At 42.1% G+C, this 144179-nt stretch overlaps 2 protein-coding genes across 3 annotated transcripts in view; one reads left to right on the top strand and one right to left on the bottom strand.

Annotated features, from left to right (window-relative positions):
- The window catches only part of PCNX2 (pecanex 2), a 233437-nt gene extending 183328 nt beyond the window's left edge, over positions 1-50109 (bottom strand). Inside the window, exons 1-9 of the mRNA XM_032490546.1 lie at positions 49955-50109; positions 39424-39629; positions 38510-38630; positions 37828-37864; positions 32453-33733; positions 20747-20894; positions 20464-20609; positions 18008-18101; positions 4061-4196 (exon numbers count right to left, since the gene is read on the bottom strand). Of these exons, the coding sequence (XP_032346437.1) occupies positions 4061-4196; positions 18008-18101; positions 20464-20609; positions 20747-20894; positions 32453-33733; positions 37828-37864; positions 38510-38630; positions 39424-39629; positions 49955-50107 (2322 nt within the window). The 5' untranslated portion in view covers positions 50108-50109. The remainder of the gene's footprint in view (positions 1-4060; positions 4197-18007; positions 18102-20463; positions 20610-20746; positions 20895-32452; positions 33734-37827; positions 37865-38509; positions 38631-39423; positions 39630-49954) is intronic.
- A 17182-nt stretch (positions 50110-67291) lies between these two features.
- Positions 67292-127435, top strand: MAP3K21 (mitogen-activated protein kinase kinase kinase 21). 2 transcript variants are annotated; one of them, XM_032491810.1, is made up of 10 exons: positions 67292-68740; positions 85209-85389; positions 92497-92645; positions 93465-93640; positions 105820-106060; positions 112613-112735; positions 120432-120582; positions 120953-121050; positions 122522-123307; positions 124551-127435. In XM_032491810.1, the coding sequence occupies exons 1-10, from the start codon at positions 67915-67917 to the stop codon at positions 125030-125032; spliced, it is 3213 nt and encodes a 1070-aa protein (XP_032347701.1). In that variant the 5' UTR covers positions 67292-67914; the 3' UTR covers positions 125033-127435. The 2 variants fall into 2 exon arrangements, with proteins under 2 accessions (XP_032347701.1, XP_032347702.1); XM_032491811.1 differs by lacking the exon at positions 112613-112735.
- The last annotated feature ends 16744 nt before the right edge of the window (positions 127436-144179 follow it).

Genomic DNA, 144179 nt, shown 5'->3' with positions numbered 1-144179 from the left:
CAAACAATTTCAGAGTCAGTTTTATAACTTTGAGCATGAACCCTACCTAACAAAAGGGAGAACACAAATGAAGGTCTGTTATGTGGAGACGAGTGAGCGACCGGCTCTACAGGACGTTCCCAAAGTCAGAGAGGACTAGGGCAGATTTAATTGCATTTGGTGGGGGGGGGTCTTGAAAAATTCCTGGAGGGGGAAGGGGAGAGAAAAGGGATGGTAGAAGGAGGGGGCAGGATACACAGTAGTCCTGGGTAGCCCCATGTGCTCCTCCTCAAAAGACTGTCATCATCTCCACTGCTCACCCTTGACCTATTTACACATCCCCTGTGGATTCCCATGCACAGAACAGTGACCCGTGAGATGGGTGAGGGGTCTACCAGATCACACGTGCAGCACTCCTGCGACCATGAAGAACAGAGGGAGATAAGGGGTCCCTGCTTATTTTTGCTGGACTAAGAAACAGCCCTTCCCTCGTGTTCTCCCTGACCTTCTGCCTCCTCGCTCCAGGCAGTGCCCACACTTGCTTCTCTCTCACCCGCAGGCCTCGCCCCGGCTCTTCCTCTGCCAACTTCAATGCACCCTCCATGTTTTAGCTGAGATCCCACCTCACGGGGGAAGTCTCCCAGATGCCCTGTATCCTGGCCTGGGGCTTCTTCCACAGCCACGGCGCCTGAGCCTGTCGCGATCACATCTCCACCCCAGACAGCTGACCTGGTTGACCAGATGTCAAACTGCTTGAAGGCAGAGGCTGGTGATTTCTACTGTGGTTTACCCTGCCCCCAGCACAGGGCTGAGGTACAGTAAGTCTTCACTAAGTACATGCAGGACAATGAGCAGAAAACCAATCTAATTTTTATCTCATAGCCAAAACCTAATTGAAATTCCTGGTGGTATCAATTAAATTTGGAAAACTAAATAATAGAACTAAAGAGTTGTTTTCTATATGAGATCTTTGCAAACATTTACTGAGGGGCCAAAGAGGAGCCTGGAGGGAAATCTTCATTTTCCACCTCTATACTACAGAGAGTAAAACTTAAACATTTAAAAAAATTTATCTAAAATTAAACAAGATTACACTGTATAGCACAGGGAAATATACACAAAATGTTGTGATAACTCACAGAGAAAAAAATGTGACAATGAGTGTGTATATGTCCATGAATGACTGAAAAATTGTGCTGAACAATGGAATTTGACACAACATTGTAAAATGATTATAAATCAATAAAAAATGTCAAAAAAAATTTATCTAAAATTAAGAAAGTTAAGAAAGTTGAAGTTCAAGGAGGGGAGGGTAGAGCTCAGTGGTAGAGCACACGTTTAGCTTGCATGAGGTCCTGGGTTCAATCCTCTGTCTCCCCATTAAATTAATTAATTAATTAATTAATTAATTAATTAATTAATTAATTAAAATTAATAAATAAATTTAATTAAATAAATCAATTTCATTAAATTGAATAAATTAATTAAATTAAATAAATCAATAAATCTAATTACCACCCAAACAAACAAAACACTGCAAAGGATAAGAACTGTCTTATCCCCTTCTGTATCTATTTCTTAGCCTAACGAATGGTCTACAAGTAATAAGAGCCTCATCAAATGTTTTCTGAACTGAATAAAATACATATTAAAAAGAAAATTTGAAGTTTATCAGTGAATTTAGTTAAGCAGCAGTGAGACACTACATGCAAATTTAGTTTTTTATACACTTCATTTACATTATGATGCCACTTAGAGAATTTCAAGTGTAAAATGAAGAATAGCGTGGCTCTGGTTTATCCATGCCACAGTTACCTACTCCCGAGTTTCTGCTGTACCTGGGACGTTTTTGAGATATTAAGGCAACGGATTTGCATCTCTGACAATCCAAAATTCCTAGTTTCCCTACAATTCTGCCGCTCGTGGAGTCAATAGCATTTGCATCTTCCCAAACTATCTGAATATTTTCACATAAACTGTCCCTCCTTGCAGGGACCTCTAGTAATGACATTCTGGCCGTAGGTAGAGGATGCATCCCCAGGCCTGTCTCAGGAAAATGCAAGTTTCTCAGAGAAAACCCACATTCCGCAGGGCCCCACCCCCCTGCACTAAGGCTTGTGGCAGGAGCTAGTGCGGGCAGTGGAGGTGGGGCTGGGTACAGGACACAAAGTGTAGGGGACGGAGCTGAGCCCACGGGAGCACATGAGGATACAGAAAAGGCTGGTGAGCACAAAGACTCATGGAGAGGAGAAGGCCACAGAATGCAGGGGCCTCAGAGCTGGGGGCTGATGGAAGGGTCAGAGACCCCAGTAGTGTACCCTAACTGGGCAGGGGTGGGACAGGAGGGAAGGGGACAGGGCACAAGCATTTTAGAATGACACAGCAATTGAGGACAGGACAAAATTGGTTAGAACCAAGATGGTGGAAGAGTTGACTTCCAGTAAACCTTGAGCCTCACTATACGTTCACTGTAACACATTAGCTGCTAAATGTCATACCCACAGGCACCATGACAGTTCCCAGGCTGACCATGAAAGGACAAAAAGTAAGCGGCGGAGGGGGGAGGAATTCCAGGAAATACCTGCCCCTTCTCCAAAATAGTTGGAATGATCCTCCCATTTGTTAGCCTGTGAAATTACCCAGCCCATAAAAACTGTGCCATACCCTGAGGCCACCTCTCTTGCCTGCTGAGGCAGCCCTCACTGTGTCAACGGAGTGGGTATCTCCCTAAATAAATCTCCTTCCATTTTACTATGGCTTATTCTTGAATTCTTTCCTGCCTGAGACAAGAACCTAATCTCTGGTAACGGGCAGGGAACCCCCAGTGGGATCTAAGCCAGGTTTGGCCACCAGGGGCGCCCTCCCACCTCCGCTGGCCTCCCAGGGTGTTGGGAAGCTTCCTTCCGCATCCGGATGCCCTGGAAGGGAGGGAAGGGAGGAAACAGCCCTGAAGACTGACTCCTTGAATTAAGTGAATGCTTTTTCCCACCAAAACTCTTTCATGCCTGGGAGGGCTGGTTACCCTTCACTGGCTTTTTCAAGTCCTCCCTACCCAGTGCCCCACTCCCATCCAGTCAGCAGGAATACTGTCCAGGACAGCATATGGTCAGTTAGAAGGGACTATGACATTTTTTTTCACACAGCTGAACAATAGTGTATAAATTACTGTGGCATCTTTTGGAAAAACTTGGTTAAGCAAGCATGAAAACAAATATAAAACCATAAACATATTTTTTGTTGGCAATATTCTCCAGAAGAAATCAAAACATTGTCAGGAGGAAGGTAAGTGCAGCAATAGAGAAACATCACACTAACTGGCCAGTGTTGCATCTGTAGAACTCTTCCTTCCATCTGTACCTACTGAAATCTACTTTTCTTCAAGGTCCAGCCCAAGTGTCCCTTCTTGTAAGGAGCCTTCTCCATCCTCATTCTCCAAAATGCCCTGACGGAATCTGTACCTCTAAGTTCAGGACCAGGTGTATGTCTTTCCTCCCATGTTATCTTTTTTTTTAATTCTTTGCTCTGCCTCCCACAGTCTCATTAAAGGCCTCCCACAGCCTCATTAAAGGTGCACTGAATAAATGAATAAACACCAATGTTATCTGTCAGTAAACGAACAGAAGGCTTCATCTTTCAAGTCCCTTGATGGTCGTGTCATTTGCTCCAAAAATAAAGTCTCGCTTCCCAGCCAAGATTCTCTTTCAAAATCTCTGAAGCTCAATATATAAGGTGATAACAAATTAATAAAAGTCTAGATATTTTCCAAACCACAGGGGAAAAAGCCATCCTAACCAAGTGAGCATCCTGGCCACCAAAGAGCAATGTAAATAAACTTCTAACGCATTTGGAAGAGCAATTAAGACAGTAATAATCCTGTTAGCATCAGCAGAAGGGTACCTGTTACCTAAATGGTTTCTTTACACGTTCGTTCAGTAGACCACCATGCAGTGATATAGCCCCAACCCAGTGACGTAAAATTCAGCATAAGGCCGGACTAGTTCTGTTGGGTAAATCCAACCTGGAAGTAGGTTTCAAGATCCCTGCTTCTGGAGCATTTACAAGCAGTGATGCTGGAACATACCCGTGGGGTTTCTGGCTGGGTCCTCCGAGCCACCATCAGTAACAGCTGCTGTTGAAGGGCACTGACCGCGGGGTCCCCGGAAGAAGGGTCTTGACTCTCGGACGTGGTGGTACTGGAGGAGCTGATCTGTATGTCCCTGAGGATGGGCCAAACAAACGCTCTGGTTACCTGGAAGTGCAGGACGTCATCTATTAACTGTACACAAACACAGGGGCTCCAGGGATCATCCAGGAAGGCCACGGATAAGCCTTTACAACCTTACACAAGCCGTTCCAAGTCGAAAATTGCGTGTGCAATGCTACCTGCAGGCAGAAGGACGGTCGTCTTGCACACACACATTTGAATCACTCAGGCTGTCCAGAGCTGCAGGGTGCCACGGGATAGGGAGGTAAACGCCTCGTGAACGCCAGAGGCGACGACCTTATTTTTCTTTTCTTTTCTATTCGGGTTGGGGGGGCAGTAACTAGGTTTATTTATTTATTTATTTATTTATTTATTTATTTATTTATTTATTTATTTTTAAATAAAGTTGCTGGGGATTGAACCCAGGACCTCATGCATGCTAAGCACCCGCTCTACCACTGAGCTATCCCCTCCCCTCTGACCTTATTTTTCTATATATTTAATGGTGGTAGCAACCGTCTCTAGCTTCATATTTGGTAAATACAATAAATAGCAAGCTGGACCACTCCCAAGACGCCAATCAGGAAGACACAGTGATGGCCTAACACCTCTGCTACCTCTGGCAACCCCCAACACCAGCCCGCATCACCCCTTCGCCCACACCCCGTCGCCACCCAGAGCAAAGCAAGTGCTCGTCACAGAAAAGAAATGCCCCAGGTAATTGTAAAAGAGGACATTACTGAGCCAGCTGTGATCTGCATCTAAATCGCTTTGTTGTCTTCCATCCCATCGGACAGACAGGACTTAATTAATGGAACTCTTTAAGCAATATCAGATCCTGGCATTCTTCCTTTGGCTCAGAAAGCAAAAACTAGGACACTTCTCTCTGCCTGCATTTCTGGCAGGGTACCGATAACTCTGAGGAGACAGTACGGGCCGCCTCCACCACAGTCATTTCTAACAGAATTCCTGCTGACGTAACTCCAGTTTTATTCAATCATCTAACACCCTGGGTTCAGAAGAGACTAGGTCCCTCCCTAGCCCCCAGGGGTAAATCCTGGTCACCCCACACCCATCCAGGTAAGTCCAGCCACACCGCCCAGTGCCTGGCTTTAGGATGGGAACATAACCCCAGAAGAGGCCAGTGTCAAGCAAAGGGGAGTAGAAGAGGCTCAGGGGCAACTTCTTCTACTTCTTAAAAGGTAACAAAAGTAAGAGACCGTCTTTCTCCTGACCTTTTGATGCTATGTGAATAAGAAACTCACAACCACACAGTCATCATGAAGGCCAAGTGTGAGGACAGCAAAGCTAAGAGATAGAAACTAGTTCCCTTTTTTAATTAACTTATTTCATTGCTAGGGCTTTTTGGGGAGGGTTAATTAGGTTTATTTATTTATTGTAGTGGAGGAGGGACTGGGGATTGAACCGAGGACCTCATGCATGCTAAGCACACGCACCCACAAAAGAAAGAAACTAGTTTCTTTTTTAAATTGTATTATTTTTTCCGTTTTCTTTTCATTTTTCAGTTTTATTAGGTAGAATTGTTACAATTTGACTGCACATGTACAATATATTGTATGTAAATATATAGACACAATATACTGCATATTTAAAAAAAATTTACATATATGTACTGTTCATTGAGAAACTAGTTTCTTGACAGCCAGTCAGCCCTGCACCGGTCACCCCTTTGGACTTCCTGTTTCTAACACATCCTGTAATACATCCAGTAACTGTTTAATCCATTTTCAGTTTGGGTCTTCAGGTTCTTGGGACCCAAACCACCTCAAGAATGCAGATGCTGCCCTAACTAAGGCCATCATCGCCTTTTGATTTCTGACCTCACATTTCAGTATAAAGTCTCTGGCAAGTTCTTGGATCTTTCTCTTCCCTAACTCCCTACTACCATATTCATGAACATGCAAATACTTACTTTACAGGAACAGGGCTGAAAACATGACAGCTATTCACATGGGTGCATGCACACATGCAAGAATTTCTCGACATTTTTGAGACATCATTTAGGACCATTTGATGACACATTCAGTAAAGGCCTTCATGTCAAGAACCATTTAGGAAACATCACACGTTAACATCAGGGTTTAAGAAATGAGTCAGGCGGGATGAGTACAGGGAACCTGAAAACTTAAAAATCCTGTCCTTCCATTATCTGGATGAATGTTCTGTAAACTGCTTTTGCTTCCCGTCTATATTAGTGGTGTAATGTCTAGGGGGGAAAACGTTACATTCATACAGACAATGTTCACTCAAACATATCAGCAACTTCTGAGGACCGAAATTGTCATTTCAGAGCTAAATATAATAGGATCAAAAACATCTTGTTAATGCAAAGTCAGAGAAACCTAAAACTCAGCAAATGTGAGAACTTCGCTAAAACCAAAAGATTACTCTGACTTTCCTGTAGGTGATGTAGGTGGTGACTATAAAGGTGGCGGGGGATGGAAAAGTGCTCTTCTATGACAAAATCTAGAAAGAGTATAGCGCCCTCTACTGCCAACTGAAATAAACGAAGCCGGCACAACCGTGTGAGCTGTAACAGCTACTTCAGAGCAACCCTCCTCCTTCCTGCCAGGAAACACGGTGCAAAAGGAAGTGTCAATACACTGCAGCTGAATTTTTTGCCTATTACTTAGCATGCTTCTGACTGCAAAATAAAAATGATAATAAAGAACATTATTACAAGGACCTACTGTAGCGCAAGGGAACTATATTCAATTCCTCGCAATAACATATAATGGAAGAACTTGAAAAGAAAAAATATACATGTGTGTATATGTATAACTGAATCACTTTGCTGTACACCTGAAACTAACATTGAAATCAACTACACATCAATAAAAATAAAATTGAAAGTAAAACAAGAACATTTTCTCATGCAAGCCCTTTAAAAATCCTATGTAAAAATCAAGGGTTTGGTTTTCTTTTCAAAATCGTTTGGATGACTTCTAGAGTTAAACAGAAACAGGCTTGAATTGCTACACTTCTACGTAGCATCTGTGACTATCAACATGCTGTTTTCCTGTGTCAAATCCTCACCTGTAAAACCGGGATGATGTCTCCTTCATAGGGACTCCTGTAATAATGAACTCAGACTGGGCACAGTGCCTCCTATATATTAGACACTTAATAACCAGACACAACCTTCCTATTTCCTTCTATTGACAGAGGATCTGACTTTGCTTATTTTCATATTAAATAGCAATGCAGCCCCTATGCTTTTCCCACAAACAACATGTTAATTCTAGTGGTCTCTACCAGCGGGAATGGGGGAAGAATGTCTTGGCTTCAACTCACACCTAATCCTCTTTTTCTTATTTTTTTCTTTCTTTCAGAAAAACAGATGTAAGCAACATGCCAAGTTCCCTCTTAATTAACCGCTTTTACAAGAGTTGAGTATTCTAGACGAGGCATGATGATATTGAGAAAGACCCTTTCCTGAGCTTTCTGACTGGTACGTCTTCATCAGAAAACCTTCCTTGTCACGTGTATCTGGGGTTCCTGTCTGGCAGGGGGGAGATATGAAACGCTGCTCCCGGTGTTGCTCCAAGGGAAAAGATTTACCCTCTTAGCCTGGCACAGTTTTCTGCGGTCCTGATGCTGAAGTGAGACCCACGGGCACCAGCTTGTCCACTCAAGAACCGATGATGTCACAAAAGTCACTCAGTGGCCAGGACCCTCCTTACTAATCTCTGAAGAATTCCTGCCCACCTTCCTTTACTTATATCTCTCTTTTCTTTTAAATTTATTTTTTTTTTGTTTTTCTTTGAGGGGGTGGTGGTAATTAGGTTTACCTATTTATTTTTAGAGGAGGGACTGGGGATTGAACCCAGGACCTCGTGCGTGCTAAGCACGCTCTCTAACACTGAGCAATACTCTCTCTCCTTGCATCTCTTTTCAGACTCTCGGCTGCTTGTTCTTGCATTCTGGACTGTGGGCTGCATAATGGGCTGGAAAGTCTCTATTTTACTAACCTAAGGCCAGAGGCTCCCTCCCCCTCGCCCACCCCCACCCCCGTATTACTGAGTATCATGTGAAAGTGCTAAGTTCCAGGAGATACTTCCTTCTGTAAAACAGCAATGGAAATGGAAATATTCTAAACCCGCAGTAATTACCCTCGGAACTGTAACAGAGCGAGACTTGCACATCTGGCCTTGATTTTCCTTCTCTCTGGCTCAGCAGGGTAAACTAGTTTGGTTCAGAACCATACCATAGCTAGACTTATTTAAACTAGATTGAGCTCAGAGCAAGTGCAGAAATAGTGATTCATGGTGGAAACCACCCGAAGAGCAGCCACTAGGAAGGAAATAAAGACAGACCAGCGGATAGAATCTTTCCCGGCGCCAGGATGGTGCACCTCCACGTGGACAGAGTTGGGGCTCAAAGTCACACGGACACTATTGCACAGTATTGTGCGCCCCAGGTTTCCTGTCATCCAAGCTTCTACAAGTAACAAATAATAGAAACATGTGGGCTTCTACATTTTCCGACTGATGTGGAAAGAGATTCCTGAAATTCCTGAAATTCTTCATCTTCCCCAGATTTCAAAACGTATAGCCACCAGCCTGAAGGAGATGGCCTCTCTTTTTCTGCCTCCCTTTCCTTGTCTTCCAAGCTTCCTCTGAGGTCTCGGGAACCCACCACCCAGAGGGGCAGCCTAGAAATGAAAGTCACAGAGACATCTTTAGTAAGTGGGATGGTCAAATTAAGCAGCACTGCTTTGGAAACTATAACCTGGTATTTAAAATTTTAACAGGGGTTCTTGTCTTAAAGTCTGCAAACAACTCTTCTTTGATATGACAGTAAAATTCGTCTGTGCATTGGGGGAAAAGGGAACAGCAGAGTGGAACAGGGCCTCCAGCACAGGGTCTGACTGCCACCGTGTGGCCGGCGGGTCTGTGACCACAGGAACAGAATCTCACTCCAGAGAAGGTGCCTCAGAGAACAGAAGTCTTTCTAGAGTCAACCTCCTAAACCTTCCATCCTTACGACTCTGTGTCTAGATGAAAATTTCATCTCTCTCATGTGTCTAAGAAAACAAAATAAGGACTACAGTGAAAGGGTCAGAGGGTAACAACTAAAAACATAAAAGAGAGGAGGAATGTGGAAAAGCAGGAACTCTTCAGAGGCAAAACCCTGGATGATCATCTGCTTTTCCCAGATCTCTTCCACCAAGCACCCCCAAGATTTTCCATTTAAAGCAGTAACCCATAACTCTGTCGTTCAAGTCAACAGAATGATGCCACTATGCACATATTCTCGAATATTTATCCTTGAAGTTGACATTTGCAACTTGTGCTTGAATGAGACACAGGACTGAACATGTCTGATGTGGGGAGAATTCACAACATTTTACTCTACATTTTGAATGCCTTATTGACTAATGTCAGCGCCCCACATTCTGACTCAGGTATTCCAAACTAACATAAAGCCAAGAATCTACAAGAGGTGATTATTTTTTACAACCTTATTGCCTGCCTGCCATCTTTGGGATCCAGGTACGGACTTAAGCACTGTGACTTTAAAGGCTTTCCTGGGAGTTGATCTCAGTAAGTAAGGGAGGCTTTATTGAGACAAGGGTCAGACAGGCTAATCGTAACAATGTCAACAAAAGAGTAAGAATTCTGAGAAGGCAATAAAGATTAAGTACAGGGCTTCAGTCTACCTTCGGAGTGTAGCACATAATGGGTTTAGAAGTTTAGGACTTCTAAATAAGCCTAATTTACAACCAGAACAACAGCTGTTTTGATACATACTTCATTGATTCGTAAACAAACAAAAGCCAAAAAATAAGTGAATCCAGATGCATAAATAGATGATTACCCACGTAATCTATTCTACTTGTTAAATAAAAACAAGATGAGGTACCAAAATCCCCAATAAAAATCCTGTAAACTAATTTGCTCCAGAATGAGCCTTCCATTCAGTGGACTACCAAGCCAGCTTCAGGAGTAATGCAGACTCAGAATGAACGTAAATACTACGTCCTTCCATGGGGTCTCACTGGGGAGCAGACGATATGCATTTTGTATGCATTTTCATGCTCGCTTGCTTGTGACACTAGAAAAGGCGGATTCATACTGAAGCAGAAGAAAGCTCTGCTATGTTACTTGGAAGAATTTATAGACAAAAGAAATGTAAATCTTGGTTGAACAAAGAACAGAAACTATCAAGCTTTAATTACAAGCTCTCCAGGGGTAAAAACAAAAGTCCACTCTGTAGTGAACCCTTTGGACTCAAAACACACTTCCACTTGTAGGCAGGGTCACCCCCCACTTCCTAGGCAGACAGTCTACTTGAACTTTGATTTTCCAGGTAGATGAGCTCAGATTGGGCTCTGAGCTACTGAATCAATCCTGTGTCCTAGGACATGAATTTATCCTCTGAAACAGTTTTTAAGTAGCCATTCTAAATTCTGAATTCAAGCCACAGTTCCCTTATTCTAGTTTCTGGGGAAAGCAGAACTGCATGAGATAATGTTACCAAAGATACCCGCTTTATGGCAAGTTATCGCACACCCGAAAAAAGCTGCTTGTCTGTCTTTGGCGGTTAATGAGAAATGTGTTGGTTCCCACAATGACCAGTGGGGTCAAGGAGGGAAACTTGTTTCCTCTCCTGGTTTCCTCCAGGAATCCCCAAAGAGACATGGAAGTTACACTGCAAACAGTTCCCTATTCATACTTGGGAGTCAGGGACATAAAGCTGTCACAGGGCCACCAGGCTTACCAATGGCAAAGAGGAACGGCCTTCTTGCCAATAATGAGAATTGGTGGTTTAATGGCTTAGTTGGAGGCAATCCCAGCCATGGAAGTCGCCTTCCAGGGAAAAAGCTGCTGCTTTTCCAATATCTTGCATGGCTGAAGGGCTTAGAAACAGCCCCAACTAGGAACGCTTCCAAGTTCAGAATCAAAGTTTATGTTTATTACAGTGGAACTCTAAAGTTAATGGCATTAAAAGCCACGGATATAACAGTAAAGTACTTTCTCTACAACCGGTTGACAGGGAGAATACGGAGTACTTAACCACCTTAAAAGCTCATAAAGTGGCCCATAAAAGTGCCAGAGGAAAAGCTTCCCCTGGCCTGAAGTCTGGCTCTTTTGCTGTATAAAGTCGTAGTGAATTTCGCCACTGTCCTACTGCTTGGAGACAGTAATGACCACTGACATTTTCTCGGTGTCTTCTGTAACAGGTACTGTCCTAAGCTCCGTATATACTATTAAATTTAGTTTTTAAAGCTGTCCCTTAAACTCATCACTGATATTACTTCCATTCATGGATTAGGAAACAGACGCTTCAGACAGTTAAGTAAGTTGCTCCCTATCGACCCAAAAGTCACGCTCAGCGCAGGCACTGGCATCGGGACAGTCCAAGACGAAAGTGCAAGTTCAGGCCGTGAGACGTGACCCCTCTGAGGTCAGGGAAGGGTGGAGCTCAAGGTGGTGAGTTTCCATCACAGTCCCCTTTCACAGGGACAGAGAGAATCATTTCCTCATGGCTGAGTGGAACAGAGGACTGGGAGGTCTTATTTGAGACTCAATTTCGATTTCTACAGAAAGTGGTTCAAGACAGGCATTTTGCAGGGTGTTTCCCCCTCCCCCCCCATTTTCCCCACTTAGAAAGGAGAGAAGAGGACGTTCTGTAGTCCAATATGTCGACCAGGCCAACTGCTTCTGACTCTTCCTCCCCCAGCAATCCCAAGGGGAGGGAGCCATCTGAGGATGCTTTGATAATCTCACTTTCGCTGGGTTATTTCTCTCTGCAGAGAGGTCTGGTTACTCCCGCTGCCATTAGAACAAAGCGTGAATTCCTCATCCAGGCTCCACCAGCACCATCCGCCTCCTCCCCTCCTGTTCGGCCTCCCACCTGCTGTCCCTAAGTGCCCAGCTGGCATTTGCTGTCCAGACCCCCGGCTGGGCAATCCTTGTCATCTCCAATGATTCATGTGATCCAATTCACTATTTACTGCCCACCTATCTGCCTACAGACAGTGAAGTGAGGGCTATCTGTACAGGGTTATCTTTATCACCTCTGTATAGGGTGCCTTTGCACCCCAGCCGTGGCCACTTTTCTTTAGACAAGAACAGTCTAGAAGAAGAGCTGGGAGTCTTCCGCACCAGGGAGAATGAACACAGAGGGATGGGTTCATTGTCACGGTAGGGCTGATGAGGGAAAGACGGATAAAAGGATCAGATGGTAATCTGCGCTTTGAAGGTAAGAACTCCAGAAAGAAGAAGTGGAGAAGGGTGTTCTAGGCAAAGAAGAGTCGATGCCTGGAAGAGGAAGGGCTGGCGGTGGGCTACACGGGCCTCAGGGAGAGGAGGGGAGAGGCCTGGGGCTGTGAAGCGGGCCTGGAGGAGCGGGCTGCCTGTGCGCCTGCTTAGGGAGCAGGGGCCATGGAAGGGCGCACTGAGAGCGCACGTGTTAGTGGGGGGCTGCTCCACGTGGGTGTCGAGCACTGGGTGAAGGCCCAGACTTCAGAGCAGAGTCGGCCACAGCCAACCACACACCTGTCATCCGTGGTCTGTGGTGTTTCAAAAAAAAAATTTAAATAGACAACATTAAACAAAATAAATTTTTACAAGGAAACAGGTATTTCTCTGTAGAAAAAAAAACTGGGAAATCTGGTCACCTAGGCTTCCTGAGCTGGTATAAGCACACTGAAGATCAAGGGTGGAGAGGGTGTGAAGAAAAGGGAAACTTCTACACTGCTGCTGGGAATGCAGTTTGGTACAGCCACTATGGAGAACAGTATGGAGGTTTCTGAAAGAACTAAAAATAGAGCTACCATATGATCCTGCAATCCCACTCCTGGGCAGATATCTGGATAAAAATATAATTCAGAAAGACACATGCACCCCAATGTCCACAGCAGCACTATTTACAATAGCCAAGACATGGAAGCAACCCAAATGTCCATTGTCAGATGACTGGATAAAGAAGCTGTGGCATATTTATACAATGGAATACTACTCAGCCATAAAAAAGAATGAAATAATGCCATTTGCAGCAACATGGATGGACCTAGAGATTATCATTAGTTTATTATTGTTGTTGTTATTATTATTATTAGTGAAAAGGTAAGTCAGACAGAGAACGACAAATATCATATGATATCACTTATATTTGGAATCTAAAAAATGATACAAATTAACTTATTTACAAAGCAAGAACAGACTCACAGAGATAGAAAACAAACTTATGGTTACCAAAGGGAAAAGGGGTGGGAGAGATACATTAGGAGTTTGGGATTAACACATATACACTACTGTGCCTAAAATAGATAAACAACAAGGACCTACTATATAGCACAGGGAACTATATTTAATACCTTATAATAACATACCATGGAAAAGAATCTGAAAAAGACTGTGTGTGTATATATATATATACATATATATATAAAAAAACTGAATCGCTTTGCTATACACTAGAAACTGACACAACATTATAAATCAACTATAATTTAAAAAAAAATACAAAGAGAAAAAAACAAGAAGCAGCCGCCTTCTGGGGGCAGGACAAATGCCTTCCAAAGGACTCAGCACCCAGCACTCCTGCCATTCAGCCATGGGCCTGCTTCACCTACTTATACAGCTTGCCTGGGCACCAAGGCATTGAGGCTGTGGCCCCTGCTGTGGGGAAGATGTGCAGAGGGTGAGATTTAAGTGTCCACTGGCCGCCCCCTAGCTACTGACATTGGGCATCCAGTCTTTGTTTCCTTTTTTGTAAAATGAAGCTAATATCACCTACCTCCATTATGTTGTGCACATGAAAAAAGATAATTTCACATTTAGCATGGTGCTTAGTGCATAATGCATCTTTCATTAGTGATGGCTGCTGACATCAGAATCATTATAAGAAAATGTTCCCTTGCAGGGCCAGAGAAGGCCATAAATGTTGCTCCTCAGAGAAAGACAAGGCACAGCTGAACACAGGTGTAAGATGTGAGTGACTTGGCCCACCCAAGTCACACAGTCCTGAGCTGCTGTCAACGCCCTTGATCAGCTGTGTTCTGCTCTGATGGCGTTCTTTACCTGTAGCACCAACACAGGAGTGCTGGTCTCCTACACACACACACACACACACACACACACACACACACACACACACAGGTATGCTAATGCAGGGATGAGCATATTTCAATTAAGCCAGCTTGCTTGCTTTCAACCTATTTTACCACAGTTTTTCTTTCATTCAGCTAATTCAAACAATACCCAAACCATCATGTGCTTCCATGGAAGCTAAGGCTTATTACAAATCCAAAGGAAGTAGCCTCCCACGAATGGGTGGCACAGCTTTCAACGTCTCTGAGTCTGGGGAGGAGTGTGAGACTGTGGGACTATCCACCCTCAGCCTGTCAGACAGCAGTTTAGATCCAGAAGCTCATCCAACTCTACGCAGGACTGAGCCATTTTCCTGAGCATGAATTAAACAGATGGCAGCCCCAGATCTGCTTTTCCAGAACAGCAGGGGAACAGCTTCAATGCTGTGATTTTGCTAAGTGAAGTGAGTGAAGTTTTGTGCTCCTGTACCAGACAGGAAGCACTGTCCATCCCCTCTGTCCACGGTCCTGAATGACCACAACATCTATAACAAAGTTCCCTCTACAGGACTAACTTATTTGATAGAGCAGACAGTGTTGAGGACAGTTATATTCTCCAATAATAGCCTATACAAATGTGTACATTATTTTATTTTTCTAAGCCCAAGAAAGAGAAGCTATGCGTTCTTTCCTAGAACTCTTAGGACCAACGCCTTGTCAAATTCCCTTGGGGAAAGAGTAGGTTGTCAAAGACTTAGCTCTTAGCATGTGGACCAAGACCCTGTCCATCAGAATGTTCACGTACAAGAAACCTATGTGACTCAGGCTCAGACTCACAGACATAGGAAACAAACTTATGGTTACCAGGGAGGACAGGGGTAGGGTGGAGGGATAAATTGGAAGTTTGGGATTATTAGATACACACTAATATATGTAAAATAGATAAATAACAAGGTCCTACTGGACAGCACAGGGAACTATATTCAAAATCTTGTAATAGCCTATAATGAAAAAGAATATGAAATATATATATGGATAACTGAATCACTATGCTGTACACCAGAAACTAACACAACATTGTAAACCAACTATACTTCAATTAATAAATAAATAATTTTTTTAAAAGACAATTAAAAAAAAAACCAAGAAATGTAAGAGACAACTAGGGACATTGCTCAAAGTTTCTCTTTAAAAGAAAGTTGCTTTTATAAAAAGTGATCATTATTCTCTTTAAAGAAGCATAGTAATTAATCGAATTGCCATTTTGCTGGAAAGAGAGTCCTCTGGGGTCATCTGTTGAGTTCTGCTGCCGAGCATCCATCCATCCTACTCCAGATGCCCCTCTGAAGAGCCACCCCACTACTTCCTCAGCAGGAACCTGCAATGCCAGGTCAGCGGATGCACGCAGACCCAAGCCAAGTACTGCCTTGGTGACTGGGCTCAGGGCTCGTGGCCCCAGTCAGAACAAAGAAGTCCCACAATGAGACTTACACTGGGGCTCATGGGAAAGGAGCATGTGCTCCCCGCTGGACTTGAAGAGGGAAGACATGGAGTGGGGCTACTACCGGCATCTTCTGACGGTCAGGATGTGTTTGAGGGTGGAAGACAGCCGAATGAGAGACTGACGGAGAAAGAGAAGCGACACCCGTGAAGACACCTCCATCACACGGCCCCAAATTCCCATTTTGATGAAGCCCATTTGACTTGGATTTCTCTCGTGTGTAACAGAAAAGGTCTAAAGGTTCCCTGGACATGAAAAGGCAGATCTAGGAAGGGGCTGACATCTTGACACTCTCCACTAAGTCACATGGCTTCACAGGAAAGCTCAGCACAAAGACATTCTGCACCATCCCTCCAACACCAGCAGGGCCCAAACCTCCCCTCGCCCGAAGCTCTTTTGCCAAGAGTGAATGAATGCGCTGCGGCAGATCTAAGCCGAAGCAGGCCTCAGAGTGGAGGGCAGGTTAAACAGGAAAGAGCTCTCACAGGGAAAGCAAATGCAGAGGAAATGAAAAAAAGCCAGAGTTGGGGGAAATTTAATGAAGAGAGAGAAATTAGGGGAGAGGGTGAGGGCATGGGTGTCTCTCGGGGAGGCCTGGTCTGAGGAGGAGGGGCTTATTGAAAACCCCATCCGCACCCGCTTCAATTCTTACCTGCACACTGTGTATTTTTAGTTTTCTCAGGCTCTGGCTCTGTGGCCTTATTCTAACTGGCATTACAGGCAAAAGCAGTTAAAGTATTTCCCTAGGGGGAAAGTGAAGTACATTTATCCAGGAAAATCAAAATGAAAAAGTCTTGTAAATTTATTCTGGGATAAAAGAAGAGGCTTCTATTTGTTCCAAATTTCGTTTAAAAATGCCACTGCTTTCAAGGGAGGATTGTAGACTAGCAGGACAGCTTTGAAGCCGTGTTCTCCAGTCATTCAGCATTTTGTCTGGAGGAAGCCGCCACCTTAGACGACTCAATTCATCACATCCCTGTAACCAAACTTCCTGGAGGCTGGAGCGGACATGTGGATGCCAGGCGTCCCTTGCCTCTGAGGTCTCCACGTGCATGAGGGCTTTGCACGTGTTTTGGCTGGAAAAGGAGGATTTTGTTCTGTCTGTTTTGATGGGAACGCGGGTACCAGTGGAGACAGAGAAGGAGTGCAGGGCACGCAGGGGAGGGAGAGACCATGCCTGTTTCCCCACAGGACTGACTGTGGCCACAAGCAGGATGCTTCAGGGTCGGGGCCCAGGTGGAGCTGAGCGGCCAGGAGAGCTGTCACCTACAGCACCTATCGGATCTCCCATGACGGCTGCCACCAGCATTCCTGAGCAGGTGAGAAGCAGCAAAGGTGATAGGAGGATGTGCTAAAAGGCTGGCACACAGCAGAATCCCACCTGGAGGCCAGCTTGCAGGGACAAGGACAGACTTTCACACTGGAGGCTCCCCCTTCAATTTCCCTGGTAGGCAAACTTTGACCTTAGGAAGGAACACTGAACCACAGAGTCTGGAATTAGAGTTCCAACAACTCCTTTTATATTCTTCAGACGTGAAGCCTAAGGCATTTCCGTTACACCACGAAAGTCTTCCCAAAAGCCACAAATATGCACACAAACAAAGAAATGTACATGAAAAATTTACTTCCTCACTCAGAGCAAGCAACTGAGACATATCCAGATGGGTTATCCTCAAAGAATCTCGGAGTCCAGGATAAAGGATGAATTCAGTCTGCCACTGATAAGACACAGTTTGCCCAGTGAGCACCACCATTAATCCAAGGATGCTCTGGATACACAAGTTAATTCAATATCAACTTAATTAACGTCATTAAGAAAGTTACTCGATGCACTCTGAAGGAGAATAGAAAAGATGTTCAGATCATCCATCTACAAAAGAGCCTGCCTCATTAGTGCAGATGAGAACTGATTATATCTCTAGTCCGCTCCTTGGAACAAATTTAATACATTCTTGAGCTGCACCACTGCCTCTCCCAAAGGGAGCATAATTGTTTATATGGAGTCCCGTCTATTTATACCTACATGTTCTATTCTATAGAATATTCTTGGAAGTGGCTTCTATGAAAACAGTTCCGTTTATTTTTTGATTATTCCACCATATCAGAGTTTCTTTTTCTTTCACACAAACCCCACATGCTTTGACACTTACAGACGGATCAGCACATTCATTCAACACCAGCATCCTCACCTCATTTAGTCAGAGTAAGTTGCATGCCCCGAAGCAAAGCAACACCCCTAAACCTGAAAACAAGCCCCACTCACCGAGCGTGAGAGAAGCCGTCATAATTTGATGAGTGATGCTGGAAAGGACCTTCTTTCTGATTGCCAGACTTTAAGTAACAGGATTTAATTTCCCCTGCAAAATTTCAGCAAAGAATATTACACAATTGTTTGTATATGATCATGTCAGCTTGTACTTTTTTTCAGTTAGAGGGAACTCATTTTAGACTATTTTAATACCAACTGTTGGTAATCGAGGTCCATTCTTTGTTCTTCTCCATAGAATGTGTAACCTGAGATAATGTTGATGTATGTCTCTGATAATACGCCTAGACAAGTTTGACTCAGTTCCTTATTACTTAATTGCTCTTGACTGATTAATTTGCACCATTGCTAATTCACTTCTAAATAATCTTTTTAATGCATTGTTTGTATGATCTCTTCATGTGTCACCTGAAACTAACACTGTAAATCAATTACACTTCAATAAAAAAAAAAAATGTTTTTAAACTCTTCATGTGTTAGAATGATCTGTGAATGCCGTAACAGGGTGGGTTTTTTGTTTTTTATTTTTTTGGTTTTTTTGGTATCCTGTGCAAAAAGAGGCTTATTAAGTGTGTGATTTTGACCAGGTGGGACCACCCCTACCTTTGAGTTTGCAGATGAACAGCGGCATAGCGGCTGACTGGTGTGTCAGCCCAGTAATGAGAAAAAGGAAGAGACAGAATTAATCTGCGGAGTTAAATTAGCCTGCTAATGTGGTTCAAGGTATTGAGGTGTGAAAATCAGTTCACTTTGTAAATGTGAATGGTCTCTCCCTAGAAGAGGTTTTAGGAGTACCTTCTTCAGGTGACATGGGAGCGTAATTAACCTTGTCTGTTACCAACAGCGGCAACGCAGTCTGCAGTGCTGGACATCAACTTGAAGGCTGTCCCACCAAGAGAGACATTCACAATGACAACCACAGCCTGTCTGGAGGCTTCCATAGAAGTACTAATGCTCTTCTTTGTAGTGTAAAAGTCACCATGTATTTCCACAGATGCCAAAGCACTTCAAACTATAAACTACTGGTCTATAGACAGCGTAACCTGTAATTTGTTGTCCAAACCAGGATCCTTTTGAGAGTAAAATAACAAGCATTTATTGATCTATAAGGGACTTAACCCAAGACTCATCCTAGAAAAACTAGGACCTATGCCGCTTATCCACAGAAACTTGAACTTGGCACTTAGTGATTCTTTTCTTTTCTTTCTCTTTCTCTTTCTTTCTTTTCTTTCTCTCTTTCTTTCTTTTACTTTAACTATTTTTTATAATGATAGCATTATAAATTTATAATAATAGCATTAAAATTTTTTAAAAAATTTATAATAATAGCATTAAAATATATCAAGGTCATATTTTCAGCATATATTCAATAAATATTTACTAGGTGCTAGACATTGCCTTCCTGAAGTTTACAATTGTGAGGGGGAAAACGTCAGTAATCAAATTATTATATCATTAAACAATTAGAAGCTGTAATAGTCTCAGAGAAGGAAAAGGATAGGCCATTAAGAGAGTAAAAAAGCAGAGGAACCTGACTAAGCCTGGGGAGTCCAGGAAGAGTTTTCCTGAAGAACTTTCTTTAGAATTGAGATCTGAAGGATAAATAGCATAATGTGGGCATAGGGACATGACATGTGCAAAGGCCCTGAGGAAGGAGGGCGCACACTGTGTTCTAAGAACTTACCTGTGAGAAATGAGGGGTGGGAAGGGATAAATTGGGAGTTTGAGATTTGCAGATACTAATACATATAAAATAGATAAACAAGTTCATACTGTATAGCACAGGGAACTATATTCAATATCTTGTAGCAACCTATGGTGAAAAAGAATGTGAAAGCGAATATATGTATGTTTATGTATGACTGAAGCATTGGGCTGTACACCAGAAACTGACACAACATTGTAAACTGACTACACTTCAATAAAAATATATATACCAAAAAAGAATTAAGTCTTCTTGTTTCAAAGTCCAGTGCAGGTATCCCCTGCTTTTCAAAAGTTCACTTTACAACACTTCAATTTTAAAAACCTTTGTTTGCTAACCAAAAGAAATCCCAAAATGATTTTTGCTTCTACAAAATCAGGCTAGAAGTGAAAACAGCATTCAGTGTCTGTTTTGCAGGGTGCTGTTACAGAGCCAGTGCACACCCCACGCAGTGAGAGCGGTACCCCTAAGCTCCCTCCCCGGGAACTACACCCAGCATCATGGCATCAAGTCGCTACAGCTTTGAACTGTCCAGGAGCATCTGTGTCTTACACTGGTTTATTTTGTGCATCCTTAGGTAACTGCTTCTTTGCTTTACATCATTCTAGTTTAGGGAAGGTTTCATAGGACCGCTCTCCTTTCGGATAGCAGGGAAAACTGTCCTCAGGTTAAGAGACCACGTGGGACTTTGCGAAAGCTGCCAGCCTCACCCTGTCTTCCTCGTGAGTACAGAGCTCTAAAGACTTACCATGTTCATCAATGAAGACATGCATAGCATCCACAGACATCTCATCTTGCACCGACGTTTCAGGCCCACTGATGACTTGCAACACAGAACTATCTTGTTGGGAAGTTACCCTGTAGATTATCTGTCTTTGTCTGTTGCCCTGGAAACTTAACATATACACACGTTTCAAAAGCAATCCGGAACACCTCCTTATCCTTAACAAAGCATTAAAAGAAGCAGCCAGTCAATGAGGCTGTTTCACTCTCCGCACCAACGTGAAACTAAGTAAGTACGTTATCCTTACAGGGTCGGGATCTTGGTGGGCTCAGTGAGCCCGGGGCTGGTACTGGTGTGGTCTTGACTTTGTATGTCTGATTTTCCTTGCTTAGCACTGTGTCCACTGGGCTTTTCACTTTCCAAGATTTCCTCCTTTTTCTCCTGGGAACGGTCATCTGAAAAACATGGTTTTATGTGTTAACATAATATAAAACAAGAGATCAGTGAGAAAATACTTGAAAATAAGGTACCAAAACTGAAGCAAGACTAGAGAGAAAATCTAAACTGCTCCTGTGAATTCAGAATATAGTAAATAAATTTTCATTTTACTAATTAGACTTTTGAAAGTACATATATATCGGAGACATGTTATTTAAGACATTCACAAAGACCACCTACTAATACGGACTGAAGGACTTCCTTGAAATAACTCCAGTGACCACCGGCTTACCCAGCTGAAAATAACCCATGTAGATGACTTAGGCCTGAAAGGTTCATAACTCATAAGTGGACAGCATCTAATGAAAAAAATTTACATAAATACCCTGGCTATTTTGCAGTCGGGTTCCATTTACCATTTTAAAACTTTATAAATCTTTCCTTCTCCATCTCAGAATCTAAATTCTCAAGCTAACGGTAGAATCAGTCTCTTCATGAAGCAGCTGCTCATTCAATCTGGCTGAATGGGAACAACCAAATGCTTGGTCCCATGGAGGACTCAGTGAGATCCTACCCCTGCTCGTTACGCTAAGAATATTTAAAGGTAAGCAAGCATTCCAAGATCGATAGGTACATATTGAGGTTTTGAATTTTTAGAATCTTCTCTAAGTAATGGACAAAAACAAGGGTCTTAGTTTACACCATTATGCAAAGTGGAATCTGCCCTGGGAGGTCAGCCTTCCTTGCCTGAGGACAAACCCCAGCAGCCACTTTTAAGGTCACTGTGTCCACTGTATTCCCACGACCAATGATACCCAGAGCTGTCTTCTTCTGCGTCAATTTTTGTCTGAACGCAGCTGAATAGTTTGAACCTACAGGCTCTTTCAAGACATGCCGTTCAGAAAGACCAGCAAGGTCGGCCTCAGCCTCCAAAAAGTGAGATCATACTAGCCTCCCTGCTTTATAAATCACATCATTACGTATAAAACAAAGTTTTTCATCCTTAGACTCCGAGTAATCAGAGAAACATTGCTGGCTTCTCTGGGACTCCTGAAGGTAAATATTCCCAGTGCATCTGTGAAACAGAATTTCTTTGGTACAAAAATGTTTGCATGTCATTTGACAGCTTGTCAAGATAGAAATTTTCACAGTTTTCAAGAAACACACTGGTGAAAAAGTGCTATTATAACAAATAGCTTTAGCCAGTAATCACATTGCATAAAAATTTCAGGAAGGTACGTTTAGACAGCTCAACCTCCTCAAACTACACATATATGGACTCATTTGTTCCCATCTCTTAATATCTTAGTCTTTTCTTCTCTTAAATGGGCACATTACTTATGTGAACCTACAGGTTATTTTTTTCTTTTTCCCTTTAAAAATACATATTTAAATGAAAAAGATTATGAAAAGGAATATATACATGTATATGTATGACTGAACTATTATGCTGCACTCCAGAAATTGATACAACATTGTAAACTGACTATACTTCAATTTAAAAAAAGAGAAAAAAATACACATTTATAGGAATTTTTTGTTTCTAAAAATAGTACACATTAATGGCATATAATTTAAAACTAGAGAAAAGGAAGAGAATTTAAGTTACTCTTAACCCCACCATGCTGATACCAGAGCCAATTTGATACATAATACACCAGTAATTTTTTCTAGGCATCATTTTTTTTCAAAAATTAAGTCATAATACAGACGTAGCTTTGTAACTGCTATATTTATCTTAAAGTATTATAAATATTTAATGACATTAGATATTCTTCTACATCATCCAAAAATGGAAGTTAGATAATATTACATTAATATATTATAATTTATTAAACTAGACCCCTATTGTTACACATTTAGGTTGCTTCAATTTTTTTATACTACACACAATTCTTCAATAATCATCTCCACATGCATTCATGATTATTTTCTTAGAAAGTCCAGAAGAAACTGAACATACAAATGGACCATGGCCAGACAATATATCTAAAAATTAAACTCTGACCCACAATCTACAGCACCAGCCCAGAAAACCAAGCCATTATCTACAACAACCAGTCCAGGAACCCAATATACTACGTACAAATGAGAGTTGCAGGAAGTCTGGCCATTATTTCTAGCAAATGGTTCAGGAAGCCAAACAATAACCCCTGTAGCAATCATCCCCAAATGGCCAGGACTTGATTAATAACTGACAGTCTCCCTAATTTTTGTCCTTACTTCCAACTAGAGAAATCCAACCAACCAGAGAAAGCCAAATATGCTCCCCTAACCAATCTAACCAATCACGTGGGATGCTCTAACTAGCAGCCTCCAGCAGCCTCTAATCACACCTGAAGGCTTCCTTTTTTCCATTACAAAGCTTTCCCTGGAGTCTCTGTCAAAATGCAGATGATGGTGGCCAACTCCCTTGTTCTAGCCAACTTTGAATTACTTACTTCTTCTCATTTGAGTGGTCTCTGTTTATTTCCCAAATTAAATATGAAGCTGATCGAAACAAACCAAAAACATGATTTTAAAGGCTGTGGGTAAGTGTGTGGTTTTCCAAAGCCTTGAACTTTAGAATATTCCAAGTCCTAAACATCATCCTTTATGGAGATGACCTGGGTTGCAAATAAGAGTAGCACAGAGAAAACTGGAAGTTTCATATCCTTTTACAATCATGTCCAAGCTCTAATCCTGTTTCACTCTCAAGCAATAAGAGGATTAGGGGACATTCCCTAGGCTGTTAACATTATCAAACACTCCCATGTTGTTTTATAAGTGTACTCCCAAACTGGTTTTTTAGATTACAATAAGTAATAAATTATTATTTAGTGCCAGAGGAACAAAGGGATAATAGCCATCTCAAAGATATAAGACATCATTGAAAAACCGTCTAATTTGCCACCTTTGACACTGACTACCTTCCCAGAATTAAAGGACATATTGTCCTTCTCTTTTATCCTTCCATTAAAAACGTCTGGGGAGAAGAGACCAAAATGGAGGGGTAGAAGGATGTGGAGCTCACCTCCCCCTTGAACACATCAAAAACACATCTCCATGTGGAAGGCTTCCCACTGAAAACAAACTGGAGACTGGCAGACTGACTCCTGCACAACCAAGGCTGGAAGAAAGACCCACACAGAGTTGGGTAGGAAGGGAAGAGGAGAGATCAGGCTAGGACCTGTGCCCCTGGGAGGGGACACAAAGAGGGTGGGACTGCACAGACTGGGAGACCCTCCCTGGGGAGTGAGTGGTTCTAACTGCATATTGGGTGCCTGAGCCCTGGGGTCCGACACCAGGAAGACAAGTCTGCTTAGCTGCTTAGAATAGCAGTGGGACTGAGAGTGGGGCTGTAAGAAGCCTAGATTCCACTCATGAAGAGTGCACAAATGCTCGCTTACTCCTGAAACAAGGTGGAGGCAGCAGATCGGAACTGCCCGGGACTCTGGAGGTTTGCCCTGGCCACCACAGCACGTGCCCTAGCACATGCCGAGCACATGTTCCAAGTCCTCTTGCTCCGGTGCAGCTCCACACTAGGGCAAGGACTGCCATCGCCGGGGAGAGTACTCAGGTGTGAGGGATGAAAATGGGTTAGACCTGGGACGGCATCTGGAAGGCGATGAGGGTGGCCGTTGCTGGCTCTCAAGGAGGCAAGTCAGGAGCTGTCTCAAGCTCTGACTGGCATGTTGGGATCACTCCAGGGCGTGCGCCACCCACATTAAAGCGCCCACTCTAGCCCTTCCCCGCTTGCTCCAGCACTACTCCCCTCCAGGGCAAGGTGCTGATGCTAGGAGCGAAGAGAGTGCACACTTAAAAGAAATGAAACCAGCTTGTTTGTACCCAACCCGCAAGGCTTCTGCTCCAGCCATTTGGGACCCTACCCTGCCTCTAAAAGGGAAGTGTCAGTCACCATGCACAAGAGAAGCCCTGGCTGCCACCTGGCTCTGGCTCTAGACGCTCCATCTCCAGTCCCACCTGCCACCATGGTGACAGTTGCCAGAACACCCTGTGGAAAGTCATGACTCATGCTCACGTCAGATCCAGCTCTCCCACCAGAGCCACTGGGCACACACAGATTGCACAGGGATGCTCTCACACCTGGAAGGACACGTGTTCAGGACTGGGATAGGTAACTGTTTCACCTGATGTCGTAGAGACAGAGAAAGTTCAACAAAATGAGAAGACAGAGAAATTTGTCTCAAATGAAAAAGAAGAAAAAGAAGAAAAAACTCCTGAACAAACTAGTGAAACAGAGATAAATAATTTACCAGATTAGAGTTTCAGAGCATTAGTAATAAGAATGCTAACAGAACTAGGGAAAAGAATGGAGAAAGCAGTGATAATTTTAATGAAGAACTAGAAAATATAAATAAGAACCATCATAGCTAAAGAATACAAAAACTGAAATGAAAAACACACCATAAGGAATTAACAGCAGAGTAGATGATACAGATAAACGTGTAAGTGATCTAGAAGATAGAATAATGGATAGACATCACCCAATCAGAAAAACAAAAAGAAAAGAAAATTTTTAAAAGACAAGAAATGTTTAAGGGACCTCTGGGACAATATCAAGCAAACTAACATTCACATTTTAGGGTTCCTAGAAGGAGAAGAGACAGAGAACAGAGAAAAAGAGTCTAAAATGTATTTGATGAATGTATAGCTGAAAACTTCCCAAACCTGAAGAAGGAAACAGATATCCAGGCCTGGGAAGCAGAGCGTCCCAAACAAGATGAACCCAAACAGACATACAGCAAGACATGTCATAATTAAAATGGAAAAGTTAAAGATAGAGAATTCTAAAGGCAGCAAGAGCAAAACAAAGACTCGCATACAAGGAGACCCCCGTAAGGCTATCAGCTGATTTTTCTGCAGACACTTTGCAGGCCAGAAGGGAGTCACATGATGTATATAAAGTGCTAAAAGGGAAAAAGCTAAAACCTACGAGACTCTATGCAGCAAGTTTGTCATTCAGAATTGAAGGAGAGAGAACCTCTCAGGCAAGCAAAATAAGAAAGAGTTCAACAATACTAAACCTACCCTAAAGGAAATGCTTAAGGGTCTTCTTTTAGTAGAAAAGAAAAGGCTACAAGATGAAGAAAGCATTTATAGGAAAGGAAAAGCCTCATTTATAAAGGGAAATATATAGTAAAGACTGTGGATAAACCACTTAAATAAATTAGTACAAAGATTAAAAGACAAAAACTGTAAAATCAACTGTAACTACAATAAATAGTTAAGGGATAAACATGAAGATGTAAAATATCACATCAAAAACACAAAACATCAGGGATGGGAGTAAAAAATGTAGAACTTTTAGAATGTGTTTGAACTTAAATGACTATCAGTTTAAAACAAGCAGATATAGTTATAGGTCAACCACAAATCAAAAACCTACAATAGATACACAAAAACTAGAAGGGAACACTAGCATACCACTAAAGCAGATAACCAAACCACAGAGGAGGAGACTAAAGGACAAAGGAAAGAACAGAGAAGAACTACAAAAACAACTGGAAAACAAGTAAGAAAATGGCAAAAAGTACACATCTATCAATAATCACTTTAAATGTCAATGGACTAAATGCTCAAATCAAAGATATAGGATGGCTGATTGTACGAAAAAAAGACAAGACCCAACTACATGCTGCTTACAAAAGACTCACTTCAGAGGTAAAGACACACATAGACTGAAAGAGAAGGGATGGAAAAAGATAGCCCATGCAAATGGAAATGATGAGAAAGCTGGAGTGGCCATACTCATATCAGACAAGATAGACTTTAAAACAAAGTCTGTGACAAAAAACAAAGAAGGGCATTATATAATGATAAGAAGATTAATTTTAATAAAAGAGGATATAATATTTGTTAACATATATGCACCTACTACAGGAGCACATAAATGTGTAAAGAAATATTAACAGATATAAGAGATAAATATTAACAGTAAATAAATATTAACAGATATAAAGGGAGAAATTGACAACAATACAATAATAGTAAGGGATTTTAACAGTCCACTTAAATCAATGGACAGTCAATCATCCAGACAGAAAATCAATAAGGAAACAGTGGTCTTAAATGACACATAAGACCAGTCGGGTATCTGTAAGATATCTATATCTATCTATAGGATATTACATCCCAAAACAGGAGAATACACATTTTTTTCAAGTGCACATGGAATGTTCTCCAGGATAGATCACAGGCTAGGCCACAAAACAAGACTCAACAAACTTAAGAGAACAGAAGTTATATCAAACATTCATTCCAACCACAACAGTGTGAAACCAGAAATCAATTACAAAAAGAAAAAATGAAAAAAAAAAAAAAAAAAACGCTAGGAGACTAAGCAACATGCTATGAATAAAATAAAGAAATCAAAGAGGAAATCAGAAAATACTTTGTGACAAATGAAAATTTAAAACCTTGCCAAAATCTATCAGATGCAGCAACAGCAGTTCTAAGAAAGAAGTTTATGACTGAAAGCTTTTCCTCTAAAATCAGGAACAGGACAAGGATGCCCACTCTTGCCACTTCTATTTAACATAGTCCTGGAGGTCCTAGCCACAGCAATCCTACACAAAAAAAGAAGTAAAAGACATGCAAATCAGAAGTTAAAAAGGAAAACTGTCATTATTTGCAGATTACAAGAAACAATATATAAAAGCCCTGAAGTCGCGACCAAAAAACTATTTGAACTAATAGATGAATTCAGAAAAATTGCAGGATACAAGATTACTATCAGAAATCTTTTGCTTTTCTATACACTAATAATGATTTGTCGGAAAGAGAAAGCAAGAATCACATCAAAAAGAATAAAAATGCCTGGAAATAAACTTAAACAAGGAGGTGAAAGAGCTAAAAATGTATAAACTAAAAATCTATAAAACTAAAAAAAAAAAAAAAAGATACAGGCAACTGAAGACGATACAAAGAAATGGAAGGATAACCCACACTCAAGTGCTGGATGTCCATACTACCCAAAACAATCTACAGATTTAATACAATCGCTATCAAAACATCCATAACATTTTTCACAGAACTAGAACAGATAATCCTAAAACTTGTATGGAACCACAGGGGACCCTGAGTAGCCAAAGCAATCTTGAGAAAAAAGAGCTAAGCTGGAAGTATCACACTCCCTGACTTCAGACTGAATATACTACAAAGCTACAGTGATCAGAACAGCATGGTACTGGCACAAAAACAGACAGACGGATCAATGGAACAGAATAGAGAGCCCAAAAATAAACCAACGCACTTACGGTCAATTATGACAAAAGAGGCAAGAATATACAATGGGGAAAAGACAGTCTTTTCAACAAGTAGTGCTGGGGAAATTGGACAACTACATGCAAAAGAATGAGATTAGAACATTTCCTCACACCATGTATAAAAATAAACTCCAAATGGATTAAAGACCTAAGTATAAGATCAGAAACAAAAAAACTCCTAGAAGAAAACACAGGCAGAACACTCTGACAGAAACTGTAGCATTATTGTTTGGACCTGCTTCCTGAGGCAAAGGGAACAAAAGCAAAAATAAACAAATGGGACTTATTTAAACTTAAAAACTTTTGTCCAGCAAAGGAAACCATCGTCAAAACAAAATGACAATCTAATCAATAGGAGAAAATATTTGCAAATGATATGATTGATAAGGGGTTAATATCCAAAATACATAAACAACTTATACAAACCAATATCAAAAAAAAAAAAAAACAGCCTGATTAAAAAATGGGCAGAAGACCTGAATAGACATTTTTCCAAAGAAGACATACAGATAGCTAACAGGCACAGGAAAGATGCTCAACATGGCTAATTATCAGGCAACTGCAAATCGAAACCACAATGTCACCTCGCACCTCAGAATGGCTATCATTAAAAAATCTACAAATAACAAAAGCTGGTGAGAGTGTAGAGAAAAGAGAACCCTCCTACACTGCTGGTGGGAATGTAAACTGGTGCAGCCACTATGGAAAACAGTATGAAGGTTCCTCAAAGAACTAAAAATAGAACTACCATATGATCCAGCAATTCTACTCCTGGGCATACATCTGAAGAAAACAAAAACACGAATTGGAAAAGATACATGCACCCCAATATTCATAGCAGCATTATCTGCAATAGCCAAGATAATGGAAGCAACCTAAGTGTCCATCAGGAGAAGACTGGATAAAGAAGATGTGGTATATATATATATTTACAATGGAATACGACTATTTAGTCATAAAAAGAATGAAATTTTGCCATTTGCAGCAACATGGATGGACTTGGAGCTATTATGCTTAGCGAAATAAGTCAGACAGAGAAAGACAAATACCGTATGTTATCACTTATATATGGAATCAAAAAAAATTAAACTAGTGAATATAACAAAACAGAAACAGACTCACAGATAGAGAGAACACATTAGTGTTAGGTTACCACTGGGAAGGGGAGGGACAAGAAAGGAGTAGGGGATTAAGAGGTACAAATTACTATGCTTAAAATAAATAAGCTACAAGGATATATTGTACAGCACAGGGAACCTACCCGATATTTTATAATAACTATAAATGGAGTATAATCTTTAAAAATTATGCATCACTCTGTTGTACACCTGAAACTAATATAATATTGCCAATCAACTAAACTTCAATAAAAATAGGGGGGGAGGCGGGTAAATCATAGGACAATAAGAAGAGCAGATGTTTGATAATTTAAAAAAAAATGTAAACAAAGGGGGGAGGATATAGCTCAGTGGTAGAGTGCGTGCTTAGCACGCATGCGGTCCTGCGTTCACTCTCTAGTCCCTCCAGTAAATAAATAAATAAATAAACCTAACTACCTCCCCCACCATCAAAAATAAATAAATTTAAACAGAAAACTTCTGTCCTTTCCTGGAATAGGCATATAATCCACTCCACCTCCTCTCTCCCTGCTGTACCTGCAGGCTCTCGACAACCACGCCTGTTCCTTTCTGTACCAAACCTCATAGCATCTCCACTTCTTTGCACGCCCCCTAGGTTTCTGATCTAACGCTGTTCTGATTGAACGTGGCTGGCTGCAAAATTTAAGAGCAGAAACTTAAGTAGACAGACCAAATAAACCTCACATATAGCCTGAGGGGGAAATCAGAGTAGAAGTCTGAGATGGATCAAGTAGCAAGACTTTGCACATATTTTCCTAATTGACTCCTCAGAGCAAATCTGTAACATATTATTGTTCTTGCTTTATTGAAGAAACTGTGACCCAGATGGATTTGGTGAGTTGCCCAAGCTCACCCAGCTGGCACTGCAAATCCAAAACTTGGCCCTGGGCTACCAGGTTCTAAAGCCCAGCACTCAGTCCACCATGCATACAGCTTCGCGGGAAGACACACATTGTCTGGATCAGTGCTGTCCAATACAGTCGCCAGGAGCCATATGTGGCTATTAAAATCGAGTAAAATTCAATAAAATAAAAAATTCCATTTCTCAGTTGCACAATCCCATTTTAAGTATTTAATAGCTACACGTGGCTAGTGGCTACTGTACTGGCAGCAGCTATGGGATAATTCCATCGCTGCAGAAAGTTCTATTAGACAGTGCTGGTCTAGATGCATGAATCTTTATATTAATTAGGTGGTGAACATCCAAATCTTAAATCAGAAAGAAGTGTATCTCCTAAGTGAGTGAGGTAAGCCAGAAAGAGAAAGAAAAATATCATGTGATATCACTTATATGTGGAATCTAAAAACATAACATAAATGAACTTATTTACAAAACAGGAACAGAATCACAGATGTAGAAAACAAACTTATGGTTACCAGGGGGAAAGGGGTGAGAAGGGATAAATTAGGAGTTATGGATTTGCAGATACAAACTATTATATATAAAACAGATAAACAAGGTCCTACTGTATAGCACAAGGAACTATATTCAATACTTGTAATAGCCTATAATGAAAAGGAATATATATATAATTGAATCACTATGTTGCACACTAGAAATTAACACAGCATTGTAAACCAACTATAAAAAAAAAAAAAGAAAGATGTGTATCTTGAAGCAACCAATGCCTTCTTGTACTGCATGTGTTTGTTAAAAAGTTTAATTGAATCTCTCCTGTTCTTGTTACTCTATATGCAAAATCTTGGAGATCAAGACACAATAAAATGAAGAATACATTCACTTGATATAATTTAAATATTCAAACGGAATGAATTTTTAGGCAAGAGTGGACCAGTCAGCCACCAGGGCAATCCTTCTGGCAGAGCATCAGGAAAACAAAAAAAATTTTAAAAAGAGCAAATTGCTGAGCTGCCAGTGTGGAGCCAAAGGGGCCCCTGACTGTCCAGGGGAGCAGAGAACAGCCTAGCACCAAAAATGCTACAACCCACAGCAAAGAAAACGAACCGCGTGCCATGTGAACCACAACTTCCTGCAAGCAATCCCACCACATAGACACTGTCTCATCAGGGATCTACGCAGAAATCATGTCCACAAAAACCACAGAACTGTGGACACAAAGTTAAAAGACCTTGTGAAAACTCTAGTCCCGGAACATCCTTTGCCAGTGAGGAGGCTGAGCCCAGAGATATTAAGCAACCTGAAACCAAACGAATATTATATTCATACAGGAAATAGAGTTTATTATTCATAAGCATTGACTCTGGTGCAAGACTGCCCAGGATCAAAGCTCCATTCTGGTACTTCCTAGACTAGACTAACCTGGGAAAGTTAGTGAAAACCATCTGCAGAAAGGAAAGTTAAGAGGACCCAAAACATAGGAGGATAAATGAGTGACTATGAGAGTAACTATATAATTTATTGTTCCAACTGGGAACACTTTTGAGAGTGAAAGGTGGTGCTATGAACAATTATGTTGGTGGAGGGGAAGGTAGAGCTCAGTGGCAGAGTGTGTGCTTAGCATGCACAAGGTCCTGGGTTCAATCCCCAGTGCCTACATTAAAAATAAATAGATACAGAAATAAACCTAATTATGCACCCCCCAAAAAATTTAGGAAAACAATTATGTTGGCAAAACAAGTGTTAATGAGGACCTTCTCAGACAAACCACCATAGATGTTCACTCCTGTTAATATTTGTAAAGTGCTTAGGACAGTGCCTGGCATAAATTAAGAGCTGTGTATTTGTTATAATTATGTTTATAGCTTGAGATAATTCGGAAATCATGCTTACAGGATTTTGTAATGGATTTCGTAACGGAATTCAACAGAAAAGTGGATTCATTTCACAGAAATTTGTTTTACGGGCAGTTTTCCCAGAATGCATCTATTCTAGAAAGGAAGCAGCATCTATTGAAGGTGGTAAAATACACTTGCTTATTTCCTTAGAAATACATATTCCTGCTTTCTAGGGAAGCCAAATCTTCATGACTATGCCTTAAATCTCCTGGTGGAGGAAGCCAGTTGCAATCGATACTCATATACAGCTTAGCATCAGCACGCTCAACCAATGTCAGGGACAACACCAAGCGGCAAACAATTACCCAACAGTTGTCCCACTGTTTGCAAAATCAAATCCCAGAAGGCAGATAACAAAGCAACGCATCGCCATCTTTGTACCATCAGGACAGAAGTGCTGTGGAATCGTACCTCCGAGAAGCCCGCTGTCTTTGGTCTGCTCTGCTGGCTCACTCCCTTGGTTGGATGCCACCCCTTTGGAAGTATTAATTGATTCTAACAGGGAGACAAATTCCAGGAAGTTGGATTCATTTGGCATTTGTCCTTCCTTGGCCTCTAGGTCAGATTTGGAAGTTGGTATAGTTTTCTCTTTATCAGTAATGATGTCTGCGGAACTTTTGCTCAAGACATCTGTTCCACTGTCTACACTGAGGACCCGGGCGTGTCTCTTTTCATGGCCGGTTCTACAAGATGATGGGTCGAGGGTGGCCTGGCCTTCCACCGCCCCCGGAGAGTCCGAGACCACATTAGTTGTGGGTGGAGGGGTTGTCGCACTGTGGTCTCTTGGCGAAGGACTGCAGTCCTTGGTGGCATTGCCCCCCTCCCCAGATTCATAGCCAGAACACTGATTGGAGGGGGGTTCTGCCATCAGTCTCTCTGGAGTCCTGTCCCCGCCAGTGCCTTCAGGACACACAATGCCTCCTCCTCCATCCTCAGACAGCTCCAGAGTGATGACAGGAATTCTCATCTGCTCCACGTTTGGAGGACCGGCCACCCCTGGGGTAGCTGGCTGTGCATCGGACTCTAAACCAGTTCCCTCGGTGCCAATCACCTTCAGGTGGAGCGAGCTCTCCAAATCTGTCATGGAGTTCTGGGTACTGCTCATGGTGATGACAATCTTAATGGGTTCGTGCAGACTCAGCGGGTCTCCAGGCTGAGAAGTGTCTATCAGAGTGACGGCGACCTCACTATCTGAGTGGTCCACGTCCTGGCTCACGGGCCGGTCTACCTGCTGGGAAGCGGCCGCAGCATCCCGCACAGGTTTGGCGATAACGGTGTCACACCGGGGGCAGCTGCTGCTCAGGCTGTCCTGAGACGCCTGGCTCTGCATATGCTCCCGTATGGAGCCCCGGGTGTGATGTCCAGGATCTGGCATCAGGACTGAATTCTCACTCCCCCAAGGCTGGAAAGAAACATCGGTCTCCAGTAAGTCGTACTGAGACAGAGACAGGTGTGGTGACTTCCTCAAGGCTTCTTTATCCACTAAGCCACCCTCGGATCTGTGGTGGAAAGGGGGCCGTCCCTTCCCTTGATCACCGATGCACCGTTCTGCCATGACTGGCATCACTGGCCTTGCCGGTGTGGTCGTGGTTTCTTGCGCATTGGCTTTAGAAACAGGTAAGCTTTCCGTTCTGATGCCAGGTGAGGTAGATGGCACTGGTGCTCCGGGCTGATCCTCCGACAGAATGACACCTGAAACAGACACAAGGGCAACTTGATGAGCATCCCAAATGGAGGAAGAATGTCCCAGAGCAAGGCCTAAGGACAACAAAACGAAACAATAACACCCAGGGGGCAGGGTACAGCTCAGTGGTAGAACACATGCTAAGCATGCACAAGGTCCTGGGTTCAATTCCCAGTCTCTCCATTAAATAAATAAATAAACCTAATTACCCACCCCTGGCCCAGAGAAAAAAATTAATAAAATGTTTCTCTCTTTCCTTCTTTTTCTTTAAAGTAAATAAATAAATAAAAATAAACACCAGCCACAAATGTCATTAAATGCTCATCTTTGAAATAAGTAGGGGAGGCTTTTGGGGAAGGACCGCTGCCCTAGGTCTGTGGAGCAGCATTCGCTCGGGATTCCAAATAACTCGACCTGGGGACAGAAGAGGCACCTCCCCTAACTCTGCAGTTAACACTTAATGCTTTGGGGCCCTTTACTTGGCAGGGAGGGTTGGTCAGGTGAGAAATACACTATTCTGGGGAAGGTAAGACTCGACTGTTTACAAATGTTAAGTTCGGGCACAACGTTTAACCCTGCAACGGCACCTTAAAAATCAGCAGAGTAACAGAATGTTGTTGGTCGGGTGACCTTTGACGTTTATAAGGAATTCCAGAAGACGCTTGAGTGTGGGCAGGTCTGTTAAGACAGCAGTCTCTTGGCCTGGGAGGTTCAGAGATCCTTCCAGGTTTCCTATGAGTTGGAAACGTGTCATAGTAACAATTAATGTATTAGTTGGCCTTTTTTTTATCATCTCAGGTAAAGTGGATTTTCTATCAATGAATGGAAAGTAGATGCCCATGAGAACCTAGATGTCTTATTGAAGAGATCCATGTCAGTTTCTAATGTATTCATAAATTATAATAAAGATGACTACATACGTCAAAAAAAAAAAAAAGTAAGCTAGGAGGAAGAAGATTCTAGGTGGGAGAGTTATGCCCAGAATTTGTACTAGAGTCAAAGAGGGCCTTTTGACTACAGCAGGGTAGAGCAGGGTCTCAGTTCCTTCTACCAAGGTGCCCTGAAGACAGAGGAGAGCGAGGAGATAAATACTCCTTCCTCCCTGCTCCAAACCGCTGCTTCCTGACCCGGAGGGTCATAGGCTGAGTCCACCTACGGCAGCTTCATTACCTTGGCTAAGTAATGTAATCCTTCCACACCAAGATTTCCCAGATGTGACACTATTGACATTTTGGACCAGATAATTCTCTGCCATGGGGGCTGTCGTGTGCATTGCAGGATGTTTCACAGCATCCCTGGCCTCCACTCACTCGGGTGATGCTGGTGGCAACTCTACCCTCAGTCAGGACAATGAAAAATGCCTCCAGACACTGTCAGACATCCCCTAGGGAACAGATTCCCTCAGTTGAGAACCACTGTTCTTGGCCTCAATTTCGTTATCTGCAAAATGGGGATAATTATGCCAACCTCTTAAGGCTGCCATGAGGACCCAAAAGGTTGGACTCAGAAAGCACCAGCCCAAAGACGGGCAATGGGCTTGTTGGTGCCTTGACCCGTGGACAGTAATAACCCCATGCTTCTGATGTGATTCATCTATTTTCAGAACATTTTAAATTTCATCTGCAAAGCAGTGTTTACTGATGGTGGTGACTACGAGTGAGCTCTGTCCTTCTCTCAACTTCCTTAGGACCCGAGCATCCCCTAAGCCTCTTAAGCTTGAAACCTTGGCGTCTTCATGTGGGTTTTCTTTCTCCACTAGCCTTGTGGTCATTCAAACAATAAATGCCTCCAGTTCTTCCTTCTCTTCTATCAGGAAGTGTCTTCTCTGGGGGCATGAGGGGTGCAGTGTCTGAGGGTCTACAAGGTCCCAAGAGAAACAGGATAAGCAACATCTCATTTACTCTAATATTGGCAGAAAGAAAATAAATAATACAACTTGAGGTAATATAAAATGTCACAATTATTAAAATGAATGGGAATATTATGAAAAAGAATGAAAAAAAATAAGACATAACATGCATTTTTCAAATTAACTCTTGCCGTAGGTGGACCCAGCCTATGACCTGCAGGTGTCAGGAAGTGACGGTTTGGAGTAGGTACAGGAAGGAGTATTTACTTGCCCTCCTCTGTCTTCAGAAGCACTCTGGTAGAAAGAATCGAGGGACCCTGCTCTACCCTGCTGTAGTCAAAAGACCCTGTTTGACCCTAACCCTGACCCTGACCCTAAAGAGACATGGACAGTAATAAGTGTTATCAAAGACATGGGGAAACTGTGACCCATATACAGATGGTAGGAATTTAAAGGGATACACCTGCTTTCTAAAACAGTCTGGCCATTCCTCAAATGGTTAAACACAGAGTTACTAAATGACCTGGCAATTCCACTCCTGGAAGTACATTCAAGAAAATGAAAACACATGTCCACACAAAAATCTGCACATGAATGTTCACTGCAGCATCAGTCATAATAGCCCAAAAGTTCCAACAACACAAATGATCATCGACTGATACCTGAATAAATAAAATGTGGTATATCCATTTAATGAAATATTATTTGGCAATAAAAGAAATAAAGTACTGATACAAGCTACAACATAGATGAACCTTGAAAACATTAGGCTAGTCACAAAAGACCACATGTGATATGATTCCAGTTATATGAAATGTCCAGAATAGGCAAATCTATAGAGACAGAAAGAGCATTAGTGGTTGCCTAGGGCTGGGAGAGATGGGAGGTTGAGTGGTGATGGCTAAGTGGTGTGGGCTTGCCTTTCAAGGTGATGAAAGTATTTTAAAATTGATTGTGATAATGTATACACAACTCTGTGACTATACTAAAAGCCACTGACAGTAAGTGAATTGCATGGCATCTGAATGATGTCTCAATAGAGTGGTTAAAAAGTAAAGCCACTGTGCCTTTTAACAATAAGAACTAGATGCTAGGGTAGTATGTTATGAGACTGGTCCAAGAAAAAAAATTGCTCTAGTGCAGTGTTGCTGAAAAAACATTGCATAAGTCACCTAGACATTTTTCATTTCATTATGACTCAGAGTGAAATGATCTATGCAAAACCTCTACTGCAATCCCCAACACAAGGAAGGAAGGAATGGTTTTAATTGGAATGATGAAATTAAAGGCCAGAACAGACATTGAAAGGAGGTAAATAATGTGAGGGTGTTGATAGCAACAGGACACCTGCTCTGGAAGAATATACAGTTTAATACAAGGAAAACTGTGTGTGTCAAAATGGACAAAATAATGTGTGAAATCCTGTGCGTAACTAAAATATTTGAAATCTAACTAATGTACATTTCATTTCAGTAGCAACATAGAAAAAACAATGTGGATGATCTTTTATGTTATTATATTGATAATAATGATATTATATTAATATAGTATACTAATGGAATTTAGCTGAGTGATGAAAAAAGAAACTTCATTGTAGGTTTTCAGGACCATGGTGCTAATTGCAGCTGCTTTCCAGAAAATAAAATTTTACGCTAGCCTCAAAATTTAAAGAGAGCATAAATTTCTCTTTGTAGTAGTACCGCCAAAAAATAGAATTGCAGAGACAGGAAGGGGTTTATTCAGGCTTCCTAAGTCTTCTGAAGGCAATGAAAAGACAGGAAAATGAAATCTTAGTGAAAAAGTAGAACAGAAGTTTGGGAGGATTTAAAAGAAAAATCCTAGAAACAAAACTTGTAACTTGAGAGACATGCAGACATACAGAATGCACTGTAATTCCCTCGGCTATTTTTCCATGTAAGTACTACAATAAAAAGTCTGTGTGCTATAATTAATTTATTCTATTTTACATCTGCTGTTATAAGCTTGAAATGAGGCACAGGCTAGAGAAAGAACAATGAAATCCAGTCAATACAATATCACAGTCGGAATGCAGGCATGATAAACAAATTTCAAGCAGAAATAAATAAAACGAAGAGCTAAAGAAATGAAGGTAAATATAACTATGCAGTCTTCGGTCTGGTTCCAATTTGGAATGAATTCCCTGGCATTCCACTGTATAAAATCATTTTTCATGTCACCAAGGATAATGCTGTGATAAAATATTAAAGAATAAGAAAAGAACAGGCACTCTACCTTTGAGATCTTCCACTGTTTCCTGTGCCGGGAGCCCCTAAATAAATGAAAGAACAGAAATCAATATGACTCAGCTCCCTGCCCATTTCCAGGCAGTCAGCAGACACCGAGCAGCAGTCACTGTTTTTCTAAATAGCACATAGAGAAGAGACAATATGGTGTCCACGAAAAAAAAGGGAGAGCAAAAATGAATGCAAAAAAATACATATATATACACGTGTAGATGTGCAACCAAGACCACCATGCTGTGATAAAAGAGAGTTTGGTAATTAAGAAACTAACAAGGAGAAATAAAATGCTACAGTGAATTCAGCCCGAGAGAGTGAATCCAGAAAAAAGGCGATGTACCGACTTTCCAAGAGATAAGTGTGATTTAAGGTGGAGGGGTGGAGTTGACTCCAGGGGAAGACACTGCAAATCTGATGATTCAGATGAGTGACAGACAGGAGAAGGGAGAAGGGAGGGAAAGTGGGGAGCCTCAGCAGGGATTGGGTGTGTATTGAGCACGTGATTGTGTTTCTCTTATGGTCCGTATGCTCCTCCCTGGTCATTTCTACACAAGGGCCAGTATTTACAGCCAGTGTATGTAAACTGAAGTCAATGAATGCCTTGCTCACCTCTCTTCTAGGTATCGACACTACAGCAACATGGAGAGAGTGAAACAGAAAAACAGACCACTGACCAGGAGCCCAGAAGAGTGATGAGAGTTTATGCTCTGTCCTCTGGAGCTGCAGCGGAGGGGAGGCGTGGCAAGGGTTCGACTGGCCTCTTCCTTTTTGCCATGGTTTATCTGCCCATTATTGCTAATTCCACATGAGAAACACAGAAGTGATATTATCAAACAGAACATGGCTCTTTGGACATTAGTCCCAAATAATTTTTCCCTTGATTCTACTTGGTCAAATTCATTGTCTACAAATTTTATTTTTAAGACCTAATAAACATTACTTTAAAACAAGACATGCTCTCTTAAGGAATTATCAGAAATAAGAGCACGAATAGTGACAGATGTTCACACGAGAATTACTTTCGACATTTTAGTTCTATGTAATGTATTACTTTTATATTAACAAACACAAATGCTCTTTTTGAAAATACTCTGGCATATGCACTAAGCATTTAAATGGCAAGATAACCACAGGGAACCATATTCAATATCTTGTAATAACCTTTAATGAAAATGAATATATATATTCACTCATATATATATGCATGACTGGGACACTGTGCTGTACACCAGAAATTGACACATTGTAACTGACTGTGTTTCAATTTAAAAAAAGGTAAAGTTAAAATTTTAAATTCAAAAAACAAATTTTAAATAAATGGCAAGTAAAAATACTGAAGTAAAATATTTTGCTAGGCTAAGCCTAAAGCAAATGAATTTCAGAGTATAAGGTCATATTAAATAGTCAGTTAAATCTTAATCAACATCAATTTTATGCCTAAGTGTACACTTAAATATAAGAAAAATGTATATATTTGTGTCTAGCTATACTGGTATATTTTCATAAACAACCAAAAAATGAGAAAATTATTTTTAATAAAAATTAAAACATTTGAATTATGAACTGATGCATTAATTCGAAACATTACCTTGGATTTTTGTGATTAGTTATGTGGTTACTGTTGGCCTCTTTGTCTTTATCTGGCTTTTCTTTCTTTCTGGAGGGCGTTTGCTGAATCAGTTCTCCTTTATCAAACATGAGGTGTAGGCGATAACTGACCAATTTGATTACTGTGAAGAATATAGTCACCAAACTGCAGTAAAAAAATACAGTGATGGCATTTGGAGGAAAAGCCTAAAGAAGAGAAAAGAAAGGGAAAAAATCAGGCCACAAGGTAGAGAAGTACAGTCATCCTCTGTAGTTATTTGTGTGAAGAAATTTATAGGTTTTCAGGTCCTGGATAATAGTCTATTACATATTTTATGAATTTCCTTTATTTAAAACATTAAGCAAATTTAATATTTTCTCAGAAAATCCAGAACTTCTGGCTATATGTTGAGAACAGAATGAGCTCAGCTGTGGTTGGGATGCTGGAAATATGGATTAAGAACTCCCAGAGCCAGACGTGTGAGCATGCACACTAACATATATGAAACTGCCTGATGGAACATGGGAGGGAGCCCTCAAGGCAGTACCCCTTAGAAGTCAGCCAGCCTTGCAAGTACATCATGTTTAAAAATGATGAGGTAGGTAGGACTGAAACATTGTAACGTACACCAGAAACTGACACAACATTGTAAACTGACTATACTTTAATTTACAAAAATATGATGAGGTGGGTGGAATCTAGACATTTGACTCATCCTCAAAAGACAGCCCTACCTGCACTTCTGCCTTGCAAAGTAAAATGAACAAAAAGGAGAATACAATGCTTTCTCTCAGGCCTGCTATTTAGCTTTCTTTGAGTCTATTGTCTGTTTCTTATTACTTCTGTTCTAATTTCTTTGCACTCCTAGGCCTCTTGCTTTGTGTGCAATTTTCATGAGGCAAATGCTAGACAGAAAAGTGGCACGCAAATGTTGGCTCATCCAGATTGTGCTACAGGGAATGATGAGATAGGGAAATAGCCAAAGGCTACAGAGGTAGATTTGAGGCAGGGGCATTAAAATGAAAATCTTCATGGGTCCAAATGCTTTGAAAACTACTTTAGAAAGCTGATACCTGTAACTGTCTCATTCTCTCTTCTCTTCTCATAAAGATTGAGTGCAGAGTTTAGTCAATGAATGCTTAAGATAGTCAAGAAATCTGGATTCATGTTGTCTTTTTAATTTCAGATGGCTACAGTAAGAGTTAACATTTTAGTTACATCTTTAATGTATACAGAGATCCATAGGATCAATCAATCAGTGAGCTCATTAAAGGCAAAGTGATGTCAACCTCAACACAATAAGTTCAACCATAAATCTGTACTGATATCGAGTCTGAATATCATTGAATATTGCCAGAAACAATCCCTCCAGTGTGACAACCAAAACTGTCTCCAGACATTGTCAGATGTCCCTGAAGGAGGTGCAGACTTGATCTCCCATTGAAAACCACTGCCTAGCCCCTAAATGTATATGTGGTTACTTTGCACCAAACACAGGGATTAAAAAAACATAGTCCTTACACACAGAGTTCAAAATTGATAGATGAGTAATAGCTAGAAGATAGAGTAGCAAGTGCCAGAATTCTGGTAAGCTGAGGTATGCCTAACCAAGGGATGGGGGTATGGGGCCAAAGAAATGATTCCAGGGAAAGCAGACATCTGTGAAAACTAAGAAGGGTGCTAAGAAAAGCCAGAAGGAAGGCAGAGCTTATGAAAAGTGCAAACATTTCAGAGTATTTCACATGGGGCATTCCAAGTATGGTAATACATCAAAAGTTCCAGACACCATATGCTTCAGAATTTGATGTTCACCATGAAGAAAGAGTGCAGAATGCTATTTAAGCATGGAATGAAAATATTGGGATATGCATTTTATAAGATCATCAGTGTAGATGGGAGGCTGGACACAGGATGAGCTGGTCATGAGGAGACCAGAAGGGGGCCAACTGACTTCATGGAAGAGTTTAATGAAATCAGCTACGTGGACGCCCAGTGTGCAGCATAAATGATAATTTCTCCATAAAATCACTGTAAAGCCTGTAAATTGTAATATAAATGTAGATATAAATTATTGCCTCTGCTCTTCTAAATCAGTAGTAGAAACTCCACAGCCATTGCTAAAAGAGACTTCTGAGACCATCAGGACCAATGGCAGGATTGTTGGAATAAATAAATGATCTTACAAGGCGACTACCTGGAAAGACCACCACATGGTAAGTTGCTATTTTTTTATTTTAAAAAGTTATTATTTACAGAAAACAGTATGGCAGTTCCTCAAGAAATTAAAAATAGAATAACCATACGATCCAACAATTCCACTTCAACCCAGAAGAACTGAGAGCATGGTCTTGAAGAGAGATTTGTACATCCACCTTCACAACATTATTATTATTCACAATTGCCAAGAGGTGGAAGCAACCCAAGTGTCTCTCGATGGATGGTGGATAAACAAAATGTGAACACAACACACGCAATGAACTATTTTCCAACCTTAAAAAGGAATGGAATTTTGACACACTCTACAGTCCTGATGAGTCCTGAGGACATTATGCTAAGTAAAATCAGCCAGTCACCAGAAGACTAAACAGTGATTGCACTTCCATGAAGTACCTAGAGTAGCGAAATTCACAGAAAGGGGAAGGAAAATGGAGATTACCAGAAATTCAGGGGAGGGAAAATAGGGAGCTGTTGCTTAATGACTACGGACTTTCAGTTTTGAAAGATGGAAACATTCTGGAAACAGGCTGTACACAATGTGACCATACTTAACTCCACTGAACTGTAGACTTTTAAGTTATGTGCATTTTACTACAAATTTCAAAAGTGATTATTATTTTAGATTTATCTTGAGATGACATATGGCATTTTCCAACTGAGAAATAGGAACAAACTAATCACACTGGACCCTCCTGTCTGGAAATGCAGGTTAAGCAGGACCAGTTCATCAAGAGCCTACTGTTTCTCCTAGACCATCCCTCAAGATCAAGTTGAATCCCCTCCACTAGTGTCTGCTGCCCAGAGTAAGCTACTAGTAAAAGCCCCACGTAATCAGCTGTACCTTAGAGACAGTCAAGCTCCCTACTCAGAGGGCCTTTCACAAGGATTTATTGGACAGACTCTGTGCTTGGCACTGGGGAGGGAGCTGCGAACAAAATAGGTGAATGTCTGTCTTCAAGGAGCTTCCATTATGGTGCAGACTAATTATACCTAATTTCAAAATTAATCAACTTCTCTCCAACAAGGGAACGTAACCTACCTACACTTAAAAAGAATGAAATGATACTCCTTGCAGCGACATGGATGGACCTGGAGATGGTCATACTAAGTCACTCAGACAGAGAAAGACAAATCTTATCAAAAGATGAGGAAGACCAATGGGAAATAAGTATTCGTTCTCTTGATTTTCTTCTGAGACGGTAAAGATTTGGAGATAGGAACTAAAATATACACAAAATCCAATATAGAAAATTCCTAAGGTCCTTCACAGTCCAAAGACTTCTATATTTATTTTCTATATTTAAGATCTACCACAACAAACAAAAACAAAGCGTAAATACAGGACAGAAATAGACTCATAGACAGAGAATACAGACTTGTGGTTGCCAGGGGGGCGGAGGGTGGGAAGGGATAGACTGGGATTTCAGAATTGTAGAATGGATAAACAAGATTATACTGTATAGCACAGGGAAATATACACGAAATGCTATGGTAGCTCACAGAGAAAAAAAATGTGACAATGAGTGTGTATATGTCCATGTATGACTGAAAAATTGTGCTGAACACTGGAATTTGACACAACATTGTAAAATGATTATAAATCAATTAAAAATGTTTTAAAAAAATCTACCAATATCAATAAATGAGATAAAGTCATTTTTGTTTGAGCCAGTGGTCTTTTCTTTTTAAGTCCAAGTTCTCCACCATAGGGAAAAGGTTGTGATTATTATCTAAATACTTCAAAGAAAAAGAGAATTGCCACAGGAGTAATAACACAAAGGTTATCTTGGAAACAACAGCAAAATTCAAACTTTATGGCAATCCAATACCAAGAGTGACACCTTGGTTTTCAAACTCCATTTTTAATGATCTGGACCCAGGCCACAACGTTGTGGTGAGTATATTGAAATGGGCCTGACCACAGACTGTTAAATGCACTACTAAAATTGTGAATTCTCTTCTTGAGTTAGATTTCATTAACGGAAAGAGTGATTTGATTTTCCACCATGTATGAAGCACCACACCAGGGACCAAGGTGGGGATTCAAATCGTATCCTCACCCGCAGGATTCCTCCAAACTAGAGGCAAGGATAGCCTCCCCACCTTGACTCCGAACATCTTCAGATTTTGGACTGTACTCTTTCCCACTCCCTGTGTGAAAGAACGGTCTTTACCACTTGTCTTCATTTCTTCACCTCCCATTGCCTCTTAAACCCACAGCAATCTGGCGACTACTCCCCAACTCCACGGAAAACGTTCTTGTCAATGTCTCTAAATACAAAAATTCAACACAGTTTTCTCTTTTCTCAGCAGCACTCCACAACAGTCCCTCACTTCTTGAAACATTGTCTTCTTTTTGCTTCTGAGAGGCCACGGTCTTCTAGCTGTTCTCTGCCTGACGTCTGAGTCTGCATCTCCTGGGACCTCAGTGCTTAGCCCTCTTCTCTCTCACTACATCTTCCTGCTCAGTCCCTTGGAAGTACATATAACCTGTATATTTATGACTTTCTGATCTATATCTCTAGCTTAGACGCCCATGTTGTGAAATTCCCTGGATTAGAGGTGGTATGGCAGAGTGGGTACCAACTCCAGCTGCTTGTGCTCTGCTTCTGGTTCAGTCACAACTTGCCAAGTATCCTTAAGCATCTTAACCACCCTCTCCATGTCAGTTTCACCAACTGTAAAATGGGAACAATGACAGTGCCTGTCTGGGCTGTTGTGAGGATGAGATGGATTCAGTCCATGCAAAATGCTTGCAACAGTGCCTGCCTCATAGGAGCTCAGTGAGTGTTGGCTGTTTTTATTATCTATTCTAATAATGATAATGTTAACGGGGGAAAAATCCAAAAAATCTGAATAGCATTAAGAAATAATCTATCTTTTTTCTTCCATAGTATGTAGGAAAGAGTTTTAGAGGGGATGAAATGGGGATAAGGCTGGGGAACGTGTAAAAGTAATCATCTGAGAGACCAAATGGATAAAATCGGAAAACAATAATCACCCTGATAAGGATCAACTTCCAGACAAAAGAAATCACACCAAGGGTATTAGGATATTAGACATTACAACTGGGAAAAATAACAGAGTACCTTAGGAGAGCAGGATTACCGTGTGGAACTAGACATTCTGAAATCTGAATCAAATCTGTGCTTTGTTACTTAAAGCAACTATAGGACTTGTATTACCTGTGACCTGAAGTCATGGGGCTTGTGCAATTTTTATCTAAGAATAGAGAAAAAAAAACTCCTCTATGGAGAGAATCCAAATATAACTAGTCACTAACTGAGAGAAATTAAGAGAAGTAGAGGTGGGGTGGGAGACAGAAATCTAACTACCAGAAAATCAGTCATGAGCTTGAAACACTAGAAGAGAAAGAAAAGGGGGAAACAGGGCTTTTTTTGGAGAGGGCTGTGGAGGCCGACATCCCAGAATACGGCAGGTGCTGCTTCTTTTGCCACAGACACAAAAACACAACCAGCTGATACACGCCCGTGTGTCTAAATGGCAGAAGATGACGGAAAGCAGGAGGAATTTTGCAGAAGGGTGGAAATGTCACTCAAGAAAGATGGTACTAACTTACAAAGACTGAAGATGACTCCCTAGGGATAGGGGACAGCTCCATAAAATTGCTTGCACCAGGAAAGCAAAGTCCCCATGGAGCAGAGCCCTTTGGACATACAGTCCAAACAGCCACCTGGAGCAGCAAAAATTTTAAACCAACTGCATGGGATGGCATTCAGCCCAAGCCTAGAAGGGTTGGGTCATCCCCAAGCTGCAGCCCCTGCACCCGAAGCCCACTCTGCTTCAGGCAGGTGAGGTCAGGAGGAAGGAATTTCAGACATCCAAATGGATTATGGGAAAGTGCAAAGCATCATGCATCTCAGCTGAGAATAAATAAGGTACCCACAGGCACAAGGACTGGATAACCAGCTTCTGGGAATCAAAGGAGACAAAGTACGGAGCATGTGATTCAGCAGCAGGAAAAGCCTTTCTTCTGAAGAAGCTGAATATGAATGCCATGACTGACCAGTGAGAGGTATCCTTTATGGCAACAGGAACGTGCCAAGCAGTCCAACAAAGTAACAACACCAAGTGCACCCGGCCAGGCCCGCTGTGTCAGGTTGTAGGGGTTGCATCCTGCACAGTGGCCTCTAGCTGCCAGGGTCTGATGGTGGCTGAATCCAGCCCGCAGGTCCTGAGCCAGGAAAGGGTGCCTTTTTGGACAGATAACCTTCTTGTAATTCATACAAGAGCCTCTTCTATGTTAGAAGTGGTGGTGTAAAAAGGGGTGGCCAGAGAAACACAAAACCTAAAGAAAAATAGTTATGTCCCCAAATGGGGAGTGGCCACAAACCATGACAGAAGAGTCACGAACTCCATGTGACTCGGTGTGACAGGGAGTCCAGGCAGAGCGCCCACGGTATGTCTAGTGCTGCCCTGGCCTGTGCCAGGTAATCCCGTTTTATTATAAGTATACCCATTAGTAATGAAGTGGTTCCTATCAAAAAAAAAGTCCCCAAGGCTAAGTTAAAAAGCAGAACCAGAAACAGAGCTAGTCTGGCTAAAATAAAAGAAAACCCAAGGAAACAGAAAGCTACGGCCATAAAATAAAAGACAGATATTCTGTGTGGAAGTCAGCTGTAACGTTGCCCTGCATGGGGTCTTGAAGAACGGGAAGGTTCCACGCCAGATCTTTTCTGCTACTCAACTTTTCTTCTCAGGTCAGCCTTACCACCACCAGGATAATCAGAACACCACTTCACGAGGGTCCACTGTTTCAGGGAGCTCCAATGCTCATGTGCATAGCAGGTCAGGGGGCACAGGGGGCACAGGCCAAGGATTTGGACAGAACAGGACCTCAGCTTAAAATTCTGAATTTTACTACGTATTATCTAGATGGCTTTCGGCAAGCGCCCTCTGGATCTCAGTTGCCAAATCGATAAAAACCAAACCCGCTATCCCCATTTTACAGATGAGAAAGCTGAGGCCTGGAGAAAGGCAGTGACTTGCACAAGATCACACAGTGGATAAGCATCAGGGCAGGGACGTCTTTCGACACTGGTGCTGTCGGAACTTATTCAGGGTGAGACTCAGGCCCAGGGTGCTCTTGTTCTAAGCTATACATAGATCTCTGTTGGTTCTCTCAGAACAAGCACAAGAACACGAGTGAGAAAGGAAAGATTAGATATCTCTGATGCTCTGATGACAACTGCACCTTCCAGTTTGTCCAAAACAAAATTAGGCTGACAATAAATCAAAGTATTGACAATCTTTTCAGATTGTCTAAATTGACCTAATGCTTTTAGTTACATACTTCTGAGCATTTCTTGAAAATATAGAATTTATAAATGCTAATAAGTAACCTATTTTCTGCATTATCAACTAGACCTAAGTAACCTCTGGGGCTTAGAGATAAGTTTGCCTCAATAATTAATAATAAATTTTAAGTTACATATTCAAAACCCCTGTTAAATTAAATGGTGGATTCTCCCTACAGTGGAACTGTCTTGATTAAACATGTTCCATCCAATTGTGCAAAAACCAGAAAAGTTCAAGGCCACTTAAATTACAGAACTTCAAATAAGCCCCTGCTATCAGCAAGCATCCAGGAATCTTTTCTGGACTAAGTTCTCATAAGTGGAACAAACTGAGAAAGATGTTAACAATCACAGGCAGCTCTGAAGCGCAGAAAAATATACTTAGGAATCAAAAGGGAGAGAAGAGAACCCTCCATTGGGGAAGGAGGTCTTTTATGTCTAAGGTCACTTTCAGAAACTAGAAGACCAGAGCAAGAGAAGGATTACTTGCATTTTTTTCAATAAGACAGGCTAGGTATTAAAAAGCAGCACAATAACAAAAATTCACTCACATAAAATCATTCTGTGATAGTTAAAAGCACACTGGCATAAAGGCATGAAAATTTCAGTATAACTGGTTTGATCCAAAGAATCCAACATGAGTAAAATTATTTAAGGTATCAGTTTTTTGCTTTCTAAACTCTTAAGATTTAGCCAAAAATTATTTTTAAATAGCATTAAAGAGGAACTTAACTAAGGACAATTTCTTATTTACAAATATAAGTAGAAATCAAGTTACTCAATGAAGCATAATTAGATGGAAATTAAGGACCCTGATCATATGCATACACCAAATCTTGAAAGGAGTTACGTAAAAATGAGCTCATATTCATTAAAAAAAATCTGCAGGATTATACATTAAACATTAATGTGGTTGTTGTTGAGAAGTGGGATAATAGAAGCAATATATATTGCTTTCATTATCAGGAAATGCTCTAAATGTATTGTTAGGCAGACAATCTAATGCTGGTTGGAAGAGAAAGAGATGCATGTTGATTTTATTTCCACCAGTTTATTACACATGAGATCATTGCTCACCAAATGCAAGGCACTCTGCTAGGTACAACGAGGAAAACCAAGATGAATTGACAAAATCAAAATCCATGCCCTCACAAAGCTCACGACCCAGGAGTAGAGGTAAAATACATGTTCCAACAACTAAGTACGGAGTTCAAAACATGCCACAGCACACACAGTAAATACAGAATGGTATTTGGGCAAAGGAGAAGAGAAATTAATTCCAGATAAGTGAAATCAAGGAAGCCTAGGCAGTGATGCTCATTCCATCGGCCTCTGAAGGATAGAGAGATTTTGGCAAGTGAATAATGAAAAACGGGGGAAAAAGGTTAGTTCATATTGAGCAGTCACCATGTGCCAGGTACTGAGAAGGACTTTGATTCATTCAATCCTCATATGTACCCTTTTAGTCCGGCTTTACAAACCAGGGAGCTCAAGCTGGCTCAAGCTCACACAACCACTAAGCAGAAGACCCAGAACTGAACCCAAGCTTGCCATCCTCATCACTGCTCGGTGCTGCCCTTCTAGGCAAAGGGAAAACATTGGGACCTACCTACCGGCTAAGGAAATACGATGAAAAAGGTCAAAGAAGAGGAAATTTACGCTTACTGAAGGGTCACCATGGATCAGCTGCTGTATTAAGTGTTTTTATATGAAATATATTATTCCCATGAACTGGTCATTATCACATCTATTTTAAGGATGAGAAAACTAAGACCTAGATGGGTCAAATATCAGGTCAGACCTAACAGCTAATAAGTAGCAAGATGGAAATTTACATCAGGTCTGAGTTCAATCCCAGGTCAAGCCAGAAAGATGGATAGCTTTATGTGCTCATTTAAGCCCCCAAAACAACACTGTGCCTCTGGTCATAGTACTTTTCTCATTTTACAGATAAGAAGTAAAAAAAAACAGATTAGGTAAGTAACTTCCCCAAGGTCACAGAACTGCTAAGAGGTGAATCCCAAATTTAACACAGGCAGCCTAACTTCAGAGCCAGATTTCTGACCCTCCAGATAAACTACCTGAATGAGAGTAAACAGGACCCAAATCATGCACAATCTCTAACGTCACACTCAGACTCCGTCAGCCATGCAAACTCATTGAAGATTTTTGCTTTGGAAAACATAATCAAACTACGTGTTAGGAATAAACTCCTTCAATAGACATATCAAAATTAGGTTCATGGCACATCATGTTTTAGTAAGACTCAGAGCATCCTACTTGTGTAACTTTTCAAATAAGGTTAAACATTGTTTCAATTAGGTATATTTACCTAAGAAGGCCAAATATGTAGTTATTCAGCAAGCACTCAATTGTGGTAACCTTACTAAACTGTCAAGCCCCAACTAGATGCTGTGTAATACTTCACTTCTCTTAAACAACATCAGATTTACCCATTATTATATTTTTCTGCAGATCTCGACACAGTGGTGTGGAAATTGCGAACTGTGTAACTGATCATTGAAACCGCCTTCCCACAGTAAAACAAGAAGGGAGGAAAGGGGGTAAAAAGATCAATAACTGAAATAGGTTTGCTTTTAACATTTCATGTTTGCCTTTTGGCTATCATGCACAGTATCTCAGACCAAACATTATCCCAAGCTACCCAGCCAAGGAGCCTAGGGCTGCTTACATACAAAATAGGTTGAACATTCCACAGCGAGGAGCAGAGTCTGACTCATCCTGACAGGCAGCATCAATTCTTAATGAGTCCCCGAGCCCCCAAAGTCCTTTCCACTTCTTTTCCTGCCAGTGAGCCCCTCCCTGGTCCTCCTTCCTCTGTTACTGCCTCTGTCCCAAATTCCTGAAGCCTTTCCCCATCCCATCTCTTAGTGGGGATCATAGTCAGTCTTTTCCAACATGAGGCACACTCGGAGGGAGGGTTTTTCTGGTTGCTCCATCCCCACCTTTCCCAGGACTTGGAGCTCCCCACTCACCAGATGCATGGCCAGGGGCAGCAGCAGCAGGAACAGCCACAGGTAGAGGTGGAAGCTATTGGTGAACGTGCTCTGCTCGGGGTCGTGGTACCAGCCCCCCGTGAGCGCGGCCCACACGCCCTGCCGGAGCAGCTGCAGCACCTGGGACACCATGCCTGCGCCCCGGGGCCGGCGCGCGCCGCCGGGACGCCCTCAGCTTTAACACGCGGGCCCCCGGGGGGCCCCGCCGCCGCCGCCGCCGCCGCCACCGCCCCCTCCCGCGCCTTCCGCCCCTCGACCGAAGCTCGGGCTGCCTTTCTGCCCGGACCCGCGAACCGCGGCGCCGGAGCCGGCTGCTGCCGCCGGGCAGGGGGGCGCCATGTCCGAGGGAGGAAAGATTTTCCCATGGTGCTCAGAGGTGGCTGCTCAGTTGATGCTCCAGAGGCTCCGCCCAGCGCCCGCCCAGAGGCCCTGCATAACAGGCCTTCCTGGCCGGCAGGGGCGGGAGGAGGGGGTGAGGAAATGTTCGGAGTCCCTCCAGCCTTTCCTCTTTTGCCTCTGCCCGCTCCCCCTCCTTTTCGCCCCATCCTCCTATTTTGGGAGCGTGAAAGGCTTAAAAATCAAAGATGTTCTCAAGCAGAAGAGACAAACCAGGACATATTCCTTCGCCTTTTCCTTTTTTGCAGCCAGCACAAAAACACTTCTGTAACTCAGGATCCTGTCACATGTCGCTCGTGTAACTTCTTCCCCTGAGCCCTGGCTGCGCGGCTTCCTAATCCTTAGCTAACCGCTGACCCCGGACGTTCCGCTGCACCTTTAACCCTGACCTTTTTTTTTTTTTTTTTTCCTCTCTCTCTCTGTCTTTGACCTTTTCTCCTCCTTCCTGCTGTTGTTCAACTCGGCAGATAAAGAAGATCACCACCTCCCTGGAATAATTTCAGAAGCCTTAGGCTACTTGTCTTGTTCTGTATTTCCTAGAACATAAACCCAGCCATCAATCGGCAGTACTGTTTGAGATAGGAAGACCTATAAACTTCTTCAGACCTCATCTTGGCCAGTGGACATCCATCCTTTAAGCATGGATGTGACATGAACAGTGGTGCAGGGGGGATGCTGAATACCCGAACCAACAGGAATGGACATGACGTGGAAGGACTAAATATGACTCAGGACTTAGAGACCGATTCAATACAGAGGTAAAAGAATACGGTAAATTTCCGTTTGGGGTTGGGGTGATGAGGCGTACAAGTAATCAAGGTATGGAATGCAGGTGGTTTCACAGGAAAAAATGACTACAGTGAATCTGGGAACTTTGGCAGGTGGGGGCAGAGTGAGTGTGATCCTGCTTAGTTAGCACAGGGCTCTCATACAGAGACATGGACTTGGGGGAAATCAGAATACAGTCCCATGAAAGGGAATGACAATCTCCTGGAGAAGAATGCAGAGTAAGGAGACACGAGGACTGGGAGTCCCAAGGAGTAAAGGCACAGGCAGGAAAGAAGGAGGAAGAAGGTGGGAGACCAAGGCGAGCCTGTTACCACCCACTGACAAACACGGGGAAAGAGCAATTCAGAAAGGAAATGATCAGTGGTACCCAGTGCCATGGAGAAGAGGTCAAATACAAAGACTGATGTGGTCCTTAAGAGTAGTAACCTGTGGATGGCGGACGATTTAGGTCAATGGTAGAGCACATGCTTAGCATGCACGAGGTCCTGGGTTCAATCCCCAGTACCTCCATTAAATAAACAAGCAAACAAATATAATTCCTCCCCCCCCCAAAAAAAAACCCAGTAACCTACGCCACTGGAGCTTCAGGGATTACCAATGGTGAACTGGGCAGATTTCTAATTGCATTACATTAAAATAGAGTGAATGTGTGATGAAGTAGATTCAGCCAAAGTAAGCTACTCCCTAGAGGCCAGGAAGGTAGGTGTGATCTAAATGCAGGTATGGGGTCAATTAAGTTTACTTCTGACTGATTGGCTTTTAATATGGGGAAACATTAAGCATATGCCTTCTCTGCTCTGCTCTTCCTGGGAGGATGTTAGTCTATTGTCTGGGCTTTAACTTTTAGGTATATGTTGATGACTCTGAAATCTCTATATCCAGCCGTGACTTCTGCTCTGAACTTCAAATTTATATCAACTTGGGTCCCCTCACTTCCAGGCCCTCAACATGTTCAAACAGGTACTCATTGGTTTCTCCCTTGTCATTATTGCTCCTGGGGGTCCTTCTGCATTTCTGGATCTCAGTCAATAAAATTGCAATCCATATGCTCATGTTAGAACCCAGGAGTTATCCTAGAATCCTCCCCTCTCTCATCCTCCTTCCTCTTATTACTAAATCTACCTAATCATCAAGTCCTGTCAATTTTATCTCCAAATGATTATTAACTAGATATGCTTTGCTCAATCCCTATTACCACTGCTTCAGGTCAAGTCCTTAGTATGTCTCCCTTGAACTCTCAAGCAGTGGCTTCCTAATGGGTTTTCATACCTCCAACTTAAGCCCCACATCAATTAACATTCATCCAGAGAAAAGGAGCAACTCTGGCTTTCAAACAGAGATCATTTCAGGCGGGAAATGGAAAGGCTGAGAAAGTACACAGTGGATGGTGAACAACCCAGAGACTAGCAAGAGCAGAAGCAGGACTCCTAGAACCAGAGGAATAATGAGAGGGGTTAGTACTGTCAGAACTAAGAAGCCAAGGATTGGCAGCAGGAGACAGCCAAACCAGGGCAGCCTGGAGAGAGCAGGAGCCTGCAGGACCTGCAGTTGCCAAAGGAGATCCCGCAGAAAGGTGATGCAGGGAGGCTGACACACGTGTGAATACCCTGACTTCTTCTCTTCCCCAGCTTCTAATGTCCCCCTTATCCCTTCCATTGGCCACGCCTGCGGGGAAGCCATGGTGCACGGAAGCCTGGGAAGTGCAGTTACCTGTAATACAGATCAGAGCAGGTGAAGGGCAAGCCAAAGTGATCTATATAAAAGGTACATCCGACTTGGATACTCTTCCTTAAAATTTTTTCTATCACACTCAGAAAAAGCAAACAACAACAACAAAAAAAGGTTGAGTGCCCTCCAAGCCTTGCCCTCACCTCATCGCTCCAGCCTCATCTCCAGAAATCCAGAGTGCTTACATTTCTTTGCACAGCAGGCATTGCTTCATGACTTTCTGCCTTTGGTGATGCTGTTCTTCCACAAGTCAATAAATGTCGACATGTGTACACACACACACACACACGCACGCACACACGTACATACACACACCGGTGGGATTTGGATTTGGACTATAATTGAATCTACTAGTCAGTTTTGAGAGAGTTGACATCTTTTCAATATTGAGCCTTTCCCTTAGTGAGCAAGAATGTATGCTTCCATTTATTAAGCTTTCTCAATAACATTTTATAGTTTTCCTTGGAGAGGCAGTAATTAGGTCTGTTTGTTTGTTTGTTTAATGGAGGGACTGGGGATTGAACCCAGGACCTCACACATGCTAAGCATGCGCTCTACCACTGAGCTACACCCACCCTCCTTATAGTTTTCTATGTTGAATTCTTGCACATTATTAACTGGCACCCAGTGTGGGCCATGAATTGACTAGGGATGAGAGAAGCAATGTAAAACTGGAAACCTTATGGAACTAGAAATAAGTAGGATTGAAATATTGAAATAATATGGGGACTGGAGGAGCAGCTCTTCGTGACCAGATGCATATCCAGGCTTCATTTGGTAGGGATTGCTTGCTAAGTAAAGACTGCGTGTCCAGCTTCCCCCAATGTGGGCAAGATGGCTGGAGAGAGGGCAGTGACTCAGCCATGTTTGAGTCACCATGACATAAGCAGTAAGATGGCCTTGCAGAGCAATAAAATTCCTAATATGCTTGGCTTCCCAAGGCCTCTTTCACTCCATCCCCCTGTCAACTACAACTCGAAATGGACACAAACATCCTTAAGATTATTCCAGCAGAGGATGAAGATATGGTTAAGCCAAAGAGCAGAATGAATTCTCATGAATGAACAGAAGTAGTTAGAGCCCTGAACAAGGAATGGCTGATTAAGTATGCATGCCAGCCTCTGCCTTGGTGTGGCCTGCCTGCTGAGACCAGTGAACAGGTCATCTTGCTGCTCAGGGATCCTGTGGCTCAAGAGAGAGCCTTCATCTGCTAATCTGTTTTTGGCCCATGGTCCCCAGTAAGTAGCTGGACTGCAGACCCATTCTTGCTTACTGATTATTCTGGACAAAATATTCTTTGGACCCCTAGGGGGCTCTGAGTGTCAGCAAGTGGAAGAAGTTGTACCTGCTAGAGAAATGAAATAGCAATTGATTCAGTTTCACAGAGGTGATGCTAGTCACTGCTCCTTATTAATTTAGAGAACTTCATTTATAAATATGAGCAAAAACTAAGAAGTAAAAATTATTAAAATAATTAAAGGTTCAAAAGCTAACCACTCCAAGAAAATGGCCACCACTACAATAGAACACATGGAGAAAACAAGAGAGGTCCTTACAAATTATAATTAATATCCCTCATGATATTTGAGAAAATATTGCATTGATTATAAAATTAGTCATCATGAAAGAGGAATTGGAAATTAGAAGAGAATTTTGGATGTTAACAGACCTTGTGGTGATCCTATAAAAACATTTCAGAAAATAGAGAAGGAAGAATAGTTGTCAATTCATTCTATGAGGCAAATATTTCCCTGATCCCAAAACAGATGAAGACATGAGAAGCAAAGAAAACAGCTGACCACTCATTACTCCTCTATAACAAAAGCAAAAATCCCCAACGAAATATTGGTAATCTGAACCCAACAATATATTAAAAAGATTATATACCATGATCAAGTAGGATTTATCCCAGGAATTCAAGGTTGGCTTAACATTCAAAAATCAATTCCATATTTGAGGATGGCCCTAACCTGTGAGTTGCAGGGCACCACAAATATCTGCTACACTGTTGGATACCCATTCTCAGAGATAAAGTAAAATATGATTTATCAAAATGAGTGAATATGCTAAGGGAGAGAAAGTCCTGGGACACAGGGAACAAGCCATTGAAAAAGGAAATAAAGGGGAGAGGGTATAGCTCAGTGGTAGAGTGTGTGCTTAGCATGCATGGGGTCCTGGGTTCAAGCCCCAGTAACTCCATTAAAAACAAAAACAAAATAAAAACAAACAAAAAAAACCCCAAACAACCTAAAAAAGAAATAGAAAATAAAAAAGAATTCCCTGTATAACAGCTCATAAAATGGCAGGCCTGGAGAATAACCAACCCAGGTGAAACATGAAGACAGATTTTGAATGAATTATTATCTTTAATAATTTTAGGCCTATTTGAATATTTCTTTTGACTTTATGGTAATTTGTATCTTTTTAAGAATGTGTCCATCTCATCTAAATTTTCTTTTATCAACAAAAAGTTGTTCATACTATCAGACCAACACAATTTGTCAATTTATGTTCTTATCTTTATTTATCTTATCTCTTCTATTACATTTGAGCTTAATTTGTTATTTTTCTAATGTCTTGAAGTGGACATTTGCCTCACTCTTTTTTTGCCTCCTTCCCTGATAAGTTAAACCTGTAAGTTTTCCCCTAAGAATGTCATTGGTTGCACCCTACAAATATTGATATATTTTTATTATTGTTCCATTTAAAATATTTGCTAATTTCCATTGGGATTCCTTTAACCCATGGGTTACTTAGAAATTTATTGCTTCCAACCATATACAGATACATATGAGCCTTTTATAATAATCCATGATTTCTCATTTAACCCAGAGAACACGATCTGAATGATTTCAATCATTTGTTGACTTGATTTATAACAAAGAATATGGGCACTTTTGTAAATATTTGGATGTGCTTAAAAAGAATGTTTTTTATATGCACTTTTAAGATGCAGTGTCTATCAAAGTCCATTGATTAAGTCTGATTAAGTCACCATTGATTAAGTCACCAATTATTATTAACATTATTGAAAAAAAGCAAAGAATAAAAAAAGCGGGGTGGTCTTTACAAATTTGTGACACTAGGTGGCACCAGAACACTGCTTCAACTGCAGTAAAATATAGTCCATTGCTGGTATTACAAAGCAAGAAAAATAAATAAATAAACTTGCAATTATTTTAAACTTTAAGAAATTAACTTACTTGAAACTTTGAACTTTTAATTACTTCAATTTTTTGGTTTTGCTCATATTTTTATAAATAAATATTGTTATTTGACAATATAAAGGAACGAAGCACTGATTCATACTTGTAGCATGGATGCACCTTGAAAACATTATACTAAATGAAAGAAGCCAGTCACAAAAGATGTATGATTCCATTTATGTGAAATGTCCAGAATAGGCAAAGTTCTACAGAACAGAATGTAAATAATATCAACTCCCTAAAGGAAGAAATGTTATAGCTAACCAAAATTAGCAAAACAAAATGGAGAGAAGGTAAGAAGTCAAAAGATATTTCTGACTCATCTGGTAACAGATGTATAAATATATTTAGATATAAAAATGAATCCAAAGAAAAATTAACTAATCAGGTCAAATTGGATGGTAATGAGGAAGAAGAAAAGAAAAAGAAATTGTAAAACTGTATACTTCAACTAAAAGAAACAAACAAAACAAAACAAAAAAAACAAAAAAATCATAGTGGGAAGGGAGAGTGGGTGAGGTTACAGCTAATACAATTTAGCTCTGTGCTGAAAATTGTAAAACCTGGGTGCTAAGCATGTGGAGGTTCAATATAACAGCCTATCTTCTTTTGTTAGAAATTTTCTATAATAAAAAATAAAAATAAAAGGTTTTTTTTTATTTTAAAGAATTGAAAATAAACTATTCCCAATTCTGTTCATAGCAAAAAATCAACAGAAAGTGTCTAAAGAAAAGATTAAAATGTTAAAGTTAAAAAGGTAATTCCAAAACCAAAAACTATAATCCTTCCAAATTATCCAAAGACACACACACACAGAAAATAAAGAAACTCAGACCACATAGTAAAAGATTGTTAAAAAGGGAAAGAAACAAGCAAAGCAGAATATATGATGCAAAATTGAAACCAGATTTATCTGTAATATCTATAAAAAATAAATAGCTTTAATTTCTCTATTAAAGGGAGAGGGACTCAGATTGGATGGTAAGGCAAACTCCAAGCAGTTACTGTTTATAGGAGATAGACCTAAGAAAGAGTGGCTCAGAAAGGTTGAAAATAATAGGATGGACAAAGCACAACAGGAAAACGGGAAAAACAGAATGGGGCGGGGACTGAAGGAGGCTCAAGATCTCATTATTAGACAAATCTTTCCATCTACATTCAGATAAAATCATTCAATTGAGAGAAATAGGTTAGTTTTAATAAAAGAAGCAATTACAATACAATGGAGGTAGAGGCAACCAGAGAAGGAAATAAGAAATCACTAAAAGAATATTAATTTCCCTTGAAAAAGTAGGCTCAAAATCTATCCAAGTCAGAAAAACGAGGTTCCGGTACCAAACTGAATATTAAGGAGAATCAATAGTCAATGTGACTGGAAGCCCGGGGCTCAGATTCTACCTGTTGAATAATATCATAATTTGTTAGTATTTTTTAAGATGTTAAATGTAAAATCTTGGAGAGGCTGAGGTTTTTTTAAAAATAGTATTCTTACTGTTAATGGAGAAAAACCAGTTTGCCCAAGGGCATTATTAGACAAGAAAACAGCTCCCTGAAATAGATACTTACTGGAAGCTTTCCCCCCTGAACCCGCAACTTTATCAAGTGACTCGAAAAAAAGATTAGGAGGACTTCAAATAATCCTGTGACTAAGTAGCCACCAGAAAACAATTCTTTATAACTATAATGAAAAATAATATGAAAATTAATATGTGTATGGATATGGGTGACTGAAACATGATGCTGTACACCAGAAATGGACACACACTGTAAACTGACTATACGTCAATAAATAAAGTAAAATAAAATAAAATATACAAGATCAAAAAAAGAAAAAAGAAAGAAAACAATACTTTACACGGATATGACACAGTACAGTTTTCAGAGAACTTCACATGCACCCGCTCCTTCAGGATACCAAATCAGCCCTAGAAGTTGACACTAACACGCATAAAATCAGCAAATGCACAGGATGACGCAGGTGCTAAGGCTTCGGGCCCCGGAAATTGTTACAGAGGAGAAAACTAACCTTGAGGCAGGAGAAACAGAAGCCGCCGGAATGGGTGGCGGCAGGGTGGTTATAACTGGTAAGTTCCACATTTGTGTTCAAAGGAAGGAAAGGTCATCTGGGTTCATTTAAGAGTTCTGAAGAGATTTCAGCAGAGATTTAAAAAGACAGAGAGATCACAGACATAGAAAACAAACCTATGGTTACCGAGGCGGGGAGGGGGAAGAGGGTGGAAAGGGATAAACTGGGAGTTTGAGATTTGCAGACATTAACTAATAAACAAGAAATTCATACTGTGTAGCACAGGGAACTACATTCAATATCTTTTAGTAACTTATGGTGAAAAAGAATATGAAAACGAATATATGTATGTTCCTATGGGACTGAAGCATTGTGCTCTACACCAGATATTTACACAATATTGTAAACTGACTATACTTCAATAAAAATATTTTTTTTTAATTTTAAAAGGAATAAAAAGACAGAGAGAAATCACTTCAGGAAGGAACCCTGAATTGTGCTGATCAATGCTGACTCAGCATAGGCTTAAAGCAGGAATTAGGGAAAAAGACTTGGATTTACTTAGTGGTTTTCTCCTAAGGATTTCAAAGGAGCTGTTTAATTTTGTTATCATTAATTCTCATGGTATTTATCATGTTCCTAAGTGCATGTGGTTAATACTCCTCTAATTTTATGTGTAGATTAAAAAATTGGACAGTAGAAACCAAAGCTCAAGGTCTCTGAAAAGGCCAATCGTGTAAATCTGACTTCTGATGTGTGTCCCAGTGGAGTTTAGGAAGGTTACACCCCCAAAATAGATCTGATGTCGCAGGAAACCATCATTTCTGTGGAATGAACAAGATAAAAGTGTACTACAGAGTAAACCTGCTCAGAGTGGAAAAGTCGACTTACAAAAACACATAGCAAAATTCATCAAATTGTACATTTGAAATATGTGTTGTTTACTGTACAGGAACCATGCCACAATAAAGGTGTTTTTTTAAAAAAGCTAAACACAGCAAGTACAAACCCATTACTCTGTGGTTCATTCACTACGATCTTAGGATGAGTTGCTCTTTTTTTTTTCATCATCTTTGTCCTCTGGGTTCTCTGTTTAATATTTCTAGCAGTTTATGAAGAATTAGTCACTATATTTGAAAAGAGTCCAGTAAATTACAAATCAAAAAAAGTAATTTTGATAGGACAAAATGTACAAAAATGGCCACTCAGAGTGGACTGGTAGCCTTCCTATCTCAGGTCCAAGGTCATGAGCTTCGTAGCTTTCCTTTAGAAGGGATATCTTTAAGAGTTTTAAAAAGACCTTGGCTTTCTGAAACCACTCAGGTTTTTACATTGTTGTCTTATTCAATGAAGTAGCTCATTGTGCATCTGAGCAGCCCTGACTGTAATCTGTAACTTTAAGCATGGGCAGGCAAGGCTACGGTCTGCTCCAGTGATTAAAGTTACAGAAATTCTAAAAACATCACGATTACTCTGTCTAAAGCTGAAAGCCAGCTGAAATTTTGAGCATAAACAGTAACCTGACACACAGACTGAATTCAAAGCTTCACACTTAGAAAACATGCTAGGAAGTATTAACTTAGTATTGTTGTTATTACTGAATTAGCATCAGCCTCATGGTGGTTATTATTAGTCATGTAACCTCACATCTTTAAACTCATGAAAAGGAAGCCGTGGAACCAGTTTCAAGAGAGAAAAGCTAATTTATAATTTCAACACCTAATTGTTATTTCTTTTACTGAATAGAGGTACTGGGGATTGAACCCAGGACCTCATGCACGCTAAAAGCAAGCACTCTACCACTGAGCTATACCCTCCCTCCCCACCAGCTTTAGCACTTTTTGAAAGTACTTCATGCTGCTTTTTACTCACTACACTCATTGACAGCTCCTCAACTACAACATAGAAGGAATGAACCAGAGTCTTCCCCACAATGAGAAAGTCCAGGTATATTGTGAACACCTGTATGGTATCTGCTCACTTCCTCTTTCTCCAGATAATTGCTTGTCAATTCCTTTATCTCCTTCAAGTCTTCGCTCAAATCTTACCCCCTCAGCAAGGCCACCTTGTCCACCCTGACTACTGCTCCATGCCTCAGTTCACTCCACCTGCGCCCCCATTCCTGATCTGTCTCTTCTCGTTTTCCTTTTTAATGTTACACAGTATTTATCAAATTCTAATATACAGTGTAATTTGCTTATTTATTCTATATCCCAACTACAGCCTTTAAAATAGAAGCTCCATATTAAAGGACAACTTTGTTTTGTTCACCTTTATATCCCAAGTACCTAGATTACTGCCTGACACTTAAAAAAAAAATAGATGTGGAATGATGGACCAAGTGTTTCTGTGTATTCTGTCCTGTTTCTCTTTATAAACTAGCTCTGTTATTACTTGGCTTGATTGCGGTATGGTTCGTGATGAATATATAACAGGAATACTGGTAACAACACAATAAAACTTATAATTAGTTGCACATATGTATAATTTGGCTTACTCAGAAAGCATTATGTTTTGTGATGTTATATGCCCAACAGCCTTGGAAATTACCATCCCCACTTTTAATTCTGACCACACTGCAAAGAATTTTGAATTTTTCTTGGAAGATGAAATTGATCTTGGGCATAGAAAAATATACCAAATGGAATCAAGAAAAAGGATAAATATGCTTTCTGTTGAATCTTCTATTTTAATGGGTCCTCCCTGGATAGTAATTAATATTAAAATAGTGAGTTAACATTTATTATCACTAATTAAGTGTGATGCTTTAATATACTACCTCTATGAATCTTCAAAACAGCACCATGGGCAGAGACAATGGAAGAACATTCGGTGTCATCTAGCAAGTAATGACAAAATCATATCACATTGGTAAAACATCACACACACACACACACACACACACACACACACTCCATTTCCCAAATGTAATCCAAGCTAAGTAATGACACCTGGCATTTCCAAAGTTCCAGGACATCAATCAAAATGCTTTTCGTCTTAAAAAGTTTGAGCAATTTCATTGAACTGTTAATCTTCCCAATAGTCTATTTTACATGTGGAAGTATGAAGGTCTCACTAAAGTAACTAAAAATTTTAGGAAACATTACTTTCTCCTGAAGATTTTTCCATGTTTTATAGAATTCACACAGTTTTTTTTTTTAATTGAAGTATAGTCGATGTACAATGTTGTGTTAGTCTCTGGTTACAGCATAGTGATTCAGTTACACACACATACATATTATTTTCCATGTTCTTTTTCATTATAAGTTACTACAAGATATTGAATATAGTTCCCTGTGCTGTACAGTAGGGCTTTGTTGTTTATTTTATGTATAGTAACTAGTATCTGCAAATCTCAACCCCCCAATTTATCCCTCCTCCAACTAACCAAAAGTTTGCTTTCTATGTCTGTGTCTTTCTGTTTTGTAAATAAGTCCATATGTGTCACTTTTTAAGGTTCCACATGTAAGTGATACTGTATGATATTTGTCTTTCTCTTTCTGGCTTACTTCACTTAATATGATAATCTTTAGGTCCATCCATGTTACTGCAAATGGCATTATTTTATTATTTTTATGGCTAAGCAGCAGTCCATTGTGGCATATATATATATATATATATATATATATATATATATATATACAAAACTTCTTTATCCAGTCATATGTCGATGGACATTTAGCTTGGTTCCATGTCTTGGCTATTGTATATAGTGCAGCTATGAACATTGAGGTGCATGTGTCTTTTCCAATTAGAGTTTCCTCCAGATATATGCCCACGAGTGGCATTGCTGGATCATATGGTAAGTCTATTTTTAGTTTTTTAATGCATCTCCGTACTGTTTTCCACAGTGTATGCACCAACTACCTTCCCACCAGCAGAGAGTTCACACATAGTTCTTGAGGAGGATTTTTCCTCACACCTCTTTCTTGCGGCTCCAGGGTTTCTCATCTCTCCTCATGTCCAGACACCCTGGTCCATTTTTAAAGTCCTTTCTAATCTGGCTTCCTTCTTCAGCCCTTCCCCAGAAAGGATTCTTTCCTGTAGCTGAGCCATTTCAACAATCCATGAACATAACTGTTGTTCTTTCTTAAGTTTTCTTTTTCATCCTCTTGTGATCCTGCCTCTACCATCCACTTACTCACCCCTACCAACCCTGGAAGTGCCACCAATCTGTTAAAACTATCTCACAGTGACCTGACGTGCTGGGACTTTAGCATCCAATGGCCTGTGTCGGGAACCTGGGACAGCTGGTCACCTTACACCCCATCTCCTTCCCACAGTCCCCACTGCTTTCCAAATGCCCTCCTGCTCCATACACTCCAAGCCATACGTTCCTCCCCCTTTCTGCTGCTTCCTCGTGTTTGGTAGTCTTGACCCTGTAAGACCCTTGCCAGCAAGGGCAGCTCTAGATTAACGCCCACCCCCTCCACGTTCTCACCCCTTACTTTTTTATGATAAACGGTCTCCCTCCGCACAGCTAAAGCTGAATTTTTAAACCTCCGAGAGCTTCTCTTGGCCAGTTCCTGTGGGAGATTTTTACTCGTCGTCTTCTCTGGGGTCGTGGGTTCTCCTGCGGGTAGACGAGAAGCCACCAGCCCCCACCCTGAGAGGAATGATTGTTTTCTATCAGCTACTGAAGCTCCTCCAGCCAGGAAACCAGAGGTCATAGCAGGTGGGAGAGCGGCTTCTGCAGTTAATGTCCCCAGGTCTAAGAGTGGGAACTCGTGAGAGAAAGCCAAAATTTCCACTTTAATGTGAGGGTTTAATTCCATGTTGTAAACTCATTGCTTTTATTAACATCTGGCTTAAAAGTCCCAGCCTTGTGTGCGCTCCCAGCAATTTCACAGGGTATCAAGCAACGGGTCTTCTGCCCCCATTTGAATAAAAGCCTTATCAGCAGAGCTGATTTTATTTTTAATCCTCCCTTTAACCTAGGACAATTCTCTCTCTCTCTTTTTTTAAATTTCAAGACTCCTTTATATGCTTAAAAATTATTGAAGACCTCAAAGAGTTTTTGTTCATATGCTTTCTAACTATCAATAATTTCCATACAGGAAATTAAAACTAAGAAAATTGTGAAATACGTATGTATGGCTTTATTCTGAAATAACAATAATAAACTCATTACATGGTAACATTTAACCACATTTTTATTATTTTTTCCCCTAAACGAAAGCATATAGATAAGTTGGCTGGCATTATTTCATATTTTTAGAGATTTTTTTTTTTCTGACTGGCTAAGCGGAAGACAAGGCAGAAGTATTTTTAACAGCTTTTTCCGGTAACGGTGGATATTCTTTGATATTATTCCAAAACTCAACAAATGGTGGTCTTTTAAAGTCTAGTTGCAATGTAGGATCTGAAACCATTTTCAGTGAGCTTTTCAAATCCACTTTGAAGGGTTTTTATCTATTGGTGATTTTGTGATATCATCTTGGTCACACAGATGTGTGATCATCTTGTGAAGATATTGGTCTTTGGAAAATATTGATTCACTGAACTATATTTATATATAGATCTTCCAAATGTTGGCTTATTTCATTATATAATATCAAGAAATCACATTTGTTACTATCTCTATCCACCCTATCAAAAAAGTCTGTAAACGTTTGGGAAGTTGAAATGTTTGAGTACATGAAAGCAGCTATAAGTTTTCCAAAATCCTGATTTTTGCTTCGAAGCTTAAATTTTATCATTGGCAACAAATGTTATCAGTGGTTTTCCATGAAACAATAGTCTCACTTTGTACATTTTCAGGGAAATGTCTTCCAAATATCCAAATCCGAATAACCACAATTTGTCTATTATTAGTCATTCTTTCTAGTGAAAGCAGTGTTCCGTGAAATAAAGTGACTAGGTCAGCATGCAGCTCAAAGTGTCACGCCAATGATTTAAAAAAAAAAAAAAAAACAGCTATCATCCTTGGTTATGCAGCAGAATTATTTTAGGTGCATTTCCATTTGTCACATACATTATTAAAAACCTGTACACAAGAACTAAGGTTTAATAAAGTTACTAATTTTTACTGCTTTGTGAAAGACATTTCAAAGTGAACATAACATTTTTTTCTCTTTTTTCTTGTATAAAATTTTTTGTTGTTTTTTGTTTTGCCTTTTTTTGCGGGGGGGGGGGTAATTAGGTTTATTTATTAACTTATTTTGATGGAGGCACTGGGGATTGAACCCAGGACCTTGTGCATGCTAAGCACACACTCTACCACCAAACTATACCCTCCCCCTGCATTTTTTTTCTTTTATAGAAGGTGTGTGACATTGAAGGATACAATAACTATTCATGTAATTCAGTGCTACCGCCTTGATTTGCTCTACTAGCCATTGTTTTCACATCATCAGCGCAAACGTCAACACAGTGAAACAAAGCAAATACCGTTTCAGTGTAATTATGAAAACAGCTTTGTCCTTCTGAAGCCCCTGCAGCGGTCTCAGAGATCTCTTGGGTCCCACAGACCACGCTTTGAGAATTGCTGAGCTAAGGTAATGCGGGAAGTAGTAATCAATCAGAGTAAGATTCCAAGGAGAAGGTGATTCCTAAGGGTTGGTTCTCCTTCTAGAACCAACATTGATGAATGCAATCTTTTTTTTTTAAGAGAGCAATTCCGTATAACCATCCCCTCGGGTTTCCCTAACACCAACCTGTTATCCTCTTCGTCTCATTCTTTAAAAATTTTCCCCTTGGTTCTTATCTTTATTAACTTCTATTTACCATATTTGCCACTCCCGTTCTGTCTAGCGCACTATTCTTTTGTTGTTGTTGTTATCTTCCTGGTGGAATGAGCAGGGCCAGACAGGGTGGGCGTGGTCACAGCACACACCTCTGAGCAGCGCGTGACACGCATGCTCCTCCCTCAACTGTTAGACGCCCCCACGCCTCGCTCTCTATGTGGCCCAGAATAAGCAATGTCAGTGCTTGACATTGGCTTAAACAAGTACTTCCAAAACTCTGTTCCCACCACAAATGCTCTCCTTTCTGAGCTCCTGATTCTTTGCCATTCACACTGTATAACTAGTTGCCACCAAATCATTCCAAATTCAACCTGCCAAAAAACCCCTTTCTCCTTAAAACTATTTCCTAGGTCATTTAACATCATTCCCATCCACCTCGTTGCTTAAGTTAGAAACCTGCGTAGGGTTTTCTTTAATATTTCCCACAAACTCTGATCCATAATTCTAAAACCCCAAAAGCTCTGAAAACCAAAAGTGATTTTGTAAGGTGGCCTCAAAACTCAAATGGCAACAAAACTTGCAATGCCAGAGGGCTGTTGGCAGCCAACCTAAATGTAAATACTAGAAAAGCAAAACAACTAGAAACTAGGTTTGCTAAAGGGGCCGATCAGAGAATCTGCCAGCTTTCTTTATTGAAAAGGGTTATTTATAATAAAAGCTAGTGTTTACTGAGAACTTACTATGCACTAAGCACCTTCCCAAGCCTTTACATCTGTCAACTCATGTATTCTTCCCAACTAGTCTAAGAGGTAGGTACTATTTTTATTGTACCAATTTTACAGATGAGAAAACTAAGCCACAGAGAAGTAAAGTAACTTGTTCAAGGTCACACAACCAATAAATGGTATGATTTGAAAGACTGAAAGGCAACTGAAAAGGCAATGACTTTCTTATCATGTGAGTCAATATTACAATATGTCCTATCCTCATAAAACCAAAACAATCTCTCTGTTCGCTGATGGTAAAGGACACACATTTCAGGAAACCCTGGCCTACTACAGGACACTCTCTTTCATTTAGGATTTTATAATTGGGAGCTCTTTTACCTTTCTAGCCTCATCTCCTACTACAGGAGATTCGCAGCCCCATAGCAGTTCCCCGAGCCCACCACTCATTTGTACTCACATGCCTTTGCTCACACTGCCTGGAATGTCCTTCTTCCTTTACGTGTATTAATCCTAGTCACACTCAGCTCAAATGACACTCTGCAAAGCATCCCCCAGCGACTGCAGACATGATGGATTCTTCCTTTGCCTGGAGCCCAGGACACTGGGTTATTCTTTTGTCTTGGCGTTTAGTTTTTTCTTTCTTTCTTTCTTTCTTTCTTTCTTTCTTTCTTTCTTTCTTTCTTTCTTTCTTTTTCTTTCTCTTTCTTTCTCTTCCTTCCTTCCTTCCTTCCTTCCTTCCTTCCTTCCTTCCTTTTTATAGACTTTATTCTTTTATAGCAGTTTCAGGTTCACAACAGAATTGAGTAGAAAACTTACTCTTTCTTATTCTCTAGATCTGGGGCTTTGTAACCTTCAGTCCTTAGCCCAGTCTCTTACACAGAGTAAGCACTCAATAAATATGCGTTGAATTTGATGTATTCACACCTGGAGGGTTTTTCTCCCAACATCTCCATCAATACAGAGAAGAGATCCATATGTCTGCAGATGATCATGGGCTATCGTGAATGCGGCAGAAACTGTAAATGGGGATAGCTTGTAACGATAACGGGGTGGAGAAGGAAAGGCCCTGTAATAGTGGGCTGGGTTCTGCTGCCCTTGGGCTGCAGAGGAAGAGAGGTCGGCCACATCTCACAGTGGAGGTCCGTTTCTGGACAACTAATTCCGTTATTCTGTTCCACAGCCCTCTTCACCAGTAAACGCCCAAAGATGGGGCTTTTTAAAAACTAATTAATGAAAAAGTTACAGTGAAGGAAACATGTGCATACAAGAAAATCCCAAAGTTCCTTCCTATCCTTAGACCTGAAACGGTCCTTGCCCCCAAATATAAAAACTCCACTTTCTGACGCTGTTGGAAGGCGATCGTTCGCTATACAGAGCACATGGAGGAGGGTGGGGGCTTCCCGGGATGTCTACGTGCACAGTTCGTTCCGTGCGGAGCGCCAACACCTGGTGATGAACAGACAGCACATCAGCGACGACTTAACTTTCTAGGCTCAGATTCTCCGGCTCTATTCGCCTTTCCTGGGGAATATGAGGCCAGTGCCTCCCACATCCCGAACCTGGGGGCTTACAGGGCGCAGGCGGTCCTTGCTCCTTTGAGTCAACAATAAAGACAAACGCAGGATGATTTGTCACGAAGGTCGGGCTTCCGGGCCTCTAGGGACCGCCCGGTGCTCGGTCACCTGTTAGGTCTGGGCTGCAGGAGGGCTTCAAGCGCGCGCCGCCTAGTGAGCGGGTCTGGAACCGCTCGGCTTGTCTGGCGACCTGTTCTGGAGACGCACGGACTCTTCACCGCGGCTACCTGCTTCCGCGTCACGCCGTGGCACCAGATCCTCTTCATGCGCTGCCACCGCGTTTTAGAGAAGCGTGGAGAATACCAGACTCTCCGAGCCTGACCTTGGGCTTAATTTAAACTTTCCCGAAAACCTCTCGCAGCCCTTGGCTGACTCCGCCTCCGCGGCCGCAAGGGCGCGGCGCGCGGAAGCCGGGAAGCGCCAGCCGCCGGGGCAGCCCTGGGCCCGGAGCGCTGGGGGCGGTCCCTGTGCAGGGGGTGGGCTGTCCCGGGGGCGGGGCGGTCCCGAGGGGGGGCGGTCCCGAGGGGGGGCGGTCCCGGGCGGCGGCTAGGCCGAGCGTGCGGCAGGCCGGCCGCAGGCCCAGCGCGCCACCATGGAGCGACAGCGCCGGCGGCCGCGGCGACCGCTGAAGCAGCAGAGGCGGCCGAGGAGGAACGGGGGTTGAGGCTGGCGCCTCCGGGTAGTGGGCCTGTGAACACCTGCCGTCCCCGAGCCCCGACTTCTCCCTGCCTCCCGGGGCGCGGGTGGCTACCCCGCCGGACGATGCGCACCGCCGGCCGCCCCGGAGGCTGAGCCCGCCACCCCGCATGGCCTTGCCGGGCGCCGAGGGCGCGGTTGACAGGCCGGGGTCCCCGGCCCGGGGCGCCCCCGCCGGCTCCGGGTCGTCGTCGTCCGCCTCCTCCGGGGGCTCGGCCTCCGCCTCGGCGGGAGCCGGGCTGTGGGCCGCGCTGTACGACTACGAGGCGCGCGGCGAGGACGAGCTGAGCCTACGACGCGGCCAGCTGGTGGAGGTGTTGTCCCAGGACGCCGCCGTGTCGGGCGACGAGGGCTGGTGGGCTGGCCAGGTGCAGCGGCGCCTGGGCATCTTCCCCGCCAACTACGTGGCGCCGTGCCGCCCGGCCGCCTGCCCCGCGCCGCCACCCGCCCGGCCGCCGCCTCCGCGGCCCGGCTCGCCCGTGCACGTCGACTTCGAGGGACTGGAACTCAAGGAGCTCATCGGCGCGGGTGGCTTCGGGCAAGTGTACCGCGCCACCTGGCAGGGCCAGGAGGTGGCGGTGAAGGCGGCGCGCCGGGACCCGGAGCAGGACGCGGAGGCGGCGGCCGAGAGCGTGCTGCGGGAGGCGAGGCTCTTCGCCATGCTGCGGCACCCCAACATCATCGAGCTGCGCGGCGTGTGCCTGCGGCAGCCCCACCTCTGCCTGGTGCTCGAGTTCGCCCGCGGCGGAGCGCTCAACCGGGCGCTGGCCGCCGCCAACGCCGCCCCGGACCCCCGCGCGCCCGGCCCGCGCCGCGCGCGCCGCATCCCCCCGCACGTGCTGGTCAACTGGGCCGTGCAGATCGCGCGGGGCATGCTGTACCTGCACGAGGAGGCCGTCGTGCCCATCCTGCACCGGGACCTCAAGTCCAGCAACAGTAAGTGGGGTCGGGGTGGGGGAGTGGAGAGGGGAGGGTGGATGCAGCTGTGCCCCGCCTAGCCCACCTCCGTGCCGCCCCTGAGCAGACTCCACGAGGCTAGGTGCCAGGGGGAAGGAGGCAGGGATCAGCCTCCCGACGCCGACAAACCTCCCAGAGCTCAGAGGTCCAGTAGACCTTGGTTATTTGCTTTGGGGCAGGAGACCTCCCAGGGCTCAGAGGTCCACTAGACCTTGGTTACTTGCCTTGGGGCAGGTGGCACACTTTACCTTGACTTGTTGCTTTTAGGTGCTTTTTTAAAAAATGCACAGCAGGCTTGCTTGCAGACCACACAGTTGGAAAATACATGGACCTTCTGGAAACCTCAAGGTGCCGTTGGGCGTTTAGGTACAGTAACTGGTTCATTTGGACAGAATTTTGCAAACTGAGGCCTTACTCAGATTATGAGGAATCCATGGCCCCTCATCTTGCCTAGTGGCCGTCATCAAACCGCCCTTTAGTTCTGCAAGCACCATACTGAGGTCGCTCTTCTACTTTAAATATGTCTTCATGTCCTTTCACATTTACGAGTTTTCATTCAGACGTCTCTGTCCATGAAGTATAATTTCATTATTGGTTCAGTGGCTTGAGTGTTGGTTGCCAGACCAGTAACACCATTTTGCTCCATTGTGCACATTTAGGTTGATTTAAGAGCAAGTTCATTGTCCTTGTGCAAGTTCTTGGAATTCTGAAGACCTGGCCTATGTCATTGTTTACTTTGTTTATAAATCAGGGTGCATTTTCCAAATGTCAGTCGAGAACTGATGAATGAACTAGGCACAAATCCTATTAAATTTCATTGTATAAAAGAGCTCATAGAATTGTTGTTTAAGGTTTGTTCTTCAGTATTGAAGATCACTTCATATTCTTAGAATGAGATGAAATCTCATGAGCACTTAAAGGATGCAGCCCAAACTGGCATTGGCCCACCACAGCTGCATGTCTTCCAATCTTGTAAAACCTGCTAGGACAGGAGCTAACTCAAATGGAAACGTCCTCCTCCAAGTCTGCAGACAGAAGAGTGACAAGAAGAAATGATATATTGGTCATACAGATTTATGTAGTTTTTTTTTCCTATTCAGAATCCTTCAGCACTGAAATTTGCTTGAAAATGACTAAGGTAGCACATTCATTACATGAATTATAAATAATTGATGTGTTGGTGACTACATGTAAGCACTGAATATTTCTTTTAGGTTTTATTTTTTGACTTTCATTTGCCCCCATGTCTTATAATTTAGATCCTAGCTGCTTGAGTGACAGGAGGAAATTCTAACAAAATATGGCGTAGAAAAGTGGTGCTCGTGGTATGTGTCCTTAGAGTTCTGGCAGAGGCCACATGAAGGACTCTAGAATTATTTACTTTTAGACTGTGTTACAATAAAGATATGGCACAATTTTAAACATACCTATTTTTGTAAATGCTTCCAACCTGACACAGTTTTTGCTACCAATTCAAGCTTATTTCCTAAAATTGGCTCTTATTGAAAGAAATGTTTAACCTGCTGTCATAGAACAAGGCCTGTGTTTTCTTTCCATGTGTCTGGTAAGCCCTCTCCCCAGTGAAACCCTGGGAGCCTTTGCCTGCCAGGAACTTTCTGCAGAAGGTATTTTAAGGACGGCAGGAGCATCTTGCTTGCTCTGACTCTTGACATTTGCTGCAGTTCAGTGATACACATGGAACCTAGCATCCTACAAACTTACTCAGTTGCAAGAAATCAAACCTCTGACACAGGCAAATGATTGAGATAGACTGGTCCTCAGACCGAAAAAATTAAAGGGCTTGTAACTATTACTTTTGCACTATGCTTAGGCCGCTTTGTTGGGTTATAATAACGCTTGAGGTCCGTATGACCTGTCCATAAAGTAGAGCACATTTGTACTGTTTGTAAAAACATAGAAGGGAAGGTTAACCCATTTTCCAATATATAAATTTAAAACCTTTAAAGAACTAATACTCTTAAATAGTAAAAAGAAGTAACGTGACCTTGGAATGATAATGTGGCTAGCTAGTTTTCATTGACGCCAGAAAAACTTGTACAGTGGAACAAGTAGCCTTCCGTGTCTGTGGCAGATATTATGTCATTTGAAGGTGATTACATGCTGCAACTTAGTTTTTGAAAGACTTTTCACCCTCAGAATAAACTGCCAAACTTTCTAGAGCATTTTAATTTCTGTAATTACCTGGCAGGGTTGCCTTTGCACTTGAATTATCGCACTTTTAAAAAGGCTTAATTGGCAAGGTCACTAGCCTCGCCAAACATTTGTTAGAATGTGACCAATTTTATAGTTTTTTAAAAAATTTATCTGCATAAGCATTTTGAATAAGGCACAAACGATGCAGATCCCAGCGTCTGGCACATTGCCTTATCTTGACTCTCTGGTGTTATTCAGTCAGTAAATGCAGATACCTTGGAATGCTCTTTTGCTACGTGAAGCCGTAACTTCTTGTTCAGACTTTCGAATACAGCAGGGACTCTGTTACAGTATGTTTTGTTTGACTTTATTGGTTGTTTGCTAATGGTGGTAGTGAGTTAACAATAATGTAAACAAGGTTTTAGAAATCAATATTGAATTTCAGTTTCATTCTTTAGCCTACTCTTGGAACAAAGAGCCAGTATATCGCTGCTTGGAACTGAGCTAGTAGAAATTATTGTTTCAAACGAACGTTTAAACTTATCAAAGTAAGATATGGCTTGATATATTTTCCTCTTTTCTCATTGATCTCTTTTTTTTTTAAAGTCTTATCGTATCATTTTGAGACAATCATTATGTTGAAATAAAAGCTGATGGTGTGATGGTACAAACGACTTTGTCCCTTTTCTAACAGGTAGCACTGGAAAGTTGAACAAAATTAGCGAGTTTCAAGCATCATTTATGTTGTTAAGATATGCTAGACCCTGTCACTCGCGGATGCAAAGTAAAGAAATGACACTTTGCTAAATCTCTGTACCACAACCAGAGAGCAAGGCAGGGCAACTTTGGGTTACTGTGAAGATAGCCAGTTTTGTATGCATGCAGAGAAGGGAAAACTCATTAGGAGCTGGAACTCACTGATTCAGCACGTTTCGAGTGCCCACCCTGTACCAGGCAATCAGATGGCAAACAGTGTCCCCACCAGCATTGGGCTTAGTCTAATAGGAAGGATGACAGTCATGCAAATATGAGTAAGTGTTGGTAAGAAGATGAAGCGTGGTGAGGGGTGGAGACTGCAGGGGTGGAGGATGTGGGTGCTAAGAGTGGGAAGGGCAAGGGAAGATACTCTGAGGAAGTGCACAGGGACCGGGAGGCAGAGGAATGATCCAGGCTGAGAGAAGATGAAGCCGAAATGAGCCTGGCTTGTGGGAAGACTGGGGCGCAGGCCAGGCCGGAAGGCGGAGGCAGAGAGGAACAGAGGTGGGCGTGCGGGGGCTTGCAGGCTGTGGTCCACGTGGGGTTCCACTCCCAGCGCCGCTGAGGGGCAAAGGCTTAGGGCATTTTGTGCGGAGGAGGGGTGTGATCTGATTTCCCCGCTTTCAAAATTACTCTGGTCGTTCTGGAGAAAGGACTGACACTTGGCCTGAGTGAAGGGTGTGGAGGTTGTCCCGGGCAGGGAGGGCACTGGCTTGACTGAGGAGGGTCACAGTGGAAGCGGTTTTCAGGGAAATTACCAGGGAGGAGTGAAAATAAAACAGCACGAAGTGCAAATGGCTGAGGATGGTTTGAATTATTTGAATTTGGTCTTAAGTGTTTTGTTTTCTCTGGCATAGTTCAGGATTGAAGGAAGATTGTGCAGCATGATTTATGGTTCCTGTTTTAAATAATGGTGCTTACTGCGTTATACCTTTTTCTTTCTTTTTTTTCTTTTCTTTCCTTCTTTTTTCTTTTTTTTTTCCTTCTTTTTTTTTAAAGCAGAAAATAAATGTTTTGTGCAAAACTAAGCCACTGACTCTAGTAGCTGTTTATTTTTGTACTTGTTGTTTCAATGATTAAGCATCTTTTTATCCTGATTTTTTTCTTTTGCCTTCTGAGAATAATTATTATCTATGTTAGTATCTACAAGGACATCTGCAGCCTATAAATAGACATAGTTATATTTATTACGAAATTCAACTTAGAGCTCTTACTAAAACAAACTACAAAAGAAATCTAAATTTTTTCAAAGCTTTTTTCATTAGGACAGTGTTAATAAAGAAGCTATTTGAGAAAATTATAGCAAATTTGATCTCCAAATAAGGTGCTTAAAAAGCTCATGAGAGTGATTTGGTGGAACTATTAATTCGCTATTATCAGTTAGAAGACATGTGTCTTCTCCCTCCTCTGGTCTAGTCTTTACTCGAGACATGTAGCTTCATGCCGTGGCCTCTTCCTAGTCCAAGGTCAGTCCAAAGAGCCCAGAGGTGACACAGAGCTACTCTGCTTCCGAAATAAAGTCAGCTAAAGATACAGTTTTAGAAGAACAGCCATCACAGAGAGTCATCCCATCCTCTCCTACTGTATTCATGCTTGTGAGTTAAAAATAAATAGCCCACTTCTCAGCTCTTGTAGCTGTACAGAGGGGCAGTTATTTAGTGCTGGACCAAGGTCGCTTCTCACTATCCATGTCTGATTGTGTTTGAGGTCATCGTCAGGTGAATCACGTACGGGAAAGGAAAGAGGAGAGGGAAATCTCCTCCATCGTTTCGGAAGACGTCTGTAAGCCCTGCTTGCCCACACGAGCCTGTGAGCGTTGGCTTTTTGAGAATGGAGCAGTGCTGGCAGGAGCACTGGCTTAGAAGTCAGGCCTGGGTTTGAATGTTGGTGTCCATCGACAAGCAGTGTGACCTTGGGCAAGTTACATGACCTCACTGAGCCTGGATGTCTTAATTTCTGATACTGTCTGCTGAATTCCTCTCTTGGCGATGGACTGGAGCCCTGTAGAGAAAATCTGTTCAATGTTTCTTCTTTTTTTTTTAACCCTTCACAGGCAGTTGGGTAAACACTGGCATGGAAGCAGATGGAGTAGTCAGGTATGGCTAGAATGGAAGGTAGACGGGGGCTTCTTTGGAGGGAAGGAGACAGGTGTTTAGCAGGTGGCCAGGCAGTTGGCATGGCCTTGAATGCCATGCTAAGAGGTGTGGACTGTCTAACGGCAGAAGCCAGCCGTTGGCGGCTTTGAGGAGGAAAGTGCTCTGGTGTGCTGTTATACAAAGACAAATGTGTACACTGGGGATAATTTGCTTTATGAGTATAATATCATAGACTATCAGTAGGGCCGTCATAAAAAATAAAATACTTAGACCTCGGTTTGGTGTGAATTATTTATCGTTTTCAACCAGAGCCTTGTTTTTATAATCACTGTTTGTTTCATGCACTCACTTAGGGCACCTTCTCGCTCTAACTCACTGCAGTTAGAAGATAATGACCAGATTGAATGGCTATGTCAGGCTGATGATTTTAACTCCAGATTTCAGTGTGACTGTCCCCAAACCTTCTGTGGAACTTGAGGGGCTCCCCAGAGGTGGAAACACCTTAATGAAGGACTGTTAGGGGGCATAGGAAGGGTTCCTGGGGAGGCTGGGGGAACTGTGCTGGTTTTATTTGGAGCCTGAAGCAGAAATTGTACAACTGACTCCTAATCGCTATGAGTTTGGTTATTTTTTAAAACTTCCTCTTCTTCCACTGTCGCTTTATCTTAAGTGCTTTACATAAATACCTGTCATAATAGGAACAATAGCTAACATTTACAACTTTATCCTCGTTTTATTCCTCACAGCAACCTTTTGTTTAATTACGCCCATTTTACAGAAGAAAAAACTGAAGCCAAGGATTCATTGACTTGATCAAGATCACCCTTCTCATCAGAGGACTGGATCCAGGGCCTCCAATCCCAGACCTTGGGCTTCTGGCTTCTTCATACGGGGCCTGGATGAGCAGTTCTCAGTTGCTTGCTATCCGAACCCCAAAGAGCTTTCGTTTACGTGGGTTATAGCTATTGATACTTACCATATTAGAAATTTAGAATGATAAATCTAAAGATATTTAGTATAAAAATAACAATAAACCCATTGCAAGTTAACGTAGCATTTTTAAGGGGGGATACGAGGGGTGGGAAACCCTTATTGTCCAGAACAAATTTACATTTTTGAAGCTCACTTTGATGACTTAACAGAAGACCGGTGAATGTTCCTATCTGTACCTGCATTTAATCTGTTGCCACCTTAGGGCTGCTCAGGGTCCCTGGACCCTACTTTGAGAACCCCTAGGCTAGATGACCGGTTCTGTTGACAGAGATAGACACTGTGGAGCAGTAGTCCCCACACCTAATAGAGCATCAGAAGCTCCCCATGAACTTCTAAAAATAAAATTCTCTGTCTCACTTTTGGATATTCTGATTTGGTTGCCTTAGTGTGGGAACAAACAATGAATTTATTTTTTAACATTATATTTTAAAAATCTTGGAATATAGTGAGTTGAAGGAATTTTAAATGAACGTGTGTATTTTCACCTAGATTCTACCATTAATGTTTTACTAAGTTGCTTTAATGCAAATCTAATTCTATCTATCCATCAATCCGGCTGAGCTTTGGATGCAGCAATATATTTTTTAAAAAAAGCTTCCAGATGGGTGGTGGTTTCATTGGTGTATATACATCTATCAAAATTCATCAAATTGTACATCTGAAATACGTGTAGTTTACTGTACAGGAATTATACCATAAGAAATGTGTTTAAAAAAATTCCATGCGAAGTTACCCAGGGTCTCAAAAGTCAATAAAAAGTTACTCAGGGACCCTAATGCCAAGGTAATACTTGAATCTTTAGATGCAAGTACAATAAAATGTGTCAGTAATTAAATAAAAAATAAATAACCGTAAAAAGCCTCTGGGTGATTGAGATGCAGAGCCAAGTTTGCAAACTGCTGTCCAAGGGACCAGATTAGGCGGTTCCTCCTTATGGTCAGCTGGGTTGGTATGTAAGTTCTTCCCTGGCCACAGACTGTATCCCAAATCCAGTTAACTGTCTGATGAGTTTGGATGGTTGGTCATAGAGGCACTAGCTGAGGGCTGGGGTGGCTTACTCTGGGCTTGTGTCTCTGGGGAAAAAATTATCTGAGCATTTGTCCCACTGACACTAGGGGACAGTTGGTGCTGTTGTGATGTGTAAGATTTGAGCTCTGCTCACTACTTGCCAGCTGTGGGCTCATGAGTCCCGAGTTTCTGAATAGGGGGATGTGAGGGTCAGTGAGGTAGTGTACCCCTGGGGTCAGCACACTTTTCCCAGTAGGTCCAGATAAATATTTGGCTTTGCAGGCCATGTAATCTCTGTTGCAACTAGTCAGCTCTCTGCTTTGGCCTGTAGGATGTAGTTTGCTGACTCCTGCTGTATGTCAAAGTGTTTAATAAACTGTAAGATACAATCTAAACATAAGCTGGTGACTCTCATTTTAATACATTGTTTGGAAACAGTCTGAGCACTTTAAATATTTCCTAACTTGTGTGTGTGTGAACCCATTGATACCTGCAAGTTTTCTACAATTCTTTACAAGCCAAGAACATTATTACTAGTCATTCTGCAAAGTACAGCGCCATGTTATCATGTATTTATTCATCATGGTTGGGGGTGAGGGTGTGCTTAATTCAGCGGACTTGCTTGATCCAGGCCAGCCAGCCAGCCAGCCAGCGGCACAAGGAAACAGTTCGGAGCTTTGTTCCTGGCAGGAACCCTGCCATCTCTTTGGCAGGTCTGCTTGTAACTGAGGTTGATAAGTTGAGGGTCAAGGAGAAGGCATGGCTCGTACTGTGTTGCTGTTGTAACTGTTTCACTGCCAGACTTCATTGCTTGGACGGTTTTTAAGCTATTTGAAACAGAGTGAATCACATGCTATCTGGGGAAGTCTCTTGATTGCCTGTAGGATGTGTGACTTACTATTAGCTTAATGTGTCTTTAAGGAGTTATTTTGTTCCAGGTTTTCTTGCACATGTTGAATCAAAGAACAGCAACTCCATTACTTTTTGTTTACTAATGTGTTCATGTGGAATGTTGGGGTATCTTGACAACACACTTAAAATACAAAGGTGACGGAAATACAGAGCTAGGCTTTCACAATGAAATGTAAGGAGTTTTCTCATTAAAACTGAGTATTGTGTGTGTCTGGGAAAAGGAGTGCACTGTGGCCTTTGCCTTTGGTGCTAAGAGCAGTGTGAAGTTCTCTTTTAGCTGACCGCGTCTCTCTTGCCTTGGCAGAAGTCTCTCTTCTTGTGCAGTAAACCGCCTCCTTCATTCATACGAGTTATTTAGTGACTGTGTACTATGTGCTGGGAACTCTCCAGGCTCCGAGTATTCAGCTGTGAGCAAAGCAGAAGCAAATTCCTCCCCTGGTGGAATTTACACTCCACTGAGCAGCGTGGACATTAAACAGTAAATGATGAAAGATACAGTACGTTGGGGAGTGGGAAGTGCTCGATGGAAAAACTGTAAGTTGCAAAGGATGGTGGACGTGTTGGGGTGAGCAGTTGAAGACTCAAGAGTGTGTGGCTACAGATGGCCTCCCAGAAAAGGAAGCCGAACCCGAGAAGTAGGAACGTGGGTCACCTGGGAAAGCATACTCTTGTAGAGGGAACAGAAAGTGCTCCCCAAAACGGGAGGCCCATGCGACAGACAGGAGAGGATGGAGGGGAGTCGGGAGGCAGGAGGGAAAGGGGTCTGTCTCATTGGTCACTGGAGAGTTTTGAACTGAGGACCAGGCTCTGCCTCATGTTTTAGCAGATTGCACGGGCTGCAGTTTGGAGAACAGACACAGAACCAGGGTGAAGGTGATCCCTTGGGAGGTGGCAGCGTGTCCATGGCATTTAGAGCCCTGAGATTGACTGAGATTATCTGGGACTGAGTATTGACAGAAAAGACCAGAGGTCCAAGGATTGAGTCCAGGAGGTCACCAGTGATTCGGGGCCAGAGAGGCCAGGGAGGAACCAGGAAAAGGAGCAGCTAGAAAAGGACGGAAAGCGGGGCAGTGCTGGGATGCTCTGGGGGCCAGTGAGGAAGGAGATTCAGGGAAGAATGATCACCTCTGTCTGATGCTGCTCGTGGATCAGTATCCGAATAACTGCTCTGTTATCATTATTTCTAAGAGAGTCTGAATTTCCTAGCACTGTTTTGGGAGGGCAGAGGTGAGTTGGTTTTCCATAATCAGCAACTGGCTTCACATGAAAAGGCATAAAATTATTCATCTTCTTCGTGCTCATTCTTCCCCTTACAATATTGCGTCACTCACTCATTTGCCTGTTTATTGAACAAATAAAAATACTCATTTCTGTGCAGTAAAAATAAACAATATAATTACATGCAAATTCTATTCTCCAGTTGCTTCTAATTTAATTGGAGAGATGAGACCAGCAAGTAAGATAAGGCAGCGTTGGTGTGTAATGGGAGTGGCCCAACTTAAGTGCATTCCCGATGCGGAGAACTTGAGCTGGGGTTATGAGGGAAGGGCCAAGGGGAGCCGGTATTTACAGACGCATGTAACATTGGAGCAGGGAGACAGTGGCATAGTTGTTCATTTTTTTACCAGAAGGAGAAATTCAGATCCCAGAGGCTACTGGACTTGAAGGCAGTCTCATAGTTAACGCTGCCAAGAGGATCCAGGGCTGAGGCCCTGCTGCTTCCGTGGGAAGTGGAGGCCAGGTGTGGTTTGGTGGCGGGTGGAAGGGAGCAAGCAGTCCACACAGCAGGTGCAAGGAGTATGGAGACACTGACGCAGAGTCGTGTTTTTTAGAAGCAGCTTTTAATACGCTGAATTGTTAGAGTATGGGGTTCGTTTTGGAGAGTGCAAAAAGAGCTGAGAAGATCACTGAGAAGGAGATGGAGAAGGCACTTGAAGGCCAGGGTGAAGGTTTCCGTTGACTGGTGAGTGAATGAGGAGCGTGTGTGTGTGTGTGTGTGTGTGTGTGTGGAAACAGAGGGGAAGGAATGCGAGCAAATTCAGTGCTATTCGGTGCATTTAGGAAGTTATCATTTATTCCCTGTGAATAAATTGGAATTACAGGTGGATTGTATTCAGAGCTGAAATTCAGTGTAACCTGACCATGTTCCACTGAGAAAAGTGGTATTTTGTTAATATATTCTTTCACATTGTTGCTGGTCTCAACTGACTTCTTTCTTACGACTTTTTTTGGGGGGTAATATATTCTTAGTTAAAGATTAATTGAAATGAACCTGTTCAACTCAAATGGAATTTGGACACAGCACTCCCATAAGTGTTGAGGAAATAGAATGGATACATTGTGATTGCTTAAAAAAAAAAATAGATGTTGTATACTATAATTCAGAAAATACCAACGCGAGACTTCAAAGGAGCTGGAAAAACCGAGTGCCTCGTGGTTGAATAAGTTGACAAAGCCCCAGGGCGTAAAGGCTGATCGTTATAGAACGAGGCTCACAGGGTCAAAACTCGTCACCAAAGTCCCACAAAAGGGGAGAATTTACTATTTCTGTGGCCCCAGGTTGATGTGCCAGGTTTGTGCATTGTTGTTCCTGGGGGCCCCCTTCCTGGGGAGGGGCGGGGAGCAGAAGGGCCAGCTCGTGCCCTGGGCTGAAACCTGGCCAGGTGCCCGGGCATGGTCACGTTACCTGGCGGGACACCGGCTATTTTTGGTTTCGGTCACTTTGCCCAAAAGATAAGGAATTTGAGGAATTCTGCTGAACACCTCTGAAACAGAATCCAAAACAATGGGCCTTTCATGGGACTCTAAACGTTTGACGTTCAGAGTGTTATTTTAACTTGTCTTCTGTTAGTTCAAAGCAGGGAGGCACTTGGCTCCTGGAAACTTTGGACTCCAGGTGAGGGGAGTGTTCTCAAGCCATCCATGCAAAGGCTGCTAATAGTACTTTCTGCTCTGGCATTGCTTCAGAAATGCAATTAATTTTAAATATTTAGGTTTTAATTCTCACTTCTAGTTCTGTCTTTATTTACTTTTGAGCTGCCTCTCTCAGGTTTTTGCTTCTCAAGGGCTGCCAGGACTCATTGAGGGTCTAGGGACGTGGAATGGTTTTAATGCCTATTTTAACAATCATTGCTTCCTCATACCTTCCTATTTGGTCGTTTAACAGAATGAGGAGATAATGTTTGTCAAAGTGTCCTGGAAAACAAAGTTTTAGGGAACTGCAAGCCATCTTGATTATTAATTTGAAGTCTTTTTTTGGTGGTAAGAATGTCATTGTTTTAAAGTGAAATTAGTATTAAAAGGGGAAACAACATAATCCAGCTCATGAAATAGCTAATTAATCTATCTGTATCTTTTTTGTTTGTTTGTTTCTGTGGTTTTAGTATATAGAGTTTTAAAGGATTAGAGATTTATTTTTCTTGATATTCATGAGGAATAAAGACTGAGAGATAAATATACCTTAAGCTGACATGCAAGGAAGGAAAATTCAGAAATTAAAAAATGAAATTTCTGATTGTTCTGCCCCCTTTTTATAACTGGTAGCTTGATCAGTAGCACAGAAGGCTGGAAAGACAGTCCTGCGGATGGGATCTGAAAACCGTCCTGAATTGTAGCCGTATGATCTGGATAACATTTCCTTTTTGTTTTTTTCTTTAATAGACTTTATTCTTTTAGAGCAGTTTCAGGTTCACAGCAGAACTGAGCAGACAATACAGAGTTCCCACATAGCCCTTCCCACCCACACACACATACTCCCCTACTGTCAACATCCCTCATCAGTGGGGCATATTTGGTACAATCGATGAACCAACATGCGCACATTATTATCAACCAAAGTCCACAGTTTACATTAGGGCTCACTCTTGATGTTGTACATTCTGTGGGTTTTGACAAATGCATAATGACATGTAGCCACTATAGTATCACACAGAGTAATTTCATTGCCCTAAAAATCCCCTGTGCTCCATCTGTTCATCCCTCCCCTCCCTCCCTCTCCCCAAACCCGTGGAAACCACGGTCTTCTTTATTGTTTCTGTAGCTGTGCCTTTTCCCAAATGTCATTTGGTTGGAATCATACAGTTCGTAGCCTTTTCAGACTGGCTTCTTTCATTTAGTAACATGTCTTTTAAGTTTCTTCTATGTCTTTCTTGGCTTGATAGATCTTTTTTTTTTTTTTTACTGCACATATATTTTTAAATTTACATATATGTACTGTTCATTGTTTCTAAGGACGTTGAGAGATTTAGCTTTTTAACTTAGATAGTTATCGAAGGAATAAAGCCAACCACAAAATAAGAATTAATTCAGAAAGATACATACATCCTGCTGTTAACAGCAACATTATTTATGATTGCCAAGATAAGGAAGCATCCTAAGCGCACATCAAAAGTTGAATAGATAATGGAGATGCAGCATATGTATATGTAATGGAACACAGGTCACCCCTAAGAAAGAAGGGTATTTTGCCATTTGTGGCCTTTCATTCACTTTTTTTTCACTTCAAAAACCAGATAACATTTCTAAACTGTTAACTGGAGGTTGTAATTTGTACTTCATAGAATAGTATGAGGTGGGAGGAGGGTATAGCTCAGTAGTAGAGTGTGTGCTCAGCATACACAAGGTCCTGGGTTCAATCCCTGGTCCTGCCATTTTTAAAAAAAATTATAATTAAATAAATAAAAACTTAATTACCTCCCTCCCCAAAAATTTAAAAAATGAATGATATGAGGATCCAATGAGATATTCAATGGATGGAAACAAGTATACATAGAAGAGGATTAGTAAATGGTAGACAATATTCTTATTAGGACTGGTGATAATTGTCAAGAACTATTCCACTGAACACTTGAGGTAGCAGGTGTTGTGTTAGGTGATATTGGGGCATAGAAAACAGGAGGCCCTTGCTTTACAAACCTTATAATTAGAAGATTGCTTGGGGGAGGAAACAGTACCACACAGCAGTACTTGTCAGTGTTGGTGACTTGTCTAAGTCCCTGCTCAGATGTCTCTTCATGTTTCGGCCCAGCGCTGGTTCTTTCCAGCTGCATTAACTCTTTGATTTTTCTGACCGTCTAAATTGATGGTATGAATGTGAATCCATTGCAAAGTGAAATTTCAAGCCCTGCAGAGTGATAGGATTTCCTGCCATCCGTGAAAGTGATTCTGAAGATTTGCTAAAGACACTTTCAAACCCTTGATAAAGGGTGTGGATGTGGATGTGTTATGTGTGTGTAATCCTTACCAAGTGCTTGCTGTGTTTCAGACACTCTTCTGAGCACTTGACATGGGTTCATTTCCTCCTCCCTGCAACCTTACGCTGTATGCACTGTCAGAGTTCCCCTGACAGGCAAAGAGGCTAAGCACAGAGTGTAAATCAAGCAGTCTGGCCCTGGAGCACCTGCTTTCGTCACTTGCCGTAGTGCCTCTGCTTAGATCAGCTGGTAGTGAGCCCCTAGGAAATCAGAAAGGAGGAGACTGGGCCCCTGAAAGCAGACAGATTTCCAGAGGATAAAGAAAGCCCTTGTGAAAAATTGATAAAAAGCTGTAAACTGAGCAATGTAGACAGTAGTTAGGACCATGGGCTCAGGGGTCAGACTGCTTGAGAGTCACTGGTCCTTAGCTGTGTGACCTTGGACAGATTACTCAACATCTCTGTGTCTCAGTTTCCTTATCTATCAAGTACAGATGATTAATAGTGTACACCTAAAGCATCGTGATGTGGGTTGTCTGATTCCTGTGTGTGTACCTGACAAACAGAATGTCCTCAGTCCTACAACTAGCATTTGGGAAAATGGTCCTCGTGATCATGTTCCACAAATCCAACAGGGAGAGTGTCACACTATTCTCCCATTTTGTGGGGAAAGTTTATTCTAAGAAACCTCCCACACTTGTCTGTTTTTGCCCTTTTAAGAGTTAGTGCGTGGTTGCAATGATGACAGAAATGTTAAATAAAGGATAAAATATAGATAAACAACAAATTCACATTGTATAGCACACGGAACTATATTCAATATCTTGTAGTAACTTACGGTAAAAAAGAATATGAAAACATGAACGATGTATGTTCATGTATGACTGAAGCACTGTGCTGTACGCCAGAAATTGACACAACATTGTAAACTGACTATACTTCAATAAAATGTATATCTATGCAAATAAAAAATAATAAAATAGACTTATTTTCATTTTATTTTTCAAGGTGGAACCTGACTAATGACTCCTCCCCTTCTTCCACACACATACCCTGTTAACTCTGAAATTTCAATTACAGTTTAATTGGGTTCACTGTGTTGCTTCATTTTTTTTTCAGCACTAATTACCCTCTGAGAATGAAGTCCCATCACTTGGGATTTTTGTGAGGCTTGAATGAAACAATGCTTGTACAGTACCAGGAATATAGTGACTACTGACTACTTGCTGGTGACTCTGTCATTGATTGGTTTTTATTTCTATTCGATGGGAATGACATGGGCAAAGGACAAATGCATGTTTTGTTTATTTCATATGTGAACATTAGGCACGTGCTCTGAGTCAGACTCGACACAGAGTAGGTGTGTGCGTAGAAACAGGGATTGAACAGGTTTCCTACCATTTCCTCCTCTCCCCAGCATCTCTCTCCCTCTCTCTCTCTCTCACTCTCTTAAATAATCACTGTCTCAGAGATAACAGTCTAGTGGAGGAGTCAGAGGTGAAAACAGTTATGGGACCTTGGGCTTCATAGCGCTGCGACAGCAACTCCCAGTCCATGCGTGTGTGGAGGAGGTGATGGTTCCTGTGGCTCAGGGGAATTGGGAAGGTGTCCCCGAGCAGATCACGTCTGGGCTGGATCGGAAGCCACCCTGTCCTGAGCAGAGGGAGTGCACCCCTAGAGGATGAGGGGTAGGCTGCTGTGTAAACCTTGGAGCTGTGCTTGCCCGGCTTTTGGAATGTGGGTGTTATCCCTGAATGGTGGGGAACCATGGAATTTCTTAAATGCAGGTTCATTGAGGTGTAATTTACATACAGGAAAGTTCACCCTCGGAGGGTGTTCATTCTGATGCGTCTCGACAAATGTATATAATTCTGTAACTGCCACCACCATCAAGATAGAGAATTTCTGTCGTCACCGAAGACGCTCTCTTGTGTAGCACTGCAGTCAGACCTTTCCCCTGGGCCTCTGGAAACCACTGATCTGATTTCTGTCACTCTACCAAAATGCCACACGGAATTGTAGCATGTGAACTTTCATGTCTGGCATCTTTTATGGCATGATAGTTTTGAGATGCACCCCTGGTGTTATCATGTCAGTGGTTTAGGCCTCATGAGTGGCTTTAAAAACATGAACGAATGGCACAAAACTTGAGGAAGACGAGTCTGCTGGGGTGGTGCCTGGGTTGGGGAGAGGAGGAGGTGGCCCGCGTGCGGTCCACTTGGAAGGGTTATCGTTCAGGTGGGAGGCAGTGAGGCTGGAAGTCATGCAGAGCCAGGGAACTGGAGAAGGGGGTCTGCAGGAGCACTGGGTTGAGGTAGACTGGATGAGCCGCAAGTTGGAGTGCAGGGTTTTAAGGAAGGAGCAAGGAGACTCGTTAGACAAAATAGTAGGTTAAGCCCGTTCCCCTTGTAGCAAACGAGAAGGAGTAACGTGGGTACATAGTTGTGTCAGAGCCCAACGGAAAACCTAGGGAACGTTTCTGCGTGGTTATAGGTGGGGGGAAATCTACCAGGGGGGAGAGGGACCCACGGCACTGGGAAGGGCGGGGCGGGCAGGTGCAGGTGAGGAGTGAGGAAGAGCTGGCTCATTTTAGCTACTGTTATGCAGGAGCTCGGGGCAGACCCTGGCATGAAAGTTGCTCCTTGCCTCTCACGGAGAGGGCCCAGGAAAGACCCTCCTGAAAGCTGCCCTTGTGCATTCTGTATTTTGTCAGGGGGCGGGAGTGGGGGGTATGCCTGGGGGAAACCAGAATCTGGATAAGGTTTCCCTGAAGTTTTTACTTTCTGCTGTATTTTGAGCTTCAGTAAAGCAATCACACCTCGTAAAATTCCTTCATGGGTTAAAATATCCACAAGCATTTTGCAAATTTTAGATAAGACAATGATTTATAATAATGATTCATGCTGCTGTGTCATCAATTTGCAATATTCTCTAGAAAAGACTCTGCATTTAGAACAGGACCTAACTTAGTGGAAAAAAACAATGTCTTTATCTAGCAGGTAAACTTTCAGACTCCTGATTCTACCTGTGATAGGTCAGTGTTTCTTGCCCCTGGAAATCATTTATTTTCTCATAAAGAGAAACATTCATAAAGAGTGCTCAGCTGCATTGTGTCTGTGGGTTTTTCTTTTTTCTTTTTGAAACTTACAGCTTCAGGCACAAATGACCCACGAAAGGTTATGAAAAACATGATGTAAGTAAGATAAAAGGGTAAAATACAGGTTCATTCTCAGGACTCTGCCAGCGGCAGTGAAAATTGTGTCTTAAATGCGGAAGAATAGTTGTACCTGAAAATGTATACAAATCTGAAAACATTCTGCCTTTGATTTGTCTTTAGTTCTGCTACTCGAGAAGATAGAGAATGATGACATGTGCAATAAAACGTTGAAGATCACAGATTTTGGCTTAGCGAGGGAGTGGCACAGGACCACCAGAATGAGTGCTGCGGGCACCTACGCCTGGATGGCCCCCGAAGTTATCAAGTCGTCTGTGTTTTCCAAGGGAAGCGACATCTGGAGGTGAGTGAGCACCATGCGTCTTGCTTTTGCAGACGTCCTCAGACGCTGGCTACTGTTTTTCCTTTGAATGAGTCCCCAAGTGCTCAGTACCTCTGAGCCTGGAGGAGGGTACAGACGGGCCCCAGTTTGTGATTGTTCGACATAACAATTTTTCGACGTTACAATGGTGGGAAAGCAGTGTGCACTCTGTAGAACCTGTCCTTGGGAGTTGGAATTTTGGTCTTTCCCAGGCTAGTGGCATGTGGTCCAAGCCTCTCCTGTGAGGCTGGGCAAGAGGCAGTGGCCTGCAAGCTCCCACTAAGCCAAGTGGTCACAAAGAGGAACGGCTGCTACACCTAGAATGAACCACTCTGTGCAGGCACCCATTCTGTTTTTCACTTTTGGCACAGGGTGCAGTAAACTGCATGAGATACTCAACAGTTTACTGCAAAGCAGGCTTTGTGTTAGATGCTTTTGTCCAGCCATAGGCTGGTGTAAGTGTTCTGAGCACTTTTAAGAAAGGCTGGGTGAATCTTTGGTAGCTTGGGTGTGTGAAATGCGTCTTCAGCTTCTTATGATATTTTTAGCTGACTGTGGATTTACCAGAAGTAACCTCGTTGAAAGTTGAAGGGGAGCCGTATGGGCCTTTTGGAAGAAGCTCCTATGGTTTTGATCAAGGCAGCTGTACTCACAGCAGAATGAGTAGCTTGAGATATTTGCTGTCATGTGACCTCTATGTGACAGGAGAGCCTTGTTAAATCTGAGGTTTAATTAAAATCGCCTATAATTGGAGTTTAACAGGAATGCCATTTTGTAAGGCCTGTCAGTAAATAAACGTAAATTGCACTTCGAGCAAAATTTTGGTTTCTCATGACTCACAGACAACGTGTTATCATAGAAGTTGCAGGAAAAAAATTCAGATCAGCTCCTCCATTTCAGAGGTTACATCATCTGAAGATGAAAGCTTCCGGTCTGAGGATGGGGAGCCGGACCGAAATGGGGTCCCAAGTTATCTGGGTTTTTCCGTCCAGCTGTGACTCAGTAGGGAGTGAAGACACTGTCAACCACAGAACAACAAAGGAAAGTCACTCTGTTCATAGTTACAGACTCAGGAGCTTACTTGCCTTATTTAAGGCTCATAAAGTGCTGTGTGTCTAGTATTAAAATTCTAGGGATTTTTTCTGTTTTTTTCTGAACAGCTTTATTGAGATCTAATTCACATACCGTACAATTCACTCATTTAAACTGTACAGTTAAGTGGTTTTTAGCAGATTAGTGGATTTGTATACATATCTCACCACAACCAATTTTAGAACATTTTCATAATCCAGAAAAGGAAATGCTGCAGCCCAAAGCCATCACCCCCCTCACTCCATTCCTCCCAACCCAAGGCAATCACTGATCTGCATTTTGTGTCTCCAGACTTGCTTATTCTGGACATCTCATATAAATGGTCCTTTGTGCCTGGCTTTTTTCAGTTAGTATAATATTTTCAAGGTTCATGTTACAGGATGTGTCAGAATTTCATTCTTCTTTATTGTTGAATAATATTCCCTTGGGTGCGCAATACCACATTTTGTTTATCCATTTATTAGTTGATGGCATTTGGGTTGTTTCCACTTTTTGGCTATTCTGAATAATGCTGCTAAGAACATTTGTGACAAAGTTTTTGTGGGGACTTAAGTTATTGGTTCTCCTGGGTACATACCTAGGAGTGAGGTTGCTGGGCCATATGGTGATTATATGGTTAATCATTTGAAGAAGTGCCAGACTGTTTCCTCAGCAGCTGCACCAGTTTTCATTCCCACCAGCTTTGGATAAATACAGGCTTCTGGTTTCCCCACATTGTCACCAACACTTGTTGCTAGCTGACTTGTTCTGAGCCACTCTAGTGATTGTGAAGTGGTATCTCGTTGTGTTTAAGATTCCAGGTTTTTTTTTTTTTTAACATAAGAGAAAACTAGGACTGAGAGAGGAAATGTCACTTGCTAAGAATCCATATCTCCTAAGGGACAGAAGCACAATTTGAACCCAGGTATCTCTGACTTCCAAATTCATGATCAGCAAACACAGTTTTCCTTCTTTAAAAAAAATTTTTTTTAATTTTTATTGGAGTATAGTTGATTTACAATATTGTGTTAATTCCTGGTGTATAGCACAATAATTCTGTGTGTGTGTGTGTGTGTGTGTGTGTGTGTATACACACACACACACACACACACACACATACTCTTTTTCATATTCTTTTCCATTATGGTTTATTACAGGATACTGAATACAGTTCCCTGTGCTGTACAGTAGGTTCTTGCTGTTTATCTGTTTTTTATATATAGTAGTTTGTATCTGAAAATCCCAAACTCCCAATTCATCCCTCCCCACCCTTTCCCCTTTGGTAACCACAAGTTTGTTTTCTATGTCTGTGGATCTGTCTCTGTTTTGTAAATAAGTTTATTTGTGTCATGTTTTAGATTTCACATGTAAGTGATACCATAGGATATTTGTCTTTTTCTGTCTGACCTACTTCACTAAGTATGATCATCTCTAGGTCCATCCATGTTGCTGCAAATGGCATGACTGCATTCTTTTTTATGGCTGAGTAGTGTGCTTTCCTCCTCTAATCATTGGATGCACCAGAAGTTCCTCTCAAATTCACACTTCTGGTGGCAGAGCCCCTGTTAGTTTAAGTTCTCCAAAATTCCTTTAAATGTAAAGCTTATCCTCTACATTTAAAATATAGTTGTTCTCTTTAGGATTTTTAAGATATTTGTCACCTGTGTCAGGGGGTTTATAGTGTCTTAGAGCCCTTTTGAAAAACACAGATGCTTCAGCCTCACCCTTTACTTAATGATTCAGACTCTGCTGGTGGAGCCAGAGCACATGTGTCCATAAAACATTAAGTGTTTTCTTTGATATAATTATGGTCATCTCTGACCATATAATGCCAAAACACTTAAGTGAAATAGGTGATTCTTTTAAGAATACTTCAAGACTCTCATACCTAACAAAATATATCATAAATCAGTTTTACATTTAAAATAATTACTTAAGACTATAACCGTTCTGTTATGTGTGCCTTTTTAGTAAACTGTAATTATAAGCTACAGAAATGCTGCACAATCTCCATAAATGCTTTAGAGCAACCTCATCTACTGTAAACATAGATGAGAATCAAGAAGTAAGAAAAAAAGAATTTCTAAAACCAGCCAAAACATGAGTCTTCAAGTCCAAACGCTCATGGAGAGGTCTTCTCTCAGAATCGGTTAATTTCTATTTCTCAATTTTATAAGCTGGGTTGTCTGAAGTATCTAATCAGAAGAGGGGAGAGGGAGTGGTCCCACTTCTGGGTATATATCTGGAGGGAACTCTAGTGCAAAAAGATACATGCACCCCAGTGTTCATAGCAGCACTATATACAATGGCCACAACATGGGGGCAGCCTGAGTGTGCATCGGCAGATGACTGCTTAGGGAAGTTGTGGTATGTTTATACAATGGCATACTACTCTGCCACAAAAAAGAATAAGATAATGCCATTTGTGGCAACATGGATGGACCTGGAGATTGTCATTCTGGGTGAGGTGGTCCAGAAGGAGAGGGGAAAATATCATATGGTATCACTCATATGTGGAATCTTAAAAAAAATAAAAGAAAAGAAAGAAAAGGACACTGAACTCATCTACAAAACAGAAACAGATTCGCAGACTTAGTAAACAATCTCATGGTTACTGGGGAAGGGGGGTGGGAGGGGATAAATTTGGGAGATTGATATTTACAACTGTTAGCCACTATATATAAAAATAGATTTTTAAAAAGTTTCTTCTGTATAGCACAGGGAACTATGCTCACTATCTTGTAATAACCTTTAATCGAAAAAATATGAAAACAAATGTATGTATGTATATATATGCAAGACTGGGAGATTGTGCTGTACACCAGAGACTGACACATTGTAACTGACTGTACTTCAATAAAAAAAAAAAAGAAGAAGAAGAGGGGAGAGGGGTGCTAAGCTAGTAATAGTAAAAAATGGCGGCTGAGAACAAAGTAGGTGACAGGAAGGAAAAAAAGACAAAATAGCATGAAAAGGACCAGAAACTACTGACCTCCAGCGCCACCTAAATATGGATCCTTATGTCCCATGGGTCTCCAGAAGGCATCAATGTATGAAAGCATACCAGAGTCCGAGTCTGTCAGGTGTGTAAGGCGGGGAAGGCCACCCTCTGAACTGCACAGACCTTTGCTCTAGAATCTCCTTTGATGACATTCCCGTAGAAGTAGCTTCACTAGAAACTTCGCTCTAGTCTGTGGTGCAGTGGACCAGTATACACACTGGTATATTTAGTCATCATCCTCTCTCGGCCCCCTTCCTCTTTACCCGCTATTACACTGCAAGGTAACTGTGACAGATGTTGTCACTGGACTTTTACAGTGTCTCCTGCAATCACCCCAGTTTCACAGAGCAGGTCCCCAAGGCACCAAGAGGTGATGGCTGTAAACCTAGTGAGCGGTGGACTCTGGTCCCTGGCCTGAGGCCCAAGTTCCTGCTGCCACAGCCCTTAATCATTGGGCTGCTGTGTTCCCAGGAGAGGGCTTTTTATACTATATCCCACCCAGATTTAGAGAGCAGCAAAATATGCATTATACTTTAGAAGTTGTCCCATCAAAAGAATTCAGGTTTTTTTTTTCCACGTTGGTTTTTGCCAGAATACTCTCTGGGAAAATGACCTGTCCTGAGTCATTCATTCTCTGAAACTTCCGAGAGGCAAAGTTGTGTGGTTGTTACTGTTTGTTTCAATTTTGTTATTGGCTAATGAGAAGAGCAAAGAAGCTTCTTTGAATTTAGACAGTTTTCATTTATTCTAAGAACGTTTTGATTCCCTACACTGAGGTGATTTTTGTTGAGTTAAATTTACTTATTCTTGAAATTAAGAGTGTTATCTTTGCTGATGCATCATAATATAGATAATTTTCAAGAAACTGAGCAGATAGCCTTTGAAAAATACTGGCTTCAACTTAATTACTAATAGTTATAGCATTATATAACTCACAAGTACTGCATTATATAGTCCCATACATACATATATATATGTGTGTGTGTGTGTGTGTGTATATATATATGTATATATATATATAAAATATATATATATATATATATAAAAACTGTACTTTAAGATGGCAGAGCAGATACCACTTAAGTTTTATAGATGTTTCCAGATCAGCTTCAAGGCCAGGTGAATGGGGACAAAGCTAGCAACTAGTGATAGTCCCAAAGCTGAAACTCAGGTCTGCTGCCTGCACAATGGTGCCCTGTTACTCCTCCTGCTGGAGGAGCCCCAGATTCAAAGACCTCAGGATGGAAACACTGGCTTAGGGCCCATAGATCATCAGCTGGAGGACCCCTGAGGCCCCTTTGAATGGGCACGTTCTGTTGTTTATACTTTCCTTTTCTGACGTTTTCAGTACGTAGTCTAGAGTCCAGCAGGCACTTGTGGAGAGGTCTATAAATGAAGTAATCACATCCGGGATGACCTGCACCTGGACTCCAGAGGATTTCTTTGCAGGCCAGGTCTTCTTCGGAGATGGTTTTTTGTATGTGTGATGCTGTGAACCCCACACCTCTTAAGATCAGGAGATACTCAAATGAGACTTGGGAATCAATTCCAGGCCACGTGTAAATGACTTTTTGAGTATTATCCTGAGCTGTTCTGCCTTTCCTCCAGGCTCATTATTACCTTCTGTTTACTATCTTTAAAACTATGCTAAAATGTGATGTATCAGCCGCAAACATAAGAAATAAGCGGGGAGGAGGGTATAGCTCAAGTGGTAGAGCACGTGCTTAGCATTCACGAGGTCCTGGGTTCAATCCCTAGTACCTCCTCCAAAAATAAGTAAGTAAACCTAACTTCCCCCTTCCCCCCAAAAAGGGAAGAAATAAGAATTAAGTTGCTGCTTTAAATTTCAAACTTTTTTTTCCGTTAACTTAAAAGTTAATGAAGTTTTAAAAGATTAAGTAAATTGGACTGTATAGTGATGTTAGTAGAATTTAAAAATAGAGTAAATGTGACTGTTCCTCGTATGCCTATGTGCTTTAATTGAAAGTCAAGTGAGCATCTGGAGCAACTGATGTTTTAGGTGTTTCAAAAGGTAATCTGAATGCACTGTCTGTTTTGGGGAAGATGGAAGGAAACTACAGCGCTGACTGGTATTGTCTACGAGAGTAAATATATATAACGTACAAGACTTACTTCTCTGCTCCTCTGTATTGCCTTGAATTGGGGAGACTTAGAACCAGTGGTATGGATACGTGGTGAGATTTGATCCTTCAGCTACATTCAAAAAAATCATTTAGAAATCCTTCCACTGTGCGTTTTCTCGCTCTTGTTTGTAATTTCATTTGCTTCTGGAGATGTGAAGCGGCCGTGAACCTGCATCATGTTTGCTGGCACTCCGGAGAGCATGGCAGCCGAGTTCTTGGTTTTTCATTCCCATTTCAGTACAGCTCCATCCATTACAAAAAAGAGGTGTTCCGTCCTGCCAGCTGGCACAGGGAGGCCCACGTGGCTTGCTCGTCCATTACTACAAGGCAGTGCATGGAAACATGAGTTTCACATCTCCCAAAATATAAAGGGAGAGGCAGGAAGATGAACAGTTTCAAAAACTATTTAAAAATGTCAGCATGGTTCGACGTCAGTCCTGCGGTGTGTGGCATGAGATTTCTGCGGGGCTGGAATCTTCAGGGTCCTGACAGTCCTCAAGAGCTTTTACCTAGGGCTGGGGAAAGCGAAATACAGACAAACGTCAGAACAGCCACATGACTCCTGGAGTGTGGCCTGGTTCTGGACCCCGTTTAACTCAGTCCCGTACTAATGGGTCCTAAGCGTTCCTGTTCGTTCAGCAGTTTTCATTCCTGTAATGAACACATCACCGATTTCCAGCAAGGAGTGCCTTGGCCCGTGTTTGGGATGTTAACTGGAAGAGCCCACGTCTCACGTTGGGGTAATGGTGCCGAGGGCTCATTTGGAAGAGAGGATTCTTATGAGGAGCTGGATGAAGGCACTGATACGTTTCTCCCCTAGTCATGTCATAAAAACAAGGCCCCTTTTAACTGTATGAAAACGTTGCTTTCCAGCTACGGAGTGCTGCTGTGGGAACTGCTCACGGGAGAGGTCCCCTATCGGGGCATCGATGGTCTTGCCGTGGCTTACGGGGTGGCAGTCAACAAGCTCACTCTGCCCGTTCCTTCTACCTGCCCCGAGCCTTTTGCCAAGCTCATGAAAGGTATTTGGGCACCTCTGTGTTTGTGCGTCTGGAATGGGGAGGGAATTGCTCATTGGAACATCTGTATTTTTTTAACCAAAAGAGTAATTTCTGTGATACTCATTTTCAAGTGATTTTAAATACGTGATACTATTTTAAGAGTTAGAAACCATGTCTTTGATCTAAGATGCCAGGTAAATTTTTGATGAACCGAGTAACTTGAAAACAGCCCAGTTTAATAGTGACTCATTTATACAAAATTCAGTTAGATGGTAATAAATGTTTCATTAAATACACTAGGGGAGTTCAAAGGCACTCTTGAATTGGCTCCATATGTGCTATTTTTAATTCTACCTAATGATCAAAAATGTTTTGCTGTCTTCACTGGCATGGTTTTTGCCCCGACCTTATCTATTTCCATCTTTGTCTTTTAAAAATCGTTAACTAACTCTTTTTGTAAGCAGCAGTTACCTTACTTATTAGGCTGTTTCTCAGAACCTCTCTTGTGATTATAACATTTTAGTGACTTTGGTCTTCTTGGGTGGAGTTTTATAAAACTCTGTACCTGCAAGTTATCTGAGGAGGGCAACTCAGGAGACACAGTTCATGGTAAGACAGGGAAAACACGCGTCTACATATTAATGACAAATAATATAGACAATAGAATCCTTATCTGCTAGGAATTACTGTGCATGCTGCTGACATGGACACTGGGTAAAATAAAACTTTCAAAAATCATTATCAGTTCATTTTTAAAATCTTCAGCAGACACTGTCATTATGGGCTGATAATCTGAACTATGCCGAGAAATGGAATTAGTGTGACTCTTGTTTATTTTAGAATGCTGGCAACAAGACCCTCACATTCGCCCATCATTTGCCTTAATTCTTGAACAGTTGACTGCTATTGAAAGGGCAGTCATGACTGAGATGCCTCAAGAATCTTTTCATTCCATGCAAGATGACTGGAAGCTGGAAATTCAGCAAATGTTTGATGAGTTGAGAACAAAGGAAAAGGTGAGCAATATATAGTAATTGCATAATATACTCACACTTACGAAGATCATGGAAACTTGAGTCAAGAACCACTGCTAGCAGCGGCTACTCACCTGAGTCTGCCCACTGTCCCCTTGAGAGTGTCCTGTCACTTAATAAATCCTCGCTTTGCTTTCTTGAAAAAAAAAACAAAAAACACAAAACAACAAAAAAAGAACCACTGTTAGCAGTATTTTAAAATATTCTCAGATGTCAATATTACATAGATTCTTTCCTTCCATTTAAAACAAAACAGAACAGAACTGCACTCAATATATACAATTAGAAAAGAATTAACCCTTTATTAGAGGAATTTTCAAATAAAAAGTTTTTGAAAAAGGAGAGGGAATGGCATTCTGAACTTTTCTATGCATTGACTAGCTTCAGTGATTTTCAGTATTTTGTCATTTTGTTCATCTCTTTTTCCTATTATCATTTTTTTTAACTGGGGTATTTTAAGTTAAAACCTAGACTCTTGTCATTTTACCTTTAAATGCTTCCATATGCGTCTCTAACTGGGAAGAATTTTTAAACTATCTTTCTTGCCATATATTATCTTTAAAAAATAACAGTAGTTCCCTGATACCATGTAATACTCCAGACAGAAATGTCATAGTTTGTCTCAAAGATGTCTTCTTACAGATGGTTGGTGCAAATCAGAATTTTTTTAGTTACGTCTTTTAAAGCCTCTTTTACAGTCTTCCCATCACCTTCTTTCATCTCCAAAGCACTGCTTTCTTGGAGAAACTGGGAAAATGTGTGATTTCAGAACGTTCTAATATGATGAGTGAAACTCTGGTTGGTTTATATGTTTTAGGAAGAAGAAAAGTAATAAACCTAAGTGTTAAAAGTGCTGAAGCTGCACATATATTGCCACATACAAAGTGAAGTATGAAAAGTAGAAACACACCTAGCTGGGAGGCAGACGGCCTGGGAAGCGAGCTCAGTCAGCGCGGTCTGTCTCCTGTGACTGGTGACAGCTGACTGCCGGCGGGCACTGAAGAACTCCAAGTTCAAGGCACAGCCCTGTGCTTCAGTGGCAGGACTTACTTTTTAAAAGATGTTCTTGTAATACTTGAGCATCTTGATGAGTCAAGGTTCATTCCAGTTGCCTGAGGTGTATAATTGTTCAGTAGGTTAAATTCTTTTCTTGTGCAATAACCGTCTGGGCTAAAACACCACATTGCAAGTTATCAATAGCCCTGATAAGGCCAGATCATTGTCCAGGAAGGAATTTTTATGCCTCCTGTATTTATGATTCTAAAATAGTAGGCTTCTTTCTAAGTAGGCGATAATGCTTTGCTAAATGAGAAAGCCCGTTGGCTGATCCCCGTGTGTGGCACCAAACCGCGGGGTCATGCGGCAGCTGAGAGTCGTCCTGCCAGGGTGAAGTTACCATAGTGCGGATCCACACTGAGTCTCTAGACTTTCGCATCAACCATAATACCAGAGACCAACAGCCAACCCAAGGGCAGAGCAAAGGGCAAAAGAGGGGGTGAAAAGTTGTGGTTTGAGTATATATGTGTAAACATCCCTGAGCTCGCGTTTATGAGGCTGTGCAGGAAGCCAGGATGTCACATACCCACCTTCCGTCCCCGTAAGTGGCGTACTTCTACCGCGGTCATGCTGACCTGAGAGTTAATACAGGTATGTCATAGGGACTCCTGTTCCTTATTTTTTAACCCTATTTTTTAAGTGTTAGCTATGACAAGGATTATTGTATGTTGATTTTTTTAACGGAGGTACTGGGGATTGAACCCACACGCTAAGCACGCACTCTGCCACTGAGCTGTCCCCCACCTCACCCCCATTTTCCTTATTAATTTCCTCTGTTCTTCCATATCTAGCCTCACTTTGCCCCCAACCGTACTGAATACTCCCCCAAAGGGCAAATTATTTTCTAGGGAAAAAATACAATTTAAAAGCGCATCTGTGGGGAAAATGTTACGAGTTGCAATGTTACAGTTGCCTTCCAGCAAACATAGGGCGTGTCTGCTATGTGCTTGGAAGAGGCTTAGAGCCCTGGGGCACACGAGGGGTGTGGCAGTCTGTGTCCTGGCAGGGTCCCTGGGCTTGAATGCCCGGCCAGGGGTTTGAAGCTTGTTGACAAATTTCAAAGAGGGGCTTGAGGCACTGTGTTGGCAACACTTCCCAGCCCGCCGTTGCAATCAGAACCTCCTCCTCACTCCCCCTCTGCCTCTCCCATTCTGCTTCCGTGGTGTGGTAATGAGGTGACTGTTCTCTTAGATGCCCAGTCCCAAAGGTCTTGAAGATGTGGTCTCCTCTGTGACAAAGACCATCGGTGGTAATTCACTCCCCTAATCCCTGTTGTCCTCACTTGTCACCTGCAGGACAGGCAGCCTCCCACCTGGTTGCTCCGCCTCCAGCCTCCAGCCTCGTCCCCTAGCTGATGGCTGCGCCGCCACCCGTGACTTTTCCCAAGTGCAAAGCAGACCAACCACACTTCAGTGGCCAGTTCCTTTTCCTTATTTTTTAAAAACTCTTTCTTTTTTTATATGTTAGCAATGGCAAGGATTATTATGGAGGTACCGGGGATTGAACCCAGGACCTCGCACACGCTAAGCATGCGCTCTACCACTGAGCTATCCCTCCTGCCCCCGTTTTCCTTAACTTCCTCTGTCCTTCCATATCTAGCCTCACTTTGACCTCAGCCATACTGAATTCCTCCAAGTTCCTCTAATGCCATGCTCCTGACTTCTGGCCTTTGTGTCCTTCCTGTCCCCTCCCTGACTTTACACCCTCCCCACGATGGCTGCTTCGTCACGCTTGGGTCTTCAGAGCTCCCTTCCCTGACTCCGTTCCACCACATGAACCGTGCACGTCCCTCGTCACGGCTGCACTAGGTCCTACTTTCTCAGGAGCTGTTTGTTTATGTGTGCACTGCCTTTTCTGCTGGGTAAGTTCAGGAGCTACACTGTTTCATTCTTGGTCATTTTCATCCACAGCATCAAACAAGGAACTTGGCACATGATATACATTCGATAAGTACATTAAATAAACCTAAGTAAAGTGTCTTAACATGTTCCTGATAGGTATTTTAATGGATGAGAGATATTAGCAATTATTATTAATTATATTTTCAAGTGAAATTTTTACATTTTATATATTACATTTTATATTATTATTATATTTTAACACTTACTATTATTTTAACACTTATTAATATTTTTCAAGTGAAAAAGGCATTTAAAAGTGTATAAATGCCATGAATCCCATTTTAAATCTTAGGCTATAAAATAGGCATAATACTCAGCGGTTTAACTTCTGGGTTATATATTCTTGAGAAACTCTCATGCATATGCACCAAGGAAATTCAGGTTATTCACTTAAATGTTGTTAGTAATAGTGAAAAACTGAGAACAACCCCAATATCCATTAATAGAGGACTAGGTGCCCAAACTATTGTATATTCAGACAGTGGAAACCTGTACAGTACTGAAAATGAGTGAATTCTAGATGTAAGTTTCAACATGAGTAAGTCTATAATATAATATTGGGCAGAAAAAGCGGTTGCAGAAGGATAGTTACATTGTGTAGATTTATAAAAAGACTGAAAGTATAGACAGGAAAATGGATACAAACCAACTTAGGAAGAGGGAGGGATAAGATAAGATATGATGCACATTGGACTTTTTACCAGATCTGAAACAGATGTGGTAAAAATTTAGCATCTGTTAAATATTGATAGAAAGTACATGGGTGTTTGCTATTCTAATTATAGTATCTTTTAAATATTTCATAATTTTAAGTAATTAAAAATAAAAGAAATGTGTGAGCTGCAAAGACCCTTTCTTTCTTCCCTTTCTTCTCTCTTTCTCTTTCTTTCTTTCTTTCTTTCTTTCTTTCTTTCTTTCTTTTCTTTCTTTCTTTCTTTCTTTCTTTCTTTCTTTCTTTCTTTCTTTCTTTCTTTCTTCTCTTTCTTCTTTCTCCTTTTTCTTTCTTTCTTCTCTTTCTCTTTCTTCTCTTTCTTCTCTTTCTTTCTTTCTTCTCTTTCTTCTCTTTCTTTTTTTCTCTTTCTTTCTTTCCTGTTTCTTTTTTTGGTAAGTCATTTTTTTTCAAATAGTAGATTTATAGGTAATCCACTCTCCTCCTTAGTATTTTGTGAGTTTAAAAATTCAAAACAGGCAAATGCAGCCCTTTGACCCTGCCACCATTAATAAGTACAGAGAACTCATACACTAAGGAATAGCAGTCTCGTTTGCCTCTGTTCAGATCATATCTGCAGCATCACGTTTGATTGTGGGCACCATGTTTTAAAGAGCTTCCCAAGGTGGGTGGCCAGGAGGGTAGGAGAGGAGCCTGGAAATCTGAGTGGACAGAGAAGAGAAATGGGCACAGAAGGGGTGGGGTGCAGAGGCTGTCCTCAGATGCTGGAAGAACTTTGGAGCAGACGAGGGAGAAAATAGGTTCCAGAGTTCAGAAGCAGGACTTCTCGGGTGTGTGCCCAGGGATTAAAATCTGGTCTTTCTAGCTCTTGGAGCTGGGCAGTGGTGCAGTAGACTCCTGCCACAGCTGCTCTGCTTCCTTCCCCTGGGCATTCACGCTGTCACTATGGGATTCTGAAAACCTCTGACAGACTCCCCCGCTTTTATATTAAGTCTTTTGTTTTGCTTATGGTTTCCTTTGCTGTGCAAAAGCTTGTAAGTTTAATTAGATTCCATTTGTTTATTCTTGCTTTTATTTCTATTGCTTGGATAGACTGCCCTAGGAGAACATTGCTGAGATGTATGTCAGATAATGTTTTACCAATGTTTTCTTCTAGGAGATTTATTGTATCTTGTCTTATGTTTAAGTCTTTGATCCATTTTGAGTTTATTTTTGTGTATGGTGTACGGAGTGTTCTAGCTTCATTGATTTACATGCTGCTGTCCAGTGTTCCCAACACCATTTGCTGAAGAGACTGTCTTTATATTCCATTGTATGTTCTTGCCTCCTTTATCGAAGATTAGTTGATCAAAAGTTTGTGGGTTCATTTCTGGGCTCTCTATTCTGTTCCATTGGTCCGTAGGTCTGTTTTTGTACCCATACCATGCTGTTTTGATTACTGTATATTAAGTCTTTAGTGAAATGCCAACATCTCCAGCAGTCTGCTAGGGTGGTGAGTGGTTCAAGGACTTGAGCTGGACATTCTGATTGGAACTGGGGCTCTGCCATTTGCTGACGGAAGACTGACTTCCCAGTGCCTCCTCGTCATGGGGTGTCACAGTGACGCTGTCTCCCCCCCTCCAGGTGGTGCGAGGCTGACGTGAGTGAAGTGCCCCAAGTGCTCAGAGCATGAGTGCTGCTTAGAAAGTGCTAGTAAGTGTGACACGTTAGCCTCAGAACAACAAGGTGGTGGCTTTGACTGAAGCCGGGGCCGGTTCCTGGCAGCCCCGCCACCCCATCCCCAGCCTGGGCGTTTGGGAAACGGGGCTCTGAGCAGTCATCCAGAAGATGGCTGAGCGGATTACTTCTGAAATCCTGCAATTCTTTGAAGAACTACTATCAGTGATATTATATTAATATTTTTTTAGAAACCTTAAGACATTTTATTGACTTAAAATGACAGAGGAAAGAGTCTGATTTTTTTTTTTACATTTCCCCAAATTGTTTTCCAGAATTCTAAAATTAGATGTTTAAGAGCAAAAATTAAGGGAAAAAAAACAACCATTTTGGGGAACAGGAGAGGTCTTGGAGGAAAAATAAAAACTGAAATCACAGAATTTAAAATTTGGAGGTGATATTATTAATAACTAATTATTATTTTAAACTCTTATTGTTAATTATTGATAATTATTCATGAAACTTCAGGATAGAGGCATATCCAATGAGTTAATTCTTGTTATATGTGATGTAAACATCAAAAGTCATGCTTTAAGAATGGACGTCTCCTCTTTCTGCATTTTAAGGTCTTATAAGGTAGTTTCTCTGTTGTTCTTTGGATTCGTTTTTGAGCTATCTGGTGTTGTATCTTTACTTTTTCTCTTTCTGTGCTTTTTTTGCAGTGCTGCTTGAAATACAGCATTTATGGTATCTTGTGAACCTTTGATTTACAACTAAAGAATATATACTTTTATTTTTTTTTTTTTTTTTTTTGCTCAAAGGTTTCTAACTGCATATTTTTTGATGGAGTCAGAAGCCCAGTATACGTGCTGTATCTCCCTTTCTTGTTCACTGATTACTTAAGGTAGGAGGCGTCAGACTTGGGATTAATGGTCAGTAACTTGGCCGTGCTCTGTGTTATTCAGGAAACTGTAGCCTCCATGGATACCGGTTCCTCCCCAAATTCCTGGTTTCTTATCTCTGTGTGTCTGTCTCGGTGCGGTGGGTGCGTGCACCTGTCTTTGAACCGCTATGTGAAGGCATGTCACTGTTAATGATTCACATCGCTGCCAGGAATTTGGGTTTCCCATTACTAGGATGTCCTGTGCCAAGCAATTAAACAATTGTTCTGCTTAGTAATCTGAGCAACCCAAAGCATTTGTGTGTGTGTGTGTGCTTCATAATTTCAAAGTATTCAAAGGGATTCTAACACCCTAGACATTTTTTTTCTTCTACTCTTGAATGCTTTAAAATTCATTCAGAAGGAAGAATACTTCGGCTCTTTTCTCTTTGATCTTATTTTTTCCTCTTATGAAGTCTTAGGCAAGTGATTTTTTTTTTTTTTAATTTCTAAAGTCACTACAAGGGGATTCGCAGTTTAGTTTGGGACCTGGAATTAAAAATGTGTTTCTTATTTGGTAACACAAAGAGCATAATTGAATTTGTAGCCCTTATCTCTTCCTCATGCCTTTTCATTTCACAATAAATAGCTAATTAGATTGTTATCAACACCACTGAAAACTAATATCTTCACAAAAGGGCAGACAGTAATGATTAGAAATTAGAAGTTGACTGGAAATGATCCCCTACCCCCAAATATACTACAGTAAAGTCTCTAATTTGAACAACTGGTTGGAGAGAACCACCAGTTAAATAATGGCTTCCAGAATTTTTTTTTTTAAAGGTAACATTTTCTTCCCTTTTTTTTCAAGTGATAAATAGTACTCTATTTTTTGTTTGTTTGTTTTGCAGAGGGAGGTCATTCGGTTTACTTATTTATTTATTTAATGGAGGTACTGGGGATTGAACCCAGGACCTCATGCATGCTAGGCGCATGCTCTACCACTGAGCTATATACCCTCCCACTCTCAGGTAATAAATAGTAATTTATACCTGGCACAATGTGATGAGGAAATACTGGTCTCCTGTATAAAAACCAGCAGATACATATTAACAAAAGTGATTTGACAATCAGTTGGTCTTAAGCAAATCATTTCTCCTGCAATTTTGTTTATGAAGTTTGTTTAGAAAAAATAAATCTAAGGACTGTTTCAGTGAATTCGGTCCACTTTGGTAGAATTACTGTAGTTCAGAATTTGTTGGATTGGAATAAATAATCCTTTCTTTAGAGCTCCCTTTCCTTTCTTAATATTATCATATTTATTTGTGGGATGATGGTCTTCCATACTTATTTTCCTTTGTGTTTATAATTAGACTGACAGATGCCCTCCAATTACTCTTTGTGCCCGTCTGTATAAAGTCCAAGGGATTAGCAGACTGAGTCGGCGTCTCAGTCCTGTGGTTCAGCACTAGTTTCTTTCATGAGTCTCCACTTTACAGCGTTTCTCTGTGCATCAGTACTTCCGAGGTGGGCCAGTGTGAAATGTGGGCTGCTTATGTAAAGTGTGCACACTGCTCGTAGCTCTCAAAGCTCACAGCCCAAAGCTCCACCTGAGAAGGCGGGATTTCTCACAGAGTTTTGATGTTAGGTTATTTTAAGATAAAGTTTGTCTGGAGCAAGGCGAATAAAAGTTTGCAGATGCCTCATTTTCTATGTGAGTGCTTGATTTAGTAGCAGGGTAATCTGGAAGAGAAAATGGTTTAGCACGAAAAGGAATATTTATGTCCCTGATAAAGAACAGAACACTTTATAGAGATGCAATAAGAATGGGGATGTGATTTATAAACTGTTGAGTTCTCAGTTTTGCTACTGAATAATTTTTTCTGATAGGAATGAGTATTTTTTTAATAGTTGCTATTTATATGCTTTATGTTTTTTATTGAAGTGTAGTCAGTTCACAATGTTGTGTTAATTTCTGGTGTATAGCATTGTGATTCAGTTGTACATATATATATGTATTCCTTTTCATATTCTTTTTCATTATAGACCATTAAAAGGTATTAAATATGGTTCCCTGTGCTATACAGTAGGTCCTTGCTGTTTATCTGTTTTATGTATAGTAGTTAGTATAAGAGTATACTTTTTTTTGCATTTTTTATTGAGTAATAGTCATTTTACAATGTTATGTCAAATTCTAGTGTACAGCACAATTTTTCAGTTATACATAAACATATATATATTCATTGTCATATTTTTTTTTGCTATGAGCTATCACAAGATCTTATATATATTTCCCTGTGCTGTACAGTATAATCTTGTTTATCTATTCTACATTTTAAAATCCCTGTCTGTCCCTTCCCACCCCCTTGGCAACCACAAGTTTGTATTCTATGTCTATGAATCTGTTTCTGTTTTGTATTTATGTTTTGTTTTGTTTTGTTTTGTTTTGTTTTTAGATTCCTCATATGAGCGATCTCATATGGTATTTTTCTCTTTCTGGCTTACTTCGCCTAGAATGACATTCTCCAGGAACATCCATGTTGCTGCAAATGGCGTTACGTTGTCTGAATAGTATTCCATCATATAAATATACCACATCTTCTTTATTCAGTCATCTGTTGATGGGCATCTAGGCTGCTTCTATGTCTTGGCTATTGTAAATAGTGCTGCTGTGAACATTGGGGTGCAGGTGTCATTTTGAAGTAGGGTTCCTTCTGGATATATGCCCAGGAGCGGGATTCCTGGGCCATATGGTAAGTCTATTCCTAGTCTTTTGAGGAATCTCCATACCGTTTTCACAGTGGCTTTCCTTGCTTCCCTCTCCCACTCTTAATGATTTAGATGTCTTCTTTTACAATTTTGTGTTTGTTCTTTGTGTAATTCATGACAGTTATCTCCTTTCCAGTTATGAGTTTCTCATTTTTGTAGCATCCTGCTTCTTTTCTATTTAAAGTAGACCTGTGACTATTTCTTTTAGCATGGGTTTAGTGTTGCTAAACTCTTTTAGTTTTTGCTTGTCTGTGAAGTTCTTTATCTCTTCTTCTATTCTAAAGGATAGCCTTGCTGGATAGCGTACCCTAGGCTGCATCTTTTTTTCTTTCAGGACTTTGAATATACCTTGCCACTCCCTTCTGGCCTGTAGTGTTTGTGTAGAGAAATCAACTGAGAGCCTTATGGGGGGTTCCCTTGTAACTCACTGTTTGTTTTTCTCGTGCTGCCTTTAGGATCATTTCTTTATCCTTGACTGTGGCCATCTTGATTATGATATGTCTTGGTGTGGGTCTGTTTGGGTTCTTCCTGTTTGGGACCCTCTGAGCCTCCTGTACTTGGATATCTGATTCCTTTAGGTTTGGGAAGTTTTCAGTCATGATTTCTTCAAATACCTTTTCAGTCCCCTTAGATCTTTCTTTCCCTTCTGGAACCCCTATTATGCATAGATTGGCATGCTTTAGATTATCCCATGGGTCCCTTATATTGTACTCATTGTTTTTTATTCGTTTTTCTCTCAGCTGTTCTGATTGGGTGCTTTCTGTTGTCCTGTATTCTAGGTCACTTATTCATTCCTCTGCATTATCTAGCCTGCTTTGCACAGCCTTTAGGTCAGCTCTCATCTCAACAAAGGAGTTTACCAGTTCTACTTGGCTCTTCTTTATAGCTTCTATTTCATTTTTGACATATTTTATATCTCTAAACACTATTTCTTTTAGTTCCTTCAGTACTTTGATCACTCCTTTTTGAAATCTTGATCTAGTAGGCCATCAATGCCTATTTCCTTGATCATGCTTTCAGGGGATTTCTCTTCATCTTTTAATTGGGAGTGGTTCCTCTGCTTCTTCATATTGCTCATATCTCTCTGGCACTGTGGCTTAAGGAGTATCAGTTATCTAGTTGTCCTGGAGACGGTGTGCTCTTAATGATTTTATCGAGAGGCCTTTCTGTCTTCGTCCTGTTTTGGAAGCTCAGCTTGCTGTTTCCAGAGGCCCTCTGTTGGCACCCTCCCAGTCTATGCTGCTTCCAGTGGCTGTCGGCTAGCAGATCACGCCCCTTCCCAGCACTGGGTCAGGTGCTGAGCTCTTACCCAGTGGGCGGGCGGGTCACTCCCCGTCCTGATGCTGCAGTCAGATGCTGCGCTCAGGGGAGGCAAGTGGGCGGATCGCGCGCCCTCCCAGCACTGCGGTCAGGTGCTGCGTTCCTGCCAGGAAGGTGAGTGGCCGCCTGCCCTTTTCCTGGCGGCGGTCACTCTGCCTTAGGTCAGAGTTTCAAAGGTGGGCTCAGGGAAGACCGCAGAACAGCCCTGCCCCTGCTCCATGCCAAATCTCAGCTCTTTGTTTGTGTTGGCGGCACGAGTTCTCTGAGGTGCCAGGGCAGAAAGATCCTACCTGCCTCGGGCTGTAAACAAGTCTCAGTCCTGACTAGGAGGTTGGGGCGCCCCCAGGTGTGGATTCAGGGCCCGGCCCCGCCCCCGCCTGGACACTGCGCACAGGGAGAGGTGGCGGCTGTGGCTGCGCCCCACCTCTCTTCTCAGAGAAGCACCAGTAATGGCGGCGCAGGTCTGAGGAGACAGGCTATGGCGCCCCTCCCCCCAGGGCACACCAGCCGTGTTGCTTTGCTTTTTTCGCAATTTATGGGGGACCGAGGTTGTTCTGCTCCGTATCCCTTCCCAGCCATGGCGCGCAGCCCCCTGCTGTCCCCCGGGGCCGCCTCAGCACAGCCGCCCCCGTCCTCCGCCCGGCTCGGGCCACCTGTCCCGGCCCCAGCTGCCGGCCCGCGTCTCGGGCTGGGTATCACGGGGACCCTTTGTTCCCGTTTAACTCAGTTCTATCGGTCAAGGGGTGCTCAGGGCAGATCTGAGCCTCGGCGGCTCCCCCTCCGTCCCGCTGGCCTCTCCGTTGGAGAGGGGGGACCCAGCGAACGAGCGCCAGGCCTCCTTTGCCACTCCCTCCCCGCGGGACCAGTCCTTCCCGGTTTTGCTTTTTCTTCTTTCTTTTTTCCTTTTCTCCTACCAGATTTTGGGCGTCTTTGTCTTTCGAAGAGGGCAATGTCCTGTCGGAGTTCAGCAGGTGCTCTGGTTGGCTGAGTGGGTCCGTAGATGTGAGTTTGGGTGTATTTGTGGGAGAGGGTGAGCTACGTGCGTCCTTCTACTCCACCATCTTGCTTCTCCCCCCAAGTGTATTCTTTAGTTCAAGATTTTCTCTTTCTCAGAAGTCCAAAACCAAGAGGAAGTTACATTTTAATCAGTGTCATGACCAAGGGACTTTTATTAGTTAATTCGTGGTATCTGTGTATAAAGTGACAGTTTCCATCCATCCACAGGATCCTGAAAGTTCTTGGTGTACTGAATCTGTTTTCTGTTGGCTTACAATTTTAGAGATGTCACATTTCCATGACGCATTTGCTGTAGTTTCCCCCTTAATCTCTCCACCAAGATGTTTTAATTCTCTAAGCAAGTTCTTAAATACCCTAAGGAAGCCCAAAGTAAAGAAGTCTGAACTTCAGAATTTCAATTCATCAAATTTTTTTAACCTTTTGGCTGCTTTTTTTTCTTTTTTTTTTTTTTTTTTTGAAGAGTGATTTGTTTATTTATTGGGTTTTGTGGGGGGAGGTAAATTAGGTTTATTTATTTCTTTATTATTAGAGGAGGTACTGGGGATTGAACCCAGGACCTCGTGCTTGCTAAGCTTGTGCTCTGCCACTGAGCTATACCCTCCCTGCTCTTTCGGCTTTATTTTTAAATGGGTCATTCACATCTGTACTTGGTTGCTGGGCATTGATGTACACTTGTGCCAGGTGATTACAGAGACTGGAGAGGGAGAGAGCAGTTTCAGCAAGGCGGGTAAAAACGTGTGATGCCCCTTTTCGGTCCTAAAACTCGAAGAGCCGGGCGGAGCCCGGCGTGGGTGTGAGTGGCAGACGTGCCGCACGTGCAGCTGCGTCTGTCCTGGCGGCCGGGTGCAGGGACACGTGGCAGCGCAGGGTCACGCTGGGGCCTGTGTGGCAGGAGCTGCGGTCCCGGGAGGAGGAGCTGATGCGCGCCGCGCTGCAGCAGAAGTCGCAGGAGGAGCAGCTCAAGCGGCGGGAGCAGCAGCTGGCCGAGCGCGAGATCCACGTGCTGGAGCGTGAGCTGAACATCCTGATCTTCCAGCTGAACCAGGAGAAGCCCAAGGTCAAGAAGAGGAAGGGCAAGTTCAAGAGGAGTCGCCTCAAGCTCAAGGACGGACGTCGGATCAGCTTACCCTCAGGTACGAGTCTGTCCTCTTGTCCTCTGGGGTTTGCGCAGTTGTCCCTTTGGTCCTGCTGCTCCGTGGCATCAGAACTGGGGGAGTGGGATTTGAAAGCGTCAAGTGAATGTCTTCATCGCCTGCTTCAGCCCATGGTCTTCACGGGAGGACCTCGTGAGCTGTCACGTGTGAAACAGCCCAGGGGGTGCATCGCAGGGCAGCTCTCAGCATACTCTCCTGTCAATGCAGTAATGAATTTGCTCCTTTTGCAGTCAAAGCAGAATTCCCTTTTAGCTAATTGCACTGAGCCTTTTCAGCTGCCAAGGCGTTGTGAAAGTCCAGAACAACGGAACCGTCACTGTTCCGTCACTGTGTTGATCTTTCCCACGGGATGCTCTGCAGTCACCTGGGGCCCTGAGATTGCCGTTTGTACCTGCCACAGAGTGTATCCAGGACTAAAGTTATGTACCTGCTTTCAGCTGAGGGTCTAGACTCCTCCAGGTATAAAAGCTAACCAGTAATTTTAAGGAAGCTTTTAAAAATATCTTTAAGCAGGGGAGAGTACAACTCAGTGGTAGAGCACATACTTAGCATGCACAAGGTCCTGCATTCAATCCCCAGTACCTCCTCTATAAATAAAGAAATAAACCTGATTACCTCACTCCCCCCCCCCACACACACACACAAATAAATAAATAAAAATAAAAATATCTTTAGGATATTGTGCCAATAGCATAAAAGGGTTATAATATGTTAGGAGAAACAAAACATAGTAGAAAATAGCCAACGTGTCAGTTCATGAAATTAACTTCTTTAATGTTACAGTTTATACTTTGCTTAAGATAAAGCCAACCCTCCACCCCCACCCCAACACACACACACACTTTCTGCGGTTCTTCCTAACAGCAGGGAAGAAGGAGACAGAGCAGGAGCACTTGTATAGAATGTGCAGTAAATATCTGTATACCTGCGTCTGCCTGTCTCTGTCCCTCTATATGTGTATCTCTTTGTGGGTTCTAGTGTCTTTCTGAGATGTTTGTTAATGGTGTGGAAATTCGATTTACGTAACAATAACGACAGTTTTGTTTTATATAAAGTATGTATAAACTGCCCTCTAAAAACGTTTACTACAAAATTGTGGAAGCCTTGCAGCATCCTATGACTTTTTAGGTTATTTGCCGAAGTCTTCAGTTGATCAGAAAATTGCTGATGTGGGGTAACCAGGAGTACACAATACACATCAGTTATTATTTGGTTTGGTGAGGTCAAAACAGGCTGTGAGTCTTTATTCATTTTACCTTCAACCTCTCTGGGAACAAAAAAAGTCCTTTTCCAGATTCTCTTGTAATGCCGAAGTGTAGCTTAAAGGAGCACTTGCTGGGCTGTCAGATATCACTTAAAATCTTCTGATTTGTGATGAGGCTTCCACTTTAAAGTATAGACGATAGAACTATCTCAGGATCCCTGAGGTTCTTCTTTTCACACGTTACTTGGCTAACACCCTGCATCTACTCAGCGCAAACTGAATATATCTGACTCTTTTTGCTACATTTGTATCATTCCTGGATTGTGCTATTTGGCTTTTCTTTTTCAGAGAATAGAGGGGACATTTTCCTTACACACATATTTACCTTGTGCCATTTAATAAAAGATTCTAATTAAAACTTAACCAAAACCATCTACCGCTGTAATCCTTAGCCATTTTGAAGAAATGGAAAAGCAGCTTCTGTAATTTAGTGTGGCAGTTCCCCCTTCTGCCCACAAGATGGTGCTGCATCATGTGACTCTGGTTCCACCCTGGAAATGCTTTTTCTTACTAGAATTCCCCAGCTCTCCATCCTCCCCAACACACAGTTTACTTGCACAATATCCCAAAGTAGGACACACATCCAAAAATCTAAAGAAAAGAACGATAACCATAAAAATAATTGTTTTTCTCCTTAAGGAATCTTGCTCAGCAGAGAAAGCAGTTACTGTTCCAGATAGAAAATTCTTTGAGTTGCCAGCTTTGTGTACTATTTAATGGTACATTATCGAGGAAGAAGTATCTGCTAGGTAATAGATTGAAGGGTGGTGATACTTTCCTTCCAACATACCATGTTATTTGAACCCCTTTTGAAGGACTTTTTTCCTATGTGTAACTAGCTGAGAGAATTTCTTGGGAACGTACTTGAGACTCCTACAAACTGGCCCTTAATCTTTACGCCTGTAGATCTTTCAAAAATGTGTAATTAAGTGTGAATGGTTACCTAGGTATTGTAATTTTGTCCTGCAGAACCATCGACGGTAGCTTTTAATCTTACAGCTATTTACAGCTCTGGTGACTTAATGCTAGAAAACTCAAATGTAATTATTCCTGTTGGCAGTCTTTCATGCATAGCCACCAAATAAGGAAGATACATGCTCATAAAATGAGACAGCATAATCTAAGAGTCTGTAAATTACACTTTGTGCATTCTTGGAATTTTTGAGGGGGGGGATTTGTAAAAAGAAAAAGAATTACCGTGATAGATATTTTTATATTGTGACGACTTACATCACTCCCTCTGTATTATGTTTATTTTGAACCACAGGTGTGTTTTTAGAACACATAAGGCAAGATAAAGAGGTTTTCAAGCTTTTGGAAACATGAATATTGCCAGTGAAAATACAAGTGCAGGTTTTTCTCAGAAGCCTGTGGATCACGTTATCATCTGTGTTGGGCAGGCACCCTGAGAACACGTCTGGCAAGGAGCCCAGAGAAAAGCTGGACATCGGTCAGGGCCCCAGACCAGCTGAGACTCAGTGTTCCCAAATGTGTGGCTGGGACGGAACAACCTTTGCCTGCTTCACAGGGACAAGGTTGATGATAAAGAAGATTGTATTTATGTTCAGTGCACAAAGGGTGCCTCTTCTCCACCCCGCCCCCAAGGGAAAGTATTTAGCCTTTGTCAGAAGACCAGAAGCACTCTGAATCTTAGGTGTGTTGACATCCAGCCTGTGTCTCTGGGACTGGCCCTCGGCCTTGCAGACCTCCTGTGCTGGTTCCCTGACCAGGGCCAGGCCTCTCTTCCTCTGTGGTTTGTTCCCTGTGATTTGCCCGTCAGACGCCGTGACCACGCTCTGAGTTACTGTTCTGAGCTCGCCTGCCTTCTGCTCTGGGCTGGAGGCTCCTCTTGCTGTAAAGGCTCTCGAAGGACGTACTTCCGTTGGGTTAGAACAGATCACAGGACTAGTTGAACCTTGGCAAAGCCCCTCAGTCTAAATGTTTTTTCTTTCCCTGCCTCCTCCCACTTCCCCCAGTTCAGTGAGTCATCTGTCCTGATGCACTGTCTCCTTACATCCGTTCTTCCGTTCTCCTAAACTGCTCTGCCTGGTCCAATGTTTCATGATTACTTATACAGTAGATGGAAGAGCCTCCCATCTGGTACTTCATTTCCATTTGCTTTGTCTTCCAAACCATCCTCTTCCCTGCTGTCTGTTTCTCAGCAATCAACTCTAAACACCAGTTCAATAAGCCTGTGGCAGAATCTTGCACGCTTTTCTCATTCAGCGAACCCTTGAGGACCTCTCATGTCCCAAGAACCAAGGGGTTACAATAAAATAAACATGATCCCTGCCCTCATGTCACTTGTCATCCAAAACAGGAAACAGTCATTCAGCCAAATTACTAAGCATCGTTCACGTGCAAGGCACTGAGCCAGTTTGGAGGGGACACAGCACTGATGGTGACTGGCAGCCCCTCCCATACAGGGCTGATGTTGTATGGTTGTGGAAGGTGGACCGGAAGTTAATAATCAAACAGATACTAATTTTTTTGCTGTAATTATTAACAACTGTAAAGGAAAACTCATATGACAGTGATTAGCAGAGAGATGCCACCTGGTCTAAGAAGCGCATAGGCAGCTTCTTCAGGAAGTAATATTTAAATTGAAACTTGAAAGAGGAATTTACCAAATACAAGGGGAAGGAAAAGCAGGCAGGGAGCACATGAGAAGAAAGCTTGGTTTCTTCTAGAAATTGAAAAAGACCAATAAAGGAGGGTATAGCTCAGTGGTAGAGTGCGTGCTTAGCATGCATGAGGTCCTGGGTTCACTCCCTAGAACCTCCATTAAAAACAAACAAAAAAACAAACCTAATTACCCCCCCAAATATAAATAAATAAAATAAAAATGCATTTTAGAAAGAGAAAAAAGGCCAGTGTGGCTTGACTACGCCCCCAGGCCAGATCCAGCCTCCCGCCTGTTTTGGGTAGCCACCAAGCTAAGATCGATTTGTATATGTTTAAATACATGAAAAGGTTTCTGACACACGGACGTTGCATGAGATGTAAAGGGCAGCATCCGTAATAAGAGTTGTGTCGGAACACACTCCCTTCTGCATTTCTATCAAGGCTTGCTCACTCCATCAGCAGATCTGAGTTCTGGTGACAGAGACCAGATGGCCCACAGAACCTAGAATGTTTGCTGTGTGGCACTTCTTGGGGAGAAGTTTGCTGACCACTGGTCTAGACCATGGCGAGTGATGGGGGGGCGGGGGGGCAGGGCAAAAGGAGGCTGGAGTGGCACAGAGCCCGGACTCAGATTTGCAGGGGGTGACAGAGCGGGTTATGATTTTGACCTGTAATTACGCATTATGAGAAGCCTTTAAAGGACTTTTAGCAGGGGAATGACAGTCAGGCATGCATTTTTTAAAATGCATCTGGCTGCTGTGAGATAGACCTCTGCTGTGAGATAGATCTCAAACAGAGATACCTGCACTGAACAAGGGCTTGTAGCAGCCTCTGCGTGAACGGATGGTGGCAGTGCAGGTGGAGAGAACACAAAATATCAGCCGTGTGTGTTGAACACTTATCATGTCCTGGGCCCTGTACTAAGTGTTTTCTGTACTTCTTTGTATGTAGTTTTTCCTAGCTGTCCTGTGAAGTAGGAATAACAAATTTTTTTTCCATTTTTGTAAATGAAGATGCTGTGAGTTAAAGAAATGAAGTTACTTTCCCAAAATTCATATGGCAAGTAAGTGGTAAACTGGAATTCAAATCTGGAGTTTGCTAACTCCAGAACCTAGAATATAAATTTCTCACCTATAACTCTAAGAAAAATATGTAACAGGAATTACAAGATACTTTGTGTTTGATTGGAATTGGGGCAGGCAGTCAGGGAAAAGACAATACGAAGAAAAATTTTCACTTTTCTAGCATGAGTAATTGGATAGCTGTCTTGCCTACCAAATTCCAGCTCCTCATTTCAAATAGCAGGTGGTTCTTTAAAGTTCTTTAAAGTGTAATTTTCCAAAAGGTAATTTATAGCTCTCTTGCAAAAGTGAAAGGAACATGTGTCAAAGATTTTATTCAACTTATTAATTAACGAGGGAACCAGTTAAAGTTGGTTCACGTTGAGAATTTGAGGAGCTAAGTATTTATGGGCAATTTAATCATGGAATGTTGGGATTAGATTTCTAGGTTAAATACAAACCTGGTTAGTGACCAAGTGTGGCAATAAATGTAACCTTTGGGATTTTCTTTTATGCCAGACAGAAATTATTTGCATCACCACCAGACAAAATCTGTAAGTTAACCTCTGCCCCCACTGAGTTGTAAAAATAGCCCAGACAATAGAAAATCAATCAGAGGTTAAGCTCAGCACGGCACTGAAAAAACACCCAGTAATTTCTTTTACCTGCATCTAAGTTTTTGATAATTTTTCTGACAGCTTACAAAGTTTTCCTAGACCCTTTCCTCTTCCCTCTGGAAATACTACTTTTCTTCCATAGTTCCTGGCATCTCTCTGGCATTACAGCTACCCGGTGTTACAGTTAGGTGATAGTAACCATCATTTGTAGGTACCTTGACCACAAAATGCTTTTAACTGTAGGTAGGGGGCAGTTTCCCTTGACCCTGGCTGGGTCTGAAAATTAAACTGACAAAAGACAGATCAGCCAGGGAAAAATATAAAAATGTATTTAATGTAAGTTTGTGTGACACGGGAGCCTGAAAAGTAAATGAAGACCCAAAGAAACAGACCTGAGCATTTCCATGCTGGGTTGACGTGGAGGTGGACAGTTGTGTAGAAATGTGACAGGTTAAGGAGGAGATGTCAGGGCGGGTAGCGTGTCCTGAGCCCCACGTAACGTACATTTTCTGTTTTAATCACCATAGCGATGCTGGGAGGTGTCTGTTGTTCTGTACAACAGCCACAAAGACCAGCTTAGAGAGGCTCCTGACTGGTTTGAGGTCCCTAGTTTGTTAGTGACAGACCCAGGACTCATGTCACCCAGGGTGTCCCCTATTTCAGTTTTGTTTTCAACTCTGCGGGACTGAATGAGGGGAACCCTTTCTTCCCAGCAGACTAAGTCTCCTGGCGCTCAGCAATATTCATTTCCTTATGAGTGTGTGTCTCACTGTGCTCAACACAGCATGACTCTGAGCCATTATTTCAGGACTTGAACCCCAAAGGGAAGACAAGCAAGGCTCTGGCCTCTTCATTCTGACTGCCTGGCAGTCTCTGCTTTTCCTGCCTTGTGCGGAAGACCTGGCTGGGAAAATAAACTAAACCCTTGGGATCTCAGTTCTCATTGTTTTCCTGCATCCAACAGATTTCCAGCACAAAATAACGGTGCAGGCCTCCCCGACCTTGGACAAACGGAGGAGCCTGAACAGCGGTAGCTCCAGCCCGCCCAGCAGCCCCACCGTGATTCCCCGACTCCGGGCCATACAGCGTAAGCCTTCTCCCCGTGTAGGGACGCTGGGCACCTGTCACCGGTGACTTGGGGTCAACTTAAGGAGACTTTTAAAAAAATGTTTATTAAAGTGTAGTTGATTTATAAGGTTAGTTTCAGGTGTACAGCAAAGTGATTCAGTTCAGTTATATATATATACATATATATTGTTTTTATGGCTGGTTCTAAGCATGGGATATTTACTACATGTTATAACTATTTGGAAAACAAAATTTGGTCTTACGTTCCTTGGTCTCATTTTCTTGTTTTCACAATAACTGATTTTCAGGTTCTATGCAATCGGTGATGTAAGCAGGCCACAGAGCAGAAAGGGAAATATCTTTTTATTTTTTAATTGAAGTACAGTCAGTTACAATGTGTCCATTTCTGGTGTACAAGCACAGTGTCCCAGTCATACATATACATACATATATTTTTTTTCATATTCTTTTTCATTAAGGGTTATTACAAGGTATTGAATATAATTCCCTGTGTTATACAGGGAAGAAATTTGATGGTTTTTTAAATCTATTTTTATATATAGTGGCTAACATCTACAAATCTCAAACTCCCAAAATTATCCCTTCCCACCCTCTTTCGCCCAGTAACCATAAGATTGTTTACTATGTCTGTGAGTCTGTTTTTATTTTTAGGTGAGTTCATTAGTGTCCTCTTTTTCCTATTTTTTTTTCTTTTTTTTAGATTCCACATATGAGTGATATCATATGGTATTTTTCTTTCTCTTTCTGGCTTCCTTCATTTAGAATGACAATCTCTAGGTCCATCCATGATGCTGCAAATAGCATTATTTTATTCCTTTTTATGGCTGAGTAGTATTCCATTATTTAGATATACCACAACTTCTTGTATATAGTGCTGCTATGTACATTGGGGTGCATGTATCTTTTCGAATTAGAGTTCCCTCCGGATATATGCCTAAGAGTGGGATTGCTGTATCATATGGTGAGTCTATTTTCAGTCTTTTGAGAAATCTCCATACTGTTTTCCATAATGGCTGCACCAAACTACTTTCCCACCAGCAGCGTAGGAGGGTTCCTTTTTCTCCACAGCCTCTCTAGTATTTATCATTTGTGGACTTTTGAACGATGACCATTCTGACTGTTGTGAAGTGATACCTCATTGTAGTTTTTATTTGTATTTCTCTGATAATTAGTGAGAAGGGGAAGTAATATCTTGAGGCATTTGGTTAAACACTCGCGTGCAAAATGTGCATAACCTAATTATATCAGTTGCATATTTATGGATATTTTGAAAAATGGAATCAGGATTTCAGGGTTTCTTCCATTAGTTTCATTGTTTGGTAAAGAAAAAAAAAATAGTTTGTTTTTGGACATTTGGTTTTAATTGGCTCTGGATTGACCAACCTAATACAGACGGTCTCCCGCTCACAGATGGTTTGACTCAGGGCTTTTTGACTTTATGATGGTACAAAAGTGATACACATTCAGTAGAAACCACGCTTCGAATTTTGAATTTTGATCTTTTCCTGGGCGAGTGACACGCAGCCTCATCTCATGATGAGCATCATCTCAGCCTCATGATGCTGGGCGGTGAGCCTCAGCTCCTGGTCAGCCCCGCTATGTCAGGGGAAGCAGCCAATACACTTACCACCATTCTGGACCTGGACAAACATTCTGTTTTTCACTTTCGGTACAGTATTCTGTAAATTACATGGGATATTCAAGTTTATTTTAAAACAGGCTTTGCATTGTTTGATTTTGTCCAACTGTAGACTAATGTAAGTGTTCTAAGCATGTTTAGGGCAGGCAAGACGAAGCCATGATGTTCAATAGGCCGATGTATTACATACTTTCTCAACTTACGATATTTTCAGCTTACGAGGGGTCATTGGGACGTAACCCCGCTGTAAGTTGAGGAAGATCTGTACTTCAAAATACCACATAGTGTTTTGGTTTTTGAAAATCTTCAGCCTGGTGGAGAAAAACACATATGCTACTTCATCTGACATCCTCACACTGTGAGAGTTTCAGTTAGACCCTGAATCAGAGTTTGAGTGGAATGAGACATAACTTGATTTTGTTCAAAGGTGAATCCATATGAACCCCAAAAGTAGTCTCAGCAAAAGGAGAATGTGTTTAATATGTATGTATGTGAGTAATCTGATAGTCAGTGGAAGTTGCCATATTAAATAACATACATCCTCTCTTTTCTTCACCAAACTTACCTTTCTGCACTTACTATCTTTATTTGGAGGGGTAAAATCCAAGAGAATATTTTCTGTAATCAAGCCTGCAATCAGTTTCTTTTTTATTTTCTTTTGCTAATGAAAACCTTGGCACCAGAAGAAAAACAAATTTTTTTAAAGCTCCCAGGATACCAGTCTCTTTCTCATTCATCTAAATAAATGTATAATCCTAGAACACAAAGTGTGACCGTTTTATGATACCTAATTTGTCTTTCCGAGAATGCGTTTTTCATAAAGCCATGCTTGGCACTTTGCCTTTGCCCAGAAGGAGTAAGGGCTTAATTAAAGGAATAGAGAAGAGAATGAAGGCTTGTCTCACATCTCTGGTCAAGGGACCAGGCAGAGAGAAGGCATGACACCTCTGGTCTTGCCAAGCTGTTTCTCTACCTCTTTCCTCTTGTCTTTACATTGTTGGGGTTTTTTTTGTTGTTTTTTGTTGTTGTTGTTGTTGGTATTTTAAGACTTAATTTTTTTAGAGCAGTTCCTAGGCTGATATCAAAATTGGAAGGAAGGTACAGAGATTTTCTCATATACCCCCCTCCCACACATACACAACCTCCCCCACTGTCAACATCCGGCATCACCGTGGGATATTCGTTACAGTTCGTTATAATATGATACACTGAGACATCACCGTTATCACCCAAGATCCATCCTTCACCCTGGGCTTCTCTCTTGGTGTTGTACGTTCTGGGCTTGGACAGTTGTACAACAACATGTATCTACCGCTGTGGTATCATACAGTGTAGTTTCACTGCCCCGAATATCCCCTGTGCGCCACCCTCAGCCCCTGGTCCTTTCACTGTCTCCATGGCTTTGCCTTTTCCAGAATGTCAGATACCACGTAGCCTTTTCAGATTGGCTTCTTTCACTTACTGACGCATTTAAATTCCTTTTTGTCTTTTCATGGCTTAATGACTCATTTCCTTTTTTTTTCTTAAATGGAGAGACTGGGGATTGAACCCAGGACCTCTTGCAAACCAAGCATACACTGGGCTATACCCTCCCCGCAACTCATTTCCTTTTAATGTGGAATAATATTCCATTGTCTGAATGTACCACGGTTTATTTATCCATTCTCCTACTGAAGGACATCTTGGTTGTTTCCAAGTTACAGATTTGGTAGTAATGAAGTTTCTTGTGTGGACCTAAGTTTTCAAGTCCTTTGGATAAGCACCAAGGAGTGGGAATACCTGATAAGACTGTATGATAAGAGTGTGTTTAGTTTTGCAGGAACGGCAAGGCTGTCTTCCGAAGTGTCTGCCCCATTTTGCATCCCCACCAACAAGGAATGAGGGTTCCTGTGTCACAGTCCTCAGTTGTGAACACCAGCCTCACGCAGTGGGGACGCTGTACCTGGATCAGCCTGGCCAGGCCCGGGATTTGTACTAGTGACATTGAATACTTTGGGGATTTCAAATACATTCTAACCCTGTGGCATGACATGCAGCCGGCTCAGGGAACACCCCTACTTCCCCCAGGCAGCCGGGTCCCCAGCGTTCATTCTCTGCAGTAACAGGTGAAAACATTTGAATCCGCATATTCCAGCAGGATCCACCCTCCATACAGGACTGTTCATGCTTTTGAACATGAATTGGGTACTCTTCTCTCCCACCCCAGGTACCCCCAGTGGTTTACTCCAGTCTTTGTTTCTGTCTCCTCTGGTCCCCAGCTTGCATCACTGCCCTGTGGTTCTCACAGTCCAGTTCAACGTGGCAGCTGAGAGCATGGAGTCTGGAGCCACACCGTCTGGGATCAAATCTAGGCTCTGGCCCCCCTGCACTGTGACTGTGCACAGTTCCTAACCTTACCAGGCCTCAGATTCCATTTCTGTAAAAACGGGATGATCATAGTTTAAAAGAGTCAAATAATGAGCAGAAGACCCAAACAGACATTTCTCCAGTGAAGACACACAGAGGGCCAACAGGCACATGAAAAGATGCTCAGTATCGCTAATTATCAGAGAAATGCAGATCAAAACTACAATGAGGTATCACCTCACACTGGTCAAAATGGCCATCTTAAAATTAAGTCCACAAATGATAAATGCTGGAGAGGGTGTGGGATGTAATCTGGTGCAGCCACTATGGGAAATGGTATGGAGATTCCTTAAAAAAATAAAAATAGAGTTACCCTATGATCCAGCAATCCCACTCCTGGGCATATATCCAGAGAAAACTCTTTAATTTGAAAAGATACATGCACCCCAATATTCATAGCAGCACTATTTACAGTAGCCAAGACATGGAAACAATCTAAATGTCCATCAACAGATGACCAGATAAAGAAGATGTGTGGTATATTTATACAGTGGAATATTACTCACCCATAAAAAAGAATAAAATAATGCCATTTGCAGCAACATGGATGACAACCTAGAGATTGTCATACTAAATGAAGTAACTCAGACAGAGAAAGATAAATATATGATTTCAATGATATGTGGAATCTAAAAAAAATGACACAAATGAACTTATTTACAAAACAGAAGCAAACTTACAGACATAAAAAACAAACTTACGGTTACCAAAGAGGATGGGGTTGTGGGGGAGGGATAAATTAGAAGTTTGGGATTAGCAGATGCAAACTATTATGTACAAAATAGATAAACAAGGACCTACTGTATAGAACAGGGAACTATATTCAATAGCTTATAATAACCTATAATGGAAAAGAATAGATATATATACATATATATTCTGTCCAAGCCCACAACGTACAACACATATATATATGTGTGTGTGTGTGTTTGTATAGCTGAATCACTATGCTGTACACCAGAAACTAACAGAACACTGTACATCAACCATACTTCAATAAGAAAATTAAAAACCAAAGGGTCCAATGCATACAAAGCACTTAGAACAGTGTCCGGCACCTGGTCAGAGCTCTGTGTGTTGACAGTTGTTACGATCATCATCTTTTTTATTCTGGCTCTGAAGCTCTTTGTGGACTTGAGGTCCCTCCCTGGTGTCTGCCTTTTATAGCATCAGCATGTAGGCATTGAGGATTTTGCCTCTCGGAGGGAGTCAGGATCCATGCAAATGCGCATCTGACCCAGGGGAATGGACCCTTTCAACCCTGAGTCGTAGATGTTGTCTGGCCCATTTCCCCTGGACCAGCGATGGGCAGACATGAGTCAACTCGAGTGAGAAAAATTGGTCATGAAAGCAGTGGAAGAAGGAAAAAAAGCCCTGACACTGAAGGAAGGGTAACTTTATGTATTGAGAAAGATGGGAGTCATTTCAGAGAAACTGAACAGAAAAAAACTCCCCCAAAGATTGTGGGAAGAATACCAGCGTAAAGGGCCTTACAGTACACGCTTGACTTTGGATAAAAATGTGGTATTTCGCCATCATGCCAAGAATCAGTGTCTGCTAGAGAGGGCACCACCTGATATTTCCACCAAGTATTTTCTTACTACTTTTCTTATTATAACGTCCTCTGGTTTACTCTAATAATGGTATTATGATGTCATGTCACGTTTAGTGCACACTTCTGTTTGAGAATAAGAAACGATAAGGGGGGAGGGGATAGCTCAGTGGTAGAGCGCATGCTCAGCATGCATGAGGTCGTGGGTTCAATCCCTAGTCCCTCCGCTTAAACGAATAGATAAACAAACAAACAAACCTAATTACCTTCCCCCCCCCAAAAAAAAAAACAAAAGAAAAAAGAAGAAGAAGAAGAAAGAAAGAAATAATAGAATTCACTTATCATCCGAGAATTTCAAGTTTCCAGGCACATCCTGTGGTTGATGTCTTTGGGCCAAGCGCACCTTTTCCCCTGTTGCTGAGCTGAATCAGATGGAGGCAAAGCCAGTCACACTGCCTTCCGTTATTTCAGCAACTTGCTGCCATTGTCCCTCCTTGACGTGTTTCCAATAACAGAGTGTCGTGATGCATGGTAAACTTAGATCACTTAGTTTTCCAAAGAGACGGAGGATATGAGCTGGACACGTCGCTCACCCTGCCCCATCCCACCCTGCCCTACGTACCGGTCTGCGTAGCAAACAAACACTAAGAAACCTCTGCGGACTAAACGCAGCCATGACAGGTCAGAGATGGACAGGAGAGGTCAAAACAGTAAACACGCTGCACCAAGGCAGAGATCTTGCGGTCCAGCCCTAGCACTGTTCTGGCAGCAGTGAGCAACCACAGAGCAGTACCAGTTCAACAGATGTGGGAACAAAGGAGGAAACAGGAGCACCAGGCTAGAGGGGAGGGAGGAGGCAGAAGAGCAAACGCTAACGCTGGCTCTGGGCCGGCGGCAGGTGCACGAAGCAGGGAGATGAACTCAGGGCACGTAGTCCCCAGCGGAAAGCCTCTCCCGCTCACTCTGCTCCTCTCACGGACGTGAGCATTGCTGACCCATTCCTCCCGAATTCGACTGTAAGACTCTTAATAAAAAAGTGCACAGCTGATTCAAGATCACCACACACACGTGCATATACATGTGTGCATACAAACACACGGACACATATATACATGTATTTTTACATGTGGAAAATACTGGAACACACAAGCATCACCCATAATGCCTCTGATTTTAAAAAATGATATAAAGAAGTTAAATTTCCCACTTTTATCTAAGCAATCCTCTCCCTCAAAGGTAGACACTTTTATTAAAAAGTTTATATCCACATTAATTATCTTCTGTTTGTGTGTGTATACTTGTATGCATAAGCAATTTTTGATGAAAGTAGGTTATATGTAATATAAACATTATAGATCATTTCTCCCACCTCACTTTTTATGGATTTTCTTATCCACCCTGTAGATACGTCATAATGTTTGGTCGTGTTCGTAGCAGGTCTGTGTTACGGGGTGGTTTTCTAAGTGTGCAGAAATGATACCCACTCTCCCCACTGATTTCCAAGTCAATTGTAAGTGCACAGAGAGGCTTGAGGGACGGCTTACACACGTGTCACTGACACATGGGTGTTAAACATGGATGTAAACCTCCCAGGAAGCAATGAAATACGGCAAGAAGTGGGGGATTTGAAATATATTCAGATTTTAAAGGGTAATTGTAGCCCAGCAGTTGTGACAGCTAATGAAAAATTGGCTTAACTTATAATTTTAAAATACACCTGTGTTCCTTAGGTTCAGAACTTTGATTTGGTTGAGAAATTAGGTACTAAATTTCTTGTAAGTTAAATGTTCAGTTTGACTTTTTCCCTCAGTAAAATGAAATCCTAACTGTTGCATAATGTTAAATACATAGATAAATGATCGGGTCTTTGCTGCTAATTTACCTTGAATTTATACCTTTTAATTTACTCTACTTCTCCTGTTATTTATGATTAGAGAAAGAAGCTGGCCATCTGCTGGGGCGAAAGACATCATTTCTTCATTGTTTTCATGTTTCTTGATTGTTTACATGTTTTAAGTAAGATAGTTTCACAACTGACCTGATTCACTTTGACTTAAAAAAATTTTAATTGGTTCATGAGTGATGGTCTCTGTTTAGTGACTTCAGATGAAAGCAATAAAACTTGGGGAAGGAACACAGTTTGTCGACAAGAAGAATTTGAAGATGTGAAAAGGAATTTCAAGAAAAAGGGTTGTACCTGGGGACCAAATTCAATACAAATGAAAGAAAGAACCGATTGCAAAGAAAGGTATGTGTGTGACATCCGGTGTCATTCCAGTGTGTGCTGTGACAGAGAACAGTGCCTTTGAAATATTGCATTGGCCAGAGTTAGCTTTTAGAAAGCAATTAGAATAATACCGAGGTACCTGAATATTAATTTAATTTCTAGGATGAGTTTTTCACACTAAATTATTATTTAGTTAAACAGTTAAAAAAATTCTCTGATACATCGCCTGTCTCACATTAAGTTTTTATTTGTACTTTGTTTGCTCTTTAAAACACAGGGTACAAATACATTCTCCTTACTACCCTAAAATACTATTGTCATATATTCACCAAAACCTAATTTGTGTGTCGTGTGGTTCTGTTATATCAAAATAAACATTTTTCTCTTGTAGAATGAGGCCTCTCTCAGATGGCAACAGTCCTTGGTCAACTATCTTAATAAAGAACCAGACAGCCATGCCGTTGGCATCATTATTTGTGGACCAGCCAGGTAAATGTGCTTCGGGAAGTGGCATCTGTTTGAGTTGGACTTAGCACCTGAGTGTCCCGGAACTTTTGCTTAAATACCTGTTGCTCAGGTAACACAGGGAAGGTTAGCGGCACTCCATATACCGAGTAGTAGCCTTGCTGGACTAAGCTCAGAATTATTTTCTGTCCGCTAAGTCTTTGTGGCGGAAAATAATTAGGTTCCACATTACTTATTAGGAATTTGCAGCCTCTTTTCTTTACTAGAAAAGTTGATGTGATTAATTATCTAGAATCAAATTAATTTAGTATAAGAGATAGTAAATAAAAAAAAAAGGCACCCTGAAATTCTGCTGCGATTAAGGGGTGGTCTTCGGGCTGTATTCCCAGCCCTCGGCATGATGAAGTCTTGTCAAGGAGGTTAGCTCTGGAAAACTCCTGCTGGAGAGTATGACGTTGGAATCTGTTTAATCTAAAGGAATCATAATTGTTTCCAGTACTCAGTATTCCTCTTCAATGTTAAGATAATAAAAGGTTGAAGAGATATGGAAATGGTTGGAAAATGTCAACGATTGTCATCACCAAAGAAAAGAAAACTGAACTTTCTCCTTGGCAATTTAAGACAGTCCTTTGATAACTGTGGCCAAATGAAAGCTGTTTTAGCAAAACACGCCGTAAACTTCTTGAATTTGGTATCGGTGCTATGCTCAGTTTTACAAGCACCTTATCACGTACTGTCCATTCTTAGTTTTCTTCTGTGTCATCGTGAGCGTGTGGTTTCAGTGTAAATATCTCCGTTAGCACACTCAGGTACACCAAGACAGCTGCTCTGTAACTCCCGGGTAACTGCTGCCTGCTGTCAGATTTCTCATTATATTCTGACTCTTTCTTGCTCTAAGGGCAAGAAATTCTCCTCTCATCAACCAAGATTCATTGTCAAACGTCGTTGGTCAAACAAACAACAAATACTAGCGATAAAACTTCCCCTAACGCAGGGATCCCTAAAACGCAGACGGCTGGGCGTCACCCTTGAACTTCTGACTCCACAGTCTGGAGGGGACTAAGAATGCACGTTTCTCCAAGTTTGCAGACTCCGAGGACCACCGATCTCTGCAGGCGAGATGTAGCAGCAGGGCCCGGCATTGTCATTAGGTCAGGAAAGGGCACATTTTGTCCAGGGTAGCCCCATGCCTCTGGATGTGAGGGTGCCTTTCTGTATCGTGATGACTTTTTCTATTCCCCGTGCCCATGCAGGACAGGAAACAGCCGAGGGTTTGCTTGTCGGTTCCCCTGCAGGGGGCCTGAGCTGTAGCTCCCTGGACGCCCCTTCCTTCGGGTCCTCCTGGATGAACCGTTTGCTGAACTGGAGAGGACTCCTTGTGTTTTGATCTAGAATATGTATTTATTAGATTTCAGCTTTGTTTCACAGTATAGTTTAAATGGTTGTTTTCTTACTGTAAAATGGTGCTACCGTGTGTGTCTGTACCTCTGTTCAGGTGTTTCTGAAGAGCCAAAACCTGCCCCTGATGGACTGGAACCCAGAAAACCAAAGCAGATAAAATCACCCAGTCAAGCCTGCATTGATCTACCTCTTTGGAAGGAAGGCCAGAGAGAGAATCCAGTGGAACCCGAGAGCCGGGAGGAAGGAACCCCCGGGAGCCCTGCCACTGGCACCCCTCAGGGGACCCCTCCAAACAGCCTGAGCAGATGCCCCCCGAGGAAGAAAACGGAGTATGCCCTGTACAGCTGCACCGTGCTGCTGGCGTCAGTGGCCCTGGGCCTGGACCTCAGAGAGCTTCAAAAAACACGGGCTGGGGAGGAACCGCTGCCCAAAGAGGAAAGGAAGAGGCGGGAGGGAATCTTCCAGCGGGCGCCTAAGTCCCGCAGCCCCACCAGCCCGCCCAGCAGGCTGCCAGGCACGGGCGAGGGGGCCGGCAGCTGCCCCTCGCTGCCCCCGTCCAGCGCCCTGGGCCTCCTGGCCGTGCCTTCTCTCTCCACCAAGTGCTTGCTGCAGACTGATGGCGAAGACTCGTTCGAGGGCAGCGCACACATCCCTCGTGACCCCGAGATGCGCACTCCAGATCTTTGCCCAGCCTTCGGAGGGAGGGGTCCAGAGCCAACCTCTGTGCCAAGACTGGAGGCCAATCGTGGTGTGTGGGAGAACCTGCCTCCTTCCTTCCTAGAGCCCACACATGGGGATGTGCCTTCTTCTGCCTCTTCAAAGGAAAGAGCAGTGCGTCATCGACGGACCAGGTCTGATGGAAGTGCCTTTCAGACCTCAGGTAGGCTGCACCAGTGGGTGAGAGGACGAAACACCACTGTAGAGACTAGAATGTAAAACTGTATGAATTTTTGACTTTATCTTTTCCAAGTGAGGATGTTTACAAGTTTGCTTTCACTGTTCACGTAGATCTTCGAATTTTACCCTACTCTTTTATTTGACTTTAAGTAACTACCATTTGGATTCTGGGAAAAGTATAATTAAACTTCAGTAAACTAAATACATAATAGCATATTAAAAGAGAAAGGGCAGGTGGAGAGTAACTGCCCCAAGCCCCTTGTGGGAGGAAGACACTGGCCCAAATCTGAACCAGTCAGTAATTAGTGGGAGAGCTGGCACTAAAACTGATTGTCTAACCTCCCCCTGGGTATGGTGTCTTCTGCACAGTTTATGTTGAGATTGAGTTTAGGGAGGTGTAAAACTCAAATGGGCACTCAGTGCTATGTGGGAGTTGACTATTACACCTTTTATACATAATTACCACTACCTCAGATGTATATCATGAGGGTTAAGTGAGATACTGTATATGAAAAATGCATTTTAGATTGTAAAATGCTACGCTAGGATTGGTTATAAAGTATATTAAAACTGAATCTGCTTTAATTTGCTTTACCTTTTCCTTTATCTCTTCAGGTACTATACCTCAACAAGATTTTTTTTTTTTCGTATTATTGTTCATTGTCTTTAGATGAATTGGCTTATTGCTCTTTTATGATGCAGTAAAGGATCAGTAATTTGTAATTGCACATGTGAAATCCTATCTCAACAATCCCATAAGAAACCACTCTTTTTTTAAATTTGAAGCCAATAATTATTTGCTAGAGTGGGAAGAAGTCAGTTCTCAGAACAAAAAAAAGAGAAGCTATAAAATTAAAAACATAACTGCTTTCTTATTTTCAGTAATTTTCTCAAGTCATCGTCTGAAAGTGAAATTTAGTCATATTCACCATCATTTTTTAAAGCCTTTAGTCCAGTCTAATCCATTTCAAAATCCATCCTGTTTATAAAACAATTCCAGTGATCATTGTCCTAAGCAGTCTTTCCAACCTTGTAGTACTTTTTCATAAAAACAAACGTTATATCCTGACAGTTTGAAAGATAAGGTTTGTGTTTGGGTTCCTTTGCTGACGCTCACGTTAAGGTGGGTACCCAAGGGAGGTCAGCCTGGGTTGTTTGCCTTGACGTCCGTCGTTTTAGACGGCCCTGCCTTTCTAATCACACGCTGTCTTTGCCCTCCCGACCAGCTGGTGTCGCTCTCCTCTCAGCCCCCGGAGCCTCTGAACTGCCCCCTGAGTGGGTTTGGGGGATGCACCCCTCCCCCTCTGGTCCTCGCAGTGACCTGCCAAGTGAGGTCCCGCCTGAAAAACAAAGAGCTGTCCACGTGCTGCCCCTGCCGCACCCGCCCGCCCCCCGAGAAGCTGGGTCAACGCCCCGCCGGCCTCCCCGCCTCCGCCCGCGCAGGCCGGCCCCGGGGTGGGCGGCCCAGGACCAGCCTCCGCCCGCCCCCTCGGCGCCAAGGACAGAAGCGAGCCGCGCGTGCCTTCCTTACTGGGCGCCGCCGCGGAAGGCCAGCGCGGGGGCCGCACGGTGCCCCTGTGCAGGCCGAGGGGCGGAGCCAGCCGGCCGTCTCTGCAGCAACTGGAGAAAGAATTTCTGTCTTAAGTGCCTTAGGTTGTTCAGGCATTTCTTTGTTTTGTTTTTTGTTGTTTTTTTTTTTTTAAGGTGAATGAATGAGAGCAATGTGTCTCCCTTTGAACTGTTTCACGCTGCTGTGTTCTCAAAGCTGTGGCCATGTTACTGAACTAGTGATGGACGTCTGACTTCTCCCAAAACATGCGTGATGGCTGTGGGCGCCTGCTGTGTGCTTTGTCCACTGGACTCCTACCTAGTAACTTGAAATACAAACAACACGCACCTGTAAAACAAGAAACGTGCAACAATGTCAAACTACGTTTAAGCGCAATTTTCATGCTTTGTTCCCATTTCTTAGTACACGCAGAAATTGGGATGAGTGTGTGTTTCTCCTTCCTTCCTGTCTCCTTCCTTTTCTCGTCTTCTATCTTCCTTTCCCTTCTTTTCTTTCTTCTTTTCTTCATTTCTTTCATTTCATTCTCTCTCTCTCTCTCTTTTTTTTTTTTTTTTTTTTTGTTATTTGTGCAACAAAAAGCCAAGGATAATGTGATACTATTAATAAGTAAAGGTGTCTATTTTTTTTAATTTGATGACTGGAATATTCAGTCCTGTTTACTATCTAAATTCAGCAGTAGACTTATAATGCATAAATGTATCCAGATCTCACCTAAAATATGCAATATTTCTCTCGTTGAGAAAATTTTGCTGAATGTAACTTGTAAAACAAGTTTTACTGAATGTAACTTATAACAATGTTGCCCATTAGAACTCCGAAATAGATTTTTTACAAATGCGTCATTGACGTTTGACTCAGACCCTACTATGCAGCTGCGAGGGGATAATCCGTAGGTTCTGCCTGTAGAAAGGGTCTTCCTTCATCAGGACCCACTGATTTGGCTTTTCCTTTTGCCAGGGAGTTTTTCAAAATTAATTGATGCACACTTCATGTATCATGAACATTCACATCATTTAATTTTATTTTTCTCTTTACGTGCATAATTATCCCAATAATCTCAAAAGCAATCAGAAAGAAACACTGCAAAGTCAGGAAACAGCAGTACTGTTAGAATGTAAGTATATTAAAATCGTTATTTCACATTTCATTTAATTGTGCATAAATGTTAGATATCTCTTGGGTGAAGTAAACTGATATAGTAGGATGGAGAAATACAGATTATTTTCAGATGTGAATTTATCAAATGAATCTTTGGATAGCAGATCAGGTTTATAAATGATTTTAAATTATTTGATGAATCACTTTTATAAAGCATACAGATATAATACAATATAGACTACTGAGTTCTTAAGCTGCTGAAATGGCAATCCAGGAGCTTGGTGAATTTGCTTGGGTTTCTTTTGTTAAATCTGTTACACTTCTATCACTAGAATACGGTTGCTCTAATGATAGACAACAACTTTAAATTTTTCTATACAATGAGAAACATTAATTGCAAACATTAAACATTACTTGATATTTCGTTTAAAATTTTACCTTGGTTAAGGTTTACTGAATAACTGAAAGGTCAATGATTTAAATTAAATCAGATATGACAAAATATCTACCTATAGTAGACTTTTAAAGGAGGAAAATTATATTATTTGGCCATTTTGAAACATCTTAGTCATCTAACAAGTATTCCTCAGCGAATGATGGACAGGGCATGAAAGAATTCTATCAGTATAAGGGCTTTTTGCCCTAAGGAAAACAATCTCGTGTTTAAGATTCTTGCAGCAAAACCTCAGGTACATTTTGTTGTGTTATTATCCATTCTGTGATTTGGCTTCACCTTTGGGTGGTGGTTGAATTACATAACGGAGATTTGGTTTCCTCAGAATTTGATCACATTTGCAGCTCTGGTTAGCTACATTATATTCAGTCATTTGGGGCATGTAACTTCCAACTATAAGTAGAGGAAATATGTGCCTAAGATAATGCGTGAAATACAAAATGTAGAAACTGTGTTTTCAGTTTTGCTTCTACCAAAACATCGTGTGTGTGGTGTGAGGGCTGTGTGTGTGGGGTGTGTGTGTGTGTGTGGTGTGTGTGTGTGCGCGTGTGTGTGGCGTGAGGGTGGGGGAGTGATGGGTGGCCATCTGCCTTGTCCCTCTGCTCTGTACCTGTTCCTGTTCAGCTTTATTTTAGTCACTCTATATTATGATGAATTTAGAAATGAAGATATATTGAAAAGATAATTGTGATATGAGGACTCAATCTCATGTATTATTGCAAATAGTTATTTTTTGCTGAGATCTACTGTACATGTCGTGATTTTCTCTGTGTATTAGTATACTTGGCGGAATCTGGTTATTTATTTTCTTACAGGCTTAACAGCTCGCTGAAAGGTAAATTAAGCTGATTACTATTAGCCAACAATTCAGGTGCTCCCACTGCAGAGATTCAAGGCCTGGGCCTGATATGCTGTATTATGAAGCTTTGTGACTGGAAAAGATGTTTACATATGTTGTCTATTTTTTTAATAAACTTTTTTTATAGCTAGTCTGTTTGCTCAGTGGCTTTGATCTGCTCTTGGTGATATGTGGCTGTCATTTGGAAAGGTCTGTTTTGTTTTCAGTAAGGAAAAATGTGTTGATAAAGATTATTAATAAGCAGGCATTAACCTGCTAAATTCATTAAACTGAAGGACCATTAAATGGGTCATAGGATTAAATATTTGTTTAAAATAACTAAATATTTTATTTAAAATGTTGTTTGGTTTACACGTGCATTGAAAATGTGCATTTCACTGTGAGAATTTCACAACAACATCTTCTCAGAAGGCACATTTTGTCAGAGTGCATGACTATATGAACTAAATCTCTGTTGATGCTACAGGATTGTGATTCATGAAATGTGTTCATTATTAACTGCATTTAAATCAGAAGAATTTCAAAAACCACCACCATCTGGTGATTCTTGGTAAGTGATAAAAACTTGGGTGAATTAGGAAAGTAGATGACTGCATTTGATGCCAACAGGCAACGCCCTGTCGTGTGAGAGGGAGAAAAATTTAACACCCACAGTGTATCTGCTGAATGTTAAGGACCCTCTGAGGTGCCTTTATGACACCTCCTGTCATTCTCTTTAATAAAGTTTGTGAGGTTAGTAGTAGTAACCCTGTGTCATTAGATATGAAACGGGCACAGAGAAATTTGATAAATTTCCAAAGACCCACCATCACTTACCTGTTCACATCTGTTGTAATTGTACCCATAGTGTAGAAGATGAAGACATCTGAAGGGTGACTTTGTAAATGGAATCCAAAGCTAAGGTAGTTTTAAATCACTCATCAAAAAGTTCAAGATTCTACAAATAGATGAGTACTTACTTAAAAGCAAAGCTAACAATGGTTAATACAGTGAGATACTTCCTAGGTAAGCGTAAGATGAAATAGAAAACACTAAAACTTGCGCAGCTAATCAATCAACTCATGAGAAAAGGACTATTCTGTTCGATGGGTTTATAAATATGGTGAACTTACCTAAGAACTGCAAAATGATATAAAATAATTGGGCTTAAGCTGTCTGTACTCTTCTGAAAAGGCCAACATGCTAGACACAGTGAAAGATGAAGCCTTTGTGAATCAAACAATGTAATAAGGACCATACAGTGGAGCAAAAATTAGCTTTTGTTTTTTAGCAAAAACAGGCAAGTTGAATTAAGGAGCTTCCATATGCTGACAAACTCATTACGTGGCTGCTGTGATAGTCACTGGGAAAGACAAAAGGAATTTCATGATAAGCAAGAGAGACACCACCTGTATACTTGGCCTCATGCTTTTGAAAATCTAGTAAGAAAGACATTGAACGAGAAACTGAGAAGGGCCGGCTTTGAGGGCTTATGGCTTGGGCTTCATGCTCAGAACATCCCTGAGCTTGATTTTAATGCTTTGCTAAGACCATCTTGAAATCCTTAAGAAGTCGTGAAGAGGGGCCCCTCGTTTTGGTTTTGGTTTTGGTTTTGGTTTTGGTTTGGTTTTTTGTTTTTTGGCACTGAGCCCCCAAAATTATGTGTCTAAGCCTGACAATGAGTGAAATGAGTGTTATAAAAGGTGAAGTAGTTGCTGCTTGGGATCCAATCCAGGGGATTCAGAGCAGGCAGCCCAGGAAGCTGGGACCCCTGCTGGGTGAGAGGTGCTCCCTGCAGAGTCACGGGCTTGTGGAAAGTCCTGCAGGCATTTTTCTCTCGCTGCTTCCCAGCTTTCCTCTTCGCCTTGAAGCATTTTTACCATGTGTCATGGTGTGGCTCTCCTTGCATTTGTCCTACTTGGAGTTTGTTTAATTTCTTGGATGTGTAGATTGTTTTCAGCCATAATTTCTTCAAATATTTCTTTTCTGCCCCTTTTGCTCTCTCCTGGTACTCTCATCACACATATATTTGTGTACTTAGTGGTGTCCCACATTCCTCTGGGGCTCTGTTCATTGTTATTCATTCTTTTCTCTTTATTTTTTTTTCAGATTATGTCATCTGTATTGATTTCTCTTCAAATCCTCTCATCTTTCTTCAGCTCAAATCTACTGTCAAGCCCCTCTAGTGACCTTTTTTCATTTTAGTCATTGTATTTTCAACTCCATAGTTTCCATTTGATTCCTTTTTATAATTTTTATCTCTTTATTGATATTGGATGAGACATCATCATCAAACCTCCCTTTACTTAAAAAAAATTTATTTACTTATTTTGGTGGGGGGAAGGGAGGTAATTAGGTCTATCTAGTTACTTACTTTTGGAGGAGGTTCTGGGGATTGAACCCAGGACTAGCACCCCATGTATGCTAAGCATATACTCTACCACTGAGCTATACCCTCCCCCTATACCTTCCTTTACTTCTTTAAGTATGTTTATCTTAATTCGTAAAACATATGTATAATGGCAGCTTTGAAGTCTGTTAAATCTGAAATCTGGACCCTTCCACAGGCCATCTCTACTGCCTCCTTTCTCGTCACACTTCGCTGTTTCTTTGTATGTCTCATTTTCTGTTGAAAGCTGGACATTTTAGGTAATACATGGTGGTAACTGTGGATAACGATTCGTCTCCCCTTCTCTCCAGGTTTTATTTTTGTTGTTGTTTGCTTGTTGGTTGGTTTAGTGATTTGGCTAGACCGTTTTAGTGAGAGCCCTTCCCCGCTCAGTGTGGAGCCTTTCTGTGCACACAGCTGCCCTGGATGGCACAGCTTTAGCATAGCTCTCTTAGACTTCCTCTTCCTATGATCTCTCTGTTGAGTTGTCTGCTTCACTTGGTATCACACCCTGCTGTTAGGCTTCAATAATTGCTGGCTGATGGCTCTATTTTTCTATTATGCCCTTGGGCATAAACTGGTCCACAGCCTATTCCTATTCATCTCAGACAGGGGCAGTTTGGAGGCCAGACTTTAAGGCCTGTTCTGACTCCAGGTGTGCTCTTGTTAGCTGCCTCTTCGCTGGTTCTCTCCGGTGAACCAGCTTGGTTTGGCTTGTTGCTCCTCAGAGGGGCCGTGGTTTGGGGAGTGTTCGTGAACTTTCCCGCACTGTTTCAAGTAACCTCAGTTCCTTTAGGGGGACGTTTGTAGCTCTATTCTCATGTAACACCTCTTGCCCTGGGCAGACTATCTGAGCCATATTCGGTGCTGGGCAGAGTGGTAACTTGCGTCCCTTGCTAGGGAGAGCCTCCACCCTCCAGTCACTTAGGAAGCCAGCATTCTCACTGGCGTGGAGCCTCCCCTGGATGGAGACAGGGAGCCCTGGACCTCGCAGTCACACTCCCCAGGTATTTAGCCTCTTAAATAGAAAGTTGGAGGGGATGAGAAATGCTGGTTCTCCATGCCTCCCCGTGAAATGCCTTTTCCCTTGACTGGGAGAAGATGGGGAGGCAGTCCTGTGTTTTTTGCCAGACCTGATTGAAATGGGGCTTCCATCAAGCTGAGCTGGGTCAGAGTGGAAGGGTGGGAGGGTAGGAGGAGGGATCAGGTCATAGATCCCAATTCCAGGCTCACCGTTCTCACCAAGACTTAGTGTGCTCTTTTTGAATAAAGATTTCTTTTTTTCGCTGTGTGCCCTTATGACAATTTCCAGAGACTTAAAAAAAAAATTTTTTAAGATAGCTTTCACCAGTTCTGCTTGTCTCCTTGGGGGGCGGGACCTCAGCTCCTCATGCAGCCGTCCGCTCAGTGCAGCCTCTGGGAATACTTTGCAAGGCTGATCACCGTCTCCTTCTGAAGCATTTTCTCCCGTTGACTCGTGGAACTCCACGTGTCTAAATTCACGTTGTTTATCTCACGGCTCTAAATGCCTTTCAAGGTAGATCACTCTCAATTTTCTATCGCGAGTCCTGCTCTAATCTTTGAGCTTCATTCCTCCATCTTCTGCTGCTTACTTATCATCTCGTCTTGGATGACGAAGAGGCATTTCAACCCCAAATAAAAGTCATGATTCACTGCTTCCCCTAAATGTGCTCTTCCTTGGTCTTCCTCTTAGTAAACAGCGCCAGCACGTAGGGGTTAGAGGTCTCCGCTGACTCGTCTCCAAAGGAGCAACCTCATGATGGTATTTGTGACACCCATGGTTGTTCAGTAACCATTTGTAGAATAATCGGATGAATTATTCCCATTTTACAGGGGAAGAAACTGAAACGTAGGGAAATCTTAGGGATGTGAATCCAGTCTGAGTCTAGTCTATGCTTTTAGACCACAGGAGAAAAAAAAATGCTTCTTAAATGTTAAATAGTTGGTTTTCAATAAATGTTATTGTTAAGATGTTGCTCAAAAGATGGTTGAAAGAAAGTGGTATAAACTGTAGTTGGAATGGGACTTTTGGGGTATTACTGGGAAGGATCTCGATGACTAGTCTAAGGACTTGCACCATATTTTGCATTAAAAAACAATCATAGGTTTTAATTTGTAGTGTCTGTTAGTCAGGGTTCTCCAGGACCAGAAGAAATAAGATGTACATACATGTGTATAGAGAGAGAGGGAGACTTGTTTTAAGAAATTATTTCACGCAGTTGTAGGGACTGGCAAATTCTGACTCTGCAGGGAAGTCTGGCAGGCTGGAGGCCCAGGGAAATTGAATGCTGTGGCCTGTCTGAAGGCTGTCTGGAGGCAGACGTCTGAGACCGAGATGTTGGCAGGTTGGTCTCTCCTTGGCTTGTGGACCGTCTTCCTGCGTCTTCATATTGTCTTCCCTCTGAAATGTCTGTTTTCCCAATTTCCTCTGCTCTTAAGGGCACAATCATGTCAGGTTAGAGGCCACACTAATTACTCATTTTTGACTTGATTACCTCTGGAATGACCCTGCCTCCAAATACAGTCACGTTCTGAGATACTGGATAACAGGCCTCTGCTGGGCTGCACCTCGCAGGCCTGCAAGCCCTGTACCCGCCCGGCCTCCAGGCTGAAGACAGAGCCTGGAGTCGGCGACGGCGACATCCCCCAGTGGGTGGGAGACCTTACACATCTGGAGCTAGGTCCTGGCGCGAGTCCCCACCGTGTACAGAAGAAGGCAGGCAGCACAAGGCACTGCTCTTCGCGACCAGGGGAGGGGGAGGTTAGCAGTTACAGGAAAGTCAATGTCAAATTGACTCATCAGTTACCAGGGAAACGAGCAGAGCAGCCCAGCCCTCACCGCCCCTGTGATAAACTATCACAGCGGACACATTCTGATCTAAATATTTGAACAATCTCTAGCTGGGGCCTGGGGCAAGTGTGTAGGCGTTTACTGATGAGGCTCTGTGATGAAGCGGGAAGGTGGGTCAGGTGAGTAGGTGTGGGTGAGGCAGGGGCTGGTCGAGCAGGGGATGTACAGAGAACAGGAGAACCGCCACCCTGACCATTCAGCCTCCAATACACAAATTTTGGAGGAGGACACAATTTGTTCTGTAACAGACTGGAAGATTCTTCTAAACATTGAATACGACAGTGGTGTGTAAAATAGGGGACAACCAGAGGCACTGAGAAGATTTTGTCAGATCGTACAGCAAGAGTAATGAGAAAAAGAGGCACAAGAGAGGAAACTGACCATCTCCAAATCAGCCAGCAGAGAGCAGGAGGTCAGTTAGGGCAGAACAGTTAGCCAGCTGGGAAGTTATGGGTCAACAAGAAATAAAACAAAAATTGGTACTTAGATAAAAATGAGGATTCAGGGGGGTGTGGGGGACAGGCAAAGTTTGCAGTTCTGAATGATGGAAAATTCTAGAGATATCCAACTGTCAGGTGGCGCTGGAATTTGAGACAGAAGTTGGAGTTGGAGAGAGATTCTGCAGTCATTGGATTTTGGGTGATAGCTGAAGATGCTGCGTGGTTCGGATGAGGACTGCAAAGGGGAGAAAACTGAAGAAAGCTCTCTGGGAAAGAGTGATAAAATCCAGAGGGTGATGCAAAGAAGACAGGCGGTTCGTGTAGGTGAAAAAGACCCACAGAGTACAAGGTGGGGGAAGATCGCATCACCACTTCCCAAATACCTGCCCGAATCCATAACAACGCTTTTTTTTTAAATTTTTACTTTTTAATTATTTTAATTTTTAACCTTTTAAATTTTTAAATCTTTATTGGTTTATTTTTCTATTTCAGAGTTTCTTTTTTGGTTGAAAAATAGTCAGTTGCTAACATAACAAGGCTTGCATAACAACTCTTAAAGAACTAAATTACTAAAAACTTTTTTAAGAACATAAAGCCCAACTTCTTAGACGAATGTCTCAGAATTATCCCATTCCTTCAAGTCATCAGAACACACTTCCTTCCTACCTGGCAGTGAATGTGTATCAAACTCTTACTAAAAGGAGCAGCCCTGTTGAGTCCTGCCGCTCTAGGAAATCCCAAAGGGGCTATAATCCAAGGATTGTATCACCAGGACCCAGAGCACAGCCCTGTTCACCCCTTCTGTTCTTTCTTCAAGTGTGAAGATACAGCAGAAAAGCGCAAATCAGATATAAACATTCTGCACGCCTGAGACAGTCGGACAGGGAACTCACATGACACTTTACCATTTATTATCTGACCTGGGACATGCTGGTGAATTTCCCAGACCTCAGCAGCCATCTTGCCTCTGGCCACTCCCCACCAGCGGCATGTGGGTCTGTGTCTGCGACGTCATATTCCCCCTGGTGTCAGTGCACCTGGCACTGTTTGTTTAGAGGCAGAAAATACCCACAGAATACATCTGTAGAGACAAAATCTGAAAGAGACAGCTGACGAGGAGTCACACCAAGGAGGTGCAGTCTTCTCCCTCTGGACGCCAAAAAGTCAGGACACATTCAAATGTCATCTCTCCAAACAGTTCTAACTTAGTCTGTTAAGGAGTGTTTTCCACAAGAAATACATACCCAGTTTTATTACCTAAGTCTGTAGGAAAATATATGATTTGAAAAAAAGATTCTGCTACAAGACGAGACTTTTTTAACGTTAAGTTTGATCCTGCGACTGACTTGGTTGTGTGAAATCTCTAAAATTAGAAAAATCTCAACGTCTTATGGCTTAATTACGTATCGAATTTTTCAAAAAGCCAAGTCTTTTTCTTCGGAACCAGTAGTTACTTACAGAGGTGTAAACATGATTCAAATCAGTGGATTTGGTAATAATTGTTCCTCCAATCTGTTCATTGCCCGAACTCAGCATCCTTGTTTTCAAAAATTGAAGAATCCTGTTTGAATCTTTTGCGTTGTATTTTCTGCCTTCTGCCCACTAGGTGGAGCTGCACACACGTTGTTTCACAGACCGGGGCCAAGAGCAGAGCTTGGTTATTGAAATTGCAGCCAAATGTACACTCTTAGAAGAAAAAGGAAAGATAATGGATGTGATTTGAGAAGGTATTCGAGAGATGAGGGGAGCGAAGGAAAGTGATTTTTCCAGTGACAGTTACAGAGGAACAAGAAGGTGATCTTTATAAAGTGATCTTTTTTAGACATCTGTTCCAAATAGGGAGACGAGGAAGGCGTTTGACAGCTGTTAAACTAGGTCAAATCTCCACATGTCTACATCCAGCCTCGGCAGAATTGAATCAAGTGTCACAAGTAATAGGTGTCCCTCCCATGCGACACTGGCTGGAAACAGAACTCTGCCCTCAGTGTAGGCAGAGCCAAGGTATGACATAGTCTTGATTACGTCGTGGGAACTCTGACTTCAGCCACGTCCAAAGTGAGCCCTTCATCAGGAATTTTTAGTTTGTATGATCTGATATATTCTCTTTTTGCTTAAGCCAGCTTGAGTGTGTTTTAATCCGGCAACTGCAAATAAATTTGCAAGGCTGTATCTGATGAACTGGGATGGGCAGAGAGCGAACTGCGCAGAGCCAACATTCAACTTGCCACACGCAGGAGTGTTTTATGCTTGTGTTTATAACTTGAGTCAAGTGTTCAAATGTAACAGACTTCAGATTATTCTCTTTGGAAAAATATATGTGCAGAATGTCTATCCCATTAGCTGCATGAGGAGTTTCAAAGTGACTCTGGATATTTAAAGGAGCATAGATAGATTAATTGCTAAAGAGATTCTGCAGGTTTGGAGGAAAATGCTCAGCTATATTCCATGTGGATAACTTGATAGGATTCTATAAAGTCGGCTGGCTGATGAACCTCGCCTCTTGCATAGGAATGCTTCAGAGTCACTCCCCCCGAAATTAGAGATTGTCACATCTTTGCAGACTCTTGGTCTGTATTAACTTCCCCCACGGTAGCCGTGGTCACGAAGCTGGAGTCATCATTTGTGAGCTCTGGATCTGCTCTGGGGATGCACTGCAGGCTTCCGTTCTAAATGATATTTCCTTAAATAAATACGTTTCATTTCATTTAATAAAATTCAATGAAAGTGACAACACAGCCTCAAGGAGACTGATCATCACACTCATTCTTCTTTAGCATTTTCAGAGGCTGACACAATTATGAAATATAACGGTTAATTTGTGATTGTGGTTGCAGCCAATTTGCAAATGAATAGTTAAAAAACCCATTTCTTTCATACTTCATAGAAATGAATGTAGTGTGTTCACATCCCTAAGAATAATGACATTTTTCATCTTGAAACATGAAAAGCTCTTTATTTTCCTTGAAGATGCCACAGCTTGCCTCGCTGGGCTCTACCTGTCTCTATGAAGTCCTCCTGTCCAGCCTCACCTCTCACTTCTCACCTACGTCAGTCCCCTTCCCTCTCAGGACTTCGCTCCATCAGTCAGGTCCTTCTTTCCATATTCAAAAATACACATACTGAATATATATTTGGGAGTTCATGTTCTTCCTGTACTTTTTCCAAATATATTGTGTGTGTGTGTCTATACACACACACACACACACACACACACTCACACACCATTGGTTCTCTTTCTCGAACGAATCCTAATAAAGGATCTTTCTCTATCTTAGAAAACAAAAAGGAAGAAAAAGAAAAATATTTGAGTGAATTTTGTTGCTTCTTAGAAAAATAAAATAAAATAATAAAGTAAAAGAAAATAGAATAAAATAAAATCTATCGTCTTGTTTGACCTGTAAGCCATCTGGCGCTCACCTTCAGTTTCTCCGTCTCCGTCGCACCTTCCCTCGCAGGTGTCTGTGGTCTGTGCTCGGTGTCCCACCTCTTAATTGCTGGCTGTCGTGTCCCTGACAAGTCTGGCCTCTCCCCTCTCCATGGAAACTGCAGCCTTGAAGGAAATCAGTGGCCTCTTGATTGCAAAGGTCTCTGTCCCTTTTCAGTCCCTTCTTTTGGCCTCGCCTGTGCTAACACCACCAGCAAAAAGGTTCCTTTAAAATTACAAGTTTCCTTTTAGGAGATTTGAAAAGTTCTGAAAAGCGCAGTGGAGGAACCATCTCACCTGTCATTCGAAATAGTCAGAGAGGACCATTTGTTGGTGTTGGGTTCCTATTGTTCCCATATTTTTTCCCATAGTATACATACTGTTTTAAATTAAAATTGGAAGGGGGAGGGTATAGCTCAGTGGCAGAGTGTGTACTTAGCATGTGTGAGGTCCTGGGTTCAATCCCCATTCCCTCCATTAAATAAATAAATAACCTAATTACCTCCCTCTGCCCCCCTCCAAATTTTTTTTAATTAAAATTAGGATCACACTACATGTTCCTTGATCATCTGAGGGTTTTTACATTTAATATCTTATGGATATTTTTCCATGCTGGTAAATATTCTTCTGCAATAAATTTTTTTTTCATGCCAGGAAATCTGATCACATTGATATGTTAAAACTTATATAAACACTCTTAGATGTTTAAGTTATTTCCATTTAAAAAAAAATATCAACAAAGCTGAAACTCAAGTAATGTTAACTAAGGAGTTCTTACAGATTTCCCGGGAAGAGCCCCCCCAGCAAGGTCTGAACGGGGCACTGGAAGCCCCCGGAGCTACCGCATAGGTGCTGCCATTCTGTCCTGAGTTGGGGGGAAGGTTGCGTCCAGCCGGAAGCATGTGGGAAATCTGCTCAAAGCTGGATTTGCCCAGAGTTAAGGTGTGTTGGGAGAGTGAATGATGCTGGAAAGTGCCAAGCGGCTTTGCCATTGAGTAGAGTATTTCTTCCATCTTCAGGGTAAGTCTTCTATTCCAGAACATTCTGTCTTGGAATCAGGGGAGAGCTTTTACAAGTCCTCCAAATGCATTCAGGTAGAATGTTACAAATCTAGAAACAGAGAGCTCGGGGAGTCAATTTCCCTCTCTGAGCTTCAATTTCCTCATCTCTTAGGGGAAGCTATGTCTGGACATCCTTTAAGATTCCTGCCTACAATTCCGTGATCCTGTGCTCAGAAATGAATGAAGGTGTTCTCCCTCGGTCTCGTCCACAGGGGTCCCCTGACAGCCATCTGCGTCCAGTAGCGTGCCTCAAGGAAACATGCCATCATGGGACAAGGGATACCTGGTGGGGACTGGGTCTTCACGAGAGGCAAGACTAAGTGGACAAGCAGCAGGCTGTGTGGAAATGGGAGCCAATGTGCTAAGTTCTATCAGATGGGAAGCAGGAAGGGAGTGAATCATTCAGAGCGTATGGTAAACATCAACGGAAGTGTCCTTGCTTAGAATCCACAGGCGTATGATTGCAGGAAGCTATCCTTTGCTTCACCAGGATTTTTCAGCCTCAGTAGCAGCGGATATCCTGGGCCTGATACTTCTCTATTGGGGGGCTGTACCGTGCATTGTGGGATATTCAGCAGCACGCCTGCCCACCCCCCACCCTCCCCACAATCGGACAACCCAAAATGTCTCTAGGTGTCTCCCGTTTGGGTGGGGGAGGCAAAATCTCCCCTCCTCTTTTGGGAACCAGACTTACCAAATAGAGATCCAACCAGTCAAGGAAGGAATTCCTGGAGAATTTAATTCTGTAATGAACCACCAACTTAAAGTAAAATAATAGAAAAGGGCTTAATTTTTGTAAGCAAAATGTTTGGTGTGTCAGAGCAAACAGCATGAGGTTAAGTCCAAAAAATGTAAGTCGCCTTTTGATAATGTATGATAAATAATCTTAAAAAGAGGTGCTAATGTTTGACCCTTTAAAATAATTTAAATGAAATCTATCTGTATCAATCATGATAAGGAAGGAACGTAAACCACTAAGTGTTTCAAATAGAAAGGCATTTAATACAGGGAATTGGGGGATTACAAGATTAATAGAAAAGCCAGAGACATAAAAGCTGGGAACCTGCATAGTCTTTTAGGTCCATCCCTGCAGTCTTGGTTACAGCCAGGACAAAACTTCTGTCACCTCCAGGTCAGAAATCTGCAGAAAGCCTTTGCCAATGTCCTGAGTAAGGGACCAACAGGAGGCAGAATTGATCGGGTGTCTCAAGGACAAAGATTTATGTAGAAACCTGATTCCTAAAGCTTGTGTGAGTCGATCTCATTGGTAAAAACCATATTCAAAACCCTGTTGTCAAGAAGTCTAGAGAGTGCAGGTCCCAGGTGTCCAGCTCCTGCAGGGCGGGGGAGAGCACGGGAAGGAGCGGGAAGAGTGCTGGCTGCCCACAGACAGCATCCAACACAGATTTCTTTCTCAAATGCTTTGTTTCCTCAATTGCATGCATAGTCTATTTCAGTCTCTTCTGTTCCTTCCCTCCTGGACCAAAAATTTTTCCAAGCTTCTATCAATTTTCTATGCTGTTCAAGCATATGGGCTCAAGCAGTTCACATCAATTAGCTGGAGAAAAGAGTAATACTGGAAAAGTCCTCTAATGATGACTAGCTGTATGCAACTACAAACTTTAGTTAGAGACTTTTTGAAATTGTTTTAAGCATGTAGATCAAGACCTGGACAAATGGCCCACGGAGGATCAGGAGCTCCTGCAGTGGAGGACTCGCCCCAAAGGCAGACAAACCAGGTCTGAAATTACACTTGTTGAGGAGCAGAGAGATTAAACAGTGTGGCTTCCTTTTTTTTTTTTTTTTTTTTTTAGGTTAACATATGGTTGACTTACAATGTGTTAGTTTCAGGTGTACAGTACAGTGATTCGGTTATATATATATTCCTTTTCATATTCTTTTTCATTATAGGTTATTACAATATATTGCATATAGTTCCCTGCGCTCTTCAGTAGGACCTTGTTGCTTATCTGTTTTATATATAGTAGTGTTTTTCTGCTAATCCCAAACTCCCAATTTATATCCCTTTCCCTGGTTCTACCCCTGGTAACCATAAGTTTGTTTTCTATGTCTGCCAGTCTGCTTCTGTTTTGTAAATAAGTTCATTTGTACCATTTTTTTTTTAGATTCCACATAGAAGTGATATCACATGACAGTTTTCTTTCTCTCTCTGATACCACGGCTTCTTTATCCAGTCAACTGTCGATGGACATCTAGGTGGCTTCCATGTCTTGGCTGTTGTAAGTGGTGCTGCTATGAACATTGGGGTGCATGTATCCTTTCAAATTAGAGTTTTCTCCAGATATATGCCCAGGAGTGGGACTGCTGGATCATTTGGTCAGTCTATTTTTAGTTTTTTAACTTTCTGTTCTTCATAGTGGCTACACCAACTACATTCGCACCCACAGTGTAGGAGTGTTCCCTTTTCTTAAACAGTATGGTTTCTGGAACAAAAGCCTGGAGTCTGAATTCCAGCTCTACCATGTACTCATTTATCTTGGGCAATATTTTACATTTCCAGAGCTTTGATTTCCTAAGGTCGGGGAGGGGACTTTTTCCCCTCTACCCATCTTGAGCTCTTCTGGCTGAACCAATACCAAAATTGACATAACACAGAGTAACAGGAGAAAAAGAAACAAATCGTAATTCAGTGCATATGGAGGTCTCAAAGAAACGGGAACCTATGAAGTGGCCAAAGCCGGCAACTTTTATACTTTTTAAACAAAAACAATACATTTGTGAGGAATTGACAGGACAAAGAAAGTGAGGTTTTTGGGTGCTCAGTCAGGGAAGAATCTAAACAGAGTCTTGGCTTGGGGTAGGCAGTTAAAGAAGTAACAAGGCTTGTTTACATGGGCTTCTCAACTGAATTGTCTATACCCACTGAGAAGCGTGTGCCTCTACTTCCAGAGGCAAGGAGGGCACCTCTCACATGACACATTTATTTCCTGCTTTCAGGGAGACAGAAAGGAGGATCAGAGTGTCCCTCTTGCATTGACCATTTCTTAAGTATCTTTAATTCAAAATAATCAATATGCCATGAGGCACATCTTGGGGCAGCCTACCCTGTGCTAACTTTTACACTGACTTGTAAAATGGGGTTGATAATAATAATAATGTCTGTGAAGTATTTCTCGCAGTGCCTGGCACTTAGTGAGGATAAATTGTTGGAAACTTTTAGTTGCAAAATATTCCCTCTGCCTCGAAATGACCAGGGAACGATCTATTCAGTAAAGCCAAGCTCCATTCAGCAGAAACTAATTTGTCAGAATTGTGCCTGATTCACTGGAGACTTGGCCGTGGAAACTCTGACTTCCTGGGTTTGGATGGCTCGGCCTGGTGCTGAACACAGAGTGGGTGGCTCAGGGACAGTCAGTGGTGCCACACTTCCCTTGTCTTTCCCTCCCACAAAATGCTGCCGTTCACCTCCACCTCCTGGAGAACAAAGCTCAGCTCCTTGGTTTGCCATCCTGGTTGGTCTCTTTAACGCCCCAGGAGAACTTCCTGTGCCAACATCCGCCTTCCCGGGGTCCTTCTTCACCTGACAAGCAGTAAGATGCTACCGTTCCCTTGGGGACCCCAGCATTTCGGCATCTGCATTCTCCACGTGCCCTCCTGGCTGGAAAGCGGGGCTGCCTTTTAAGCACAGTCCATTTTCCCACAGGCAACATTTCTTCTTGCAAACGGCTGTATTCTCTCTGTTGCATGCCAGGCGTGGGGGAGGCTCATGTCCTCCGCGGGAGTCGAACCCATTCACCAGCTCACGTGCCCCCAGAGCATCTGGGAGCCCTGCCTCTCCCTCCCGAGATAGGGGAATAAAAAGGGAAGTCACTTGGTGTCCTATTTCTTAGAAACCTGAACAATAGAAAGATATCCTGGGAAACCAACTGAAAGCTTAATATTCTTGGGAAAAGGCATACATGAGTCATATTTACAGCATCTGGAGAAGAACTGTTCTGTGAATCCCAAGAATGCACAGGTGTCTCAGGGGGAAGGGGAGACACATGTCAGGGTCTTCATAAGGGTGTGTCACAGGGGACACGCTCGACATTGGCTCTGGGCACAGCATAGAGTGTGTGACGTCTGTCCTGTGTGTGTTTTACTTACTGACCTTCCATCTCTGTCTCAGAAAGCTTGTAACCCACTGAGCTGATCTTCGTTCCGGAGGAGAGCAATTCATCAGTGAGTCTTAACTCAGTATTTTGATTTAAAACAAAGTCCAGCTTAACTTTGCCCTTTTCTGGGGAGATTTGGATTTTAAAAGATAATTAGTAGCGAGAACATGCTTCCTTCAAAGGAGAGGACTCATAAGGTGGCTCTTTGGGCCACAGTGAGGGAGGCATATGGCATTACGGGAACCCCATCCTTCCCCCTCGCACAGTGGCGTGATGCTTGGTCTTGGAGACCAGGGCTGTGGACAAAGGCACTTCTGACCCTCTCTCCTCTCTTTCTTTGTAAAGTAATAAATCTTTCCCAGTTCTCTGATCCCTCAACAGACATGGCAGACAGCAACAGAATTTTTTGAAGACCAGACCAAAACCTGGGGGTACTAGCTCATAGGTGTTGCTGTTGGGTTTTATCTTGTTCCTCGATCTTTTGATTTTTATTGAAGTAGAGTTGATTTGCAATGTTGTGCTAATTTCTGGAGTACAGCAGAGTGATTCAGTTGTACATATATGTATTCTTTTTCATATTTTTTTCCATAACGGTTTGTTACAGGATGTTGAATATTGTTCCCTGTGCTCTACGGTAGGTCCTTGTTGTTTATCTCTTTTATATATACTAGTGTGTATCTGCTAATCCCCAACTCCCAATTTTTCCCTTTTCAGTGTTTTCAATGCTGATCTTTCCTTTTGTGTAGGGAGCAACCTGGGTGAGAATTTTTAATGACCTTTCTGTGCAGTTTTGGATATTGTACTTTCTGTCTTTCTAACACATTCAGCCTGCACTAGGAATTCTGCGATAGGATAGATTCAGCCCTTCAAATAAGTTACCCTTTCTGCACACATCACACGGGAACCGGATATAGGTTAAATCACATTCACCTGAACCCCCTTTTATTTCCGTCGCCTGCAGTTGTAACTGTGGTGGAGTGTGGGGACCGGGGAGTTCAGAGCGCTCATCCAGGCCCTGACTCCGTCTCCGCCTGCTTCCGCCCTGGAATCTTCTCGGGCGCCGCCGAGGGCTGCCTTCTCTCCACACAGTGATTCCTCGCTCAGGCCGTAGAGCAGGGAGCATGGAGCAGAGGTGTATCCTCCCCTAGTGTCCCCTGGGCACTCCTTGTTTCTAACTGAAGCTTGGGTTTCCTTAAACAAACATCTGGAGTTCGGAAGCTGGGAGACGCTGGGCTGGAGCTGCAACTTGCCCGAGGCTGCCGTTGAGACCCTGTGTTTGTTTTGCCTCCTGCTTGGCTTCCTTCATTCTTAATAAATGCCGATGAAAAATTAATCAGTTGATCTCAGAAAGAAATGGTATGTTTTTTAGGCTCCAGCATTTTTATTGGCTGCTACTAATTCTGGTGTGAGAGCACTCCTCCCTCCTGCCCAGCTGGGAAGCGTCTAGGCGCGGGTGGGATTGCTTAGTGGTTGACTCTTGGCTGGGAGAAATGGAAAATTTTATTTGAGGATTATAACCCGGGGGGGCATCTCAGGAAACTCTGGGAACTGTTCTGCCAGTTAGAAAGTCAAGGCACAGTTATATAAGTTTTTGAGACAGAGGGTTGTACATCAAATGACTGTATTAGTGACAGTTTACATACTCCAGATCTAAGCATATCCTGGTGGGTCATGTGACCCCTTACAAGATCCAGAAGGAATGTTATCTTTTAAGGATTGTCTTGCTGGTATTAGGGGAACGTCGCTTTTTATGGGTGAGCAGGTGTTCCTGCTGGTGGGAGAAGACTGGTCCCCGCCTAACGCAGACACACTGTGCGCGGTCAGGGGACAGAGGGGGCAAAGGGCAGAGAAAATTTTTATGTTAAAATTTTTCTCATCTTGCCATAAAATGTGAATTTTGTTTTGTATGTCTTGCCTGTGATAAAAAATGTCACCCAGATCCCTAAGTTTGAGAATAATAGCATACCCATTACTCACTGAGTCAAAGCGGTGTCTCCACCAAAAATACAATGGGGGGCAGATACGGAAAACTCCCCAAGAGAAAAAAAAAGAAAAAGATAGGAAGATGAGCTGGTTTATCAAATTCCTGAGCCTCTGCCTGTTTTTACAAATCTATGCTCATTTCTTTTTCCATGCTGTATACATTCACCCCAATATATACGGTGGGGTGTGTGTGTGTGTGTCTGTGTTCGAGTATGTGAACACACAAATTTTTTAAAACTTTTTTTTGGGTGGGGGAGGTAATTAGATTTATTTATTGATTTAAGGCAGGAACTGGCGATCAAACCCACGGACCTTGTGCATGCTAAGCACACACTCTACCACTGAGCTATACCCTCCCCCTGCCTTACACAAATGTTTTAAGTAAATCGTCCAGGTGCAGTTATAAACTCTTTTTTAAACTTAACTCTTTCAGTCCCTATCCCTGACTGACACACATGTATTTGAGACTAAAACAACCAGAAGAAACCTTGAGCTGGGCGCCCTAGGCTGTCTGGGGGGTATTTGCCTCTGTAATACATGACTAAGTCAATAAACTTAATTGTCCACCCCCTGTTTGGGGGAGGAAACTAGCTTTCCTTGGGAATCAGCTT

This window comes from Camelus ferus, chromosome 11 (assembly GCF_009834535.1).
Source record: "Camelus ferus isolate YT-003-E chromosome 11, BCGSAC_Cfer_1.0, whole genome shotgun sequence".
In the NCBI taxonomy this organism is placed as follows: domain Eukaryota; kingdom Metazoa; phylum Chordata; class Mammalia; order Artiodactyla; family Camelidae; genus Camelus; species Camelus ferus.
Note: the sequence above shows the minus strand (reverse complement) of the source record. Positions and strands in the feature narration are given on the sequence as shown.

Coding starts and splice junctions, on each gene's coding strand:
- MAP3K21 (XM_032491810.1), top strand. CDS start 67,915: ATGGCCTTGCCGGGCGCCGAGGGCGCGGTTGACAGGCCGGGGTCCCCG. Junction 85,390..92,496: donor AAGGGAAGCGACATCTGGAG/GTGAGTGAGCAC, acceptor GTTGCTTTCCAG/CTACGGAGTGCTGCTGTGGG. Junction 120,583..120,952: donor AGAACCGATTGCAAAGAAAG/GTATGTGTGTGA, acceptor TTTCTCTTGTAG/AATGAGGCCTCTCTCAGATG.